Source organism: Oryx dammah, unplaced genomic scaffold, assembly GCF_014754425.2.
Source record: "Oryx dammah isolate SB20612 unplaced genomic scaffold, SCBI_Odam_1.1 HiC_scaffold_11058, whole genome shotgun sequence".
Lineage (NCBI taxonomy): Eukaryota > Metazoa > Chordata > Mammalia > Artiodactyla > Bovidae > Oryx > Oryx dammah.
In genome coordinates, this window is record NW_024080452.1 from 1710802 (window position 1) to 1854980 (window position 144179).

Genomic DNA, 144179 nt, shown 5'->3' on the forward strand with positions numbered 1-144179 from the left:
TTTCACAGCTATTTGTAAGGCCTCCCCAGACAGCCACTTTGCTTTTTTGCATTTCTTTTTCTTGGAGATGGTCTTGATTCCTGTCTCCTGTACAGTGTCAGGAACCTCCATCCATAGTTCATCATGCACTCTATCTATTAGATCTAGTCCCTTAAATCTATTTCTCACTTCCACTGTAGAGTCATAAGAGATTTGATTTAGGTCATACCTGAATGGTCTAGTGGTTTTCTCCACTTTCTTCAATTTTGGTCTGTATTTGGCAATAAGGAGTTCATGATCTGAGCCACAGTCAGCTCCCGGTCTTGTATTTGCTCACTGTATACAGCTTCTCCAGCTTTGGTTGTGAATAAGACTTTATTTTGGGGGGCTCCAAAATCACTGCAGATGGTGATTGCAGTCATGAAATTAAAAGACACTTACTCCTTGGAAGGAAAGTTATGACCAACCTAGATAGCATATTAAAAAGCAGAGACATTACTTTGCCAACAAAGGTCCGTCTAGTCAAGGCTATGGTTTTTCCAGTGGTCATGTGTGTATGTGAGAGTTGGACTGTGAAGAAAGCTGAACGTTGAAGAATTGATGCTTTTGGACTGTGGTGTTGGAGAAGACTCTTGAGAGTCCCATGGACTGCAAGGAGATCTAACCAGTGCATTCTAAAGGAGATCAGTCCTGGGTGTTCCTTGGAAGGGCTGATGCCGAAGCTGAAACTCCAATACTTTGGCCACCTCATGCAAAGTGTTGACTCATTGGAAAAGACCCTGTTCTGGGAGGGTTTGGGGGCAGGAGAAGGGGACGACAGAGGATGAGATGGCTGGATGGCATCACCAACCAATGGACATGAGTTTGGGTAAACTCCCGGAGTTGGTGATGGGCAAGGAGGCCTGGTGCACTGCAATTGATGGGGTCGCACAAAGTCGGACACGACTGAGTGACTGAACTGAACTGAACTGAACTGAATGTAATGAATCTGATTTCAGAGTCGACCATCTGGTGATGTCCATGTGTAGAGTCTTCTCTTGTGTTGTTGGAAGAGGATGTCTGCTATGACCAGTGCATCTCTTGGCAGAACTCTATTAACCTTTGCCCTGCTTCATTCTGTACTCCAAGGCCAAATTTGCTTGTTACTCCAGGTGTTTCTTCACTTACTATTTTTGCATTCCAGTCCCCTATAATGAAAAGTACATCTGTAGGTCTTCATAGAACCGTTCAACTTCAGCTTCTTCAGCGTTAGTGGTCAGGGCATGGACTTGGATTACCGTGATATTGAATGTATTGCCTTGGAAACGAACAGAGATCATTCTGTTGTTTTTGAGATTGCATCCTAGTACTGGCATCCGGTCCCATCACTTCATGGGAAATAGATGGGGGAACAGTGGAAACAGTGTCAGACTTTATTTGGGGGGGCTCCAAAATCACTGCAGATGGTGACTGCAGCCATGAAATTAAAAGATGCTTATTCCTTGGAAGAAAAGCTATGACCAACCTAGATAGCATATTCAAAAGCAGAGACATTACTTTGCCAACTAAGGTCCGTCTAGTCAAGGCTATGGTTTTTCCTGTGGTCATGTATGGATGTGAGAGTTGGACTGCGAAGACAGCTGAGCACCGAAGAATTGATGCTTTTGAACTGTGGTGCTGGAGAAGACTCTTGAGAGTCCCTTGGAGTGCAAGGAGATCCAACCAGTCCATTCTGAAGGAGATCAGCCCTGGAATTTCTTTGGAAGGAATGATGCTAAAGCTGAAACTCCAGTACTTTGGCCACCTCATGCAAAGAGTTGACTCATTGGAAAAGACTTTGATGCTGGGAGGGATTGGGGGCAGGAGGAGGAGGGGATGACAGAGGATGAGATGGCTGGATGGCATCACTGACTCGATGGACATGAGTTTGAGTAAACTCCGGGAGTTGGTGATGGACAGGGAGGCCTGGCGTGCTGCGATTCATGGGGTCACAAAGAGTTGGACACGTGTGAGCGACTGAACTGAAGTGGCTGCATTTCAGACTCTTTTGTTAACTATTATGGCTACTTCATTTCTTCTAAGGGATTCTTGCCCATAGTAGTAAATATAATGGTCATCTGAGTTAAATTCACCCATTCCAGTCCATCTTAGTTAGCTGATTCCTAGAATGTCGACGTTCACTCTTGCCATCTCCTGTTTGACCACTTTCAATTTGCCTTGATTCACGGACCTAACATTCCAGGTTCCTATGCAATACTGTTCTTATAGCATCAGACCTCACTTCTATCACCAGTCATATCCACAACTAGTTGTTGTTTTTGCTTTGGCTCTATCCCTTCATTCTTTCTGGATTTGTTTCTCCACTGAACTCCAGTAGCATAGTGGGCACCTACCGAGCTGGAGAGTTCATCTTTCAGTGTCCTATCTTTTTGCCTTTTCATACTGCTCATGGAGTTCTCAAGGCAAGAATACTGAAGTGGTTTGCCATTCCCTTCTCCAGTGGACCACATTTTGTCAGAACTCTCCACCATTACCCACCATCTTGTGTGGCCCTACACGGCATGGCTTAGTTTCATTGAGTTAGACAAGGCTGTGGTCCATATGATCAGATTGGCTAGTTGTCTGTGATTGTGGTTTCAGTCTGTCTGCCCTCTGATGCCCTCTCTCAGTGCCTACTGTCTTACTTGGGTTTCTCTTACCTTGTACATGGGGTATCTCTTCATGGCTGCTCCAGCAAATTGCAGCCACTGCTCCCTACCTTGGATGTGGGGTAGCCCCTCTTGGCCACCACCCCTGACCTTGGACATGGGGTGGCTCCTCTCAGCAGTGCTTCTGTGCCGTCGCAGCTGCTGTGCTTGTGATGCAATCTTTGTATCAGGTGGCCAAAATATTGAAGCTTCATCTTTAGCATCAGTCCTTCCTATGAATATCAGGGTTGATTTCCTTTAGAACTGACTGGTTTTATTTCCTTGCAGTCCAAGGGACTCTCAAGAGTCTTCTCCAACACCACAGTTCAAAAGCATCAATTCTTTGGCACTCAGCCTTTTTATGGTCCAACTGTACATAACTACTGGAAGAATCATAGCTTTGACTATATGGACCTTTGTCTACAAAGTAATCTCTCTGCTTTTTAATATACTGTCTAGGTTTGCCATAGCTTTTCTTCCAAGGAGCAAGTGTCTTTTAATTTCATGGCTGCAGTCACCATCCACAGTGATTTTGGAGCACAAGAAAATAAAGTCTGTCACTGTTTCCATTGTTTTGCCATCTATTTGCCATGAATTGATGGGACTGTATGCCATGATCTTCGTTTTCTGAATGTTGAGTTTTAAGCCAGCTTTTTCATTCTCCTCTTTCACCCTCATCAAGAGGCTCTTTAGTTCCTCTTCCTTGTCTGCCATAAGGGTGGTGTCATCTGGGTATTTGAAGTTATTTTAATATTTCTCCTGGAAATCTTGATTCTAGCTTGTGCATCATCCAGCCCAGTATTTCTCATGATATACTCTGCATATAAGTTAAATAGTAGGGTGACAATATACACCCTTGACGTACTCCTTCCCCAATTTGGATACAGTCCTTTGTTCCATACTACTGGAGAGTTGGTTGGTATCTCTGAGCCTCAACTTTCCTATCTGTGGAACGGGGAGAATAATTTCTACCTTGACAGCTTTTCGTAGGGTGTGAGGTGATGTGTGTAAGCACTTAGAATCCTATTGCATGTTTCCCAAGAAGTGAACTCAAAGACAGATATTAGTGTGCAGGTAGGTTATTAAGAGCTCTTAAGAGAAAATTCTTGGAAGTAAGACCTGTGGAAGGAGAGAGAAGGAAGTGATCCTGGGCAGAGGAAATGTTGGGTTGCAAAAGGTGGATTTGAAGCTGGGATAGTCCTTCCAAGTTACCTTGAGTTGGGGCAAGACAGCCAGGTCTTTATACTCCCTTACTCACGTCACCAGCCAGTGACGTGAGCTTCCTCAAGATGAGGGGTGGTTTGGAGTCAAGTCCTTCAACCCTAAAGGGGAGGTCTGGGTTGCACAGCACAGCACCCGTGACACCTGGCCTATGGCAAGTATATAACACATTGTAACACTTGCTATTATAATTGTCAACATCATTTTTATCCTTCTTTTCATAGTCACTGCCCTGACTTAGTTTAAGTTTTCATCATCTCTTGTCTGGAATATAAGAGAACTTCCTAACTGCTTTTTCTTATTTACATTGTCTCCCTCAGATCTGTCCTCCATACCCTTCCAGAGTGATGATTGTAATCTAAGCCTCTCACCACCCTGTTTAAAACCTCCAGTGGCTCCCCACCAACTTCAGAATAGAATAGCTCACTTTAAAGTGATTTTGAACATAACACGTACCTGACATTTTCATCTGATCTTTGCCCACTTTCCCCACCTACCTCAGCCATCCCGCTGCCACCTAACCACGTCTTCACACTCCATTTGTTGAAGCTTCCCCCACCCTTCTCTTCACTCAGCTGGCTTCTGCTTATCTTTGAGTTCTCAGCTCAGGTGACAACTCCTCTCAGAAGCCCTCCCAAACCAAGTCGTGGCTAAGTATTCTTCATACCAGTTCCCTTTTCGTCTGGGCATACCTCTGTCAGAACTCTTTCCAACTAGGACCCGAGTTTCTCCCAGAGAGCAGAGCCTTTGGGTCCTAATGTCAGCACAGATACAATATCAGAGTGTGCAGGGCTAAACCAGTAAGAGGAGGTGCCCCTCTGGTCAGTGACAGACCTCCCCACAGTCTTTTGAGAAATGCAGCTGCCAAGCACAAATCAGATTTTGGTGTAATAACCACCACCATCACCACCATGGACACTGATTCCATGCTTAGTTTTCCAAAATATAGCCAAGAAGAGAACAGCACTCAGCAAAGCTTTCCTAAATGTTTGAACTGAACAAAGAACATTTTTAATATGATGGAGATACATTTTAAACGTGAATGCACTGTTTGCTCTAAGAACTCATGGGTTACATGATGTATCATTCATCTAATAACTCTGACGAGAAAAAGAAACAACATAAAATATTTACAAGAATTTCACATTTGCTAATAATAGCACGCATTCATTCCCACAATCCCATTCTTCTTTCTTCTTCATAGTCAAAATGCATCTAAGCCTTCTTCACATTGTGATGTGCTTCTGCTACTTACAAGTAAACTACCGCTTAATCGCTTAGTCTTGTCCGATTCTCTTTGGCCCCATGGACTGTAGTTCGCCAGTCTCTTCTGTGCCTGAAATTTTCCAGGCAAGAATACTGAAGTGGGTTGCTATTTCCTACTCCTGGGTCTCCTCCCAACACAGAGATTGAACCCACATTTCTTGAGTCTCCTGCATTGGCAGGCAGATTCTTTACCACTAGTACCACCTGGGAAGCCCTACATGTAAGCAGAACGTCAGGAATAAATATTGGGATTTGTAACTGCTTGGGACCTTGACCTTTTGGGGTCTTGAGGGCAGATAATATAATTCTGAAGTTTACCCAAGAACACTGAGATTTCAAACGTGGTTCCAATTTGGTAAAACTTATAGATACCCACTCCAGTGTTCTTGCCTGGAGAATCCCAGGGACGGGGGAGCCTGGTGGGCTGCCATCTATAGGACTGCACAGAGTCAGACACGACTGAAGCGACTTAGAAGAAGCAGCAGCAGCAGCAGTATAGTGATTTCTAATTTTAAAAGCCCAGAGTGGATTCACAAAGGAATACCAGTCTGCCATTTCATTCCTGACTGTTTCTGTGATTCCTGAGAACACAAAAGGGCCCTAAAGTTGCAGTCATGTTGATGAAATGTAAAACATTTCCCCGGACTGTAAACACAGCTTCAAGTTCGGACGGCATGAATAATTTCTCTAGTCTTGCCCAAAAATTTCTAAAAGGAAAATAAAACAGATTCAAGCATACATTGTTTTCTTACAGTATATGGAGTGCTTTTTTCTTTTATACATCTATATACACATATGCACATGTATTCATTAGCTTTCACTTTGTAAAACGGAAAGCAGAGCTGAAGGTTGGCTGAGTTCCCTCTAATATGAACAGACAGGACTTCCCCCATTATCACTCCATCCTGATGGCCAGATGAGATTTCTAAGAAAGAAATTTCTTTCACGGGTGATTAAAAGGCATGGCATAATTCAAAAGAAAAATGTTTTCTTCCCTCTTGCATACTGAATGATTTTTCTAAGTGACATAAAATGCTAAAGAGGACTTTCTGCATACATTAACAATCCACAGGTAAATCTTTGGCAACTGGGACCCACTGAGACTGCAATCCTCGCATTACAGAAAACCACCAAAGTCAAACTCAAGTGGACTGGAGTGCAGGATATGAAAAATATGTACACCCACAGGGACTGAATTAGTCTGAGAAAATAATTTCATAATTGAAACTAATTCATTTAGAGTTGAATACAAATCAAATGAATTGGAAGTGATTAAAAATATCATCAAATATAGCCACAGTCCAAAAATTAACATCATGTTCAGTTTAAGTCTCTTTTGTTAGGTAGTTAGAATAGGAAAAAAGGAGTCCAAAATGGCGGTGGATAAAAGACAAAGAATGGAGAAGCACACAAAAAGTGGAACAAAGGAAGGTCTGAGGACCAGAGTGAGAACCTCAGGTGAAAAAAAAACAGCCATGCTAGCTGGCCCAAATTACACAGGGCAGGTTCAGGGAGAGGATAAAAAACATATAAAAAGAGGAGCCAAAACTGAGCCTCTCTCTTCTTTTGGATTGGCCCACCCTCATGCCTCAAGGATGTATTTTCCTTTGCTTGCCAAATAAAACTGAGCTGTAACAGAGCTATAACACTGGTCCACCGTTTCAAATTTTTATTGCGGTAAGACAGAACCAAGAAAATTACACACTCCCCCAACATATCTGGTGCCATTTCTCAGATTTCACCTGACTGAAACAACCTTGGCTTGGCCCCTGTAAGGCGGAGGCCAAGCACAGCAGAAGCCCAAGTCGGTAAAAGCTGATGCAGTGGAAGCTGAATTCAAAGAAAACGCAGTGCAGTGGAAGTGACAAGAAGCCCAGCATGCTGGAAATGGGGACAGCAAACACAAACTCAGCAGAGGGCTCATGCAACTCAGTCTCAGATTTCAGAAGACCTCCGGTTAAGGTAGGCGGTCCTTGCTCCTATGGCTGGAAGAACATATGGCTAACTAAATCTTAATTCCTTTACAATCTCTTGTTTCTCGTTTCCTTGAACACCCTGTGAACAGGTGAGCAGCAGTGAGTGCAACTGAAGGACTCTGGCAGGGGCTACTCCCCAGTTTGTCCTGAAGGCTCCACTATCTGCTATGACCTAGTAGCTGTTGCCCAAGTGGGTGAGGGTTCTTCTGTCCTTAACCTCCTTGTGCCAAGGATCAGGCCAATAAATATTGTGGGCACAGGTCAGGCATTAAGCAGATTTTCCAAGTTATGAAGGGGATTCCTCAACATGTTTTTCCCACTGCTTTTTCCTCTCATCCTTCAGCTCCTCTCTCCATCTAGTCCACTGCTTACAAAGTATTGGGCAGCTTATAATTTTCCCATTTCTGAAAGTTGCATTTGAAATTGTTTACCTAAGATTGGCACTCAAATCTACGTGGCAGGGACTCTGCTATGCTTAGTCACTTAGTCGTATTCAACTGGAACTTGAGCACGGCCTAAACCCACAGTGCCTGGTTTCAGACCTAATGAAGTTCAGGTTTTTGATGTCTCACTGCAAATAATTCAATGAGAGACACAGTAATAGCTAAGAGGTAGATTTGTTCAGATTCAGAGAGAAGCACAGTCCACAGAGTATATGCCATTAGAGAGGGTGTATCCCAAGGCCATGAAATGTGGTGTTTTCCTGAGCTGGGTGATTTCATATGCTAATGAGTGGGAGGATCGTTCCAACAATTGAGGAACCACCCACTCCTTGGTCTTTTGATAGTGCCTTTTTATGGAATGAGATTCATGACATTGTACAGGAGACAAGGATCAAGACCATCCCCATGGAAAAGAAATGCAAAAAAAGCAAAATGGCTGTCTGTGAAGGCCTTAATAATAGCTGTGAAAAGAAGAGAGGTGAAAAGCAAAGGAGAAAAGGAAAGATATAAGCATCTGAATGCAGAGTTCCAAAGAATAGCAAGAAGAGATAAGAAAGCCTTCTTCAGCGATCAATGCAAAGAAATAGAGGAAAACAACAGAATGGGAAAGACTAGAGATCTCTTCAACAAAATTAGAGATGCCAAGGGAACATTTCATGCAAAGATGGGCTCAATAAAGGACAGAAATGGTATGGACCTAACAGAAGCCAAAGATGTTAAGAAGAGGTGCCAAGAATACACAGAAGAACTATACAAAAAAGATCTTCACAACCCAGATAATCACGATGGTGTGATCACTCATCTAGAGCCAGACATCCTGGAATGTGAAGTCAAGTGGGCCTTAGAAAGTATCACTACGAACAAAGCTAGTGGAGGTGATGGAATTCCAGTAGAGCTATTTCAAATCCTGAAAGATGTTGCTGTGAAAGTGCTGTACTCAATATGCCAGCAAATTTGGACAACTCAGCAGTGGCCACAGGACTGGAAAAGGTCAGTTTTCATTCCAATGCCAAAGAAAGGCAATGCCAAAGAATGCTCAAACTACTGCACAATTGCACTCATCTCACACGCTAGCAAAGTAATGCTCAAAATTCTTCAAGGCAGGCTTCAGCAATACATGAACTGTGAACTTCCAGATGTTCAAGCTGGTTTTAGAAAAGGCAGAAGAACCAGAGATCAAATTGCCAACATATGCTGGATCATGGAAAAAGCAAGAGAGTTCCAGAAAAAATCTATTTCTGCTTTATTGACTATGCCAAAGCCTTTGACTGTGGATCACAATAAACTGTGGGAAATTCTGAAAGAGATGGGAATATCAGACCACCTGACTTGCCTCTTGAGAAATCTATATGCGGGTCAGGCAGCAACAGTTAGAACTGGACATGGAACAACAGACTGGTTCCAAATAGGAAAAGGAGTACGTCAAGGCTGTATATTGTCACCCTGCTTATTTAACTTCTATGCAGAGTACATCATGAGAAACGCTGGACTGGAAGAAACACAAGCTGGAATCAAGATTGCTGGGAGAAATATCAATAACCTCAGATATGAAGATGACACCACCCATATGGCATAAAGTGAAGAGGAACTAAAAAGTTTCTTGATGAATGTGAAAGAGGAGAGTGAAAAAGTTGGCTGAAAGCTCAACATTCAGAAAACGAAGATCATGGCATCCAGTCCCATCACTTCGTGGGAGATAGATGGGGAAACAGTGGAAACAGTGTCAGACTTTATTTTGGGGGTCTCCAAAATCACTGCAGATGGTGACTGCAGCCATGAAATTAAAAGACGCTTCTCCTTGGAAGAAAAATTATGAGCAACCTAGATAGTATATTCAAAAGCAGAGACATTACCTTGCCGACTAAGGTCCGTCTAGTCAAGGCTATGGTTCTTCCTGTGGTCATGTATGGATGTGAGAGTTGGACTGTGAAGAAGGCTGAGCACCGAAGAATTGATGCTTTTGAACTGTGGTGTTGGAGAAGGCTCTTGAGAGTCCCTTGGAGTGCAAGGAGATCCAACCAGTCCATTCTGAAGGAGATCATTCCTGGGATTTCTTTGGAAGGAATGATGCAAAGCTAAAACTCCAGTATTTTGGCCACCTCATGCGAAGAGTTGACTCATTGGAAAAGAATCTGATGCTGGGAGGGATTGGGGGCAGGAGGAGAAGGGGACGACCGAGGATGAGATGGCTGGATGGCATCACGGATTAGATGGATGTGGGTCTGAGTGAACTCCAGGAGTTGGTGATGGAGAGGGAGGCCTGGTGTGCTACGATTCATGGGGTCACAAAGAGTCAGACATGACTGAGTGACTAAACTGAAACTGAAACTGGAACTATCATGGTACTTCTGGGTGTGTCATTTTAGCTTGCAGATTGAGAAGCAAAGTTTACTTAAATTTGACTTGTCTGTCATTTTGGACCCATTTGATTGTAATCAGTTTATGTTATACCCTTGGGCTATCTCCTTCTTTCAAATGTTGTGCCCGGTCACCTTTGTTCCTGTTTCATGCTTTTTTCCTGAGCCCCTTCGGGGCTCACAACTTTGCCTTTACAACCTTTTGGAGGGACAACCAGATAATAGCTGGCCCTTGGGAGGGAAATACTGCATAATATCCAATCCCTCTAGATATTCAGGCCTTCATCTTCCATGTTTCCTACAACGTGTGCAACAACAGCATCTCTCAGTTCAGTTCATTTCAGTTCAGTTCAGTTCAGTTCAGTCCCTCAGTCGTGTCCGACTATTTGCGACCCCATGAATCGCAGCACGCCAGGCCTCCCTGTCCATCACCAACTCCTGGAGTTCACTCAGACCCACATCCATCGAATCCGTGATGCCATCCAGCCATCTCATCCTCGGTCGTCCCCTTCTCCTCCTGCCCCCAATCCCTCCCAGCATCAGAGTCTTTTCCAATGAGTCAGCTCTTCGCATGAGGTGGCCAAAGTACTGGAGTTTCACCTTTAGCATCATTCCTTCCAAAGAAATCCCAGGAATGATCTCCTTCAGAATGGACTGGTTGGATCTCCTTGCAGTCCAAGGGACTCTCAAGAGTCTTCTCCAACACCACAGTTCAAACGCGTCAATTCTTCAGCGCTCAGCGTTCTTCACAGTCCAACTCTCACATCCATACATGACCACAGGAAAAACCATAGCCTTGACTATGCAGACCTTAGTCAGCAAAGTAATGTCTCTGCTTTTGAATATGCTATCTAGGTTGGTCATAACTTTTCTTCCAAGGAATAACCGTCTTTTAATTTCATGGCTGCAGTCACCATCTGCAGTGATTTTGGAGCCCAGAAAAATAACGTCTGACACTGTTTCCACTGTTTCCCCATCTATTTCCCATGAAGTGATGGGACCAGATGCCATGATCTTCGTTTTCTGAATGTTGAGCTTTAAGCCAACTGTTTCACTCTCCTCTTTCACTTGTATCAAGAAACTTTTTAGTTCCTCTTCACTTTCTGCCATAAGGGTGGTGTCATCTGCATATCTGAGGTTATTGATATTTCTTTTGGCAATCTTGATTCCAGCTTGTGTTTCTTCCAGTCCAGTGTTTCTCATGATGTACTCTGCATATAAGTTAAATAAGCAGGGTGACAATATACAGCCTTGACATACTCCTTTTCCTATTTGGAACCAGTCTGTTGTTCCATGTCCAGTTCTAACTGTTGCTTCCTGACCTGCATATAGATTTCTCAAATCCTCCATTTAAAAGTGTATACCTCAGTGGTTTTTAGTATATTCACAAAGTTGTGCCACCATCATCACTAAAATTTTCAAGTGTTTCTAGAGTTCTTATATATATATTTTTCTTTTTTTATGGTATGGTGTGGTGCCACATGGCTTGCAGGATCTTAGTTCAGCAATCAGGAATGGAACCTTCACCCTTGGCAGTGAAAGTATGGAGTCTTGATAACTGAACTGCCAGGGAACTTCCCTGGAGCTCTTATTATAAATGTAAGATTTCTGGGAGAACTGAGGAAATATATTACCCTGCCTTGAAAGAATTTGTAATGGCTTGTAAACTTAAGGCTCCTCACTACTTATAATAAAAGAGAACAATATTGTATAAGAATGTAAGAGATAAAATACTTAGAAAGAAGAATTAACAAGCAGGGCTAGTGATGATAAGGGAGTCTTCTGTGGGGAGGCAGGCCTTGGAGATGAGGAAAAATTGGAGAAGTGGTGTGAGCAGGAGGGCATCAGATGCAAGAAACTGTCAGACTAAACAGCCAAAGTGTTAAACTGTTGCCAAGCTAACTATTTGCCCTACTGAGAGACTACCTGGGACTGCAATAGGAAATAGAAAAGAGCGGAGATGAGACCAGAGATATCAGAGATGGCCTGGCCTATTTGAAGGTAATTTATATAATAGTGACCAGCAGCTCCTCTCAGAAACTAGGGTGTGATGCTCATTGGTTTCAGCAAGATGTATGTTTTGCAGAACAAAGAGAGCATCTGGCTCTTAGTGGAAATTCCTGCTTTAAAAAGGCATTTTGTTCCATTTTGAAATAAAGTGGGAGTGAAAGTCATGCCCCATGATGCTTCATGGTTAACAAAACTGCAAAGGCATTTCTGCCTGGGCATAAAAGATTATTTTAAGCATCATCTCCTGGGCTTCTCAGTTACTAAGAGAATCCTGTCTCAGCTCAGCGGTGCACACAGGCAAGTTGCCATGACAATCCTGCTAGGCCTGGATGGAGTCTAAATACCACAGAGGTAGGAAATGCTGTCACTGTCTGACCCCTGAGCAGCTTGGCAGTGTCCTCCTACCCCTGCAGCCAGTCACTTCTCCTGGACCCACCTCTGCAGCACAGTCCTTGCCACTAGGAGGCACAGGCCTGGCTGTGGGCATTCAAGGGTTAGTAGCTCAACCTGTTTGATGGTCAGTCTCCTCTTGTGTCCCAGAATGTGCTGTTCATGTTGAGTCATATTCAAGTCTTCCTGAATGCTCATAGTCCCTCAAGCCTTGCCTTTGTCTCTCCAAATAGAGGCTGCTCCTGCTGCTGCTGCTAAGTTGCTTCAGTCGTGTCCAACTCTGTGCGACCCCATAGATGGCAGCCCAGCAGGCTCCCCCGTCCCTGGGATTCTCCAGGCAAGAACACTGGAGTGGGTTGCCATTTCCTTCTCCAATGCATGACAGTGAAAAGTGAAAGTGAAGTCGCTCAGTTGTGTCCGACTCTTTGCGACCCCATGGACTGCAGCCTACCAGACTCCTCCTTCCATGGGATTTTCCAGGCAAGAGTACTGGAGTGGGATGCCATTGCCTTCTCCCCAAATAGAGGAAACACTAGATACTTACCAAGAAGTTGCACTAGGAAGCAGGAGAAAATCTTGAATGAATCTTATTCTCTCTCCAACCAGATTATGTGTAGCCAGACATAATCTGAAGCTTTTTCACAGAGAACACCTATCATGGAACTGGTCAGCCAACAATTGACCAGCAATTGATCAATCCCTGCAGTTGCCTAGATGCCATTCTATCCTTTCATGTGTATGCACATAGTGTTTGTGAGCAACAGTGCTTTCTAAAGATGGCAGTAACCACGTCCTCCATCTCTTGTGCTCTTCAACAATGCGACTCAATGCTCACATTGAGGCATGGATCTATATTCTTCAAATCTGGACCAGTATGTGTCTGAAGTGAAGTAGTAACATGATTTCTAAGGTTAGGTCATAAAAGGTAACACAGCTTACATCTGGTATTCTTTGGATGCTTGCTCTTGGGATCCAATGCTCAAGTTATGAGGAACCCCAAGCAACCACGTGACAGGACCACCTACAGAGGTTCCAGAGAACAGCCTAGTAGACGTCCTGACTGACAGGTAGCATCAAACACCAGACATGAGGTGAAGAAACCTTCAAAATACTTCAGTACAATAGCTGACATCACCCAGTCTTCCATCATCTCAGCAGAGCTCCCAAACATAGTGAAGCAAAAACAAGTTGTCCTCACTATGCCCTTTCTCAATTCTTGACCAACAGAAAGCATGCAAAAAATAAGAGTAATTGTTCTGTGCCAAAAACTTTGTGATGATTTAGAGAAAGGGAAAGACATAACTGAACTGAATTCAGAGTTCCAGAGAATAGTAAGGAGAGATGAGAAGGCCTTTTTCAATGAACAATGCAAAGAAATAGAGGAAAACAATAGAATGGGAAAGACTAGAGATCTCTTCAACATTTCCTACAAAGATGGGCATGATAAAGGACAGAAATAGTAAAGACCTAAACCAGAAGAAGAGATTAAGAAGAAGTGGCAAGAATACACAGAATACCAAAAAAGTCTTTATAATCTGGATAACCATGATGGTGTGCTCATTTACCTAGAGCCAGACATCCTGGAGTGTGAAGTTAAGTGAACCTTAGGAATCATTATTGTACTCAAAGCCAGTGGAAGTAACAGAATCCTAGCTGAGCTATTTAAAATCCTGAAAGACTATAAAACACTGGTGAAAGAAATCAAAGAGGACACTAATGGAGAAATATACAGTGTTCATGGATTGGAAGAATCAATATAGTGAAAATGAGTATACTACCCAAAGCAATCTATAGATTCAATGTCATCCCTGTCAAGCTACCAACAGTATTTTTCAGAGCTAGAACAAATAATTTCACCATTTGTATGGAAATACAAAAAACCTCGAATAGCCAAAGCAGTCTTGAGAAAGAAGAATGGAACTGGAGGAATCAACCTGCCTGACTTCAGGCTCTACTACAAAGCCACAGTCATCAAGACAATATGGTACTGGCACAAAGACAGAAATATAGATCAATGGAACAAAATAGAAAGCCCACAGATAAATCCATGCACCTATGGACACCTTATCTTTGACAAAGGAGGCAAGAATATACAATGGAACAAAGACAATCTCTTTAACAAGTGGTGCTGGGAAAACTGGTCTGCTTCTGCTAAGTCACTTCAGTCATGTCTGATTCTGTGTGACCCCATAGACAGCAGCCCACCAGGCTCCACCGTCCCTGGGATTCTCCAGGCAAGAACGCTGGAGTGGGTTGCCATTTCCTTCTCCAATGCATGAAAATGAAAAGTGAAAGTGAAGTTGCTCAGTCATGCCCGACTCTTTATGACCCCATGGACTGCAGCCTACCAGGCTCTTCCATCCATAGGATTCTCCAGGCAAGAGTACTGGAGTGGGGTGCCATTGCCTTCTCCAGGGAAAACTGGTCAACCACTTGTAAAAGAATGAAACTAGAACACTTTCTAACACCACACACAAAAATAAACTCAAAATGGATTAAAGATCTAAACATAAGACCAGAAACTATAAAACTCTTAGAGGAGAACATAGGCAAAACACTCTCTGACATAAATCACAGCAGGATCCTTTATGATCCACCTCCCAGAATATTGGAAATAAAAGCAAAAGTAAATAAATGGGACCTAATTAAAATTAAAGCTTCTGCACAACAAAGGAAACTATCAGCAAGGTGAAAAGACAGCCTTCAGAATGGGAGAAAACAATGGCAAATGAAGTAACTGACAAACAACTAATCTCAAAAATATACAAGCAACTCCTGCAGCTCAATTCCAGAAAAATAAACGACCCAATCAAAAAGTGGGCCAAAGACCTAAACAGACATTTCTCCAAAGAAGACATACAGATGGCTAACAAACACATGAAAAGATGCTCAACATCACTCATTACCAGAGAAATGCAAATCAAAACCACAATGAGGTATCATTTCACAACAGTCAGAATGGCTGCTATCCAAAAGTCTACAAACAATAAATGCTGGAGAGGGTGTGGAGAAAAGGGAACCCTCCTGCACTGTTAATGAGGATGCAAACTAGTATAGCCACTATGGAGAACAGTGTGGAGAGTCCTTGAAAAACTGGAAATAGAACTGCCACATGACCCAGCAATCCCACTGCTGGGTGTACACACTGAACAAACTAGAATTGAAAGAGACACGTGTACCCCAATGTTCATCGCAGCACTGTTTATAATAGCCAGGACATGGAAGCAACCTAGATGTCCACCAGCAGATGAATGGATAAGAAAGCTATAGTACATTTGCACAATGGAATATTACTCAGCCATTGAAAAGAACACATTTGAATCAGTTCTAATGAGGTGGATGAAACTGGAGCCTATTATACAGAGTAAAGTAAGCCAGAAAGAAAAACACCAATACAGTACACTAACACATATACATGGAATTTAGAAAGATGGTAATGATAACCCTGTATGTGAGACAGCAAAAGAGACATAGATGTATAGAACAGACTTTTGGACTCTGTGGGAGAGGGTGAGGGTGTGATGGTTTGGGAGAATAGCATTGAAACATGTATAATATCATATATGAAATGAATTGCCAGTCCAGATTCAATGCTCAGGGCTGGTGCACTGGGATGACCCAGAGGGATGGTATGGAGAGGGAGGTGGGAGGGGGTTCAGATGGGGAACACGTGTACACCCATGGTGGATTCATGTTGATGTATGGCAAAACCAATACAATATTGTAAAGTAATTAGACTCCAGTTAAAATAAATAAATTTATATTAAGAAATAAAATAAATTAATTTTAAAACATAAAAATAAATAAATAAATAAAATCCTGAAAAATCATGCTGTGGAAGTGCTTCACTCAATATGCCAGCAAATTTGGAAAACTCAGCAGTGGCCACAGGACTGGAAAAAGTCAGTTTTCATTCCAACCTCAAAGAAGGGTAATGCCAAAGAATGTTCAAACTATCGCACAATTGCACTGAATTCACATGCTAGCAAGTTATGCTCAAAATCCTTCAAGCTAGCCTTCAGCATTACATGAATCAAGAACTTCCAGATGTACAAGCTGAGTTTCGAAGCAGTAGAGGAACCAGGGGTCAAATTGCCAAAATCCGTTTAGATCACAGAGAAAGCAAGGGAATTTCAGAAAAACACCTACTTCACTGACTATGATCACAACAAACTGTGGAAAATTCTTAAAGAGATGGGAGTACCAGATCCCTTACTTGTCTCCTGAGAAAACTGTATGCAGGTCAGGAAACAATGGTTAGAACTGGATGTGGAACAACAGACTGGTTCAAAATTGGGAAAGATATATGACAAGGATGAATATTGTCACCCTGATTATCTCACTTCTATGTGAAATGCTGGGCTGGATGAATCACAAGCTGGAATTAAGATTGCCAGGAAAAACATCAACAACCTCAGATACACAGATGGTACCACTCTAATACAGAAAGGGAAGAGGAACTAAACAGCCTCTTGAGGGTGAAAGAGGAGAGTGAAAAAGCTGGTTTAAAACTCAAATTTTTAAAAACTAAGTTTATGGCACATGGTCCCATCACTTCACGGCAAATAGAAGGGGAAAAAGTGGAAGCAGTGACAGATTTTCTTTTCTTGGGCTCCAAAATAACTGTAGACAGTGACTGTAGCCATGAAATTAAAAGATTCTTATTCCTTGGAAAGAAAGCTTAACAAACCTAAACAGTGTATTAAAAAGCAGAGACATCACTTTGCTGACAAAGGTTGGGATAGTCAAAGCTATGGTTTTTCCAGTAGTCATGTACAGATGTGAGAGTTGGACCATAAAGAAGAATAAGCACTGAAGAACTGATGCTTCTGAATTGTGGTGCTGGAGAAGACTCTTGAGAGTCCCTTGGAATGCAAGGGTATTAAACCAGTTAATCCTAAAGGAAAGCAACCCTGTATATCGACTGAAGGACTGATGCTGAAGCTGAAGCTCCAATACTTTGGCCACCTAATGGTAGAGCTGACTCATTGGAAAAGAGTCTGATGCCTGGGAAGATCGAAGGCAACAGGAGAAGGGGTGGCAGAGGATAAGATTGTTAGATAGCACCACCAACTCAATAGACATGAAGCAAACTCTGGGAGATAGTGGAGGACAGAGGAGGCTGGCATTAGGTCATGAGGAGTCAGACATGGCTTAGTGACTGAACAACAACAACAAAACACTAAAAGAAGATAACAGGGTTATCTTTTTTCCAGTGAGAAACTGAAGTCCCAGAGAGGCAAAATGGTATCAGGGTCCCAAGGCCATGGTACTGTCTGAAGGATGACATCAGAAATGCTGGGAAGCTGGAGATCAGTGCCCTAGAGAAGCCCTGGCTAGGTCCCTCAAGAACTGGATTGGTTCTTGTCAATTAGCAGCACACTGTAGTGATGAAATTAAGACAATACTTCCCAATCCCAGCTGTCAATCAGGAAATACCTGACAGCAGACAGAGCATGTTTTGTTTTGATTTGGTTTAATGATGGTGTCTGCTAAGGACAACCTTCGCTGAAGGTTGCCATCATGGACTAGGAGAGTTCTGGCACTAGGGGCAAAGGTTAAACTGACTGGCTGCCTCCTCAGACCTCACAGACTGCCATGTGTGATATGATCACTTACCAATTTTCCTCTCAGCGATATAGGAATTCCAATGCAAGGGTAATAACATACTTGTCTTAGAGAATCAAAGAAACAGAATGGCTCTGCTGAGATTTAAATCTTGGCCCTAACTAGTCAAAAGAACTTAAGTCATGTAGTCTCTCTGTATTTATTTTCTAAACTGTAAAATGGAGATAATTATAGTATTATCCTATGGGGTTATTATAAAGATCAAATGAGGAAATACACCAAAGAGTGAACATGAATTCTGTTAGGAATCAGATTTCAGTATTTAATTTATAATGGAATGTCAACACAATAATTCTAACAGACCACACCCAAGGCCACACTCCAGTTACAAAACAGTTCTTTCCTCAAAAAATCTTATCCTCAAAACAGATCTTCTCCCTCACCATCATTATCCCTAGTTTCACATTGTCCTTCTTACTTCCAACAAAATTACTGTGATGCCCAAATGCTGAACTTTTGCTGAATAGTATCCATTTCAAAAGAAGTCTGTTTCCTTCATGCCACCCAGTGTAAGTCCAAATATTATGACTCATTTGTAGGTGTATGCTCTCTCTTGCTGCAGGAAGCTAATGAAACTTAAATTTATGAATTCAAGTGTGCTCCTGGTAGTCTCTGACTGAGACTTCCAGGGCTTCCACAATACTCATCCCATATTATATGCTCAAGAAATGCTAGCCATTTGCAGTTGTAGTCAAGTCTTTTTATTCCCAGCTTCTTTCATACAGCATATCTCAAGACATGCTTATTCAGTAAAGGGCTATTCTCAAATAACTGGGAAGCCAGGCTAGCATGAGCAAACAAAGATTTTGAGAACATTCTTTGTTTTCTAATTTTATCTTTATAGAACAGTCCAAGTAGTTATCAGGAATTGACCATGGCCTGGACTTTTTAAATGAGCATAGCCATATCTCAGATAAAAGAAGGTCTTAAAATAGCTTAAGTCTTTTTATTTCTGAATTTCTACACGCACTCATCTGGCAAAGAAGGAAACAAAGTAATAGAATGAATACCCAAAATCACACATGGTGATTAGGCTGACTCTGGAACCCAGGACAAAGGTTTATTTGTACCTAAAGTATATTAGGAATAAATGATTGTACAAAATAATTTAGTAATCATTTACTCTCTCCAGGAGTTTCTCCTGGTCAGGAACTCATGAGTTTCTTAGCTGGGTGGTTTAGGCTCAGTCTTTCATGATTGCAGTCATTTGAAATGTTGCCTGGAACCAGAGGAATCCATTCCTAAGTGGTTAATTCCTAGTTGGAAAGATGGTTCCTCCTCACATGGGCCCCTCCACAGGGACAAGTCCTGCAGGACAAGACTGCTGGCTTTCCTCATACAGAGCCGTCCAAGAGCCCAAGACACACTAGCAATACCTTTTATGATCCACCCCGGAAGTCACACCACATCAACTTGGCCAGAGTCTACATGTCAGTCCTGTTTTAGTACCAATTCTTCCATCTGTTTTGGACCAGCACTGTCTGTATTTCTTCATTTGTAATATAAAAGTAACGACCTTCTTGTTTTGAACATAACCCAATATAAGAATATGAAGAGCTGCTTAGTACAATGAGCTGCCCCACAACGGGCACTACTTAGAAGTGACTTCGCTTCCTTAAGAAGCCTGTCCCTAGTTTGCCTCATTCTCTTAAGTTTAAATTCCAAGAGTCTAGTTCTTTTTTTCCACCCCATAGAGAGCCAGATCCTACCCACCCCACCCTAACTCAGAGCCAAGTTAGGACTATTCCGGAGGCGGAACTCTAGTTCTTGGAGCCGATCCCGGCACCGGCGCGCTTTGCGAGCGGACCGGAAATGGCTCTGGCAGTTCTTTTTCGTCCGGGAAGGCAGTGTGGGAGGCTGCGGGACAGCTTCGGACGGTTCACAGGACTGGGACACGGTCGCTGCGGCGCCCTGAAAGCCGAGCCGAGCGGCAGGGCGCCCGAGGGTGAAGGGGTTGCGCTCTCCCGGCCTCACCATGCCCAGTTGGAGGCTGCTGGCTTGGACCGGCGCCCGGGTGCTGGACCGCGGCACAGGTGGCCTGGGCACTGCCCTGGGCTCGGGAAACAGGTGGGTGCTGCGGAGAGACGAGCGTGGGGGGTGATGCTTGCACTCGCGGCCACGGGCTGTGGCTTGGCCCGGCCCAGGGTAGGAGGGAGCTCCGTCCAGGCCTGAAGAGTTAAGAATCACTACTCAAAGGACGTGCCCTTTGAAGGGTTGAAGGGATAGGTTTTTTATTTTCAATGCTGATGAGCCAGCGACTGGCAGCAAGAAGTACCAACAGCAATAATATTATCTTCCAATTAGTGAGTGTTTATAATAAATGTTCTGTTAGAAACATTAGGCGCCTTGGCTCATGTAGCCTCATGAGAGCTGTTATCATCCGTTTTACAGATACCACCATTATTCCGTCCTATCATTATTCAGTTTTACAGATAAAAGAGTCTTAGAGACAAGCGATTTGCCCAAGGTCACTTAACTAATAACTGCAGAATTGAGACTCTAGCCTGGCTATATCTTCCTGTCTACAAAAGAGATAGACCTCAGAAAGCTTTACTTCTTTCTGACCCTCCTCTCAAGAATTACACACCTGTTTCCTGACCTCTGTCCCCTAAAGTCTTTCTTGTGTGTTCAGCTAGTACAGGTCAGGTCTTTTATGGATTTTTAGAATTTGCACACTCCATTTTTTCACCATTATGAGCCTAGGCCATGTCATTACAGATAAGAGGTGAGTTTATCAGAAAAATATCAGTAAGCCCACATTCTGTCACCTCTACTGCATGTAAACTGTTATGGTACATGTTCAAATGGGCCTGTGACTTCTCTTGTCTACAAAGGACTACACTATTGGAAATCTGTTTATCCCAGAGGAGAAAGGGAGAACTTTTCCTCCAGGATATTTATTAACGGTTAAAATATGAGCCCCGTTTTCATGAGGAATGTCAGTGAAAAAAACTGGAACAGGATGCACACCTTTCCCTAAGGCCCTGACTATACTTTCCAGCTGATGTAACCTCCTGTACAATAAATGGGGAACCTTTTGAGTTGTGCTTTGTTCTCTAATTTTATTTTTGCAGAACAGACATCTGGGTTTTGGTTAGAAGTCTCCATGGCAAGAGTGGTACTTGGTGGGATGAACATCTTTCTGAAGAGAATGTTTCCTTTGTTAAGCAACTGGTCTCTGATGAAAATAAAGCCCAGTTAGCAAGTAAACTCTGTCCTCTGAAAGATGAGCCGTGGCCTATACATCCTTGGGAACCAGGTGGTTATTTTGTATATGTTGTGTTCTCATTGCCTGATTTCTGTCTGACTGGCACATTTAAAGTCATAATGACTTCTGGATAAATTTGTCATCTCTGTTTTTCATGACATAACTGTCTGTTTCATTGTGGTTTGGTTTGCAAGTATATTTCCAGCATCCTAGTCTACTGTTAGTGAATTTCTGATGATCATCAAAACTTACTCAAGAAACTGCATAGTAGGTGAAAAGAGAATCATTCTGCAAATTTTTTTTTAAATTTTCTTCAGATAATAAAATAGAAAAGAAAAGCTGGAAGAGTGCGGTGAACTAAAATGTATCACTCAAAGATTTGCATTTGAGGTGTTCTAGCACTCAGTACCTGCCAAGCATAACCCCAGAATCAGCTCTTAGTACCAGAGTGCTGCATCCATCTATGGCCAGACCAAAAAGCATAAGACCTTTCCTGTTGAGGCTGTTGTCTTTGATTGGGGGTTATTGTGGCTGTCAAATTGTTTAATGACTAGACATCTTAGTGGAGCAACTTCATCAGTTTATACAACAAACTGAGTGTCATGGTAGATGCTAACATTTTTTAGCCACATAACCACTTATGTCATCTCTGTAACCCCAGCTAACTTCTTAGAATTTAAGTAGTAGATATTTCCTGATTAATGAGGTTGGATATGAATTGATACTAAGAAAGCAAGGCATAAAGGTAGATACATCATGCCCTCTATTAATTACCACTATTCTAAATACTAGAATATATCACTTTAACTGTTTTCTTTATTTTATATAGTTCTCTTATATTTTTTATTTTACAGAGATTTATTGAGTAATACTATGTCAGGCATGGTTGAAGGCACTTATATCTGAAAGGAACAGTTGTATTTTACTCTATGGGTATATCAGCATGTTTGTTATCTGCCTACTCCTTATATGAAACCAAAATTTAGGAAATCCTGTAGTATCAAGTTGACAAATGTTGGAAAAAACTGTGTGAATACTGATTTGTCTTTAATTGCCAGGTTCCTCTAGAGTGGGCCTTATTGCACTGAAGCTAGGCATGATGCCTTTATGGACCAAAGATGGTAAGAAGCATGTGGTCACATTACTTCAGGTAAGAAAGAAATAAAAAATAATAGCAAATCTGTTGTGTGTGCTGAGATCTATTTGTGCAAACCTGTTGTGCAATAGACAATATTTGTATCCTGAAATGTGAAGAAGAGGTAGAATGGAGCATAAATTCTGTGAAAGAGGTTTATTTCTGAGGATGTCAGTGAATGTTCTTACTCATGCCTGCATGGTGGCTTTCTTGATACTGGTGTTGGGATAACTGGAGCAATAAATTAAAAAAAAAAAAAATTGTAACCTAACTTCTTACAGATCTACTAGTTTAACTCAGTCAGAAAAAAGTCTCAGTCCCATCTTATTTTCATTTATGCGGTTCTTTCAACTCCAAGTTATAATTTTGATCTCTTTACTAACTCAGAGTGTAACACTTACCTGCAGAAGCAGCATTTTGTTGTCTGAAATAAGGTTAATGGTTAAGAATGTAGGCCCTGGAACCTGGATATCTCATATCTGAGTTATACCATTTCCTAGCTGTGTTCTTTGAAGCACTGCCTCATCTGTAAAAGATAGGCTTTTACTCTTCAGGAGAAATCACTGTGACCTCCCTCAAAGGGTTACTGTGAGGCTTGCACAAGATGATAAATGTCAGGCACTTAAAATTTAAAACAATGTTCAATGTCCAGCATTAGCTGTTGCTGTCTTTATCATTATTATAAAAATCACTGGTACGTTGAGACCATCATTCTCCAGATCACTTTGAACAGCTCACTTCATCTTTGGAGTTAAGCCTTGGACAAGTGATTAGGCAAGCAATGGAGATTAAAGTGAGAACCCATACATGGAAGTGCTTCCAGTACTGTCAGGCACAGGTGGCCTGCAAGCCCTTAGTAAGTTTTTCCTGACTCTGAATGATCAAGGAAAGAATTATATCAATAATTCCTAGAAGTCTACAGAACTTTGGGAACTTTCAGGAATGACGGCTGGGATTGTAAATTGGAACAACTACTTCAGGAAATAGTTTAGCATTAGGGAAAGTTGAGGTAGGTGAACCTGTGGTCTTCCAGTTTCACTCCTGAGTGTTACTAGAAAACTCAAGCAGATCAGTTATAGCAGCATTACTCTTAATACTCCAAAACTAGAAATAACTCATGTTTCCATCATGGTAGAATGCATAAAGAAATCATGGTATATTTACATGATAAAGAGCTGGGTGGCAGTGAAAATGCACAGAATGGAGCTGCAGAAAGCAGTGTGGGTGAACCTTAGCAATAGAATCTTGAGCAAAAGCAGGAAAATCTGGAGGAGTCTGTGGTCTGACTCCACTTACATGAAGTTTCAACAGATAGCACTAACTACAGGATTAAGCAGTGCTTTCAAAGGTAGTAATTATAATGAAAAGTTAAATAAATGATTACCACAGTGTCAAGAGGGATTTATTTGAAGGGCAGTGCTTGCCAAACTTTTCTGTACCTCAGGATCACATAGGGGGTTCAGAAAACATAGGTTCTGTTTTAGTAGGTTCTGGCAGGGGCTGCATTTTCACACAGTTCCCAAGTGATGCTGATACAGCTTGTCTAGGGACCACACTTTGAGAACCACTGCTCAAGGGGTAAAAAGGATAGGGAGGAATGGGTGTGAGGTGGGGATTAGGAAGAGACACAGAGGTTTGGGGGATTTTTGATATGGGTAGTGGTTATATGCATATTTTCTTTGTAAATACTCCATTTTGTTGTATATTTGTGTTTTATGCATATTATGTATTGTGGTTAATGGGTTTTTTAGATTGTGATTGGTTTTAGAGGGATGATGAGATCAGAAACTTAAGAGAATTCCTAACTGTCCTAGGGACTCAGTGTGGTTGGTATGTAAAATTAACAGGTATTCCAGCACATTGATTTTTGTGTGTGTGTTTTTTGTTTTTTAGGTACAAGACTGTCATGTCCTAAAATATACTCCAAAGGAAAATCATAATGGAAAAATGGCAGCCCTGACTGTAGGAGGAAAAACTGTGTCACGTTTCCATGTAAGGATGCATTTTCATTCCTAGAATACTGCATTTCATTAGCTTTAGATCTGATTTATTTGAAATTCTGAATTAAGTTTTGAGGCTATCACATAGTCATAAACTTGTCCTGGAGGTAAACTATGGATTTGAGGGAAGACAGTCTGATAGAGGGGCTTCCCTGAAGGTAAAGAATCTGCCTGTGATGTGGGAGACCTGGATTCAGTCCCTGGGTTGGGAAGATCCCCTGGAGAAGGGAATGGCAACCCACTCCAGTATTCTTGCCTGGAGAATTCCATAGACAGAGAAGCCAAGGAGAGACAAGAAGGCCTTCTTTAATGAACAGTCTATAAAAATAGAGGAAAACAACAGAAGGAGAAAGCCTAAAGATCTCTTCTGGAAAATTGGAAATACCAAGGGAACATTTCACGCAAAGATGGGCACAATGAAGGACAGAAGTGGTAGAGATCTAGTAGATACTGAAGAGATCAAGAAGAGATGGAAAGAACACACAGAAGGAGTGTACAAAAAAGATCTTAATGAACTGAATAACTAATTCATGTTACCCAGAGCTAGGCATTCTGGAGTGTGAAGTCAAGTGGGCCTTAGGAAGCACTGCTGTGAATAAAGCTGGTGGATGCAATGGAATTCCAATAGAACTATTCAAAACCCTAAAAGATGATGCCATCAAAGTGTTGCCCTGAATATGTCAGCAAATCTGGAAGACCTAGCAGTGGCCACAGGACTGGGAAAGGTCAGTCCTTACCCCAGTTCCCAAGAAGAGATGGGACTAAAGCATGTTTCATACTTAACATGTTTAGTACTAAAGAATATTCTAACCATCCGACAATTTCACTCATCTCCCATGCTAGTATGGTCATGCTTAAAATCTTGCTTGCTAGGCTTTAGCATTATGCAAACCAACAACTTCCAGACGTCCAGGCTGGGTTTAGAAAAGACAAGGGAACCAGAAATCAAATTGCCAACGTTTGCTTAATCATAGAGAAAGCAAGGGAATCCCCGAAAAACATCTACTCTGTTTCATTAACTTCGCTAAAGCCTTTGACTGTGTGGATCATAATAAACTGTGGAAAGCTCTTAAAGAGATAGGAATACTAGATCATCTTACCTGTCTCCTGAGAAATCTGTATGCAGATCAGGAGCAACAGTTAGAATCCTGTATGGAATAACTGATTGGCTCAGGATTGAGAAAGGAGTATCACGGTGCTGTCTGCTGTCACCCTGTTTATTTAACTTATACATTGAGCACACCATGAGAAATGCCAAGCTGGATGAGTTACAAGCTGGAATCAAGATAGGCAGGAGAAACATCAACAAACTCAGATATGCAGATGATACCACTCTAATGGCAGAAGGTGAAGAGGAACTAAAGAGCCTCTTGATGAGGGTGAAGGAGGAGAATGAAAGAGCAGGCTTAAACTAAATATTAGGAAAAAAACACTAAGATCTTGGCATCAGCCCCATTACTTCATGGTAAATAGAAGGGGAAAAAGTGGAAGTAGTGGCAGATTTCCTCTTCTTGGGCTCTAAAATCACTGTGGATGGTGACTGCAGCCATGAAATCAGATGTTTGCTTCTTGGCAGGAAAACTATGACAAATCTAAGCAATGTGCTGAAAAGCCAAAACATTACTGTGCTGACAAAGATTAGTATATCAAAGCTTTAATCTTTCCAGTGGTCACATGTGGTTGTGAGAGCTGGACCGTAAAGAAGACAGCACCAGAGAATTGATGCCTTCAAACTGTGGTCTGGAGAAGACTCCTGAAAGTCCCTTGGACAGCAAGAAGATCAAACCAGTCAATCTTAAGGGAAGGGAAGGGAAGTGAAGTGAAGTCGCTCAGTCGTGTCCTACTCTTTGCGACCCCATGGACTGTAGCCTCCCAGGCTCCTCCGTCCGTGGGATTTTCCAGGCAAGAGTACTGGAGTGGATTGCCATTTCCTTCTCCAGGAGATCTTCCCAACCCAGGGATCGAACCCAGGTCTCCCGCATTGCAGGCAGACGCTTTACCATCTGAGCCACCAGGGAAGACTCATCTTAAGGGAAATCAACCCTGAGTACTCATTGGAAGGACCGATGCTAAAGATGAAGTAACAGTATTTGGCCACCTGATGCAAAGAGCTGACTCATTGGAAAAGACTCTGGTGCTGGGAAAGATTGAAGACAGGAGGGGAAAGGGACAACGGGATATGATGGTTGGATGGCATCACCAATTCAGTGGACATGAGTTTGAGCAAGCTTTGCGAGATGGTGAAGACAGGGAAACTTGGTGTGCTGCAATCCGTGGGATCACAAAAGAGTCAGACACGACTGAGTGACTGAGCAACAACAATTCCCTGATCCAGGAAGATCCCACATGCCAAGGAGCAACTAAACCCATGGGCCACAGCTATTGAGCCTGCAATCCAGAGCCCGGGAGCCACAACTACTAAAGACCGAGCGCCCCAGGGCCCATGCTCTGCAACAAGAAAAACCACTGCAATGAGAAGCCTGCGCACTGCAACTAGAGAAAAGCCTGCACAGCTGCGAAGACCGAGCACAGCCAGAAATAAATAGAATGCTGAGTTTATAGTTTAAATGTGGAAACATCTGCACAATTATTATTTTGGAGTTTTTTTGGATAACTAAAAGCAGAGAATACCTTTTAAGAAATGGTGATAATTTTCACTAATGGCTGCTGAAATGTCTTTACGTTTACTAAAACATTGCTTGTCTCTAGATTAATATTTTTATTATAAATTGTTTATGAAGTGAACATGAATGGAAATTAGGAGATAACCTGTGCTATGCAGCTGTCAAAACTAGCAGGTGTTTATCATTTACCTTTTATTTCCTTGTCATAGTTAATTTTTTATTTAAAAGTTTTAATTTTCTTTCTTTTTTTAAAATTACTTCATTTATTTATTTCTGGCTGTGCTCAGTCTTCGCAGCTGTGCAGGCTTTTCTCTAGTTGCAGTGCGCAGGCTTCTCATTGCAGTGGTTTCTCTTGTTGCAGAGCATGGGCCCTGGGGCGCTCGGTCTTTAGTAGTTGTGGCTCCCGGGCTCTGGATTGCAGGCTCAATAGCTGTGGCCCATGGGTTTAGTTGCTCCTTGGCATGTGGGATCTTCCTGGATCAGAGATCAAACCCTTGTCTCCTGCATTGGCAGGAGGATTCTTTACCACTGAGCTACCAGGGAAGCCCCATAATTAACTTTTCAGCAGATGTTACATGCTGAGTATATAGGCATAAGTCTTTTACATTTATTAACCAATGAACTTTTTCAGACTCTAAGAAGGATAAGTAACTCCCTCAGGGACACCCACTGATAAGAGGTAGACAGTCAGACTCCAAAAGCCTTACTTTCTTAATTGTCTCTTGATATCCACCCTTTGGAAACATACAGGGAAGGTGAACTAATAAATCAGCCATCTCAATACGGAACTATAAATGCAGCAAGCACACTGGCCAGTTCTGCTTGTGGAAATCTTAGGAGGTTTCACAGGGAGGAGACTAGAAGAAGGGCGGGTGTTAAAGGTATGCCAGGGGGAGTGGGCTTTACAGAAGCAGACCTGTGGAGGAGGATTGCTGCCTGGGAGAAGGGCAGTGTGTCTGGATCTTAATGTGTGGTGGGGCTGGTGGGAGAGTGTGATAAAGGTGTGAAAGGTAGGGCTGTCAGGATTGAGTTTAGACTTTCTGAATTCTTTAACCAGAAAGTGAAAGAAAGTGTTAGTTGCTCAAGCTTGTTGACTCTGTAATTTCATGGACTATAGCCTGCCAGGCTCCTCTATCCATGTAATTCTTCAGGCAAGAATACTGGCGTGGGTGGCAATTCCCTTTTCCAGGGGATCTTCCCAACTCAGGGACAGAACCTGAGTTTCTTTCATTGCAGGCAGATTCTTTACTGTCTGAGCCATTACTACTCACTACTTTAACCAGGGCAGTAGTCAGATTAGTCAAAGCTATGGTTTTCCCAGTAGTCATGTATGGATGTGAGAGTTGAACTATAAAGAGAGCTGAGTGCTGAAGAATTGATACTTTTGAACTGTGGTATTGGAGAAGACTGTTGAGAGTCCCTTGGACTGCAAGGAGATCCAACCAGTCCATCCTAAAGGAAATCAGTCCTGAATATTCATTGGAAGGACTGATGCTGAAGCTGAAACTCCAATACTTTAGCCACCTGATGTGAAGAACTGACTCATTTGAAAAGACCCTCATGCTGGGAAAGATTGAAGGCGGGAGGAGAAGGGGATGACAGAGGATGAGATGATTGGATGGCATCACCAACTCAATGGACATGAGTTTGAGTAGGAGTTGGTGACGAACAGGGAGGCCTGGTGTGCTGCAGTCCATGGGGTTGCAAAGGGTGGGACATGACTGAGCGACTGAACTGAACTGTAGTCATATTGTTATGATTAACAAAATTAGAAAATCCCCCATGCTGGGAGGACATTTAAGGGGTGAGCCCTCTGGGAGAGTTGATAAAAGTCTTTTGCACTGGAGCAGTTGCTTTGGGCTTGGGAGAGGCAAGCATTATAAAAGACCAGGTGAGGATGAGCTGGTGGGACAGGCCCCAGCAGGTCAGTGCTGATGCTGTGACCTGGGACAGAGACAAGGAACGAATTGCTTTGGAGGAAAGATGTAAAGAGTTTACAGAAAAGGCAGGTGGAACTGTCCTATAGGTAGTGGGGTATGTGTGCTAAGTCACTTCAGTCGTGTTTGACTCTTTGTGACCCCATGGACTACAGCCCCTCAGGATCCTCTGTCCATGGGGATTCTCAAGCAAGAATACTGGGAGTGGGTTGTCATGACTCCTCCAGGAAATCTCCCAGACCCAGGGATAGAATCTCTTATGTCTCTTGCATTGGCAGGCGGATTCTTTACCACTAGCACCACATGGGATATACTGATAAGTAAATTGGTAATGGTTGAAGTCCTATGGTTTAATAGGCCTGTCCCATAAGTATTACAAGACTTATTTTTGCATATTATGGTGGTATGTTTAGCTTATTTTTCATTAAGACTTCATAGTAATATCTGCTACTCTTGACAGTTTATTGACTAATAATTATGGGGTTCAGATAAGGTAGTTAAAAGTACATGTGATATTTTTGGAAACTTTTTTTTTTAAATGTCAAATGTTTGAATTTTTAAGTGTAAACATTTGCCAGACCTCCTGTGAATCATATGAACAATTCTTTGGTTTGCTAGATACCACTGTTTTCTAATTGATTATATTTCTGTGTTTTTGTTAGGACTAGCACTGTCATCTTTATTTCATTACCAATTTTGTAAATTTCTGGCTCTGTAGCCTGCATATTTGTAAATCAGGTGTCATGTTGGGGTAATCCATTCTCCTGTAGCAGATTTGTGAACATTACCTCCTCAAGACTGTGAGAATGAGTGGGCATGGCATCAGAAGAGCTGAGTTCTGTTTCTGTGACTGCCATTAGCTCCTTCACTTCACCTTTCAGAACATCCATTTTCTTACCCACCAAAACAAGCAATTGGACTTGATGGTCTCTGAATTCCCTCCCAGTTCTAGAAGTTTCACACTGATTCTCAAATACTTTAGTTTTTAACAAAAAACAAAAGTTCCCCTCCTAATTGCTAGCTCAATTTATTTATTTTCCTTAATGATGAAGACAGTCTTGTTGATAAAATCTTAATAGCTAAACTAATAGAGAAATGTTAGTACTTTTATTTCTACTTTTGTACTTGAGACTGGTCTTCATACCTTAAATTTTCTCTCACCAGTGAATGTATAGCACAGCAGGATGCTGATTTGGATGCTGATTCTTATACTGTGGTGAATTTTAACCCCATAAATGACATGAATTTTTAAAACTATTCACTACTGTGGTATAGGAAGTGCTTCAGAGGCTCATTTATTCTTCAAGATATTAATTTTCTAGGTCCAGAGGTCATGTATTGCAATATTAAGAAACAAGTTTGTCTTTGAATGACCTTTTGTCAGAATAGGATATGAAAATGAAGTTCTAGAATTCTTTAGAAGTAAAGCATTTTGGTTCAGAAAGAAAGATTTTTGAAATTCAATGTATACAAACTTCAAACTTTCATTTGCACATTGTAACCCTCAGTGAAACTGCAAGTAGGTTGATTTTAGAGAGTCAGAGAGAGAGAGATCTATGAATATTAAATAATGTAGCATTTTACAATGAGTTGATTGAATCAGTTTTATTTATACTAAGGCTGAAATGTTATTTTTCTTAATCTGTAAAGAATTTATGCCTCTGAGAAATTAGACTACTTGGCTTTTGCTGTTTGTGTACCATATTATAAATAAAAACTGATGTGGTACATAATATTTTTGAATAAGGAAGTTTAAGTGGCCTTACAAGTTGATTAAATCAATTCATATTTGGAGCAGAGAAGCATTTTCATTGTGAGAAGGATAATTGAAGAGAACTTTGAAGAGGGGAAAAAAAAATGCAACCTTGTAGATGGGATTATCCAAGTGTGACACTGCTGTCAGTCTTTTAAATTGCCTTTTGAAATCATTTATTTGGAAGTTAGAAAAAAAAACCCTCTGTAACACTACTGTTGACTTCAGCTCAGCTTGAACATTTGGTTTTTCTCAGGACAGATGCCTGATTAGTTTTATGATATTTTTATTTAAAAGAAAAAATTATTCAACTTTAGTGAAATTGGAAGATAATCAGGAAGTATGTATTACCTTTGTCCTCCTTATGTCTCAGTCTAGAGTTATTTAGTCAAGATGTTTATCTTTTCCATTTTATATTACTAAAAAATGTACAAGATTTTTCTCATAAGCCTCCTGGAATACTTAAAAACTGATATAAATAAAATATGTTTTTTAAATTGCCAAGTAGAATATGTGAAGGTCATATATAAAATTGAAATTCTGGTCTAAAATTCAATAAATTTGAATCTGATACATCAGGGAAATAATTTTAAGTATCCACATTTTTAGATGTTTTATTGAAGTTAAATTGATCTAAAACACTGTTAGTTACAGATGTGCAACATAGTGATTCAGTATTTCAATCATTACAAAATGATTCCCATGATCAGTATAGTTACCATCCACTGCCATTCAAACTTATTACAATATTGTTGACTATATTCTCCGTGCTATACATTTCATCCTCAAGACTCATTTATTTTGTAACTGGAAGTTTACCTCTTAACTGCCCTCACTATTTCATTCATCCCCCCAGCCCCTCCCATCTGGCAACCACCTGTTTGTTCTCTGTATCTATGAGTCTGTTTCTGTTTTGTTACCTTCCATTCATTTGTTTTTTAGATTCTGCATATAAGTGAAATCATATGGTGTTTGTCTGTCTCCATCTGACTTTCTTCACTTTGCATAATATCCTCTAGACCCATCCATGTTGTTGCAAGTGGCAAGATTTTTTTTTCATGGCTGAGTAATATTCCATTTTGTATATGTGTGTGTGTGTGTGTGTACATGTGTGCATGTGTACATAAATACACATCTTCCTTATCCATTCATCTGTTGACAGACACTTAGGTTGCTTTCATATCTTAGCTATTGTAAATAATGCTGTGGTGAAAATAGATGTGCATATATCTTTTCCTATGAGTGTTTTTGTTTTCTTTAGAAGAATACCCAGAAATAGAGTAACTTAAATCATATGGTGTTTCTATTTTTAATTTTGGGGGAACCTCCATGTTGTTTTCCATAGCGGCTGCACCAGTTTATGTTCCCGTCAACAGTGCGTGACAGTTCCCTTTTCTCCACATCCTCTACAGAACTTGTTGTTTTTTGTCTTTTTGATACTAGCCATTCTGACAGGGGGAGACAATATCTTCTTGTAGTTTTATTTGCATTTCCCTGAAGAGGAGAGTGGAAAAGTTGGCTTAAAGCTCAACATTCAGAAAACTAAGATCATGGCATCTGGTCCCATCACTTCATGGGAAATAGATGGGGAAACAGTGAAACAGTGGCTGACTTTATTTTGGGGGGCTCCAAAATCACTGCAGATGGTGACTGCAGCCATGAAATTAAAAGACGCTTACTCCGTGGAAGGAAAGTTATGATCAACCTAGACAGTATATTAAAAAGCAGAGACATTACTTGCCAACAAAGGTCCGTCTAGTCAAGGTTATGGTTTTTCCAGTGGTTGTGTATGGATATGAGAGTTGGACCGTGAAGAAAGCTGAGCACCGAAGAATTGATACTTTTGGACTGTGATGTTGGAGAAGATTCTTGAGAGTCCCTTGGATTGCAAGGAGATCCAACCAGTCCGTTCTAAAGGAGATCAGTCCTGGGTGTTCATTGGAAGGACTGATGCTGAAGCTGAAACTCCAATACTTTGGCCACCTCATGCGAAGAGTTGACTCATTGGAAAAGACCCTGATGCTGGGAAAGATTGAAGGTAGGAGGAGAAGGGGACGACAGAGGATGAGATGGCTGGATGGCATCACCAACTCGATGGACATGAATTTGGGTAAACTCTGTGAGTTAGTGACGGACAGGAAGGCCTGGTGTGCTTCGATTCATGGGGTCACGAAGAGTCGGACATGACTGAGCAACTGAACTGAACTGAACTGATGAGTAATGTGTACATCTTTTTTCATGTGTCTTTTGGTCATCTGTATGTCTTTGAAAAAATGACTGTTCGTGTCTACTGTTCATTTGTAAATCAGGTTGTTGGGTTTCTTTTGCTATTGAGTTGTATAAATTCTTTGAAATTTTGAATGTTGACCCCTTATCAGATTTATCTTTTACAAATATCTTCTCCCATTCAGAGGGTGGTCTTTTTGTCTTATTAATATTTTTCTTCACTGTACAAAAACTTTTTAGTTTGATGTAGTCCCATGTATTATTTTTGCTTTTGTTTCCCTTGCCTGAGGAGACAGATCCAAAATAGCTTTGCTAAGATCTATGTTAAAGATCATGCTATCTATGCTTTTTCTGTAGTTTTCTGGTTTCAGCTCTTACGTTTAAGTCTTTAATTCATTTTGAGTTTATTTTTGGATATGATATGAGGAAGTGATCCAGTTTGATTCTTTTGCATGTAGCTGTCCATTTTTCCCAAACCATTTGTTGAAGAGGCTGTCTTTTCCGCTTTATATTTTCTTTCTGCTTTTGTCATAGATTCAGTTCAGTTCAGTCGCTCAGTCGTGTCCGACTCTTTGCGATCCCATGAATCGCAGCACGCCAGGCCTCCCTGTCCATCACTATCTCCCGGAGTTCACTCAGACTCACGTCCATCAAGTCAGTCATGCCATCTAGCCATCTCATCCTGTCATCCCCTTCTCCTCTTGCCCCCAGTCCCTCCCAGCATCAAAGTCTTTTCCAATGAGTCAACTCTTCGCATGAGGTGGCCAAAGTACTGGAGTTTCAGCTTTAGCATCATTCCTTCCAAAGAAATCCCAGGGTCGATCTCCTTCAGAATGGACTGGTTGGATCTCCTTGCAGTCCAAGGGACTCTCAAGAGTCTTTTCCAACACCACAGTTCAAAAGCATCAATTGACCATTTAACTATGGGTTTATTTCTGGGGTCTCTATCCTGTTCTGTTGATCTATGTGTCTGTTTTTGCCAGTACTTCATTGTTTTGTTTACCATAGCTTTGTATAGAGTTTAAAATCAGGGAGCATGATACCTCCAGCTTTGTTGTTCTTTATAAAAATTGTTTTGTCTATTCTGGGTCTTTTGTATTTCCATATAAATTTTAGAATTTCTCTCTTGGGTCTGTGAACAAAGCCATAGGTATTTTGATTGAGATTACATTGAATATTTCCATTGCATCAGGTTCACTTCAGTTCAGTCGCTCGGTTGTGTCAGACTCTTTGTGACCCCATGGACTGCAGCACACCAGGCCTCCTTTCCATCACCAACTCCTGGAGTTTACCCAAACTCATGTCCATTGAGTCAGTGATGCCATCCAACCATCTCATCCTCTGTCATCCCCTTCTCCTCCCACCCTCAATCTTCCCCAGCATCAGGGGATTTTCAGATGAGTCAGTTCTTCACATCAGGTGGCCAAAGTATTGGAGTTTCAGCTTCAACAACAGTCTTTCCAATGAACACCCAGGACTGATCTCCTTTAGAATGGACTGGTTGGATCTCCTTGCAGTCCAAGGGAATCGCAAGAGTCTTCTGCAATACTGCAGTTAGAAGCATCAATTCTTTGGTGCTCAGCTTTCTTCACAGTCCAACTCACATCCATACATGACTACTGGAAAAACCATAACCTTGATGAAACAGACATTTGTTGGCAAAGTAATGTCTGCACTTTCACATGCTCTCTAAGTTGATCATAACTTTCCTTCCAAGGAGTAAGTGTCTTTTAATTTCATGGCTGCAGTCACCATCTGCAGTGATTTTGGAGCCCGAAGTCAACCACTGTTTCGCCATCTATTTGCCATGAAATGATGGGACCAGATGCCATGATCTTCATTTTCTGAATGTTGAGCTTTAAGCCAACTTTTTCGCTCTCCTCTTTCACTTTCATCAAGAAGCTCTTTAGTTCTTCACTTTCTACCATAAGGGTAGCATCATCTGCATATCTGACGTTATTGATATTTCGCCCAGCAATGTTTATTCCAGCTTGTGCTTTATCCAACCAGTGTTTCTCATGATGTACTCTGCATATAAGTTAGATAAGCATGATGGGAATATACAGTCTTGATGTACTCCTTTTTCTATTTGGAACCAGTCTGTTGTTCCATGTCCAGTTCTATTTCTTCCTGACCTCCATGCAGATTTCTCAAGAGGCGAGTCATGTTATCTGGTGTTCCCATCTCTTTCAGATTTTTCCACAGTTTATTGTGATCCAGTCAAAAGCTTTGGCATAGTCAATAAAGCAGAAATAGATGTTTTTCTGGAATTCTCTTGCTTTTTCATGATCCAGCAGATGTTGGCAATTTGATCTCTGGTTCCTCTGCCTTTTCTAAAACCAGCTTGAACATCTGGAAGTTCACGGTTCACCTATTCCTGAAGCCTGGCTTGGAGAATTTTGAGCATTACTTTGCTAGCATGTGAGGTGAGTGCAGTTGTGCAGTAGTTTGAGCATTCTTGGGCATTGCCTTTCTTTGGGATTAGAATGAAAACTGACCTTTTTCAGTCCTGTGGCCAATGCTGAGTTGTCAAATTTGCTGGCATATTGAGTACAGCACTTTCCCAGCATCATCTTTTAGGATTTGAAACAGCTCAACTGGAATTCTGATCTCCAGTAGCATATTGGGCACCTACCAACCTGGGGAGTTCATCTTTCAGTGTCCTATCTTTTTGCCTTTTCATACTGCTCATGGAGTTCTCAAGGCAAGAATACTGAAGTGGTTTGCCATTCCCTTCTCCAGTGGACCACATTTTGTCAGAACTCTCCACCATTACCCATCATCTTGGGTGGCCCTACACAGCATGGCTTAGTTTCATTGAGTTAGACAAGGCTGTGGTCCATGTGATCAGATTGGCTAGTTTTTGTGATTGTGATTTCAGTCTGTCTTTCCTCTGATTCCTTACTGTCTTACTGGGGTTTCTCTTCCCTTGGACGTGGGGTATCTCTTCATGGCTGCCCCAGCAAAGTGCCACCATTGCACCTTACCTTGGATGTGGGGTGTCTCCTCCCAGCTGCCCCTCCTGACCTTGGACGTGGCGATAGCTTCTTGGCTGCTCTCCGCGCAGCACACCACCACTCCTGGGGTAGTATGATTATCTTCACGGTATTCTTTCAGTCCATTAGCACAATGTATCTTTCCATTTCTTTGTGTCATCTTCAGTTTCTTTCATCAGTGTCTTTTAGTTGTCCAATATAGATTTATTCCTAGCTTTTTGGGGTTTTTTGGGTACAATTGCATATGGAATTTTTTTTTCTTAATTTTTTCTCTCTGTTCATTGTTAATATGTAGAAAAATAACAGATTTCTGTATATTAATTTTATTTGCTGCCACTTTTCTGAATTCCTTTTTTCCTAAAAGTAAAAAATTTTTCCATATATACTATCATGTTATCTGCAAACAGTGATAGTTTTATTGTTCCTTTCCTATCTGGATTCCTTTTATTTCCCTTTAAAGAAACTATATTTTTAAATGAAAACTTCTGTGTTTGCTTTCCTAAAAGAATTGAGTATGATTAAAGATGAAAAGTAGCCATGAAATTAAAAGACACTTACTCCTTGGAAGAAAAGTTATGGCCAATCTAGATAGCATATTCAAAAGCAGAGACATTACTTTGCTGACTAAGGTCTGTCTAGTCAAGGCTGTGGTTTTTCCTGCGGTCATGTATGGATGTGAGAGTTGGACTGCGAAGACAGCTGAGCGCCGAAGAATTGATGCTTTTGAACTGTGGTGTTGGAGAAGACTCTTGAGAGTCCCTTGGACTGCAAGGAGATCCAACCAGTCCATTCTGAAGGAGATCGACTCTGGGATTTCTTTGGAAGGAATGATGCTAAAGCTGAAACTCCAGTACTTTGGCCACCTCATGCGAAGAGTTGACTCATTGGAAAAGACTTTGATGCTGGGAGGGACTGGGGGCAAGAGGAGAAGGGGATGACAGGATGAGATGGCTAGATGGCATGACTGACTTGATGGACGTGAGTCTGAGTGAACTCTGGGAGATAGTGATGGACAGGGAGGCCTGGCGTGCTGCGATTCATGGGATCGCAAAGAGTCGGACATGACTGAGCGACTGAACTGAACTGAAGTGAAAGATGAAAAGCAGGGTCCTTGGTGATGTTGAATATCAGTCTTAGATTTCAGCATATGGGAAGTGAAACCATAGAGAGTGACAGGGATGAATGTATATTATCACTCTTGGAAGAAAGGACAGCCTCTGAGGGGCCTTTGAGGTAGAAAACAGTCTTCTGTGGACATCCAGAGCATGACTTCCCAGTATTTGTTACATGGTCTCACTGTGGGACTCCAGGGAGATTCTCAGGTGGGGAAAGTGGGTGGCATGTGGACTGATCCAAAACTAAAGTTCTCTACCCTCAGGCCAGTGCCACCCAATTTCATGTCACCTAAGGGCAGCCTACTCAGTAAATTATAAAGGGGCACAGTTCATATTTCCAACTGAAATTAGCAAGTACCTTAAGTTTGCTGGATATTCAAATATATGTTCTTTAGATAAGAGCAGCTTATCACTGGAGCTGAGACTGGGCATGTATTTAACAGAAAGTGGTATATAGTGGGAGGAGATTATGGACCAAGAGACTGGGATAGGCAGGCACAGGTAAGCATATATAGAGTACTGTGGCTCATCAGGGCCCTGCAAGTGCTTTGTGTAGGATCAGAGAGGAAGCTGAGGGAGAGGGAACAGCAGGAAGAGAAATACGGTTGATTATATTCTCACGAAAGAGGCTCTTCACATCAGGAAATGTAAAGTGGTACAACTTTTTGGGTAAGTCTTACAGCAATCTAGGTCAAGAGTATTAATTTAAAAAGATACTAGGACAGTATGTTAAGGAAATAAGTTGTCCATAAAATCTTCTATTCAAGAATATTCACAATAGCACACACAAAAAAGTGAGAGTGAAGGGAAGAGCAGACAGCAGGACCTACCAGGAGCTGGGGATGGAACAGCCATTAAAGTGCCATTAAAGTGTCTGCTCTCTGGAAGCGAATATTTTGGTGCAGTTGAGTATGAGTCAGAAGCTCTTATACAGAAAATAAACAACTCAAAAAATATTATATTATGACAGATGGAAGGAAGTGCTTTGAAGATTAATAAAGTGAACTCAGGGCATTGCAAGAGACAGAAAATGGTGCTATCTATTTTAGGTAGAATAATTAGGAAAGGTAGGTTGATATTTGGGTGGAGATCTGAATAAAATGGGGGAGCATATCATACCAAAATCTGGCAGAGGCATGAGGAGAGACATAAGTGAGGGAGGTTAAGAGGTACAGACTTCCAGTTGCAAAATAAATGAGTCATGGGTATGAAATGTACAGTTTGGGGAAGACAGTCAGTAATTATGTAATATCTTTGTATGTGACAGATGGTAACTAGGCTTATCATATTGTATCTTATGTAATGTATAGGAATATTGTATCACTTGGTTTTATACCAGGAACTAACAGTGTTATAGGTCAATTATACTTAAACAAATTCATAGAAAAAGTTTTCAGATTTGTGCCTACCAGAGGCAGATGATAGGGGGAAGGGGAATTGGATGAAGTCAGTCAAAAGGTACAAGCTTTCAGTTATAAGGTAAATAAATACTAGGGTTAAAATGTACAATATGATAAATTATAATTAACACTACTATGCATTACATGTGAAAGCTAATCTTCTAAGGGTTTTCATCAAAAAGAAAAAAGTTGTTTTCCTTTAATTTTTTATCAACATGAGATAATGAATGTTCACTAAACTTATAATCATTCTGTGATGTATGTAAGTCAAATCATTATTCTGTACACCTTAAACTTACACAGTATGGTATGTCGGAAATAGAAACAAATGGGCCAAATTTTGATAATTATTGACTCAGAATGTCAGCATTCATGCATATGTTTGAAATTTTCCTAAACAAAAGCATACTCCTAAATTTAAGTAAAGTAGATCTCCCATCTACAGTGGATAGAAGTGGTACAAACTTAAAAAGAACAGACATGTTAAATTTGCATAACATATAGAATTCATATAAAATCCATAACCTGCTGGGGGAGAAGATTGCATAGAAAATGTTTCCTTCTTGCCCTTTTTTAAAATAGTGAGGCCGACATTTTCCACAGCTGTAAATAGGATAGGCAGTTTAAGACTTTGAAGAGGGAAAGGGAAAACAAATCTGGCAGAATGGCCTTCTAGGCAGAGGGCCAGTAGGTGTGGAGGACCTGAGGTTGTTGTTAGGTGAGTTCTTAGACTGGTAAGAAGCACATTGTCCCTGAGGCAGGGAAAGTTGGGAGAGTAGGTGGTGTTAGAACCTTGTAAACCATGGTGAGGACTTAGGACTTGATTCTGCATAAGATGCCCACCTTTGTGGAGTTTGATGTAGCTTGAGTTTAGAAGGATCGTGCCAGCCTGTGAATGGAAAATAGACCAGGGAGTCAGTCAGGATTATGGAAGCTGAAAAACTAATAGGAGGCTACTGAAATAATCCAGACAATAGACAACTGGCTGGGATGGGGGTGAAAAGTGGCTGATGTGGCCTGTGTGTTTAAATAGAGGCTACAGGAGTGGCTGTTGGATGGACATGAGATGTGCAAAAGAGAGTTGTAGGTGACCACAGGATTTTTGGTCTAAACATAAGTACAGAGCTGCTGTTGAGACTCAGAAGAAGAGGCGAGCAGACCTCATAGAGTATGGAGGCATGCTGAGCTCAAATTTAAGACATGTTGAACTTGAGCTGTTCTATGATATCAAAGTGAAGTGTTGACTTGGCAGTAGGGCAGAAGAATCTGTAGTTCAGAGTAGAATTTGGGATGGATATTGGAGAAGTGGGTCATTAACTTGTGCAAAAACCAGAGGGTAGTAGCTAGAAGTCAAGTGGAGGCCTTCCAGGGAGAGAGTAACTACCTGTGCCCATTTTTGCTCATGCACTTGCTGGGAAAATCCCATGGACAGAGGAGCCTGGTAGGCTGTAGTCCATGGGGTCGCTAAGAGTCGGGCACAACTGAGCGACTTCACTTTCACTTTTCACTTTCATGCATTGGAGAAGGAAATGGCAACCCACTCCAGTGTTCTTGCCTGGAGAATCCCAGGGATGGAGCCTGGTGGGCTGCTATCTATGAGGTTGCACAGAGTTGGACACGATTGAAGCGACTTAGCAGCAGCACCAGTGTGTTTGGTGATTTTAACCAGTATGTTTCACAGGGGCTAGAACCCCCTGGTGAAAGTGGGTTTGAGAAAGGGAGGAGTGTTTGTGGCTGAAGAAAAGCTTTTGTTTTAATATGAGTTATTGTGATTCTTTGTATGCTGATAGGAAATTTCCAGTGGAAAGGGGGAAATTATTGATTCAAGAGGTGGTGGGGATGATTTCAAAAGTAAAGCCACTGAACTGGTGAGAGGGCTTAAGAATTAGTACACAGTGGAGGATTTGGCTTTAATGAGAGCATCAACAGTTCATCTGTCATTGTGGTTCCCAGCCCCAGATTCACATCAGAAACATATGGAATGCTGAAAACACACTGCTGCCTGGCTGCCCCCTAGACCAGTGAAGTTACAGGCTCCAAGCTGAGGCCCTGGCACTGGTGTTCTCTGAGAACTCCCTCTGTGCCTCTTGGCACCTGGAGAGGGGTGGGAGGATGACAGTGTATAAGGCTGGTGCAGGCAGTTTGATCAGCTTGGTGAAAAAAGCTTGGGGAAGGTCTCTCAGTTTTATTTTTTCAGTGAAGTGAGAAGCAACATTATCAGCTCAAAGCAGGGAGGAGAAGGGAAGAGTGTGATGGATGAAACTCTCACCTCCCTTAAATAAGGGGAATGGGGTACTCTTTGTTCATTAGGGAAGCAGAGTACACTCTGATTTGTTTTCTGGGCTGTTAGGAACTTAATTTAGATTTCTGTACATTAAGTTCCACCTTTTTATTAAGTTTTCTATTCATTAAATTCCACATATTTAATGTATTGTTTATATGTGCTGCTTTTCCTCTAGAAATCTACATCTATATTGGAATTTTACCAAGAACTTGGACTGCCACCAAAGCAGAAAGTTAAAATGTTTAACGTAACAGATAATGCTGTTATTAAACCAGGTAATCTGAGACTGGGGAGAGGAGGGAGGTAAAAATACCCAAATATGGGATTTGTTTAATGTCAGCCCTTTCAGTAAAGCTGATTTCACAATGCAAAGTCCCAAACATTTATTTTTAAATATAAAACCATGTCTGATTTAATCACTAGGGACAAACAGGTGTTTTTCTTTTTTAAGTGGAAGGAACTGTAGAGAACTCTTTGTTTTCCATGAAAGAAGGAGGAACGCTTTTGTTTTTAATGTTCCAAATGTTTCACATTTGGAAAAGCCTCTCCAAATAAGTAAGTGAACTTTTAAAATGTGAAGTTCGCTGTGTGTAGGCTGGTATTTTATTAAGTGAGGAATAGATTCTCACTGTGATAGAATAAGAAAATATAGCCAGAAAGAGAAAAGTGACTGACCATGGCACCTCAATGTAAAGATTCTTACTTTAAAATTCCAAAGTATTTTACCTACTCCATGGAATATCAAAAAGTCAGATTTGGCAATATGATTATATTGGTTCACATAGTTAATGGCATTTTGATGTCTTTAAACTGTAGAAAAGCTTCCTAATGTCTTGAACTTGAGTTCTAGAAGTGGACTGTAGAAGGATGTTTTAAGATTTGATATTTTAATACCTGAACTGAACTTCTTGAGGTAGAATACAATTTCAGTAGGCCTTGTTAATTGGGGTGATAGAGTCAACTTTGATAAAAGCTAGAATTGAAGGAATTTTTTTAAGAGCAAATTTTTCATCTTTGAGGTAAAGTAAATGGAGTTAACTGGTATAAACATGAAGTCTGTGTTAACTTTTGCTATAGCTCAAACTGTATTTTGAGCTATATTTTGGGGTTTTTTTGTGGATGAAAAATGGCCAAATATCAATTCAGGTGATTCAGCCTTGTAGAAATTTGATCATTTTCAATCTCTCTATTTTTTCTTAATTCAAGGTTTTTCTCTGCCCATATAAATCCACTTTGGGTCCTACTTAAAGGACCCTACTGAAACCCTGCAGCACTTTACTCCTTGTTTTAAAACAAATACAAATTAGCTTTTGATTATATTGTCTACTACCCTGGTTCCAGTTTTTTTTTCTTGAAGTCTTACTGAGTGATATTAATGTTGATTCCTGTTTTTGGATAACTTATTTCCAATAGGGAAAAAAGAAAAGCCTTGATATCCTATGTTTTTTGAGTCATTCTCTTATTTTTATTTTTCTTATTAGAAATGGGAAATATATCTTAATATATTGTTATTCACAAGAAAAAAACAAAGATCTCATGTATTTACAGCAGGAACAATATTGTCACAGGAGTTGCCTGTTTCACCCAGTATTACGGTGGCCTGTGAAGGCACAAGCACATCAGTGGCTGTGGGCCGCTGACCACCCTAGCACCATGTGCCTCATACTTCAGCCTCTGTACTGTCCATTATAATGCATTTATTGAGCTATTTTATTGTTAATGTTTCTAATCATTAAAATTGCAGAAGAGACTATCCTGACATTTTGAAATCTGATAGCTAGAAAGCTTCCTATCTAGTTTGTTTAATGAAGTTGTTTCTGAGCTGACAAATTTCATATTGATTTTTTGTTTTCTTTTCATAAAGGCACTCCTCTTTATGCTGCTCACTTTCGCCCAGGACAATATGTGGATGTCACAGCCAAAACGTAGGTCCACATAACAGATTTTTTCCTTTTGTTTTCCTTGTATATTAAAAAACAGCAGAGTGAGTGAAAGAAGTGCAGTCTTTCAAAGTCAGTGAATAAAAGATAAGTAATCATTATTCTCATTCATTATTCTAATCTTTAATGTAACTGATGGTACCAGTTTTTAAATTGTACTGAATTAGTTGTGCATGAAGAGTTTACATTTTAGAATGAGATATGTGCTTCTTGAGATGGGACTAAGAGAAAGGTTACATTACTCAAGTTCCTTGTGGGCTGGGCCCACATCTATTTGAAGACAAAAGGCTACGTATATTATGTTGGTAAAAGATACAGGAAGCAGTTAAATTACTAATATTATGTTGGTAAAAGATACAGGAAGCAGTTAAATTACAAACATCTTGTACTGTAGAGCATTTTTGGAGCTGTGTTAAAATCCTATCAGAAACTGGAAGAAGAAAACAGAATCACACCTTAGGCCTCTTCAGTAGCATGACATCATCTCTTGGCACTAGAAGGGACAAAATATTTTGTCATATGTAAAGAAGAGTTCAGATTTGGTAGAAATGAACACTTAATTGTCACTAACAGAAATGCTGGCTTTGAATCATACTTTAAGTTCAGCACTGGCTAGATAATTTGCAGGAAACTTTAGAACTTGTAGAAGTAGGTTTTTAAAAATCAGTTGTGACAAACTAGAGGAGTGGAATGGGAAGGGCAGGGGAGGCTCAAGTGGAAGTGGGTATATGTATACTTCGGCTAATTCACATTGTGTGGCAGAAACCAACACAACATTGTAAAGCAGTTATCCTCCAGTTAAACATTTTTAAAAATCAGTTGATGTTATCTCACTATGGAATAAAGCCACCAAGCCCTTTTCAGTATCATTTCTTATAATCCATATGATCTAGGCTAAGCTTAACTCCAGATATCAGCTCCCATCCGTTCTTTTGTTTGGCTTGGCTATCTTAAGTTCCCCTGTAGGGACTGAACCCTCAATCTATGGTAGTGAAAGCGCCTAGTCCTAACCACTGGACTGCCAGGGAATTCCCGAGTTCTCATTCAATCTTATTTCTTGTTCTATTAACATTGAAGACAGTTTCACTGCTTTATGTGTCTCAGTTTTCCTTTTGTCATTTGACACGGTATGCAGCCTATGTTCTAGGAATATTCTGACTGAGAACCGTTTGAAAATAAAAACAGCCTAGAGGTGCTTTGGGATAACCTTAGATCACAGTGACTGAGCCAGAGCTGCTGCTTGTATCCACGGAAACCAGATAAATCTAGTGTCAGTCTCCTAAATGCAGTCAGATACTTCTTCGCTTCCTTATTATTATTGCCTACTTTCTAATATGGGCCATGGCACACAGGTCCTAGGGACCTTAGGTTTTGCTTAGTTATTTAGAAATGGAGGGGGGTTGGCCTGGAGAGGAGAGTAAGGCTTAAAAGAGACTCTGAACCGTCCTCCTCTTCCGCCTCCTTCCTGATTGTTGTGAACTCCTTCCTACTTGCTGGGGCCTCTGAAATTACTGGTCTCATGGTAACGTTTGTCCTGCGTGCCCTTGTGAAGAAGTCAAAATATTGGAGCTATAAAGCTTTGGTTTGGGTAGATAGGGAGATATGTGTTATGAATCAGATGGTTTTACTTTTTAAATTCCTAAATTATTACACATAATAAAATACTTCATGGTAATTTGTTAACTTACAGTTAATAATGTGTGCTTTCCACTACATATTTTGTAGGGTAAATGAGATATTCAGGAAGCCCCACAAAATCAGTTTCCTTTGTTAACAGATGCCTTGTGGCAGTGTTTGTGACTAGCTTGGATTGGTGCCTAGCCTTTTTAGTGTCTTTATTCAGTAGATGCTTTTATTTCATATGCTGTTGTTGGGTTTCTTTGACTTCTTTTTTTTTTAATTTTTTAATTGAAGGAAAATTGCTTTACCATGTTGTGTTGGTTTCTGCCATACAGCAATGCAAATCAGCCAAAATTATACATATATTACTTCCCTCTTGAGCCTCCCTCCCCTCCCCCCACTCCTTAACTTCTTAGAGGCTGTTTTTAAAACTTCAGCCTTTTGTGAGAGTGTGTTGGTTTTGTGTTTTAAGAGCATATATCTAGAAGACAAGAGTGTGTATAGCCATGTGCACTTCAGCCTCAGGACTAAAGGCTGATGAGAACTGAGAGAGGAACTAGCCTTAGGCTTTAGATTAGTTGACACGCACCTGTGGAGAAGGGGGACCTACGTTTGTTGTGTGGCTGCTGTACCACCTTCTGTTTGACTGTATAATATGTGCACAGTACTCTAGTGTATGTACTTTTTGGGGGAATTACCTGAGATCAAAATGAAACCGACTGATCTTTTGCTAAATGTTGCTGATAACTATAGTTTTCATAGCTGGCGTGTTATTAGGGCCTCAGGGTGCTTGTAAGTGCTTTCAAATTTACAGAACTCTGTCCTCCTCATGTGGAGACGTTTTGGATCTCTCCTGAGCAGGCTTGCATCTAAGCTACACACAGTCTTGGTGGTAGCTGTCACTGCCGTTGACGTTCCCCATATGTGTGTGTACCTGTGTACATGCATGGACACATGAGTCTGCTTGCTTTTCTTTCTCCTCTTTAAATTCTTCTATCTCCTTTCCATGATGCTTCTCACTTTTTGAACAGGACTCCCAGCTTGGAGTTTTAGTCCTTTACAGCCAGTGAGAATGTTTTTTCTTGGTTGATAATGGAACCATTATCTTTTAGACATAGGCTCCAAGTTGTGGCAGTCAACTTTGTCCTCCTTTTTTGTACTTTGTCCTCCTTTTGCAGCCCCTGTTTTAAAATTTTGAAACTTCTGGATTCCATCATCTTCATTATTAATGATATAGATGTACACACTGGAGAAAAAGTGTTGCACTGACATAGTTAGGTCAGATGAGGGACAAGGGTTCATAGCCTGGAGCATCAGTTCCCACACTTGAGTGGACTTCAGCATCTCCAAGAAGGCTTGTTAAACAATCTTCTATCTACTACCAATCTTCAGATTCATTAGGTCTGGGGAAGTACCTGAGAATTTGCATTTCCAATGAGTTCTCAGGTTGTGTGGATGCTGCTAGTCCAGGGACCACACTGAGAACCACTGGACTGAAAAACAGTCAGGAGCTCATCAGTGAACTTGCTTTTCTGTGCTCCTTTACCCAGCACAGAGTCCCAGTGCCTGCCTTTCTCAGCTCTACTCAATTAGTCCTGCGAAATCTGTATGCAGGTCAAGAAGCAACAGTTAGAACCAGACATGGAACAATAGACTGGTTCCAAATTGGGATAGGAATATGTCAAGGCTGAATATTGTCACCTTGCTTATTTAACTTATATGCAGAGTAAATCATGTGAAATGCTGAGCTGGATGAAGCACAAGCTGGAATCAAGATTGCCAGGAGAAATATCAATAACCTCAGATATGCAGATGACACCACCCTCATGGCAGAAAGTGAAGAACTAAAGAGCCTCTTGATAAAAGTGAAAGAGGAGAGTGAAAAAGTTGGCTTAAAACTCAGCGTTCAAAAAACAAAGAACATGGCATCCGGTCCCATCACTCCATGGTGATTAGACGAGGAAACAATGGAAACAGTGGCTGACTTTATTTTTTTGTGCTCCAAAATCACTGCAGATGGTGACTGCAGCTGTGAAATTAAAAGATGCTTGCTCATTGGAAGAAAAGCTATGACCAACCTAGACAACATATTAAAAAGCAGAGACATTACTTTGCCAACAAAGGTCCATCTAGTCAAAGCTGTGGTTTTTCCAGTAGTCATATATGGATGTGAGAGTTGGATCATAAAGAAAGCTGAGCACCAAAAATTGATGCTTTTGAAATGTGGTGTTGGAGAAGATTCTTGAGAGTCCCTTGGACTGCAAGGAGATCCAACCAGTCCGTCCTAAAGGAAATCAGTCCTGAATATTCATTGGAAAGACTGATGCTAAAGCTGAAGTTCCAATACTTTGGCCACCTGATGTGAAGAGCTGACCCATTGGGAAAGATTGAAGGCAGGAGATGGGGATGACAGAGGATGAGATGGTTGCATGGTATCACCAACTCTGTGGACATGTATTTGAGCAAGCTCCAGGGGTTGGTGATGGACAGGGAAGCCTGGTGTGCTGCAGTCCATGGGGTCGGACACAACTGAGCAACTGAAATGAACTGAACTCAAATGATAACATATGGACATCTGTTTTAAAGTATGCAAATCTAGTCAATCTGATTTCAAATAGCATTGCAGTAAAAGTAAGCCTGTGTATTACCCACATTTTCGTTAGCATGAAACTGAAAACTGGTTTCCTTAGTAACTAGCTTCATCATCTTTCCATTAGAGATCAATTTGAGACTTGTTTCTAATTGAAATTTATTTTTCTCATGTTGTAATAATTCTATTTAATTGTTAAGTCTACACTTATATTTTGAGTATTTCAAATTTTTTACCATATACTTTCAGTTTTAATTACTGGATTAAATATATGTTAGAAATAACTTAGGAAAAATTTAAAATGGAAAAATACTAATTTAAGAAAATATAGTGTTAATAGAATCTATCTACTTGAAGAATGAAATTGTCTACAGACATTTTCTTTTAAGTGACCAGTAACCAACACTAGCAACCCTCTTTCTTTTTACATTTGTAAAACATTTTATTTATTTTTAATTGGAGGATAATTGCTTTACAGTATTGCTTTGGTTTCTGCCATGCCTCAGCGTGAATCAGCCATAGATAACACATACGTCCCTTCCCTCTTGAACCTCTGTCCCATCCCTGTAGGTTGTCACAAAGCCCCAGCTCAAGTTCCCTGGGTCATGCAGCAAATTCCCACTGGCTCTCTGTTTTACGTATGGTAAATGTATGTGTTTTCACACTGTTGTCTCCATTTGTCCCACCCTCTCCTTCGCCCACTGCGTCTCCAAGTCTGTTCCCTATGTTTGCATCTCCATTGCTGTTCTGTAAATAGATTCATCAGTACCATCTTTCTACATTCCATATATATGCATTAATATATGATATTTTTCTCTTTCTGACTTACTTCATTCTGCATAATAGGCTCTAGGTTCATCTGCCTCATTAGAACTGACTCAAATGTGTTCCTTTTTATGGCTGGGAGCCTCTTCTTAAAGACTTCCTTAAATTGTCTTTTCACTATGTAATTATCTTTAATGTCCAGAGTTTATAATTCAGGGGCCAGAGCCTTCTCCCAGACTGAAGTTTATAAATTCTCAATTGGCTTGTGAGGCTAGTAGGAGTGCTTTTTCTTGTCTAATATGGTTTCTGGGAAAACTTCATTCAAGTCCTCAGTGGTCATCTGATCAAGTGTTATTATGTTCCTCATCTTCTCCAGCTCTTTCTCATATTCCTCAATTCTGGTCTTTGAGAGAGACAGAAACTCAGCATAGCTTTTCACATCTTCTTTTTCTTCAGTGTCTACCTGGGCAGTGTGTTTATCCTCTGGCTTAGGAACCTTCAGGGCATTAACTCCTTCTCAAAGTCATCTTTCAAGCCAGCCTTTGCCACATTGGCCTTGTAAGCCCAGTCAATGGCAGGTGGTTTCTCAGGCAGGTTAGCCAACCTGGAGGTGAGGGTCTCATTCCAGAATTTCAAGGAATTAGCAGTGGCCTTTGGGAGATAATCTCCATGAAAGCTACCCCATCAGTGACTTTTAGAGCAAGTTTCCATCCAGCCATCTTGAGGACCTTTATTGACCCGGGGCCCACAGTCCACAGCAGGCTTCCCTACATTTATAAAATATTCCTCTTTTAATGATTACATTGGAAAATCTGCTTACATTGAAAACAAAATATTTACCTGTGCTGTATTTTTAAACCAGAAATAGTTTTTTATCTAAAGAGTCTGAGAATACAAATTCTATTTATATTATGTGGGAAAGATCCTTAACATCTAATATATAAAACTTCTCTATCAGAATAATTTTTCAGTTTTCATTATTCTATAAATAGACAATAAGTCTCAGTCTTTGAAATGTATCAGTTTTAAGTAATTTATTCTAATTAAAGTCTAGCATATGTAATGATGCATTCCCCACACCACCACGACTGCCTCTAGGCAGTGGTATTGCCTAGTGTACTAAGACCCTTTTAAAGACTGTATTCTTGTTCTACAATGGCAGTTATATTCCACTGTAATTTCTAACAGATGATGGGTGTGGAGGTTCAACGTTTTTCCCTTTCTTTCTCTCTCAATTTTGAGGAGGAAACATCTCTAGATAATGTAGAAAGAGTCACTAAGATAAAGTATGACTGTTGATTCTACCCTTAACATAAGATGTTTAGTCCATTGTTTTCTGTTGAATTCTAGCAGTGCTTATTTTAACTTTTGAGTTTTTCTTTTCTTTTTTTTTTAAAGGAGAAAACTCAGGAAAGAATGAAGAAAGTAAGATAAACAAAAAGAAAACTGTAAATACACATTCTTCATTGTTTAGGAGAAAAATGTTAGGTCTCTCTTAAAGAACTTGGAAGACACTGGTGATGGTGCTGAGCCCGTAGTGGTGGGCGTAGGACACTTTCCTGCCAGGCGTCTTACCGAACTTTGAATTCATGACGGTGGCATGCCTGAAGTACTTTCTCAAATCTCAGACTGGAATCAGAAAACAGGTCATTCAGTTACTTAAAAGATGTTTTTCTTTCTGTATGTAAGATCATCTAAAAAATCTGTCTGTGAGTCTGGGCTAATGAAAACAACCCATATATTTTCAGGCATAATCTTATTACTTAAATAGCAATTTCTGTCATAATCTTACTCTTTTTGAAGTTATCAGTGTCCTTTAAATTCTCATTACCCTTTGGCTCACAATAGGAAAAATATGTATGTATGCTCAGTCATGCTCGACTCTTTGTGACCCAGTGGACTGTAGCCCACCAAGTTCATCTGTCCATGGGATTTCCCAGGGAAGAATACTGGAATGGGTTGCCATTTCCTTCTCCAGGGGATCTTCCTGACCCAAGGATCGAACCCACATCTCTTGTGTCTCCTGCATTCTTTACCACTGAGCCACCTGGGAAGCCCAAAGAGAAGCAGCTGCCAGGAGAGACAGACAGGGTACTTACTTTGATAATGTTGTTACTGGTAGTAAAAATGAAAGGAGTAGGGAAGAGTTAATTTGGGTTCTTTCATTAAAACATCAAAATATGTACAGAAATATTGTCCATCAGAGCTGTCAGGTGATTTAAAAGCTAGGTAGGTTCTTAACAAAGCAGAGACTCTTTTGAGCTGTGTGCTCAGTCCTGCATACTGTTCAGAGAAGGGTGCTTCCACACGGTCAGAAGCTCGAGGGAAAACAAGATACATGCTGCCTTCAGCCCTGCACATTTTAATAAGTTACTTTACTTACTGGTTATTCAAAGTAGTAAAATTTTAGGCATATTAGTGAAAAATTTTCTAAATGAGTAAACTATAGAGGGAAATAGTCTCTGTGAAAAAACAATGTTTGCAGCAGTCAAAGTGAGGTGGTCTAGGGAGCGTGGTCAAAGCATAGCTCTGCTTCTCAGCAGCACTGTGACCTATACAGCTTTCTTAGCCTCTCTGTCACCTCATCTTTGTTGTTCAGTTGCTTAGTTATGTCCAGCTCTTTGCCACCCCATGGACTGCTGCACACCAGGCTTCCCTGTCCTTCATTGTCTCCTGGAGTTTGCTCAAACTCATGTTCATTGAATCAGTGATGCCATCCATCCATCTCATCCTGTCTCCCCCTTCTCCTGCCTTCAATCTTTCCCAGCATCACGGTCCTTCCAATGAGTTGGCTCTTCGCATCAGGTGGCCAAAGTATTGGAGCTTCAGCATCAGTCCTTCCAATGAATATTCGGGGTTGATTTCCTTTAGGATAGACTGGTTTGATCTCCTTGCTGCCCACAGGACTCTTAAGAGTCTTCTCTAACATCACAGTTCAGTTCAGTTCAGTTCAGTTCAGTCACTCAGTCGTGTCTGACTCTTTGCGACCCCATGAATCGCAGCACATCAGGCCTCCCTGTCCATCACCATCTCCCGGAGTTCACTCAGACTCACGTCCATCGAGTCCATGATGCCATCCAGCCATCTCATCCTCTGTCGTCCCCTTCTCCTCCTGCCCCCAATCCCTCCCAGCATCAGAGTCTTTTCCAATGAGTCAACTCTTCGCATGAGGTGGCCAAGGTACTGGAGTTTCAGCTTTAGCATCATTCCTTCCAAAGAAATCCCAGGGATGATCTCCTTCAGAATGGACTGGTTGGATCTCCTTGCAGTTCAAGGGACTCTCAAGAGTCTTCTCCAACACCACAGATCAAAAGCATCTATTCTTCGGTGCTCAGCCTTCTTCACAGTCCAACTCTCACATCCACACATGACCACAGGAAAAACCATAGCCTTGATTAGACGGACCTTAGTCGGCAAAGTAATGTCTCTGCCTTTGAATATACTATCTAAGTTGGTCATAACTTTTCTTCCAAGGAGTAAGTGTGTTTTAATTTCATGGCTGCAGTCACCATCTGCAATGATTTTGGAGCCCCCCCAAAATAAATTCTGACAGTGTTTCTACTGTTTCCCCCTCTATTTCCCATGAAGTGATGGGACCGGATGCCATGATCTTCGTTTTCTGAATGTTGAGCTTTAAGCCAACTTTTTTGCTCTCCTCTTTCACTTTCATCAGGAGGCTTTTTAGCTCCTCTTCACTTTCTGCCATAAGGGTGGTGTCATCTGCATATCTGAGGTTATTGATATTTCTCCCGACAATCTTGATTCCAATTTGTGTTTCTTCCAGCCCAGCGTTTCTCATGATGTACTCTGCATAGAAGTTAAATAAGCAGGGTGACAATATACAGCCTTGACGTACTCCTTTTCCTATTTGGAACCAGTCTGTTGTTCCATGTCCAGTTCTAACCGTTGCTTCCTGACCTGCATACAGATTTCTCAAGAGGCAGGTTAGGTGGTCTGATATTCCCATCTCTTTCAGAATTTTCCACAGTTTATTGTGATCCACAGTCAAAGGCTTTGGCATAGTCAATAAAGCATAAATAGATGATTTTCTGGAACTCTCTTGCTATTTCCATGATCTAGCAGATGTTGGCAATTTGATCTCTGGTTCCTCTGCCTTTCTAAAACCAGCTTGAACATCAGGGAGTTCACAGTTCATGTATTGCTGAAGCCTGGCATCACAGTTAGAAAGCATCAATTCTTCAGTGCTCAGCCTTCTTTATGGTCCAACTCTCACATCCATACATGACTACTGGAAAAACCATAGCTTTGACTATATGGACCTTTATTGGCAAAGTGATAACTCTCCTGTTTTCATAAGTTGTCTAGATTACTCATAGCTTTCCTTCCAAGCAGCAAGCATCTTTTAATTTCACGACTGCAGTCACCGCTCGCAGTGATTTTGGAGCCCAAGAAAATAAAGTGTCTGTTTCCATTTTTTCCCCATTGTGTTTGCCGTGAAGTGATGGGACTGAATGCCATGATCTTTGTTTTTTGAATGTTGAGTTTTAAGCCAGCTTTTTCACTCAACCTCTTTCACTTTGTTCAAGAGCCTCATCTTTAACATGATGCTAATCATACCACCTGCCTTGTAGCCTCCTAATGTTAAGATTGAAGGAAATAATGCACGTGAGGCTCTTAGCCCAAGATCTGGGATGTAGTAAATGCTTGAAAGTATTGGCTGCTGTCACTATTACTGTTTTTTCATTTGTTTCAAATTTTTTGGTTTGTTTTGGTTTCAAAATTTTAAAGGAAAAATCTATGTTTTCCTCAATAGGAAATATGTTTTTAAATGAATTAACTACATTAAGCTATTTAGAATTCAATTGTGGTATTTTCTAATACATCAAGTTATTGCCTCTTAAACTGTTTTTTATAGCCAAGTAGTAACCTTACAGAGCACTCTAGGTAATTTTAAGAATACATAATACCTGCCACATCCAGAATTTACAGTGTAATGAGGATGCCCTTGAAATAGCTCCATGCTTCTCTGATATGCTACTTCATTTCTGCTTTACTCTGTTTATCAGGAGGCAGTGTGACCTGGGTTGAAAGCATAACTAGATGCTTTCATTTACTAGGGATTTAACCTTGGGCAAGTGGCTTAACTTCTCTGGATACATTTCATTATCTTTAACATAAAGGTTTAGGATTAAATGGTTTCTAAGTTTCTTCTTTTTTTTTAAATGTGGGTTTTGGGTTTTTTTAAATTTTTTATTTAGTTTTTTTTTTTTTAAGTACAGTTGATTGACAATATTATGTTAGTTTCAGGTATACAGCAGAGTGATTGTTTTATATATATACATCCTTTTTCATATTCTTTTTCCTTATGGTTTGTCACAGGATACTAAATATAGTTCCCTGTACTATATGGTGGGACTTTGTTGATTATCTGTTGTATATATAGTAGTTTGTATGTGCTAATCCCAAACTCCTAATTTATCCCTCTCCTACCCTTTTCCCCTTTGGTAACTGTAAGTTTATGTTCTGTATCTGTGAGTCTATTTCTGTTTTTTAAATAAGTTCATTTGTATCATTTTTTTTTAGATTGTACATATTTCTAAGTTCCTTTCAGTTATATAAATCTGTTTCCAAAAAATAATCCCTCAGTTTCCCAAATGGCATAATTCACTGTTTTCTATATTAATGAAGAAGTAATACTCAGAAAACTGTTTTGTCTCTTCATGATGTTACAGAATTATTTCAGTTTTTTGTTTTGAGAAGAGCAGACTGAACTTAGGACAGCAAACATGGTGTCTGGGTTTAGTTAGGACAGCTAGAAAACGCCCCCTTCTATAAAAGGGCCCAAAAGAATCACTGCACATTTGGCTCTTTGTCCTACTGAATGAGGGGCTTCCCTGGTGGCTCAGGTGGTAAAGGATCCGCCTGCAATGCAGGAGACGCAGGTTCAGTCCCTGTGTCAGGAAGACCCCCTGGAGAAGGAGCGGCAGCCCACTCCAGTATTCTTGCCTGGAGAATCCCACGGACAGGGGAGCCTGGCAGGATACAGTCCATAGGGTCCCAAAAGAGTCAGACACAGCTTAGGAACTTAAACAACTATTGAATGATCTAGATTTAATGTCAGAAAGCTGTAAGCAGTGCACACTTAGCAGTCAGTTGTTGATAAAAATATTCCCAGACATTGATAGTTTATAGTTTCTATTGATAGTTTATAGCTTTATAGTTTTTTGACAGAGACAGAATACCTCCTGTTCAGGTCACGCTGTCACGAGTTCATCATGGAGAGTAACAGCCAAACAGATCTTCCATGCTAGCTTTTACCTTGTGTGTGATGAAATGCAGAGTACCTGAAACGTTCCACGATGACTTGCCTGTCTGCTCAGGAGCTGTTGTACATCTCTGATTGAGTAGGGTTAGACAGAACACTGCATTGGGTAGAAACTGACTTCAGACATTTACAGGGGTCTTCAGTGGCCAGGGCAAGACTTGGTGAAATTCCTTCAAAATTCCTCAGAGGACTCAGAATGGATGGATTTGAAAGTACTCCTCACCTATAGACCTTACTTTATCCTCATATACAAGTGTATCCAGAACCATGCAATCAAAGGCAGTTACCCACTAAATAGGGAAATATTTGATGGGTGTGTATTAAATCTTTATATCTGCTGGTGGACATTTAGGTGTTTGTCAGAGTGTGACAGGGAAATGAAATTCATAGTAATAATCTCTGGAGATTTATGGAATACAGTTAGAAACACTAAACTATGCATTATCTTCTGCAAGGTTCTTAACAGTCAGACCTTCATGCCCTTCCTCCCCTTTTCTGAATACAATCTTCTTAAACTTTTATTAAAAAGCCCATTATATATATCATTTGGAAACTATAGGACCAAATCAAGGAAATAATTATTTTTTCACAGTTAAAGTAACAGGGTTACTCTGAGTTCTCAAGATAGGGTGCTACTTTTAGATGCTGCACAATCCCCATGCTTCATGAACTTAAAGTACAGTGAGGAAAAACACTGAGAAACAAGGACAATAAAGTCTAAATTTAAATTGTATCTCTGAGATTTTTTGTAATTTTGTTTTAGCAAGTATGAATGCTGTAAATAAAGTACACTTTTTATGTTTTCCTAATTTTCACATATGTTTCACTAGATTTGGACCTTAACATTGTGTTCTAGCTGATTTGAATTTTCCTTTATTTCATTTATTCTGCTGTCATTAACTAAAAATGGCAGCAAAAAAGGGGTGGGTGAGATTAAAACATATTATGTATTTCATATCCCTTTTAGTGAGATGAAGGTTTTATTTTATGCAACCTGTGAAAATCCTATGTTGGAACTGTGCGTGGGTATACTAAGTGTATATTCCTTCATTTCCTGCTTTTGTCTTTTTTTTTTTGTTCTCCAGTTGGGTGACAACTGAGAGAAACAAAGGAGTAGACACCTGTTCTGCACCCCCACCCCCCACCCCGGAGCAACAGGTGCCTTTTGTTCTCTATGGTCTCAATTCAGCCAGTGATTTGTCACATCATGTGTATCTTATCCTTTTGTTTAAAGGTTACTTATTGAAGAGGCTCCCATTGTACACAGTATAACAACATGATGTGTTCTAGAACTAGATTGAAAAACAGTCTGTAATTAGCTGACAGTAATTACCACTTTCAGGATACCACTTTGATTTTGTAATCATCTGCTGGTAAAATGAGCTAAATTATCTTCTGAAATTTACCCAGAATGTTTTTTTTACCAGTGCACACTCGCATGCTCTCTCTGTAAGCGGGAGCTGAATCAGTTTGAGAACTCAGAAGGTACCAACAAACTTTCTACCAAGAAGGACCACTGTTAGTATTTTGAAACCATGCTCACTTTAGATTTGGCATTGCCACTCCCTTCCCTTTTTTTCTTTAAAGTGTTATTTGCTGAACAGTATCATAAGTTCAAATGACTTTTTAGGTACTTTTCTATTTTTAAATTGCAAAGCATTTATTTTTCAAACACATTCTAAAATTCAGTGTTAAAGCAAATTCAGTTCTGAAGCAAAACTGCAGTGAAATATTTTATTACTTACTTCCTAGATGCTAATCTTGCAAAGTTTATGGTGACTTTTCAGTGAATATTGAAATTCGTTAAATTTCTACTTTACCTCTTTGATCAAGGATAAGCGTTATTTTGAATTCTTGAGGCCAAAAAGAATTATGTACAGGCACGCCCTAGATATGTTACAGTTCAGTTCCAGACCACTGTGGTAAAGCAAGTCAAACACATTTTTCATTTCCTAGTGCATGTAGAACTTATGTTTACACTGTAGTATAGTCTGTTAAGTGTGCAATAGCATTATGTCTAAAAAAACAATTTATGTCCCTTAATTTAAACATACTTCTGGCTTAAAAAGAAACCGTCATCTGATCACACAAGGTTGCCACAAACCTTTCAAACTGTAAAATCCACAGCATTTGTGGAGCACAATAAAGCAAGGTATGCTGGTCAGCCTATACCATGAGTGATGTGTTAGTTGGTTAATGTGAAAAAAAGCTACATTTAAATTATTCATATACAAATAGCTTTGACCTGCGATTTGATAATATTCAGCTGTTATATCCTATACATATTCATATTGTTTTTATGTTGATAACATCTTGATTTGTCTAAAACAAGTCATCTTAGTCAGGTGGGCTTATTTACTTCAATCCATTACTCTCGGATGATTATTTATTTAGTGATAGATTTGTTAAATTAAGGGAACATAACATTAAAAACTGTTGACATATTAATATCTAATGAAAGGTAGAGAAATTGTTTTTATCTTAAGGATCTACAAAATATGCATGATAGAGTCTTAAAACTCATTCTAGGCATTTATTCGTACCAATCGTCCTCATATATTTGACAATCAGAGACAAAGTTTAATACTGTTTGAACCTTAGTATCAGTTTCTGTCTACATTGCATGATGTTTCTCTAGTTAGCAGAATTTGAAAATAGAATAGTTTTGTTTAAAAACTGAAATATTAGACTTTTAAGAAATTGTTAATGTCAGATTTTATTTCTCCATTGGCTTCTGATTCAGACTTTGAAACTAAGATCCAACTTCTCATCTTGCTGTGCATTTAGGGCATTATTAATATTTTATTTCATGTTCTATTGTATATTCCTGCCTAGAATTTTAAAACACAATAGCCTGAAACAATAAGTATTTATTACCTCACAGTTTCTGTGATCATGACTCCTAGTATAGCTTAGCTGTGCCTCTGGCTCAGGGTCTCTCACAAAGCTGCAGCTGATGCATCACTCAAGACTGCAGTCATCTCCAAGTTCAACTTGGGGATAATTGCCTACCAAGCTCATTAATGTGGCTACTGGTGAGCGTCAGGCCCACAGTTTTTGGCTACAGAGGTCTTTGCTGCATGATTCTCAATAGGATAGCTTATGTTATGGCACCTGGCTTCTTTCAGAGCTGAGAGCACAGAGATGAAGCCAGTCTCTTTGTAATGTAGAGTCAGAGGTGATGTTTATCACTTCTGCCATAGTTTATTGCTTAGAGTTGAGTTGCTGGTCTACACAGACTCAAAGGGAGGTGATTGATCATACAGGGGCATGCATACTGGGAGGTAGGGGATGTTTTTTGTTTGTTTTGCTTTTTGAATTTTTATTGGAGTACAGTTGCTTTATAGGAGGTGAAGATCTTAATGGTTGCCTGCTGTATCTCTTGCAAGTACCTTGAACTTCTAAAATGTCCCACTTTTACTGTGTTGTTACATAGGATTAGGATGATAGAACTTCTGCTGAACTTGCTGTTGTCTTACGATCTTTATATAGAATGAGACTCCAGGAAATGGTGCAATCAGGAGAAAGATAAAGGCATGTTCATTTGTAATTTTGCTTATATGGCCTTTTCTAGTTATTTAGATGAGGAACTTTGCTGAAACTCTAAAATACTATCAAAGTATGCAGTTGGGGATATTTTACCTCTCTTCATTATGTAAATTATAACCAATTTATCTTGCTCAGTATTGGTAAAGGTTTTCAAGGTGTCATGAAACGATGGGGATTTAAAGGCCAGCCGGCTACTCATGGTCAAACAAAAACCCACAGGAGGCCTGGAGCTATTTCAACTGGTGTAAGTATAAGTTAGTGATCCTCTTTTTAGTGGTGAAGATTCAGATTTTGTGCATGTGGTGCTTTGGTCAGTCTTTGGGATCAAGTCACATAATTTGAATCTTATTTCAGATGGCTCTTAGTAAAGTCAACACTTCTAAGGGTTCTGGCCTTTTTTACTTTTCAAAGCCAGACATGAATTATCTGGTTATATCCTATGTACTTACAGCCAATGTTCTCAGTATTGTCTGCCTACTTTCTTTCCCATCTCTGCCTCCCATCAGGGATCAGAGTGCCCTTCTATCTGGCCTCACTGGTTCCTTAACAGATTTGTTTCTGCCTTAAAAGAGACCATTGGTAAAAGTTGTCAAGGACAGTATAACGATAAAGGGGAAAGTAGTAGAGAAAGAAATGAGAAATAGACAATAGGGGCATAGGAAGGAGAGAAGGAGTTTTCTACTGCTAATTCAGGCCTAGTGAACACCTCTCCCTAAGGTATAGCCTGAAGAACCTGGGGGAATGTTACTCTTTGGAGCATCAGAGGATGCAAGGTCAATTCTAAAGCTTGATAATGTATTCTACTTCTTATAAGAGAGATACAGTTTAAAAACACTCGAGTTAATTTCTCACCTAGCAGATTGTGCTGCCGAGCTGTTTAATTTTTTCCACTCTTTTGGCAAGGATGTTCTCTCATCCACTGCTGATGGAAATATAAAAGAGTATATTCTTTATGGGCAGAAATGTGATATCTAACAAACTACCCATGTATTTTGCTTTTGACACAGCAATCCTGCTTCTCAGAATTTACTTGAAAGATATTCTCCCCAAAATATAAAGATGCATTTGTACAAAATTAGTCATTGTAACATTATTTGTAATTTATAAGCATAAATGTCCATACCTGGGAGTTGGGATGAACTCATCCAAACTCCTAGGTATAGTGGAATACTATGCAGCTGAAAAACAAACAGCAAGGTCATTGTGAAACAATGACATGATTTCCAGGATATAACAAATGCACACATTACCTGCTTATTTTTGCAAAAAGAAGGATGAAAAAGATAAACCAGAAACTAATAAGACTGATTGCCTACTAAGGATGAGTTAGATCAGACTTGAAGAGCTCAGTAGTGGCAGGAGTGACACTGAAGATATTCTTTTTTATTACACTTTTTACTTTGGAACCATGTTAATGTTTTATATATTCAAAGTAAAATAAAAACATGGGTGGAGGGATCCAAAATGGAACATAATTAGAAAATGAACCTATTTCAGATGAGTAACAGACCTTCACTAAAGTGGAGGACTGGAGTGGACTAACTCAAGTAACTTAAGTAGTGTTAATTAGCCATTCTGAGATAATTTTCTGTGAACTGTAGGATTGACCAGATGAATAAATATATTGATAATGGAAGCCAAGTTTCTCACGGTTTGGAGATAACTGAGTCTGTCCTTCAGTCACTTTGCAGAAAGATAGTAACATCAAAAGCAGGGGTGGGAGAATAGGACCATTCCTGGTGCAGTGGATAGATGGAATGCAAGTCAGTTATTACAGAAGATTCATGAAAACAGGCCAGGCAGTCCACATTTTTTCTTTAAATGATAGTGAGATGTGTTTGTATGTCCTTCTTAACACCTCGTTTGCTGCTCTGTCTTGTTACTGAAGTTTTCTCCTGAAGATATACCCAGTCTGTGTTTTTTATTGTTCTAATCTAATTTAGAAAGGGAATTTTCTAGGGGTAAATGTGACTAAATCCATGTTTAGTTTTTTACTGGGGCCTAGCAAAATGGGAGGGTGTGGAATATTTTTATGACTTGTTTCTTTTTTGCATTTTGGTTTGATTGGTACTATTGGAAATTGAGAGGCACTACTTGAAAAGTGCTAATTTGGGTTCTCTTCTTTAGGATGTTGCCAGAGTCTGGCCTGGAACTAAAATGCCTGGACAGTTGGGGAATGTGGATAGGACAGCATTTGGACTAAAAGTAAGTTTCTGGAGTGACTCTTTTTAGAAATAAATTAATGCCTAAATGCAAATGCAACAGTATATGTATTGAACATGTGTCAGTGTGTGGTTTTACAGTTATTGAGGGTTGGGGCTATATGAGCTGTGTGTGTGTGTGCGTGTGTGTGTGCATGCATTGGAGTTGCTATCATATGTATTCATTAATATCCAAGCCTTGGAAAATGTACTCATTAAAAAGAAAAAGTTAATTATTATTTGACCTGGAAGATTTCCACAAGGTGTTATGTGAAAAAATAAATATTCAGAACATTATGTGTAATACTCTTATAATAAACATAAGCTCCCTACATACATGTTGCCACGCCATGTGAACACAGAGTAGATGGTTATATACCAGATTATTTTTTATTAAATGTCAAATGTGTGGGTTGATGTGGGTGAGGAAAAGAAGAGAGGGAGACAATAGAGACAATGAAAATAGGGAAAAAAAGTACTCAAAAAGCATTGTGCTATACATCCATTGTTGTAAAATAATTATATATTTAAAAGGGGGGAGTTAAATTCACTCTCTTTGAACTTGAAGAATATATGTAATATCTAAGTGAAAATGAATTGTAGATAATAGGTGCCATATAATTGTATTTTTATTAAAACAACTAATCTGTGTATATGTATGAAACACATAGAAAGTACAAAGAAGAAAATAAGCCATTCAAAAGAACCACCTCCAAAGATAATCATTAGTAACATTTTGGTGCATATTCTTTCATTCTTATTCTAGATATATGTTATTTATAAATTTTAAACAGCAGAAGTTTTTTAAATTTTATATAATTAAATCTAAGATTATTTTTCCTCTTCTATTACTTTTATATGTGCCAGTTCAGTTCAGTCACTCAGTCATGTCCAACTCTTTGTGACCCCATGAACTGCAGCATGCCAGGCTTCCCTGTCCATCACCAAATCCCAGAGCTTACTCAAACTTATGTCTATCAAGTTGGTGATGCCATCCAACCATCTCATCCTCTGTCATCCCCTTCTCTTCCCCTTCAATCTTTCCCAGCTGCAAGGTCTTTTCCAATGAGTCAGTTCTTCACATCAGGTGGCCAAAATATTGGAGTTTCAGCTTCAGCATCAGTCCTTCAAATGAATATTCAGGACTGATTTCCTGTAAGATTGTCTGATTTGATCTCCTTGCAGTCCAGGGGACTCTCAGGGGTTTTCTTCAACACCACAGTTCAAAAGCATCATTTCTTCGGCACTCAGCTTTCTTTATAGTCCAGCTCTCACACCCACATGACTACTAGAAAAACCATAGCTTTGACTAGATGGACCTTTGTTGACAAATCTGCTTTTTAATATGCTGTCTAGGTTGGTCATAGCTTTTCTTCCAAGGAGCAAGCATCTTTTAATTTCATGGCTGCAGTCACCATCTACAGTGATTTTGGAGCCCAGGGAAATACTCTCACTATTTCTATTGTTTCCACATCTGTTTGCCATGAAGTGATGGGACCGGATGCCATGATCTTCGTTTTCTGAATGTTGAGTTTTAAGTCAACTTTTTCACTCTCCTCTTTACACAGACATCTATTTGTATCTACTGTGTGTATTTTCTTTTCATGTATGCATATGTGTGACAGGAGAGATTTCAGTTTCCCTAGTATTTAACATTTACCCATGAGGTATGGATCAAACTTGATTTTCCCCCAAACCCTTTCTCAGTACTTTCTTGACTATTCTCACTTGTGTAAATGTTTTCCTCACGTAAATATCTGTTTGAAGGCCATCTGCTTAGCACACTTTTTAAAAAGATTAGACCCAGAGAGATGATGGCTTCCCAGTTTCTAGTTGCAAGCTCATATTAACTAAAAATAAACTTGGATTTCCACTTGTTACTCTTAATGGTGCCAGCAGAATATTGAGATATCCTAGTAGTCTTGATTGTTCAGTCACATTTATACTTAAAATGAGAGTTTTCTACCACTTAACATGAGACATGTGTTGTAGTATTACAACACAAGTCATCCATAGGATTTGAATTTTTTATTCTCATTCAATATTTTGAGTTGCTAACATGATTATGACTCCAGGCTACTTATAGCCTCAGCTTTTGTTTGTATTAATGTAAGTGTATTCTCATACTTTCAACTCTTAAAGTTTGATTTTATTTCTACTTTAGGTGTGGCGAATAAACACAAAGCACAATATAATCTATGTCAATGGTTCTGTACCTGGACACAGAAATTGCTTAGTAAAGGTATGTGTAATGGTCTTTATTTTCTCTTGTTCAGAGATGTGGATGTTTGCCATGAGTTCTCTTTTCACCCATATGTGACTTGAAAATAAGTAGCTGTTTCCCCACGTGTTCTTTGCTAATTTTTCTACTTATGTAGTAGCACCTGAGTGAGAAAATTGCATAAAATAACCTATAGGTTATGCCTCTAAAACCATAAGCCTACACAAAGGGTAGGTCTAGTAAGAGGCTCTTTAGAAATACAAAAAGGTTATTAGCAAAACTACTTATTAAAAATACCAATATATCTCCGTCCTTCCAAAAACTTTTTCATTTTTAAAGAGTACTTTGACATGGGAACTGGAATTATGTGAGGTGAAAGTTAAATGAGAGTCAACAAGAAAGGTGGTTTGAAGTAGACATTTTGAGAGATTTATTATTATTACTAGCATTGCTCTGTCTTTTCCTTGAAAATGTATTTTTGTGTTCAGACATGAAGAGAAGAAAACATGTTGTACAAGATAGACTTGAAAAAAATTCTTAAGCTCTTAGAGACTTTTTTTCCCATCAAATAAAAACAAAATAAATATTCAACCTGGGATTTAAGTCAACATAATACAAAATGAGAGATCACTTTTGAATTTTGAATTGTCCATTCTGAAAAATGAACTTGTATTAGAAGTGTATCAGCAGTTCCCAGAAATAGGTTCTTCATTAATTTTCTAACAAGAACATCAAAATAGGCTGAAACTTAAATCCTAGATTTTTCCAGTCAGGTCAAGTAGGTTGCATTACTAGCATAAGGTACCGAATTTGTTTCAGTCTCACAGTAATTAAAATTCACTTTCTGGCTTCCCTGGTGGCTCAGATTAAGAATCCACCTGCAATGCAGGCGCCCTGGGTTCGATCCCTGGGTTGGAAAGATCCCTGGAGGAGGGCATGGCAACCCACTCCAGTATTCTTGCCTAGAAAATCCCATGGACAGAGGAGCCTGGCAGGCTGCAGTCCATACGGTCACAAAGAGTTGGGCACGACTAAGTGACTAACACTTTCACTTTTCCGGAACTCTTCACTTCTTTAATTGAATTCTCTTTTTTTTTTTTTTTTAAGAAAAAAAATGCATTTGATAAATTATTGCAAGATTTGGGCAGGTTTTTGTTTATGTTTTGTTTTGGTTTTGGTTTTCAGGTTTTTAGGTTTAGGTGTTTCCAAGCTCCAGGTCACCCAAGTCATACTGGTACTGGAAGCCAGCAGATTGTCACTCTGCTTCTCCTAACATTTTGGCCTCAGAATTCAATGCATTCCTATCTCCAGATTTTGTTATGTCATTTTAAATCACAACCTAATAAAAGAGAAAAAAGGAAAATGACCATTTTTCATAATAAATTATACTGGATAGCAGATGAAATTTTAAACATTGCCAAATCCTCCTTTTCTCTCCATTCGCTGTATACAGTTCTAGGCTAGCTTCCAGCTAAGAACTGCTCAGGTTTACCTCACTATTGTCCTTGACACCAGCAGGGATGAATAGGTCAACTACCTTGAAATACCACATGTACAGGGTTCAGATCTGGTTGTTATAAATAATTTACAATCAACAACACTTACTATTTAGATTTTCCATCCACTTCAACAAAGATTGCCTCCAAAAACTCAGTCTACTTAATGACTGATGGCTTGCTATCACTGAAGATGTTCAGAAAGTACACTGAAGGCAATTCCAAAAGAGGAATCCAAATATATTTTGAGAAACTGTACCATCAGAGAAATGTCTGGCCACTTTGAAGTGTTAACACACTAGTGAATATATTTCCAACAAACAGATTTTGATAAAAGAACTCATCTTGAAAAAAGTCTTTGAAATATAGTATCCTTTAACTGTCTTTTATAACCTTAAATGTCCATCCCAAATATAAAGTGTGGGTTTAGGGGAGTGTTTTGTGAGCTTGTGCTTTAAATGTCAAAAGTTTGGTAAATCTTCTGAAAATATTCACCCCACTTTGTCCATTCTTCCCAATGATTCCATAGCAGGTGAATAAGCCTCTTGTCCTCGGGGGTCTAGGCTCTTCTTGCTGGATGGGCAGCCTCATTAATTCACTCACTCCACAGGAGCTTTTGGCTCCATCAGAATACAGAGTACTAGGCTGCCAATAACTTCTTTGTTTTGCATTCTAAAGTTAGTAAGTGTCTTAGGGATAATAAAATCTGTTTAATCAATGTAAGCTTTTTGTTATTGAAATTCACTAAATGTATTAAGAGAGCCTAAAGAACTGTTTTCTACAACGTCATATACTTACTATGCATGTGTGCTTGTCCCTATATCCTGATTTATAATGAGTTTATTTTCAGTTTTGTCTGTTTCGTGTGTATGTTCTACCTCCAGCTTTCCTAAAAAGGAATTGAACTGGTTTGCCAATATACGTAAATATAAAAGAATGAAAGAGAGAGTCCTGAAGGCAGGGAAATAATAAAGCCAGTGGTAAGATTCACTACACAAAAATATGTACCAGCAACTTTGGCAAAAGATAGTGGAGTAGAGGGACCTTGAGTTCACCTCTTATGAGCATACCAAAATCACAATTAACTGCTGACCAACCATCAGTTTAAAAAAAAAGACTGGAACCTCCCCAGAAAAGATACTCTACATCCAATGATATAAAGAAGAAACCACAATGAGATGGTAGAGAGTGCACTTGTGATATAATCAAATCCTTTAGCACCTGGCTACCCACAAACTGGAGAATGAGCATATCACAGAAGTTCTCCCACAGGAGTGAGTTCTGAACTTCCTCAGGCCTAACATCAGAAAGAGGAGCTCCCAGAGCATTTGGCTTTGAAGGCCAGCAGAGCTTGATAGCAGGAGCTCCACAGGACTGGGGGAAGCAGAGACCTTACTCTTGAAGGGAACATGCAAAATCTCATGTGTACCTGGAACCATGGCAAAAGCAGTAATTTCATAGGAGCCTGGGTCAGACCTACCTGGTGGTCTTGGAGGATTTCCTAGAAGTTGTCAAGCAGCTGTAGTTCAACCTGGGGATGTAAAAACCAGTGGCAGATATATTAGGGAGTATTCATCATGAACTCTCATTGGAGGCTGACGTCTTGCTTAGGTCATTAGTACAAAGACCTGGCCCTACCCAACAGCCTGTAGGCTCCAGTGCTAGGACACCTGGAGGCCAAGCAACCAAGTGGGCAAAGACACAGCTGCATCCATCAACAGACAGGCTGCCTAAAGACTTCCTGAGCCCATAGCCACCTTTGACACACCTCTTGACACAGGCCTACGCACCAGAGGGCCAAGAACCAGTTCTACCCATCAGTGAGCAGTCACCAACCCCTTTCCTTCCAAGAAGCCTGCACAAGCTTATGGAGCAGCCCCATCCAGCAGGGGACAGATACCAGAAACAAGAAAACTAAATCACACAGCCTATGGAACTGAGCCTGCAAACTGATCAGACCGTCCACTGGGACCAACTGATCCCTGAGCCTTTGATGATGAGCTAGGGGTATACTGCTGGGATACACAGGACATCTCATATAGAGGGCCACTTCTCCAAGACTGAGAAACCTAACTAACCTACCACACACAAAGAAATACAAGTAGAAATTTAAACAGAATGAGGCAACAGAAGAGTATGTTTCAGATGGAGGAAAAAGATAAAACCCCAGAAGAACAACTAAATGAAGTGAAGTTTAGGCATTGTATTCAAGGAGTTCAAAGTAATGATTAAAAGATTATCCAAGAACTTAGAAAAAGAATGGATATGCAGAGCAAGTAGTTAGAAGTTTTTAACAGTCAGAAAACAAGCAAACAGAGATGAATAATGAGGACAGTTGAAGAGACCTTTGGGCCAACGTCAAGCACACTAACATTCTTATTATAGGGATCGTAGAAGAGAGGGCATGAGAAAATATTTGAAGAGGTAGCCTCAGATACCTGAAAGTTTCCATAACCTGGGAAAGGAAACAATTACCCAAGTCCAGGAAGTGAAGAAAGTCTCATATAGGACTAACCCAAAGAGGGACACACCAGTACACATAAGAATCAAATTGACAATAAATAGAGAAAATATTAACAGCTACAAGGGAAAAACTATAACATACAAGTGAACTCCCATAAGACTGTCTGCTGATTTTTGAACAGAAATTCTGCAGGCCAGAAAAGAATGGCATGATACATTTAAAGTGATGAAAAAATCTACAAACAAGGATACCCAGCAAGACTCTCATTCAAATTTGATGGAGAACTCAGAAGCTTTACAGACAAGCAAAAGATAAAGATTTCAGCATCACCAAACCAGCTTTATAGCAGATACTAAAGACTTTGAGAGTCCCTTGGACTGCAAGGAGACCCAACCAGTTCATTCTAAAGGAGATCAGCCCTGGGTGTTCTTTGGAAGGAATGATGCTAAAGCTGAAACTCCAGTACTTTAGCCACCTCATGCAAAGAGTTGACTCATTGGAAAAGATTCTGATACTGGGAGGGATTGGGGGCAGGAGGAGAAGGGGACGACAGAGGATGAGATGGCTGGATGGCATCACTGACTCGATGGACGTGAGTCTGAGTGAACTCCGGGAGATGGTGATGGACAGGGAGGCCTGGCCTGCTGCAATTCATGGGGTCACAGAGAGTCAGACACGACTGAGCAACTGAACTGAACTGAAAGGAAGTTCTCTAAGCAGAAAAGGAAAGGCCACAACTAGAAACAACAAAATTATGAAATGGAAAAGCTAACTGATAAACAGTGAGCAGACATACAATAAAGGTAGGAAATCATCCACGCAAATTAGTAGGGAGGTTAAAAGACAAAAGTAGTAAAATCATCTGTATCCACAATATACAGTTAAGGGATACATAAAACAATTAGATGTAAAATATGATATCAAAAAAACAGTAGTCATGACGGGAGAAGAGTACTAATGTGGGGTATATAAAATGCAATTGAAATTACAAAATCAGCAACTTAATCATATGTATATAGCTGATGCACCAAAACCTCATAGCAATCACAAACCAAAAATATATAATCTATATATATATACACAAATAGCTTTACCATCTGAGCTGTAGGACTTCTCCATAGCTCAGATGGTAAGAATCTGCCTGCAATGCAGGAGACCTGGGTTCAATCTCTGGGTCAGGAAAATCCCCTGGAGAAGGAAATGGCAACCCACTCCAGTATTCTTGCCTGGACAATTCCATGGACAGAGGAGCCTGGCAGGCTACAGTACGTGGAGTTGCAAAAGAGTTGGACACAACTAAGTGACTAACACATACACAAAAGTAAAAGGAACCCAAACAACACTAAAGGTAATCATCAAATCACAAGAACAGAGAACAAAAGAAAATGGTGGGGGTGGAGGGAGATCTACAGAAGTCCACAACAGTTAACAAAATGACAATAAGAACATATATTGATAATTACCTTAAATGCAAGAGTACATCATGAGAAATGCTGGACTGGATGAAGCACAAGCTGGTATCAGGATTGCTGGGAGAAATACCAATAACCTCAGATGACACCACACTTACAGCAAAAAGTGAAGAACTAAAGAGCCTCTTGATGAAAGTGAAAGAGGAGAGTGAAAAAGTTGGCTTAAAACTCAACATTCAGAAAACTAAGATCATGGCATCTGGTCCCATCACTTCATGGCAAATAGAAGGGAACCAAGGGAAACAGTGACAGACTTTATTTTGGGGGGCTTCAAAATCACTACATGTGGTGACTGCAGCCATGAAATTAAAAGACACTTGCTCCTTGGAAGAAAAGCTATGACCAACCTAGAGAGCATATTAAAAAGCAGAGACATTACTTTGCCAACAAAGGTCTGTCTAGTCAAAGCAATGGTTTTTCCAGTGGTCATGTATGGATGTGAGAGCTGGACCATAAAGAAAATTGAGTGCTGAAGAACTGATGCTTTTGAACTGTGGTGTTGGAGAAGACTCTTGAGAGTTTCTTGGACTGCAAGGAGATCTAACCAGTCCATCCTAAAGAAAATCAGTCCTGAATATTCATTGGAAAGACTGATGTTGAAGCTGAAACTCCAATACTTGGGCCACCTGATGCGAAGAGACCCTTATGCTGGGAAAGATTGAAGGTGGGAGGAGAAGAGGATGACAGAGGATGAAATGGTTGGATGACATCACCGACTCAATGGACATGAGTTTGAGTAAGCCCCGGGAGTTGGTGATGGACAGGGATGCCTGGCGTGCTGTAGTCCATGGGGTCACAAAGAGTTGGACACAACTGAGTGACTGAATTGAACTGAAGAGGATTAATTGCTCTAATCAGAAGGCATAGACTGGCTAAATGGATACAGAAACTAGACCTGTATATGTGTTGTCTAGAGGAGACCCACTTCAGTTCTAGAGACATACAAACTGAAAGCAGTAGGATGGAAAAAGACATTCCATGCAAATGGAAATTAAAAGAAAGCTGGAGTAGCAATATTCATATCAGACCACTTTTAAAAATAAAGAAATGTTGAAAGAGACAAAGAAGGAAATTACATAATGATCAAGGAAAGAAGATGTAACAATTGTGAGTATATACACACCCAACATAGGAGCACTGCAACAAGTAAGACAGATATTAATAGACATAAAATTGGAAATTGACAGTAATACTAGTGGGGAATTTTAATGCCCCACTTACATCAATGGACAGATCATCCAGACAGAAAAATCACTAAGGAAACATAGGCCTTAAATGACACATTAGACCAGATGGAAATATACGTTTCAAGGGCACATGTACCATTCTTCAGGTTTGGTCATGTTTTGGGTCACAAAGCAAGCCTTGGTAAATTTAAGAAAACTGAAATTGCATCAGGCATCTTTTCTGACCACAATGCTATGAGATTAGAAAGCAACCAGGGAATTCCCTAGTGATCCAGTGATTAGGACTCAGCACTTTCTCTGCTGAGGATGTGGATTCATTCTTCAGCCGTGAAACTGATATACCACAAGCTGTTTGGTGCAGACAATGAAAAAGAAAACAACCACAAGAAAAAAAATCAAAAACATAAACATGTGAAAGCTAAATAATATGCTACTAAACAACCAATGGATCACTGAAGAACTAAAAAAATACCTAGAGAAAAATGAAAATGAAATCATGATGATTGAAAACCTATTGAACAAAAGCAGTTCTAAGAAGGAAGTCTATAGCAGTACAAACTTGCCTTAGGAAATAAGAAAAATATCAACATAGCCTTATACCTAAAGCAACTAGAGAAAGAAAAACAACTGAAATCCAAAGTTAGTAGAAAATAAGAAATCATGAAGATCAGAGCAGAAATAAATAGACACTAAAACAAAAAAAAAAATGTAGAAAAGATCAGTAAAACTAAAAGCTGATTCTTTAAAAAGATAAACAAAGTTGATAAACTTTTATCTAGATTCATTATGGGGAAAAAAAGGAGAGGACCCAAATCAGAAATGATAAAGCAGAAGTTAAAGCCTATACCACAGAAACACAAAAGATCATAAGAGGCTGCTACAAGCATTACAGAAGGAAATGGCAACCCGCTCAAGTATTCTGGCCTGGAGAATCCCATGGACGGGGAGCCTGGTGTGCGTCCATGGGGTCGCAAGAGTTGGACACTACTTAGCGACTAAACCACCACCACAAGCAAGTATATAACCATAAAACGGACAGCCTGGAAGAAATGGACAAATTCTTAAGAAGAAGCAGTCTCCCAAGACTAAGCAAGGAAGAAACAGAAAATATGAACAGACCAATTATCAGTACTGAAACTGAAGCAGTAATTTTAAAACTGAACAGACAAAAGTCCAGGACCAGATAACTACACAGAAAAATTGTATCAAACATTTAAAGAAGAGTTAACACCTATCCTTCTGAAGCAGTTTCAGAAAATTACAGAGGAACAAGCACTTCTGAACTCATTCTATGAAGCTACCATCACCCTGGGCTTCCCAGGTGGTGCTAGCAGTAAAGAACCTACCTGCCAATGCAGGAGATAGGAGACGCAGGTTCAGTCCCTGGGTTGGGAAGATCCACTGGAGAAGGGCATGGCAACCCACTCCAGTATTCTTGACTGGAGAATTCCATAGACAAAGGAGCCTGGCAGCGTACAAGTTCATAGGGTCACAGAGAGTCAGACACGAGTGAAGCAACTTAGCACACATTCACCATTGCCCTGATACCAAAATCAAAGATAATTACAAAAAAAGAAAATTACAGGCCAGTATCACTGATGATCATAGATGCAAAACTCCCCAATTAAAAAAAAAAAAAAATCTAGCCAGCTGAATCCAAAAATACATTAAAAGGATCATACATCACAATCAATTGGGATTTATCCCAAGGATGTAATGATTTTTCAGTATCTGCAAATCAATTAATATCATACAGCACATTAACAAGTTGAAGAATAAAAACAATATGGTCATCTCAATACATGCAGAAAAAGCTTTTGATAAAATTCAACATCCATTTATGGTAAAACTCTCCAGAAAGCAGCCATTGAGGGAACCTGCCTCAACATAATAAAGGCCATATATGACAAACCCACAGCTAGCATCATAATCAACAGCAAAAAGCTGAAAGCGTTTCCTCCAAGATCAGGCAGAAGACAAGTACCCACTCTTGCCACTTCTATTCAACATAGTTTTGGAATTTCTGGCCACAGCAATTAGAGGAAAAAGAATCCAGATTGCAAAAGAAGTAATAAAATTATCACTGTTTGCAGATGAAATGAGACTGTACATAGAAAATCCTGAAGATGCTATCAGAAAACTACTAGATCTCATCAATGAATTTAGTAAAATTGCAGGATGCAAAATTAATACACAAGTCTATTGTACTTCTTTACACTAACAATAAAAATCAGATGATAAAATCATGAAAATAATCCCATTTACCATCACATCAAAAAGAATAAACTACTTAGGAACAAACCCACTAAAGGAGGCAAAATACCTATGCTCAGAAAACTGAGATGCTGATGAAGAAAACTGAAGAAGACACAAACAGATGAAAAGATATACCATGTTCTTGGATTGGAGGTATCAACATTATTAAAATGATCATACTATCCAAGGCAATCTATAGACTCAATGTATTCCCTACAAAATTTACAATGACATTTTTCATAGAACTAGGAAAGAAATTTTAAATTTTGTATGGAAATGCAAAATCCAGAATAGGCAAATTAAATCTTGAGAAAGAAGTACAGAGCTGAAGGAATCAGGTTCCCTGACTTTATACTGCAAAGTTACAGTAATCCAAACAGTTTGGTCCTGGCACAAAGACAGACATATAGATCAATGAAATAGAATAGAAAACCCCAAAATAAAGCCACAACCTATGATCAGCTAACCTACATAAAAAAGTCAATAATATACAATGGAGAAAGATAGTCTTTTCAATAAGTAGTGCAGTAAAATTGGACAACTGCATGTACAAGACTAGAACATTCTCTAACACCATTTACAGAAATGAATTGGATTAAAAATCTAAAAATAATATGGGATGCTGTAAACTTCCACAGGAAAACAGGCAGGACACTCTGACATAAATCACAGCAATATCTTTTTTGATCCATCTCATAGAGTAATGTAAATACAAAAATTAACAAATTAAACCTAATGAAATTTAAAAGTTTTTCACAACAAAGGAAACCATAAACAAAGTGAAAAAACAACCTGGAGAATGGGAGAAAATATTTGCAAATGATGCTACCAACAGAGAATAATTTCCAAAATATATAAACAGCTCATACAGCTCAACTTCAAAAAAAACAAACAACCCAATCAAATAACAGGCAAAAGATCTAAGCAGGCATTTCTCCAAAGAAGACATACAGATAGCTAAAAGGCATATGAAAAAAAAAAAAAAAAAACAAAAAAACCACCCTGCTAATTAGTAGGGAAATCCAAATCAAAACTACAGTGAGGAAGTCACTTCATACCAGTCAGAATGACCATCATTAAAATGTCTATCAGTAATAAACGCTGGAGTTGATATGGAGATAAGGGAACCCTCCTACACTGTTGGTGGGAATGTAAATTGGTGCAGCTACTATAGGAAACAGTATGGAAATTCCTTAAACTAAAAATCTGAGTTACCATATAGCCCAGCAGTCTGACTCCTGGATGTATAACCAGAGAAAATGATAATTCAAAGGGTTACATGCTTGCCATTGTTCATCACAACACTATTTACAGTAGCCAAGACATGGAAACAACCTAAATGTACATCAAAAGAGATATAAAGAATCCATGGTACATTTATACAGTGGAAAATTGTGTGTGTGTGCATGCACTCAACTCAGTCATGTCCAACTCTTTGCAACCCCATGGACTATAATCCACCAGGCTCCTCTGTCCATGGAGTTTTCCTGGCAAGAATACTGGAGTGGGTTGCCATTTCCTACTCCAGGGGATCTTCCCAATCCTGGGATGAAGTCTGTGTCTCCTGCATTGACAGGATTCTTTACCACTGCATCACCTGGGAAGCCCACAGTGGAATATTACTCAGCTATAAAAAAAAGAAAATGCCATTTGCAGCAACGTGGATGAACCTAGAGGTTACCATACTAAGTCAAACAAAGAGAAATATCATATGTCATTTATATGTGGCATCTAAAAAAAATGATATAAATGAACTTATTTACAAAAACAGAAATAGACTCACAAACAAAGAACACAAACTTGTGGTTACCAAAGGGGAAAAGAATAGGTGAGGGATAAATTAGTAGTTTGGAATTAGCAGATGCAGAATACTAAATATCAAAATAGATAACCAACAAGGACCTACTGTATGGCAAAGGGAAGTATACTCAGTATCTTGTAGTAAATTACCACAGAAAGTTTTGTTGTTCTCTTTATTGTGTATTTGCTTGGGTTTTCTTTTCTAAATTCTGAGACAGTTTAATTGGTAAGAATATCTTTTTTTTCCAAGTAGAAGTTGAACCCAGGATTAGAGAATTGGAAAAAAAGTTAAAACAAGTGTTTCCTTTTAGGCAGCTGACTGATAATTTCTAACAGTTTTAATGAGAGATATGAATATAGATGTTTTTCTGTACTTTGCTATTCCTAGCAGCTGTGTACTAACATCAACCAAATTACTCATTTCTTATTGCCAAAATGTCTTATTTTAATCTGTGTGTATAATTAACATGTAATTTTTTTTAATTTATCTCTGAATGGGGGTTATGGAATGAGTCAGAAGCTTTAAAGAATCCAATAATATTTTCCAAAAATATAACATTTTAGATCATATCAATATGTATGTTATTCCTCAGTTTATGAATTCACAAATGTAATTAAAATATTTTTAGAATATAAAGATTAGTTAATAGAGCTAATTCAGAGACTCTAGCATTATTATTGTTTTTTGTTAAATACTACTCTATCCTTAGCTACTCAAAGAGAACACTACTTGTTAAATATATGCTAATTTCCTTAATAAAACTTGTTATTTGGGGTTATATGTTAGAATTTGAGGTTATTTGTTAGAATTAAGCCTAACAAAAGTACTAGATAAATTTTATTTTCTTTAATCTGAGCTCAAAAAATTCTATGGCAAAATATAGAATAATAATAACATTGGGTTGGCAAAAAAATTGGTTCAGTTCAGTTTTTTTCCGTAAGATGGTTCTAATAGCATTTGTGTGGGTTTGTGCTCAGTCACTTCAGTTGTGTCCGACTGTGCAATCCTATGGACTGTAGCCCACCAGGCTCCTCTATCCAAAGATTAACTTGAGGAAGTCTATGTTTCTGTCATTGGATTAGTTAAGTTTATTGGAATAAATATATATATACATATATATAAAGTAAGAGGAACTCAGTGTATAACAGCTATATTATTCACATTAGAAAATGTAGAAACTAAAAACAGAAAAAATAAACAAAATGTGAAAACAGATATTCTAGGATTATGAATAAGTAAACCAGACTATCTTTAAATAACTTATTAATAAGATCTTTGCTTCCCCCACCCCCCAGATCAAAGATTCTATACTGCCTGCATATAAGGATTTCTGTAAAAATCTACCATTTCCAACATATTTCCCTGATGAGGACGAAAAGGAGCTACCAGAAGATTTGTATGATGAAGAAGTGTGTCAGCCTGGAGCACCTTCTATTACATTTGCTTGATTTCATTGGACATGAGAGAATCCCACATATGCTGTGAATTCTGATGAGCCAGAAGAGTAATATAACCAGGAATTATGCGGTTTTTTCCTTAGTTAAAACATACCACATAACCACATGGTTCTCTTTTACTGTGTATTTCTCAAATTATCTTAAATGTTTATAAATTTAACTTCTACTAAAGATTTGTCTGTCTTTGTGAAAGGGTGGTTGTGGAATGGTGTCAAGTCATGGAGACTAGATAACTTATCTAGATTAAAGAAAAAAGAAAACCATTTCTTGAGCCTCAAAAACAGAGGAATTCAGATCTTTATCTAAATTATAGAAATGTTTATGTTATAGTTAAAGGCCTGACACATAATAAAATCACAAATTATGGGTCTTATATATTATACTTGTGTTGGGAGGTATAGTTATTTTTTAGCTTGATGATTCAACTATAACTTTTTTTTTTTTTTGGCTGTGTCTCACAGCATACAGTGGTTAAGGCTCTGCACTGAATCACCAGGGAAGTCTTGTAATCATTTTTCCTTGATGCCTTCCAAAAGAGATTTGAAACAACCTGGGTGTGCATTCAACAAACTTATTAACCACCTATTACTCAAAATGTTAATAATAGCTCCTGGGTTTCTCTTCATTGTATGAAATGAAAATATTTACTAATGGCTACTTGTGACAGATAATTAAGCCTAACAGTGTTAGTATCATGCTCATGTTCAGTTGTTCAGTCATGTCAGACTCTTTGCAATTTCATGGACTGTAGCCTGCCAGGCTCCTCTGTCTATGGAATTTTCCAGGCAAGGATACTGGAATGGGTTACCATTTCCTGTTCCAGAGGATATTCCCAACCCAGAGATCAAACCCGAGTCTCTTGAATCTCCGGCAAGCAGATTCTTTACCTCTGAGCCATGCTCTAGGCCAGTGTAAGTATAAGCAGGCCTTACTTAACTACTGGATTTCCTCTGGATTAGATTCCTAAGGATACACAGAATTTTAACTTTTTAAACTTCAGGTGTCTTCTATGACTTGATTCACATAGCCACCCAAGAGACTTACTAGCCACAGTGTTACACCTTTTAATAACAAATTCATTAGTTACCAGGAAATCACACAAAGACCTACCAGTATTTTTGGGTCCACATTGCATTTCTCATTCTTAATTTTAAATCCAGCTAAAGCCACATCTCTCTTAAAGTTTTCATTTATACTTCATCTCTTTTTATTAAAGATTTATGGTAGTTGACAGATCCATGTCTTAAAATAGTAAAGAAAGGAAAAAACATGTAGGATGATATCAATTAGTATAAGTGGGGGTTGGGAAGAAATGGTGCCAATATAGTACAATTGAGCAGGCTGTGGCCTGAGTTGAGCAGGGGTGTTATATTTGGTGTGGCTCTGAGCTTCCTGGATAGCAAAGTAAAACAAATAACATTGATTTGTTTCATGTTTCTCTTTAATTACAAGGTCCTTAAGAGGAGTAATTTTAAACTGCAGTAAATCTTGTTTAGCACATTATTTTTTATTAAAAAGAATTTATCAAACTAGAAATTTCTGAACTTGTTAAAAATAAACATATTCAAGGGTAAAATATTAGACACATTGTTGTCAGAGACCAAGTCAAGGCTATCCTTTACTACTTCTAGACAACAGTGGTTTGGGAGATCTTAGCCAGTGCAGTAAAACAAGAAAGAGTAGTGATACAGATGCAGGGATATAAGAATAAATCTCATTTGTAAGAAATATGATCTACCTAGAAGATTTAAGACAGTCAACTGATAAGCTGTCAGAACAAATGAAGACAGTTCTGATGACTAAATACAACATCAGTATACAAACATGGACAGAGGAGCCTAGTGGGGTACAGTCCATGGGTTGCAAAGAGTCAGACATGACTGAGTGACTAACACACTTTATACAAACATATAATAGCAATATTAGGAAATTCTGCGATATGGAAGTGAATACCATCCACAGCAGCAATTTTTTAAAAAGTTACTGAGGAAAGAAGCCTAACATATTCTGAGGTCTTACTGGAGAACTAAAAATGTAATTGAAGAACATGAAAGAAAACCATGATGGTCCTTTCTATTATTTAAGTTATGAATGGGAAGATGTAATATTGTAAAGAATTTAGCCTAATTCTATTTTTAAAATCTCAAAATGACTTACCATAGAACTGTTCAAGCTGATTGTAAAAATGGAATGAATGCATAAATTTAAGAATAACCAAAACTTAAAATGGTACCCATTCATTGGGTTTGCCCCATTGTTTGTTTAGGGATTATTTATACCTATTTAATTTTGAAATTCAAAATATTGTGTACATCAATTCACTCCTTTAATTACCTGCATTTGACCAAAAGATTTTAGTAAATTATAGATGTGTCAAGGTTGCTAATGAAATGATGGGAAGTAGTTGTTAATGTACAAGACAGATGAACAGTTATTGCTGGAGAACATAAAATCTTGTTTCTGAATAAGGTATTTGCTGAGATTTGTATCAGGAGTCCCCCAACCTCTTCTGAATGAAAAACTGTTTAATTTCCCAGAAGCCACTGATGGGGGAAATCATTACTCAGGAAGGATGCTTTATGCAGTGCAGGAGACGAATCATATCATCTGAAAGTAGCCAGATGACAGAAGAAGGGCAGGATATGTGGCCTTTTGAAGAAGGCAGGAAATCCTCTACACCAGAGAACCTGCCCCAGACCCATCATCATCTGTCACCAGAGTCTGTGTTACCCAGTCCAATCCAGCAAACCAGGAGATGAGTTGTTGGGGCAAGGAAAGCCAGCAGACCAAGAAGATGGTGGACTCATGTCCCCAAAAAGCAATGTTGCCTAAATTAGAATTCAAGTTTCTTTTATACTAAAAGGGTAGGGAGTAAAGTCAAACACCCCCCTAGTTCTGATCAGACTCTTGAGAGGATGTTTTAATTTCTTCCTTCCTGCAGTCATTCACAGGTGGGCCTGGTCAGGGTGTTTCCTCTGAGCTAAACAGAGGTATTTTAGCTTAATGCTCATTACCTGTGAGGCAGGGTTCCCAGAGATGGGCCATTATGTATAATTTAACCTTATAGGCAGCATCCCTTTAGTGATTAACTTATAACAGAAAACAAAGTTTCTTACCCATTAAAATTCCCTACAGTCAGTGTCCATTCCCGTGAGAAAAGGGACAAAGACAGTTATGGCTCTCTCCTGCTAAAAAGGGGCAATCTATATTCTTGAGAAATTTTTAGTAGTAAAATCATCTTTCCTTTATTATCTACAACTATTAGACCTGATGGAAACTCTTAGCTCTTTGTTTCTAATTTGTAATTGAACATAGGATTGGGCATAGGGATGGACTTGGGTTCTAGTTCTCAATACATATATACTAAATGCCTATGCTATAAAATAAAATACATTGACTCCTCTCCAGCCATAATGAAATTACCATTTCAGTTGTGTAGGCAGACCTGTTGGAGGCAAATTCATGAGGAATGTTTAGTATAATGTGCAAAGTTTTAATATAATTGTCAGCTTCTAGGTCTTTCAGAACATTTATAGACTTATCCCATCTAGGTAGACGCCTAGAAAAAACAACCATACAATATTTCAAAGGGACTTAATTTAATCCTATTTCTGAGAGCAACTGATCCAGAGCAAGCCTTGTTGTTGTCATTGTTCAGTCGCTAAGTCATGTCTGACTCTTTGCGACCCCGTGGACTGCAGCATGCCAGGTTTATCTGTCCTCCACTCTCTCCCAGAGTCTGCTCAAATTCATATCCATTGAGTCAGTGATGCTGTCTAAACATCTTATCTTCTGTTGCCCCAATCCTCTCCTGCTCTTAATCTTTCACAGCACCAGGGTCTTTTCTAATGAGTTAGCTATTCACATCAGGTGGCCAGAGTTTTGGAACTTCACCTTTAGCAACAGCCTTTCCAGTGAATATTCAGGGTTGATATCCATTAGGATTGGCTGGTTTGATCTCCTTGCAGTCCAAGGAACTCTCAAGAGTTTTCTCCAGCACCACAATTGAAAGCATAAATTCTTCAGCAATCAGCCTTCCTTATGGACCAATTCTTATATGTGTACATGATTACTAGGAAAACCATAGCATTGACTATACGGAACTTTGTCAGCAAAGTGATGTCTCTGCTTTTTAGTATTTAATCTAGGTTTCTATAGCGATCCTTACAAGGAACAAATGTCTGAACATTGTGGCTACAATCAATGTCCACAATGATTTTGGAGCCCAAAAAAGTAAAATCTATCACTACTTCCACTGTTTCCCTTCTATTTGCCAGGAAGTGATGGGAACAGATGTTATGATCTTAGTTTTTTTGTTTGTTTATTTTAATTGGAGGCTAATTGCTTTACAGTATTGTGGGGTTTTGCCATTCATTGACATGAATCAGCCATGAGTGTACATGTGTCCTCCCATTCCTGAGCCCCCCTCCCCCCTCCCTCCCCCCCCCCACACCTTCCCTCTGGGTTTTCCCACAGCACCAGCTTTGAGTGCCCTATTCATGCAACAATTTACACTGGTAATCTATTTTATATACAGTAATATACATGTCTCAATGCTATTCTCAAATCATCCCACCCTCATCTTTTCCCTTGGAATCCAAAAGTCTGTTCTTTACATCTGTGTCTCTTTTGCTGTCTTACATATAGGGTCACCATCTTTCTAAATTCCATATATATATGTTAATATATTGTATTGATGTTTCTGTTTCTGATTTACTTCACTCTGTATAATAAGCTCCAGTTTCATTCACCTCATTAGAACTGACTCAAATGTGTTCTTTTTTATAGCTGAGTAATATTCCATTGTGTATATGTACCACTACTTCCTTATCCATTCATGTGCTGATGGGCATCTAGGTTGCTTCCATGTCCTAGCTATTGTAAACAGTGCTGCAGTGAACATTGGAGTACATGTGTCCTTTCAGTTCTGGTTTCCTCAGTGTGTATGCCCAGCAGTGGGATTGCTGGGTCCTATGGCAGTTCTATTTCCAGTTTTTCAAGGAATCTCCACACTGTTCTCCATGGTGGCTATACCAGTTTTCATTCCCACCAACAGTGTAAGAGGGTTTCCTTTTCTCCACACCCTCTCCAGCATTTATTGTTTGTTGACTTTTTGATGGCAGCCATTCTGACTGGCATGAGATGGTACCTCATTGTGGTTTTGATTTGCATTTCTCTGATAATGAGTGATGTTGAGCATCTTCTCATGTGTTTGTTAGCCATCTGTATATCTCTTTGGAGAAATGTCTGTTTAGTTCTTTGGCCCACTTTTTGATTGAATAGTTTATTTTTCTGATATTCAGCTGCATGAGCTGTTTGTATATTTTGGAGATTAATTCTTTGTCAGTTGTTTCATTTGCCACTATTTTCTCCCATTCTGAAGGCTGCCTTTCACCTTGCTTACAGTTTACTTTGTTGTACAAAAAAGTTTAATTAGGTCCCACTTGTTTATTTTTGTTTTTATTTCCATTACTCTGGAAAGTGGGTCATAGAGGATATTGCTGTGATTTATGTCAAGGGGTGTTCTGCCTATGTTTTCTTCTAAGAGTTTTATAGTTTCTGGTCTTACATTTAGATCTTTAATCCATTTTGAGTTTATTGTTATGTATGATGTTAGAAAGTGTTCTAGTTTCATTGTTTTACAGGTGGTTGACCAGTTTTCCCAGCACCACTTGTTAAAGAGATTGCATTTTCTCCATTGTATATTTTTGCCTCCTTTGTTAAAGATAAGGCGTCCATAGGTGCTTTCTGTTTTGTTCCATTGATCTATATTTCTGTCTTTGTGCCTGTACCATATCATCTTGATGACTGTAGCTTTGTGGTATAGTCTGAAGTCAGGAAGGTTGATTCCTCCAATTCCATTCTTCTTTCTCAAGATTGATTTTGCTGTTCAAAGTTTTTTGTTTCCATACAAATTGTAAAATTACTTGTTCAAGTTCTGTGAAAAATGCCGTTGGTAGCTTGGTAGGGATTGCATTGAATCTATAGATTGCTTTGAGTAGTAAACTCATTTTCACTATATTGATTCTTACAATCCACGAACATGATGTATTTCTCCATCTATTTTTGTCATCTTTGATTTCTTTCATCAGTATTTTATAGTTTTCTACATGTAGGTCTTTCATTTCTTTAGGTAAATTTATTCCTAAGTATTTTATTCTTTTTGTTGCAATGGTGAATGGCATTGTTTCCTTAATTTCTTTCTGTTTTTTTTCATTGTTAGTGTATAGAAATGCAAGGGATTTCTGTGTATTAATTTTATATCCTGCAACTTTACTATATTCATTGATTAGCTCTAGTAATTTTCTGGTGCTGTCTTTAGGGTTTTCTATGTAGAGGATCAGGTCATTGGCAGACAGTGAGAGTTTTACTTTTTTTCCAATCTGGATTCCTTTTATTTCTTTCTCTTTGATTGCTGTGGCTAGGGCTTCCAAAACTATGTTGGATAGTATGATGAGAGTGGGCACCCTTGTCTTATTCCTGATTTTAGAGGAAATGCTTTCAATTTTTCACCATTAAAGATAATGTTTGCTGTGGGTTTGTCATTTATGGCTTCTATTGTGTTGTGGTATATTCCTTCTTTGCCTGCTTTCTGGAGAGTTTTAATCATAAATGGATGTTGAATTTTGTCAAAGGCTTTCTCTGCATCTATTGAGATAATCGTATGGTTTTTATCTTTCAATTTGTTAATATGGTGTATCACATTGATTGATTTGCAAATATTGAAGAATCCTTGCATTCCTGGGATAAAGTTCACTTGGTCGTGATGTATGTATGATCTTTTTAATGTGTTGTTGGATTCTGTTTGCTAGAATTTTGTTAAGGATTTTTGCATGTATGTTCGTCAGTGATATTGGCCGGTAGTTTTCTTGTTTTGTGGCATCTTTGTCTGGCTTTGGTATCAGGGTGATGGCGGCCTCATAGAATCAGTTTGGAAGTTTACCTTCCTCTGCAATTTCCTGGAATAGTTTGAGTAAGATATGTGTTAGCTTGTCTCTAAATATTTGGTAGAATTCACCTGTGAATCCATCTAGTCCTGGGCTTTTGTTTGTTGGAAGATTTTTTACTCAGTTTTGATTTCCATCCTTGAGATGAGTCTGTTAAGATTTTCTACTTTTCCTGGTTCAGTTCTGGAAGTGAACTTTGCCCGTTTCTTCCAAATTGTCCTTTTTTTTTTTTTTTTTTTGGCATATAATTGCTCATAGTGGTCTCTTATGATCTTTTGTATTTCTGTGTTGTCTGTTGTGATTTCTCCATTTTCATTTCTAATTTTATTGATTTGATTCTTCTCCCCCATCTCCTTTTTTTTTTTTTTTTTGATGAGTCTGTCTAATGGTTTGTCTATTTTATTTATCTTCTTAAAGAACCAGCTTTTAGTTTTTGCTATAGTCTCTTTCATTTCTTTTCATTTATTTCTATTCTCATTTTTATGATTTCATTCCTTCTACTAACTTTGGGGTTTTTCTTCTTTTACTAGTTGCATTAGGTGTAAAGTTAGGTTGTTTATTTGATGTTCCTCTTGTTTCTTGAGATAGGCTTCTATTGCTATGAACTTTGTATTGCTCTTAGTATTGCTTTTACTGAATTCCATAGGTTTCAGATTGTTGTATTTCCATTTTCATTTGTTTCTATGCATATTTCCATTTCCTTTTGATTTCTTCCATGATCTGTTGATTATTCAGAGGCATGTTGTTTAGTCTCCATATGTTTGTGTTTTTAATTTTTTTTTTTTCCTGTGCTGCTGCTGCTGCTGCTAAGTCACTTCAGTTGTGTCTGACTCTGTGCAGCCCCATAGATGGCAGCCCACCAGGCTCCCCCATCCCTGGGATTCTTCAGGCAAGAACACTAGAGTGGGTTGCCATTTCCTTTTCCAATGCATGAAAGTGAAGAGTGAAAGTGAAGTTGCTCAGTTGTGTCTGACTCTTCACGACCCCATGTACTGCAGCCTACCAGGCTCCTCCGCCCATGGGATTTTCCAGGCAAGAGTACTGGAGTGGGTTACCATTGCCTTCTCCTGTAGTTGACATCTAATCTTACTGCATTGTGATCAGAAAAGATTCTTGAACTGATTTCAGTTTTTTAAAACTCACTAAGGCTAGATTTATAGCCCAGAATGTGATCATCATTCTTACCTGCTTCTTCACAGATTAGCCACCATAAAACCATAAATATCTATTAATCACCTCTGACCTTTAACAGGATGCCTTCTTGCCTTGGCCTCCACCAACAGGACTGATTTTGGGTTGAGGCTTTTGGTGATTATAGGAACGAAGTGGAATCTTCTTTCTTCCATTTGACATCAATAAAACTTTTAAACATCACAAAATTGATTCAGCTGTAAATGGAGAAGCATTAGCAAACAAAATGAAACAAAGAACCCAGAGGACAGACAACCCTCAAGTTTGGTCTTGGGGTTTTACATATACAAAGACATTGGAGACCATAAATGATATAATTAACACAGCAAGGTTAGCAGAGCATGGTGCACAGGATTCCAAGATAACCCTACCTAAACCCATTGTGGAGATCCTAACAGGTACTCTGGCCACATATTTTTACAATAAAATATCATCTTCTCACTCATGGGTTAATTTATGTAATCAGATATTAAGATCACTTATCCAAAATCCACCTGAGAGGACTTTCTCTAAGGAATAGTTGAAACATTACTCTTTTAAGACAGAAATTCAAGACAAAACACAAATGGCACATATAAATACTAGCCTTCAAAGAAGCAAATGAACCAGTTCACAAATCGAGTAGAAGTCTTAATGACTCTTTCCTCCCAAAATGTACTCCAAACAAAGGTATTTCACCTTAATGCTCATTTCCTGGGAGGCAGGGTTCCCAAAGATGAGCCATTATGTAAAATATAAACTTGTAGGCAACATGCCTTTGGTGATTAACTCATAGTTAAATACAAAAGTTCTTCCCCATTACAACTGCAGATGGACGGTGTGTCTGCATTTGAGTTTGAAGGAGAAATTTTCTGATAACCTCTTAGGATCACAAATGTGAGTCCTGCCACTTATAGCCAAACAGGGAGCAGAACGTCGACTCCACCTGACTCCCCACCACCAGCACCTTGTACAGGTACCTATCTTTGAAGAGATCAGGCCCCATTCCTGCAGAATATTTCAGTTGCCTAGAAGTGACATGAGTTCTCCTGAGCCAGGTGGTAGAGGAGGATGGCTTCTCTGCCCTTATGGGATACAAAAGCCCAAGTCTGCCTGATCCAACAGACACTAAGCAAAACACATGTAATCTGCTAAGAAACTTGGGTCTCAATTTCCAGCTCCAGCTTTTTTCATCCAATATTCAACTTGAGGAAAACAGAACTTTGCCGGCTACAGATAAGCAGTACATGGTCTGGACATGGGCCATTCACTTGCCTTTCTATTTGGAGCCCATGCAGTAACAGTGGCCAACTCCTGAGCTGTGTTGGCTGCTGGGTAGGTGGGAAGACATGAAGTTCAAGTGGGCTTGAACTTGATCTACTGTTTTAGATTTTGTCTTGAAATGAGGGAACTTTCTGTAACCAACCTTCTTTCAGATTAGACATTTCTTCCTTAGTTGGTACTAGCTCTTAGTTATAAAATTGGTAAATACTGGACCTTCTATAAATTCTGAAAGGCTCAGGAAGGCCAGTTGGTCAAAACATACCTGCTTTAGCATTATTCACAATAGCCAAGATAAGAAAACCTAAATGTCCATTGACAGAGGAATGGATAAAGAAGATAGAGAGAGAGAATACTGTCGAGCCATAAAAAAGAATGAAATAATGCCATTTGCAGCAACACGGATGCAACTGAAGCCATGAAATTAAAAGACACTTGCTCCTTGGAAGAAAAGCTATGACAAACCTAGATAGCATATTAAAAAGCAGAGACATTACTTTACCAACAAAGGTCTGTGTAGTCAAAGCTATGGCTTTTGCAGTAGTTATGTATGGATGTGAGAGTTGGAACATAAAGAAAGCTGAGCACCAAAGAATTGATGCTTCTGAACTGTGGTGCTGGAAAAGACTGTTGAGAGTCCCTTGGACTGCAAGGAGATCAAACCAGCCAGTCCTAAAGGAAAGCAATCCTGAATATTCATTGAAAGGACTGATGCTGAAACTGAAGCTCCCCACCTGATGCAAAGAACTGACTCATTGCAAAAGACCCTGATGCTGGGAAAGATTGAAGGCAGGATGAGAAGGGGATGACAGAGAGTGAGATGGTTGGATGGTATCACCAACTCAATAGACATGAGTTTGAGCAACCTCTGGGAGATAGTGAAGTACAGGGTAGCTTGGTGTGCTGCAGTCCATGAGGTCTCAAAGAGTCGGACATGACTGAGTGACTGAACTGCACTGGATGCAACTAGAGAGTATAATACTAAGCAAAATAAGTCAGAAAGACAAATACCATAAAATATCACTTATGTGTGGAATCTAAAATATGACACAAACTTATGTACAAAACAGGAAGAGACAGAAAACAGACTGTGGTTGCCAAGAGGGAGGGGAGGCAGGGGAGGGATGGGTTGGGAGTTGGGATTAGCAAATGCAAACTATTGTATATAGAATGCATAGACAATAGGTCCTATGTAGCACAAGGAACAATATCCTGTGATAAACCATAGTGGAGAAGAGTGTGAAGTGAAGTGAAGTCAGTCAGTCATGTCCGACTCTGTGACCCCATGGACTGGAGCCTACCAGGCTCCTCCATCCATGGGCTTTTCCAGGCAAGAGTACTGGAGTGGGTTGCCATTTCCTTCTCCAGGGGATCTTCCCTATCCAGGGATCGAACCCAGGTCTCCCACATTGTAGGCAGATGCTTTACCGTCTGAGCCACCAGGGAAGTCCACCAGAAGAAGAGTATATATACCTGAATTATGTTTCTGTACTGAAGAAATTAACAGAACATTGTAAATCAACTGTATTTCAATAAAAATGTTTTGTAATGCCCATAAGTGTAAGTTTTGGCTGAAAGTCACTACTTTGAAAGTCCCCTCCCCACACTCTTGCAGGAAGTATGGCAGGAGAATGGGCTTGTGGTGATCTGGTTTCTATAATTTATTTCATAGTGAAGCACTTTTGTGATGAGGTGGGGAACATTACTGATACTGGTGTTGCTGAACTGCTATCCCTAAAGCAGGTAAACACAAGGTAAAGCAGGTAAAGACAGAAGTAGGTCTTGTGCTGTGAAGCCCCCTTAGACAGACATCTTTAGTTGGGAGCTTTGCAATCACATGTCACTTGGCTACCTATCTTCTCTACAGGAACTAGTTCTTCACAGAAGAGTTTACTTGACTAATGATGAATGAAGTTCCCCCTGCTTTCAGAGATTTTCTATCAAGTTGACTCCTCTGTAATGTGAGACCGTTCCCCTTCAGCTTCCAGTGTTACTGCTGTATCTGCTATACAGCCAGATCTGCCAGTTTCCGATCATAACTCCTGAGGACTAATGGAAACTAGTCCCCCAAAACAACAATGATCCCTCAAAGCATATGGTACAAGACCATACACATCCTGCCTCTAGCAACTGCCCAGGCTCCCCTGAAGTGAGAGGACCCAACAGACATGTCATCATCTCTTTTGGAAAACAGCCAAAGTCCTAGTTGTGCATGATTGCCAGCCTCCACCCCGTCATTTGCTTTCCTGCCTTTAAATTTTTCTTTCAAAGAACTTACAGCAGTCCCTGTCTTGCATTGTTTTCCATTCTTTTTAGATTGATGAGGTAGCCTGTTCAAGTTAGATGAGCCAAATTAATCTCAATGAATGCAACTCATAACACCATAAAAATAAATAAATGACTTTAACTCCACTTGCCTGGCGTGGGAGTTGCCTAATTGTTCTTTCTTGACATTTGACAGAAGGAGTGAAAGTGACAGTTGTGATCTTGCTTCTCCTAAAACAGATTTTTTTATGAACATCAAATATGTGTCAAGACATTTAGAAAGTTTGTTGTTATTTTTAAAGAAAAAGGATAAGATGTCCATAAAGTTCTGCCACTGCATTGAGTTTGCTTTATCTGAGAAGGAACTAAACACTGCATCACAAAAGTCCCGATAAAAATGCATGGATGACTGTATTAATCCACTCATCAGAATGAGTAACAATAAATGATTTTCTTGGGTATCCAACAAAGATGTACTTATCTAAAATAGTGTGTTGAGATGATGAAGCAAAGATGGCATCAGAACTGTTGGTTGACTGTCCATTTTTATCTGTTAACTGCAAAAACATTGAACGTGATGTTTCACCTCATAAAGGAGTACTGGGAATTGTAAGGAGGGGGCCCCTCCCCTCCTCCAACAGAGAGTTTTACCAGCTGCCAATAACTGCCAGCCTGACGCTAAAATGTCATCTTAAGGAAGAGAACTGAGTTATAGTATGCACAGAGGATGTGGATATTTAGGAAAACATGAGTCAAAGCAGAGGAAGTTGGCAAAGGACAAAGAACTGATGAAAAGGAAGTAAATAAGGAAAAGATCTATTCTATAAAAACTGTAGACTACCTGTAAAACTAGAACAAGCAACATCTCCTCCCTGTGTACATGATTCCTTTTCTCTAGTCAGTAACCATGAGGATACCCTTACCATGGGAATAATACTGTGATTTAATGAACCAAAGTTCTTTGTTAAATGCCACTTCCTAGGACTTTCCTGGTTGTTCAGTGGTTAAGAATCCACCTTCCAACGCCAAGGACACAGGTTCGATCCCTGATCAGGGAACTAAGATCCCACATGTTATGAGGCAGCTAAGCCCCTGCACCACACTAGAGAGCCCACGTGATGCAATGAAACCCTATGCAGCCAAATAAATAAAAACATAGTTTTTAAATGCCATTTCTCATAAAAAGATAGGTTCAAGGATCTGGTGCCCAGGAGCCATCAAGATGTGTTTTTATGATGAGGTTCATCCAAACTATGTCACACACAAGAAACACCTTCACCTGACACAGTGCTTGTCAATGTTGGCTGCACCTTATAACCACGCAGGGAGCTTCTAAAACCCTAGCCCAGTGTCTTCAGAATCTCTGCGGCTGGTCACCAGATGCCAGTGTTTCTTAAGTCTCAGGTAATACAATGCACAGTGGAGATTCAGAACCCCTAGCACAATACACAGACAGTCAAGTCATGTAGGACACCTCTGCCAATTATTGGGGAACCTCCTTAGAGCAAGTCACATTGGAGAAATTTTTATTAAAATGTAATAATAGGGAATTTCCTGGTGGTCCAGTGTCTAAGATTCCATTCTCCCAATGCAGGGGAACTGGGTTTGATCCCTGGTCAGAGAACTAGAGCCCACATACTGCAATTAAAGATCCAGTGTGCCACAAAGAAGACCCAGTGCAGGCAAATAAATAAATTGTTTTTAATTTTTTAAAAATGTAGTAATAGTAACGTGTATATGTACACAGTGCTACTTTATATTATAAAGTGTTTTTACATCCTTGTGAGAGTGCCCCCCAGGAAAATGCTTAAAAGTATACACATGTTAGATGTAGTCAGTCTGGGACTTCCCCAGGGGTCCAGTGGTTAAGACTCTGTGCTTCCACTGCAGGGAACAAGGGGTCAGTCGCTGGTCAGGGAACTAAGCTCTCACATGTCTCGCAGCCAAAAACTAAATAAATAAATAAATAAGATGGAATCAGCCTGTTTGTTCACTGAGGAATGATGGGCCTGGGACGAGGCCAGGTCTCAGCAAACAAGTGGTGGCAGACCTTCTACCAGACTCGGGCCCCTGACTTTCCTGTGACAATCTGGGAGTCGGGATTGTCTCCTGACTCCTGACTCTTTTAGTCAGAAGATCTCTCTAAAAGACTGACACATTTGGTTTCCTCTATTATGAGCTGTGACTTAGCCTCATATGCAAACATGTATTAAAAATTGCTCTAAGTTGCCTTAGAAATATGTTGCTTCAGTATCTCCATGGTAAGGTCATGAGTGAAACAAGCTCAATTTTCGCTCATCTGAAGTTTTCAAAGTTTTGTTACTGTTTTTGTAATATTTGCAATTGTATTTTCATGTGTCCTGCACTTGCAGCAAGTATCAGAGGTTTAGGAAAAACTACTGAGAGGAAAAATGGAAACAGAGAGAACTTTATGAACTTAGTTTCTTTGGATGCAATTGGAACAGATGTGGAAGTGGAAGGTTTGGGGTGGGGATGAAGCTGACTGACTGATCAGTGAGTCTCTCTCTCAGGCCTCATCAGGGCTTCTCTCCCTCAGGACTCAAAGGTAATAACCACATGGCAATTACTGAACTCACCAATGTCAGATGTTTTTCACACAGCCTCTCCTTTAATCCTCAAGCACCCTGCAAGTCCGTTGTTACCACCTCTACTTATAGATGAGGATTTGTGACTCAGACACTACGTGCCATCTCCAAATCAAATATCCAGTGAATGGCCAAGCTGGGCTGAGAGCTGAAGGCCGCTCCACTGGGGACTCGTGGCCCTGCATTCTGGGCAGAGCCCCAGCTTTGTAATCATTCTGGTGGAAAAGCCTTCTCTTCAGCTGTGGAGAGAGGGAGCCCCTTTCGCCTGGCCACAGCTTTTGACATAGTTTAGACAACTTTTCTGGAAGGCAGTTTCTCCCAAGTCTGTAGAAGAAAAGGTGGGTGTCATGTCTCTTAAACTTGCCACTTCTTGCCTCTTCTCCCACCACTTGAGATGGGAAGAGAGTGGAAAGAAAACTGGTTCACAAGAGCCAGGCCTGATGAGAACTGTGTGGGAGTGAGTGTTGGAAGAAGGCCTTGAGTGTGGGATCACCTACCACTAGAATAGAGTTCTGATTGACACCACTCATATTTACAGCTGAGCTTTCATGGCAGGGCTACCTAAGCTTCCCATCTTCAAAGAGCAAGAAATCTGAATATGCATCTGAGGGGTCAGATGCAGATGGTGGTGAATACGTGGTGATGTAACACTCCATGTCACAAGTCAAAATAGTTACAATACCCTCTCGATCAACTCCAATATTACTATTTTCACCTTAGCAAAAGTCTTAAACCTGACTAACAGATATTGATTAGACCTGCAAAATAGCTTCAGGTAGTAAAACTGTATAAAGCCCTGATGTTCCAGAATACCATTGGTGATACCAGCTAAAACTGCTGAACCAACTTCTTTTAAAATGAGCATTGATTCAATATCTCATTGAATAGAGAACACTTGCAGCTTTTTAAGGGTGTCGCCCCAATTTTCTCTGCATCTAATTGGGGGGGGGGGTAGGACACTGGACAGGACAGATAGGCACTCTTGGCCTCTGTGTCTTTTCATGGCTGGGAGGCCTATGAAGAATGTATGGATTCAGGTCAGTTCAGTCACTCAGTCGTGTTCAACTCTTTGTGACCCCATGAATCACAGCACACCAGGTCTTCCTGTCCATCACCAACTCCCAGAGTTCACTCAAACTCATGTCCATCGAGTCGGTAATGCCATCCAGCCATCTCATCCTCTGTCATCCCCTTCTCCTCCTGCCCCCAATCCCTCCCAGCATTAGAGTCTTTTCCAATGAGTCAACTCTTCGCATGAGGTGGCCAAAGTATTGGAGTTTCAGCTTTAGCATCAGTCCTTCGAATGAACACCCAGGACTGATCTCTTTCAGAATGGACTGGTTGGATCTCCTTGCAGTCCAAGGGAATCTGAAAGAGTCTTCTCCAACACCACAGTTCAAAAGCATCAATTTTTCAGTGCTCAGCCTTCTTTATGGTCCAGCTCCTAAATCAATACATGACTACTGAAAAAACCTTTTTGACTACACAGACCTTTGTCAGCAAAATAATGCTGCTGCCTTTTAATACATTGTCTAGGTCTGTCAATTGTGCAGTAGTTTGAGCATTCTTTGGCATTGCCTTTCTTTGGGACTGGGATGAAATCTGACCTTTTCCAGTACTGTGGCCATTGCTGAGTTTTCCAAATTTGCTGGCATATTGAGTGCAGCACTTTCACAGCATCATCTTTATAGGATTTGAAATAGCTCTACTAGAATTCCATCACCTCCACCAGCTTTGTTCATAGTGATGCTTTCTAAGGCCCACTTGACTTCACATTCCAGGATGTCTGGCTCTAGATGAGTGATCACACCATCATGATTATCTGAGTCGTGAAGATCTTTCTTGTACAATTCTTCTGTGTATTCTTGCAACCTCTTCTTAACATCCTCTGCTTCTGTTAGGTCCAGACCATTTCTGTCCTTTATCGAGCCCATCTTTGCATGAAATGTTCCCTTGGTATCTCTAATTTTCTTGAAGAGATCTCTAGTCTTTCCCATTCTGTTTTCCTCTATTTCTTTGCATTGATTGCTTAAGAAGGCTTTCTTATCTCTCCTTGCTATTCTTTGGAACTCTGCATTCAGATGCTTATATCTTTCCTTTTCTCCTTTCTTTTCACTTCTTTTCACAGCTATTTGTAAGGCCTTCACAGACAGCCATTTTGCTTTTTTGTATTTTGCTTTTTTGCATTTCTTTTCCATGGGGATGGTCTTGATCCCTGTCTCCTGTACAATGTCACGAACCTCAGTCCATAGTTCATCAGGCACTCTATCTATCATATCTAGACCCTTAAATCTATTTCTCACTTCAACTGTATAATAATAAGGGGTTTGATTTAGGTCATACCTGAATGGTCTAGCGGTTTTCCCTACTTTCTTCAATTTAAGTCTGAATTTGGTAATAAGGAGTTCATGATCTGAGCCTCAGTCATCTCCTGGTCTTGTTTTTGTTGACTGTATAGAGCTTCTCCATCTTTGGCTGCACAGAATATAATCAATCTGATTTCGGTGTTGACCATCTGGTGACGTCTCTGTGTAGAGTCTTCTCTTGTGTTGTTGGAAGAGGGTGTTTGCCATGACCAGTGCATTCTCTTGGCCAAACTCTATTAGTCTTTGCCCTGCTTCATTCCACATTCCAAGGCCAAATTTGCCTGTTACTCCAGGTGTTTCTTGACTTCCTACTTTTGCATTCCAGTCCCCTATAACAAAAAGGACATCTTTTTTGGGTGTTAGTTCTAAAAGGTCTTGTAGGTCTTCATAGAACCATTTAACTTCAGCTTCTTCAGTGTTACTGGTTGGGGCATAGACTTGGATAACTGTGATATTGAATGGTTTGCCTTGGAGATGAACAGAGATCATTCTGTCGTTTTAGAGATTGTATCCAAGTACTGCATTTTGGACTCTTTTGTTGACCATAATGGCTACTCCATTTATTCTGAGGGATTCCTGCCCGCAGTAGTAGACATAATGGTCATCTGAGTTAAATCCACCCATTCCAGTCCATTTTAGTTCACTGATTCCTAAAATGTCAATGTTCCCTCTTGCCATCTCTTGTTTGACTACTTCCAATTTGCCTTGATTCATGGACCTGACATTCTATGCAATACTGCTCTTTATAGCATCGGACCTTGCTTCTATCACCAGTCACATCCACAGCTGGCTATTGTTTTTGCTTTGGCTCCATCCCTTCATTCTTTCTGGAGTTATTTCTCCACTGATCTCCAGTAGCATATTGGGCACCTACTGACCTGGGGAGTTTCTCTTTCAGTATCCTATCATTTTGCCTTTTCATACTGTTCATGGGGTTCTCAAGGCAAGAACACTGAAGTGGTTTGCCATTCCCTTCTCCAGTGGACCACATTTTGTCAGACCTCCCCACCATGACCCGCCCATCTTGGGTTGCCCCATGGGCATGGCTTAGTTTCATTGAGTTAGACAAGGCTGTAGTTCTAGTGTGATTAGATTGACTAGCTTTCTGGATGGTTTCAGTGTGTCTGCCCTCTAATGCCCTCTTGCAACACCTATGATCTTACTTGGGTTTCTCTTATCTTGGGCCACAGGACTGGAAAGGGTCAGTTTTCATTCCAATCCCAAAGAAAGGCAATGCCAAAGAATGCTCAAACTACCACACAATTGCACTCATCTCACATGCTAGTAAAGTAATGCTCAAAATTCTTCAAGCCAGGCTTCAGCAATATGTGAGCCAGAAACTTCCTGATGTTCAAGCTGGTTTTAGAAAAGGCAGAGGAACCAGAGATCAAATTGCCAACATCTGCTGGATCATGGGAAAAGCAAGATAGTTCCAGAAAAACATCTATTTCTGCTTCATTGACTATGCCAAAGCCTTTGACTGTGTGGATCACAATAAACTGTGGAAAATTCTGAAAGAGATGGGAATACCAGACCACCTGACCTGCTTCTTGAGAGATCTGTATGCAGGTCAGGAAGCAACAGTTAGAACTGGACATGGAAAAACAGACTGGTTCCAAATAGGAAAAGGAGTATGTCAAGGCTGTATATTGTCACCCTACTTTTTTAACTTCTATGCAGCGTACATCATGAGAAATGCTGGACTGGAAGAAACACAAGCTGGAATCAAGATTGCCGGGAAAAATATCAATAACCTCAGATATGCAGATGACACCACCCTTATGGCAGAAAGTGAAGAGGAACTAAAAAGCCTCTTGATGAAAGTGAAAGAGGAGAGTGAAAAAGTTGGCTTAAAGCTCAACATTCAGAAAACGAAGATCATGGCATCCGGTCCCACCATTTCATGGGAAATAGATGGGAAAACAGTGAAACAGGGTCAGAATTTATTTGGGGGGAGCTCCAAAATCATTGCAGATGGTGACTGCAGCCATGAAATCAAAAGACGCTACTCTTTGGAAGAATAGTTATAACCAACCTAGATAGCATATTCAAAAGCAGAGATATTACTTTGCTGACTAACTTCCATCTAGTCAAGGCTATGGTTTTTCAGTAGTCATGTATGGATGTGAGAGTTGGACTGTGAAGAAGGCTGAGCACTGAAGAATTGATGCTTTTGAACTGTGGTGTTGGAGAAGACTCTTGAGAGTTCCTTGGACTGCAAGGAGATCCAACCAGTCCATTCTGAAGGAGATCATCCCTGGGATTTCTTTGGAAGGAATGATGCTAAAGCTGAAACTCCAGTACTTTGGCCACCTCATGCAAAGAGTTGACTCATTGGAAAAGACTCTGATGCTGGGAGGGATTGGGGGCAGGAGGAGAAGGGGATGACAGAGGATGAGATGGCTGGATGGCATCACCGACTCAATGGACGTGAGTCTGTGTGAACTCTGGGTGTTGGTGATGGACAGGGAGGCCTGGTGTGCTGCGATCCATGGGGTCGCAAAGAGTTGGACACAACTGAGCGACTGAACTGACTGAACTGACTAGGTCTGTCATAGCTTTCCTTCCAAAGAACAAGTGTCTTTTAATTTCATGGTTGCTGTCACAGTCCACAAGGATTTTGGAGACCAAGAAAATAAAATATGTCACTGTTTCCACTTTTGCTCCTATTTGCCATGAAGTAATGGGACTGGATGCCATGATCTTAGTTTTTTTTTTTTTTTTTGAGTTTCAAGCCAGCTCTCTCACTTTCCTCTTTCATCTTCATCAAGAAGCTCTTTAGTTCCTCTTTGCTTTCTGCCATTAGATAGGTATCATCTCCATATCTGAGGTTATTGATATTTTTCCTGGCAATCTTGATTCCAGCTTGTGATTCATTCAGCCCAGCATTTCACTTGATGTACTCTGCATAGAAGTGAAATAAGCAGGGTGACAATATCCAGTCTTGTCATACTCCTTTCCCAACTTCAAACCAGTCAATTGTTTCATGTCCAGTTCTAACTGTTGCTTCTTGATTTGCATATAGGTCTTAGGAGACTGGTAAGGTGATCTAGTATTTACATCTCTTTAAGAAAAAATTTTTCACACTGTGATCCACACAGTCAAAGTGTTTAGATAGTCCATGAAGCAGAAATATATGTTTTTCTGGAATTCTCTTGCTTCCTCTATGATCCAGAGAATGTTGTCAATTTAATCTCTGGTTCCTCTGCCTTTTCTAAATCCCGCTTGTACATAAGAAATTCTTGGTTCACATACTACTGAAGCCTAGCTTGAAGGATTCTGAACATAACCTTGCTAGCATGTGAAAAGAACACAACTGTACAGTAGTTGGAACATTTGTCGGCATTGCCCTTCTTTGGGATTGGAATGAAAACTAACCTTTTCCAATTCTATGGCCACTGTTGAGTTTTCCAAATTTGCTGATATATTGACTACAGCACTTTAACAGCATCACCTTTTAGGATTTTAAATACTCAGCTACGATTCTATCACTTCCTTTAGCTTTGTTCATAGTAATGCTTAGTAAGGTCCGTTTGACTTCACATTCCAGGATGTCTGGCTCTAGGTGAGTGATCACACCATCATGGTTATCTGGGTCATGAAGATCTTTTTATATAGTTCTTCTGTGTATTCTTGCCACCTCTTCTTAATTTCTTCTGCTTCTGTTATGTCCTTACCATTTCTGTCCTTTATTGTGCCCATTCTTGCATGAAATACTCCTTTGATATCTCCAATTTTCTTGAAGAGATCACTAGTCTTTCCCATTATGTTCTTTTCCTCTATTTCTTTGCATTGTTCACTTTAGAAGACTTGCTTATCTCTCCTTACTATTCTCTGGACCTCCGCATTCAGATGGACATATCTTTCCTTTTCTCCCTTGCCTTTTGCTTCTCTTCTTTCCTCAGCTATCTGGAAAGCCTCCTCAGACAATCAGTTTGCCATTTTGCATTTCTTTTTCTTTGAGATGATTTTGGTCACTGACTCGTGTACAATGTTATAAACCTCTGTCCATAGTTTTTCAGGCACTCTGTCTACCAAATCCAATACCTTGAATTTGTGCATCACCTCCACTGTATAATCATAAGCGATCTGATTTAGTCATAACTGAATAGCCTAGTGGTTTTCCCTACTATCTTCAATTTAAGCCTGAATTTTGAAACAAGGTGCTCATGACCAGTTTCAAACTGTTTTAACAGACAATATAGAACTTTTCCATCTTTGGATGCAAAGAACATAATTAATCTGATTTTGGTATTGACCATCTAGTGATGTCCCTGTGTAGAGTCTCTTGGGTTGTTGGAAAAGGATGTTTGTTATGACCAGCGTGTTCATTTGACAAAACTCTGTTAGACTTTGCCCTGCTTCATTTTTTACTCCAAGGCCAAACTTGCCTGTTATCTCTTGACTTCATACTTTTGCATTCCAGTCCACTATGATGAAAAAAACATCTTTTTTTGGTGTTAGTTCTAGAAGGTGTTGGAAGTTTTCATACATTCAGTCAACTTCAGTTTCTTCAGCATCAGTTGTTGGGGCATAGACTTGGATTACTGTGATATTGAATGATTTGCCCTGGAAAGAAACTGAGATCATTCTGTCATTTTGAGGTTGCATCCAACTACTGCATTTTGGCCTCTTTTGTTGACTATGAGGGCTACTCCATTTCTTCAAGGGATTCTTGCCCACAGTAGTAGATATAATGGTCATCTGAATTAAATTCACCTTTTCCCATCCATTTTAGTTCACTGATTCCTGAAGATGTCAATGTTCACTCTTGCCATCTCCTGTTTGACCACATAAGAGGACACAAAAGAAAAGGAGTAACTATATATTAAAAATAGACTGTAGTATAAAATATTTTATTACAAAAAAAAAAGTTTAAAGAAAAAAACATTTCATGATCCCACCTTGTAGCGTTACTAAGACTGTTAACATCTTCTAGAGCTTCTGTGCCTATATATGTGTACATTTGTGTAATATATAAGATTATACTGTGAATGCTGTTTCATAGTATTTTATCAGTATATAATTCATCTTTCAGTGTCTTAAAGTTTGAAGGCTTTTGTTTTTTCAGTTGGAAACAGGCCTATGATGGGCATCCTTATAGCTAAACCTTTGTGGACATCATTCATTGTTCTTAAGTAAATTACTGAAAGGGAAATGACTGAATCAAAGATGTGCAATATCAAATTTCCCCTCAGGAAGACTGTACCAAGTTACATTTGCTCAAAATCTCCTCTTTTGAAGACAAGAGAAACTGGTCCCCTAGGCATCAACATGAATGGGCCTGGAGATTATCATATTAAGTGAAATAAGCTTCCCTGATAGCTCAGTTGGTAAAGAATCTGCCTGCAGTGTAGGAGATCTTGGTTTGATTCCTTGGTCAGGAAGATCCACTGAAGAAGGGATAGGCTACCCACCCCAGTATTCTTGGGCTTCCCTTGTGGCTCAGCTGGTAAAGAATCCTCATGCAATGTGGGTTCGATCCCTGGGTTGGGAAGATCCCCTGGAGAAGGGAAAGGCTACCCACTCCAGTATTCTGGCCTGGAGAGTTCCATGGATTGTATAAACAGTCAATGGGGTCACAAAGAGTCAGACACAACTGAGCGACTTTTGCTTTTCAAGTCAAATAGAGGAAGGCAAATAACATAGGATATCACTTATATGTGGAATCTAAAATCTGACACAAATGAACTTATCTTCAAAATAAAAACAGACTCACAGACATACAGAACAGACTTGTAGTTGTTAGGGTGGTGGGGAGATGAATTGGGAGTTAGGAGTTAACAGATGCAAATTGTTATGTATAGAATGGATAAATAACAAGGTCCTACTGTATATCCAACTTTGTTTTTTGTTTTTTACATTTAATTGAGAAAAACAAAGAGTCCCCCCCACCATGGATTGCTTATGAGTTAAAAGGGGAAAATGCTACCTATACAGTAATTCCCAAGTGAACAAAATTAATAGTACCACTGAGGGCCAAATGAATATTATGAAACCAGATATAATACATTGAGACAAAATGTCACTTCTGCCATATCCCAGTGGAATGTTTAATTTGAATTTAATCATTTAGGAATGTCAGGCAATTCCCCCCAAAGGAAAAAGGACTAAATGCTTTCAAAACATGTCAAGTGCATTAAAGCAAAAAAGACTGGGTATAGATACCAGGTTAAAAGAAATTAGAGGCATGACAACCAAATGTAATACCTGATCCTAAACTAGATCCTGTATAGGAGCGGGAAGAGGTGGGAAGGGTTCAAGGAAGAACATTACTGGGGCAATTGGTAAAACTGGAACAGGGGCTTTATTTTTTGTTATATTTTATTATAGTCAGCTGCGATGGACCGCCCAGGAAGCACGGTGGCTTCGAAGGACCATGAAGGAAGTGTGGCCAAGAGGAGCTACCCCATGTCCGAGGTCAGGGGCAGCAGCTGAGAGGAACTACCCCACTTCCAAGAAATGGTGACTGTGCAGGCACAGGAGGGCCAATAGACCTACTCCACATTCAAGATCAGGAGGGGTGACTCGTCCAAGGTAAGGAGCAGCAGCTGCGCTTTGAAGGAGCAGACATGAAGAGATACCCCACGATCAAGGAAGATGGTAGGTGTTGGGAGAGGGCATCAGAGGGCAGACACACTGAAACCATAATCACGGAAAACTAGCCAATCTAATCACACAGACCACAGCCTTGTCTAACTCAATGAAACTAAGCCAGGCCATGTGGGGCTACCCAAGACAGGCGGGTCATGGTGGAGAGGTCTGACACAATGTGGTCCACTGGAGAAGGGAATGGCAAACCACTTCAGTATTCTTGCCTTGAGAACCTCATGAACAGTATGAAAAGGAAAAACGATAGGATATTGAAAGAGGAACTCCCCAGGTCGGTAAGTGCCCAATATGCCACTGGAGATCAGTGGAGAAATAACTCCAGAAAGAATGAAGGGATGGAGCCAAACAAAAACAATACCCAGCTGTGGATGTGACTGGTGATAGAAGCAAGATTCAATGCTGTAAAGAGCAGTATTGCATAGGAACCTGGAATGTTAGGTCCATGAACCAAGGCAAATTGGAAGTGGTCAAACAGGAGATGGCACGAGTGAATGTCAACATTTTAGGAATCAGCAAACTAAAATGGACTGGAATGGGTGAATTAAACTCAGATGACCATTATATCTACTACGGTGGGCAGGAATCCCTTAGAAGAAATGTTGCCATCATGGTCAACAAAAGAGTCCGAAATGCAGTACTTGAATGCAATCTCAAAAATGACAGAATGATCTCTGTTCATTTCCAAAGCAAACCATTCAATATCATGGTAATCCAAGCCTATATCCCAACCAGTAATGCTGAAGAAGCTGAAGCTGAATGGTTTATGAAGACCTTTTAGAACTAACACAAAAAAGATGTCCTTTTCATTACAGGGGACTGAAATGCAAAAGTAGGAAGTCAAGAAACACCTGGAGTAACAGGCAAATTTGGTCTTGGAGTACGGAATGAAACAGGGCAAAGGCTTATAGAGTTTTGCCAAGAGAACACGCTGGTCATAGCAAACACCCTCTTCCAACAACACAAGAGAAGACTCTACACATGGACATCACCAGATGGTCAACACCAAAATCAGATTGATTATATTCTTTACAGCCAAAGATGGAGAAGCTCTATACAGTGAGCAAAAACAAGACCAGGAGCTGACTGTGGCTCAGATCATGAACTCCTTATTGCCAAAAACAGACTTAAATTGAAGAAAGTAGGCAAAACCACTAGACTATTCAGGTATGACCTAAATCAAATCCCTTATGATTATACAGTGGAAGTGAGAAATAGATTTAAGGGCCTAGATCTGATAGATAGAGTGCCTGATGAACTACGGATGGAGGTTCATGACATTGTACAGGAGACAGGGATCAAGACCATTCCCATGGAAAAGAAATGCAAAAAAGCAAAATGGCTGTCTGAGAAGGCCTTACAAATAGCTGTGAAAAGAAGAGAAGTGAAAAGCAAAGAAGAAAAGGAAAGACATAAGCACCAGAATGCAGAGTTCCAAAAAATAGCAAGGAGAGATAAGAAAGCCTTCCTCAGCAATCAATGCAAAGAAATAGAGGAAAACAACAGAATGGGAAAGACTAGAGATCTCTTCAAGAAAATTAGAGATACCAAGGGAACATGCAAAGATGGGCTTGATAAAGGACAGAAATGGTATGGACCTAACAGAAGCAGAAGTTATTAAGAGGTTGCAAGAATACACAGAAGAATTGTACAAAAAAGATCTTCACAACCCAGATAATCATGATGGTGTGATCACTCACCTAGAGGCACACATCCCGGAATGTGAAGTCAAGTGGGCCTTAGAGAGCATCACTATGAACAAAGCTAGTGGATGTGATGGAATTCCAGTTGAGCTATTTCAAATCCTGAAAGATGATGCTGGGAAAGTGCTGTACTCAATATGCCAGCAAATTTGGAAAACTCAGCAGTGGCCACAGGACTGGAAAAGGTCAGTTTTCATTCCAATCCCAAAGAAAGGCAATGCCAAAGAATGCTCAAACTACTGCACAATTGCACTCATCTCACACGCTAGTAAAGTAATGCTCAAAATTCTCCAAGCCAGGCTTCAATAATACATGAACCGTGAACTTCCAGATGTTCAAGCTGGTTTTAGAAAAGGCAGAAGAATCAGAGATCAAATTGCCAACATCTGCTGGATCATTGAAAAGGCAAGAGAGTTCCAGAAAAACATCTATTTCTGCTTTATTGACTATACCAAAGCCTTTGACTGTGGATCACAATAAACTGTGGAAAATTCTGAAAGAGATGGGAATAGTAGGCCACCTGACTTGCCTCTTGAGAAACTTATATGCAAGTCAGGAAGCAACAGTTAGAACTGGACATGGAACAACAGACTGGTTCCAAATAGGAAAAGGAGTACATCAAGGCTGTATATTGTCACCCTGCCTATTTAACTTATATGCAGAGTACATCATGAGAAACTCTAGGCTGGAAGAAGCACAAGCTGGAATCAAGATTGCCGGGAGAAACATCAATAACCTCAGATATGCAGACCCTTATGGCAGAAAGTGAAGAGGAACTAAAAAGCTTCTTGATGAAAGTGAAAGAGGAGAGTGAAAAAGTTGGCTTAAAGCTCAGCATTCAGAAAACGAAGATCATGGCATCTGGTCCCATCACTTCATGGCAAATAGATGGGGAAACAGTGTCAGATTTCATTTTGGGGGGCTCTAAAATCACTGCAGATGGTGACTGCAGCCATGAAATTAAAAGACGCTTACTCCTTGGAAGAAAAGTTATCAGCAACCTAGATAGCATATTCAAAAGCAGAGACATTACTTTGCTGACTAAGGTCCGTCTAGTCAAGGCTATGGCTTTTCCAGTGGTCATGTATGGATGTGAGAGTTGGACTGTGAAGAAAGCTGAGCGCTGAAGAATTGATGCTTTTGAACTGTGGTGTTGGAGAAGACTCTTGAGAGTCCCTTGGACTGCAAGGAGATCCAACCAGTCCATCCTAAAGTAGATCAGTCCTGGGTGTTCATTGGGAGGAATGATGCTAAAGCTAAAACTCCAGTACTTTGGCCACCTCATGTGAAAAGTTGTTGACTCATTGGAAAAGACCCTGATTCTGGGAGGGATAGTGGGCAGGAGGAGAAGGGGACAACAGAGGATGAGATGGCTAGATGGCATCACCGACTCAATGGACATGAGTTTGGTAAACTCTGAGAGTTTGTGATGGACAGGGAGGCCTGGCTGCTGTGATTCATGGAGTCACAAAGAGTCAGACATGACTGAGCGGTTGAACTGAACTGAACTGATTTACAATGTTAGTTTCAGATGTATAGCAAATTATATGATTATACATACCTATCATATGTATTTATGTATATGTATATTCTTTTCTATATTCTTTCCCCCATGCTGTTGCTTCTGTTTAGCTGCTAAGTCATTTGCCACTTTTTTGTGACCCCATGGATGTAGCCCACCAGGTCTTCTGTCCATGGAATTCTTCAGGCAAGAATCCTGGAGTGAGTAGCCATTCTCTTCTCCAGGGGATCTTCCTGACCCTAGAATTCAACCTGAGTCTCTTGGATCTCTTGCATTGATAGGCGGATTCTTTACCATTGGGAAGCCTTTAAGCTCTCTCCCAAATCACCTAGGATTATACATTGGAAGTGATAAATAGATTCAAGGGATTAGATCTGGTAGAGAATGCCTGATGAGCTACGGACGTTTGGGGGTTAACACTGTGCAGAAGGCAGTGATCAAAACCATCTTCAAGAAAAAGAAATGCAAAATGGCAAAATAGTTGCCTGAGGAGACCTTACAAATAGCTGAGAAAAGAAGTGAAAGGCAAAGAAGAAAAAGAAAGATATATCCATTTGAATGCAGAGTTCCAAAGAATAGCAAGGAGAGATTAAAAAAAAAAAAAAAAGCCTTCCTAGGTGATCAATGCAAAGAAATAGAGGAAAATAACAGAATGAGAAAGACTAGAGATCTCTTCAAGAAAATTAGAGATACCAAGGGAACATTTCATGCAAAGATGGGCACAACAAATGACAGAAATGGTTAGGTATGGACCTAACAGAAGCAGAAGATATTAAGAAGAGGTGGCAAGAATACACAGAAACTGTACAAAAAAGATGTTCATGACCCAGATAATCACAATGATGTGATCACTCACCTAGAGCTAGACATCCTGGAGTGTGAAGTCAAGTGGGCCTTAGGAAGCATCACTACAAACAAAGCTAGTGGAGGTGATGGAATTCCAGTTGAGCCATTTCAAATCCTAAAAGATGATGTTGTGAAAGTGCTGTACTCAATATGCCAGCAAATTTGGAAAACTCTGCAGTGACCACAGGACTAGAAAAGGTCAGTTTTCATTCCAATCCCAAAGAAAAGCAATGCCAAAGAACACTCAAAGTACCGCACAACTGGACTTGTCACACACACACTAGTAAAGTATTGCTCAAAATTCTCTAAGCCAGGCTTCAACAGTACATGAACCATGAACTTCCAGATGTTCAAGCTGGTTTTAGAAAAGGCAGAGAGGAACCACAGATCAAATTGCCAGCACCCGTTGGATCATACAAAAAGCAAGAGAATTCCAGAAAAAAAATCTGCTTCATTGACTACACTAAAGCCTTTGGCTCTGTGGATCATAACAAACTGGAAAATTCTTCAAGGGATGGGAATACAAGAGCACCTGAGAAATCTGTATGCAGTCCAAGAAGCAATAATTAGAACTGGACATGGAACAGTGGACTGAATGCAAATAGGGAAAGAAGCACATCAAGGCTGTGTATTGTCATCCTATTTATTTAATTTATATGCAGAGTACATCATGTGAAATGGGAGACTGGATGAAGCACAAGTTGGAATCAAGATTTCCAGGAGAAATATCAATAACCTCAGATATGCAGATGACACCACACTTATGGCAGAAAATGAAGAACTAAAGAGCCTCTTGATGAAAGTGAAATTGATGAAAGTGAAAGAGGAGAGTAAAAAAGCTGTCGTAATACTCAACATTCAGAAAACGAAGATCATGGCATACAGTCCCATCACTTCATGGCAAATAGATGTGGAAATAAACAGTGACAGACCTTATTTTCTTGGGCCCCAAAATCACTGCAGATGGTGATTGCAGCCATGAAATTAAAAGACGTTGCTCCTTGGAAGAAAAGCTATGACCAACCTAGATAGCTTATTCAAAAGCAGAGACATTACTTTGCCAACAAAGGTCCATCTAGTCAAAGCTATGGTTTTTCCAATAGTGATGTATGGATGTGAGAGTTGGACTATAAAGAAAGCTGAGCGCTGAAGAATTTATGCTTTTGAACTGTGGTGTTGGAAAAGACTCTTGAGAGTCCCTTGGGCTGCAAGGAGATCCAACCAGTCCATCCTAAGGAACTCAGTCCTGAATATTCATTGGAAGGACTGATGCTGAAGCTGAAACTCCAATACTTTGGCCACCTGATGTGAAGAACTGACTCATTTGAGAAGACCTTGATTCTGGAGAAGATTGAAGGCAGGAGAAAGGAATGACAGAGGATAAGATGGTTGGATGGCATCACCAACTCAATGGACATGAGTTTGAGTAAACTCCAGAAGTTGGTGATGGACAGGGAGGCCTGGAGTGCTGCAGTCCATGAGGTCGCAAAGGGTCAGGCATGACTGAGCAACTGAACTGAATACCTCCAAAGCACTGACTTTCCAGAAACGTGTTTTGTATCTCATTTATTCAGAAAAGTATGTTTGTTTACTTATTGAGCACCTATGATTCATCAACATCATGCTTGGCTCTGTGGAATCCAGCAGGAAACCAGATAGAGGATGTTTCTGCACCGATCCCCCCACCCCAACCTCCCCCAGAGCTGACTTTCTCAGGACTGGACGGCAGGGTCTTGTTATCTGCCTTACCCAGGGTCAGCCACTGCTCTTCTGCTCTAGCTTGCACCCTTGTGATGGTCAGGCCCTGGTAGCTTCCTTGCAGCATCAATATTTTATTATTTGATTTTCTCCTGAATTGTATGAATTTGGGAAGCATATATCCAGAGGCTTTCTTTTCTTTTACTAAGACAACTATAACATGGGGAAAAGAAAATACAATATATTCAAGGTCATGAAAATAGAAACTGTTGTCATTTTTAAAACATCACAGAAAATGTAATGGAATTTCAAAATAAATTATTTAGCATCCATGAAAGAATCCCCCCAAAGATTATCCCACTTTTAAAGTAGGTCAGACTCGGCTATGTGTCTCTAGACTGTACCTAACTGAAATTCAGCTCTGTTTAGTGCTCTTGCATTTAAATGATTTTGACATGAAATTTTAATTAGTCTTCAAAAAGCATTGTATGTCTGCTGCTGGGAGATGGGGAATTTGGTAACCCTGCCTTCTTTGTTTCTGGATGTTACACCAACAGAGCCAATGTAATGAAAGATGGGGTTTTCTTGCCCTTCATGCCTGGTCAGTTGTGTAAGGTGAAAAAGAGAAAAGTTGCGCTTGACATCTGGGAGCTGGCTTGGTGCTCTCTGCTGGGCTGTGGTCCTCTGACCATCAACATCAGACGAGGCCATTCTGTGATGCTGATGGGTAGAGACAAAAACAAGACCACCCTACGGTAATGTCTGAACACAGACAAATTGTGATCATCATCCAAATCATAGTGACCAATGTTCCCTATCCTGGTTTTCCAAACATCAGCCTTGGTCTTTTCCTCCCCACTTCTAGGTGAGATTATTTGGGTATACAATCACAGAATTCCCCTAGCACATAGATCTTCCAGCCACTCAGGATCTAATTGTGGAATGGATCTCCTAATATCTGATTCTATATATCCTCTTCTTGGACCACCATTTCCCATTCTTCTGGCCTGACCTCAGATGCATGGATATTACAGATGCAAAGCCAGGTTTTTCACCTTCCCCAGGCCTGGCCTCTGCCACTGGGAGGCTGGAGAAGCTCACAGCATCAATTGAGTTGCCTCACCTTAAGCTCATTGGCAGGATGACTACTGACACTCCCACGTGCTTTCAGGCTGTGGGACATACCAGGCAGGCGATTTCCCCAGGGTGATTTGAGTTGTTCAACCTTTAGGGATGGGAAGAGGGGTTTGAAATAGAAGAGAAAGATTCCAGGGGAACATACAGGGAGGAAAAGGGATCAGGAGTGAGGGGTCATTTTCAGAAACACTGGCTTCCAGTGGAAGAAGGTGTCACTTTCTTAGAAAGAAAAAATTCCTTTTGGAAGTGTGACCTTTTATGCCTCACCCTCCAAAATCCTAACCATCCCATTCATCCCATCCCTTTTACATAAATCCTTTATATTTTAGAAAGAAATTCATTTCATTAAAAAAAAAAAAAAAGCACTACCAACTAGCTTAGTGCTGCCATTGTTCACAGGGGTAGAGAGTCTCATAACACCTGGTCTCTGGAGAGCCCAATATTGTTGCTACTCCCATAGCACTAGCCAGCCTGGGATTGCCCCCTTCAATCCGAAAGCCCTTTGCCTCATCCCATGTGCCATCCTCTACTCTCAGCTCATCTGGGACTTAGAATATCTCTTCTCTTAATTTGGCCCACTCTAGAGGCTTCTTCTTTCAAACTCCCCAATCACCTGTCTCTTTCCCAAAGACACCCCAGTGTTAATAAAAAAAAAATTTCTGCTCAAGCCACAGTCACAAAGCATCTAGTGGTAATGCCCATATATGGCAGTAGGAAGGCGTTCTTTCTTACAGAGTGTGGTAGACTGAAAACGGGCCCCCAAAGATATACCTGTTCTAATCCTTGGAAGCTGTGAACGTTACCTTATCTGGCAAAGCAGAACTTTGAGAAATGATGAAGTTGAGGATTTCGAGATGGGGAGATAGTTCTGGATAACGGGAGTGAACCCTTAATGCAATCACATGTGTCCTCCCAGGAAGGAGGCAGAGGGAAGGCAGAAGAGAAGCAGAGTGAGGATGGAGGGAGGGGTTACAGGAGTGCAGCCACACAACAAGGAAGACCTACAGCCCCCAGAGGTTGGAAGAGGCAGGAATGGATTCACACCTGGAGACCCCAGAGGAAGCCCAACAGGCTGACACCTTAATATAAACCTCTGCCCCCTAAACTGGAGATAATATATTTCTCTCTGAGCCACCGAGATTGTGATAGTTTGTCACAGCCACCCTAGGAAACCAGTATAGGGAGGTCCCACCTCCCCATCTCCTGCCTCATCTGTGGCTTCCTCTAGAGGCAGCCCCAACTCTGTCAGCAAGCTGGGGAGCAGGCTGCCTGGAACAGAGAATGGGCATCAGACACAAAAAGACAAAGAAATGTGTGCAGAGCTGCAAAGGGATTCCAGCTGAAGTGTTTGTTTCTGTTCTTGACCTCTCCCTAGGCAATGAGGGTTTCTACCCAACAAGAGGCAGAAAGTCCATTACTTCAGATGAACCAGAAGCCCTCAGCTACAAATCAGCTTCTTTGGCGGGGGTGGGGGGGGGCGCATTTTTGGAATAGAAAAAGTTTAAGGGAATGCCTTCAGGGGGGTGACCTTTCTTGAAATGTCATGGCCTGTGCAAACTCCCAGTGTCCAGTTTGGAAAATGAAGAGCTCCATGGCAGGAGAGGAAGGCACAGGATAAGCTGATGCTAATGAGGGTTGTTGGTTTAAAAGAGGCTGGAAGGACCAGTGGCTGAAACTGTTTGCAGAAAACTGCTTTCTTTCCTTAGTTTACCTAAACTCAGTGTTGTCCAGCAGGAGCTGAGGAATCAAAAACTTTCAATGAATAAAAATGTTTCTAGCTTTTCAGACCTACCCCTTCTCAGGCTAGTGTAAATGGCAAAAAATAATCCCTTTGGGGGATTGTGAGCTATGCTGTGCCCAAAAGGAATCTGGGATCTCTTAAACCAATGCTTCTTTCTCTTAATAGTTACTTTTCAAAATTAAAAGGTATAAGCATCTAACATAAAACTTGTAAAATAGGGAATAGGAGGGGAAAAATCACACACCCATCTCTCTAATGCACCTATCCACTGATGGAATTTCAGAATATTTCCCTCTTCCACAGCATTGTTCTTTGATTTTAGAAAACTATAATCAGAGGGGGCTAGATTCTCAAATTCTGAGAGCTTGCACCTGACCACCCACTCTGAGACAGTTACCCGTCACCTCTCCCTGTTTTCAGTGTTCCTTGTAGCCCACATCATCTTTTGCAACACTCACCTACAGTCCAGTCACAGACATTATAGGGAAAAGGGACAACGAGAAGGGGATTGAAAGTTGCTATAGACTGCCAAAGCAAAACTAAGCTCCATTTGGATAAATGGTGTTTGTTAGTAATGTTAAATCCAAGTGGCAGAAGTGGAAACACTGACTTTATATTGTTGATTCTCATTGTTCATGGATTTGTGAATTCGCCTACATACCAAACTTCCTCTGTAACCTGATAATCAATACTCATAGCCCTATGGTCATTTACAGACACACAGGAAGGAGTGAAAACCTTAAGAATGCCACATGTTCCCAGCTGAAGTCACACAAAGTGACACTACCTCCTTATTTCAGTTCTACCTGTAAACAAGGGTCTTTTTGACATCTATTTAGTGCTATATTTGTACATGTTTGCACTATGTGTTGGTGATTTTGCTATTTTCTGAGCCTAGTGCTAAAGTGCTGTCCAGGATCCCAAATGCAGAAGGCTGTAATGAAGCTTACAGGGAAAATGCATGTGTTAGGTGAGCTCCATTCCAGCATAATTTCTAGTGCTGTTAGGCATGAGTTCAACCGTTATGAATCAACCAAATATATTAAACGGTGTCTTTAAACAGAAATGCACAGTAAACAAAGTATGTATCAATTGATTGACAAAAACACTATGACTAGAAGACCAGGACTCTAATCCTGTACTTCCACCAGCAGTGGGTGGAGGGTGGGGGGTGGTTCCAGGTTCATGAATCCAGTGTCCATGCAGCTTTATAGAACATCAGGACCACGAATAGCAAGATTCAATTTTTAATTGAACCTTTTTAAAAATGCTTTCCTTAAAATTAAAAAAAAAAAAAACTAAAAATAGAGTTGCCATATGATCCTGCAGTCCCACTCCTGGGCCTATATCTGGCAAAAATTCTAATTTGAAAATATACATGTACCCCTGTGTTCATAACAGCACTATTTACAATAGCCAGGACACAGAAACTGCCTAAATGTCCATTAACAGATGAATGGACAAAGAAGATATGGTACATATGTACAATGGAATATTATTCAGCCATAAAAAATGAAATGCTATTTGCAGCAGCATGGATGGACCTAGGGATTATGATACTAAGTGAAGTAGGTCAGACAAATTACCATATGCTATCACTCATATGTAGAATCTAAAATATGACACAAATGAACTAATTTATGAAATGGAATCACAGACAGGGAAAATAGACCAGGGGTGGGGGCTGGAAAGCTTGAAAGTTTGGAGGTAGCAGATGCGAACTACTATATATAGGAGGGATAAGCAGCAAGTTCCTGTTGTACATGTGAATGAATGTGTTAGTCACTCAATCATGTCTGACTCTTTGTGACCCCATGGGCTGTAGCCTGCCAGACTCCTTTGTCCATGGGATTTCCCAAGCAAGAATACTGGAGTGGGTTGCCATTTCCTTTTCCAGGTAATCTTCCTGACCCAGAGATCGAACTCAGGTCTCCTGCATTGCAGACGAACTCTTTACCATCTGAGCCACCAGGAAAGTTGTACATACAGGGAACTATATGCAATGTTGTTGTTCAGTCTCTAAGTCATGTATAGCACAGCAGACCTTCCTATCCTTCACCATCTCCTGAAGTTTGCTCAAACCCATGTCCATTGAGTTGGTGATGCCATCCTCATTCTCCCTTCTCCTCCTGCCTTCAGTCTTTTTCAGCATCATGGTCTTTCCAGTGAGATGGCTTTTCACACCAGGTGGCTGAAGTGCTGGAGCTTCAGCTTCAGCATCAGTCTTTCCAATGAATATTCAGGGTTGATTTCCCTTAGCATTGACTGGTTTGATCTCCTTGCAGTCCAAAGGACTCTCAAGTCTTCTCCAGCACTGCAGTTCAAAAGCATCAATTCTGTGGGCTCAGCCTTCTTTATGGTCCAGCTCTCACATCCATACATGACAACTGAAAAAACCATAGCTTTCACTATATGGACCTTCGTTAGCAAGGTGATGTCCCTGTTTTTGAATATGCTGTCTAGATTTGCAACAGTTTTCCTTGCAAAGAGCAAGCATCTTTTAATTTCATGGCAGCAATGATTTTGGAGACCAAGGAAATAAATTCTGTTACTGTTTCCACATTTTCCCCTTCTATTTGCCATGAAATGATGGGACTGAATGCCAAGATCTTAGTTTCTTGAATACTGGATTTTAAGCCAGCTTTTTCACTCTCTTTCACCTTCATCAAGAGGCTCTTTAGTTCCTCTTCACTTTCTGCCATTAGGGTGGTATCATCTGCATATCTGAGGTTGTTGATATTTCTCCTGGCAATCTTGAATCCAGCTTGTTCATCCAGCCAAGCATTTCACATGATGTACTCTCAGTTCAGTTCAGTCACTCAGTCGTGTCTGACTCTTTGCAGCCTCATGGACTGCAGCATGCCAAGCTTCCCTGTCCTCCACCAATTCCCAGAGCTTGCACAAACTTATGTCCATCGAGTTGGTGATGTCATCCAACAATCTCGTCCTCTGTCATGCCCTTCTCCTCCTGCCTTCAATCTTTCCCATCATCAGAGTCTTTCCCAATGAGTCAGTTCTTTGCATCAGGTGGCCAAAGTATTGGAGTTTCAGCTTCAGCACCAATCCTTCCAATGAATATTCAGGACTGATTTCCAGTAAGATTGACTGGATTGATCTCCTTGCAGTCCAAAGGACTCTCAAGAGTCTTCTCCAACACCACAATTCAAAAGCATCTATGCTTTGGCCCTCAGCCTTGTTTATGGTCCAACTCTCACATCCATTCATGACTACTGGAAAAACCATAGCTTTGTCTAGATGGACCTTCGTCAGTAATGTCTCTGCTTTTTAATATGCTGTCTAGATTTGTCATAGCTTTTCTTCCAAAGAGCAAACATCTTTTAATTTTATGGCTGGAGTCCCCATCTGCAGTGATTTTGGAGCCTCCAAAAAATAAAGTCTGTCACTGTTCCCATTGTTTCCCCATCTATTTGCCATGAAGTGATAGGATGTACTCTGAATATGTTCAATTATGAAGGTGGCAATATATAGCCTTGATGTACTCCTTTCCCGATTTTGAAACAATCTCTTGTTTCATGTCCAGTTCTAACTGTTGCTTCTTGTCTTGCATACGGGTTTCTAAAGAGGCAGGTAAGGTGATCTGGTATTTCCATCTCTTTAAGAATTTTTCACAGTTTTTTTTTTTTTTTTTTTTTGTGTGTGTGTGTGTGTGTGTGTGTGATCCACACACTCAAAGGCTTCAGTGTAGTCAATGAAGCAGAAGTAGACGTTTTTCTGGAATTCCCTTGCTTTCTCTATGAACCGATGAGTGTTGGCCTTTTGACCTCTGGTTTCTCTGCCTCTTCAAAATCCAGCTTATACATTTGGAATTTCTCAGTTCACATACTGCTGAGGCCTAGCTTGAAGGATTCTGAGCAAAACATTTTTAGTGTATGAAACGAGCACAATTGTGTGGTAGTTGGAACATTCGTTGTCATTGCCTTTCTTTGGGATTGGAATGAAAACTGACATTTTCCAATCCTGTGATCACTGCTGAGTTTTCCAAATTTGCTGACATATTGTGTGCAGCACTTTCTCAGCATCATGTTTTAGGATTTGAAATAGTTCAGCTGAAATTTTATCACCTCCACTAGCTTTGTTCATTGTAATTCTTCCTAAGGTCCACTTGACTTCACATTGCAGGATGTCTGGCTCTAGGTGAGTGATTACACCATCGTGATTATCTGGGTCGTGAAGATCTTTTTTGTACAGTTCTGTGTATTCTTGTCACCTCTTCTTAATCTTTTCTGCTTCTGTTAGGTCCTTAGTATTTCTTTTATCATGCCCATCCTTGCATGAAATATTCCCTTGATATCTCCAATTTTCTTGAAAGATCTCTAGTCTTTCCCATTCTGTTGATTTCCTCTATTTCTTTGCATTGTTAATTTATGAAGGTCTCCTTATCTCTCCTTGCTACTCTTGAGATCTGCATTTGGTTGGATATATCTTTCCCTTTCTCTCTTGCCTTTCACTTCTCTCGTTTCCTCAGTTATTTGTAAAGCCTTCTCCGAAACCACTTTGCTTTCTTGCATTTCCTTTCCTTTGGGATGGTTTTGGTCATTGCCTCTTGTACAATGTTACAAACTTCTGTCCATAGTTCTTCAGGCCCTCTGTCTACCAGATCTAATCCCTTGAATCTATTCATCACCTCTACTGTAACATCATAAGGGATTTGATTTAGGTTGCACCAGAATGGCCTAGTGGTTTTCCCTACTTTCGTCAATTTAAGCTCCAATTTTGTAATAAGGAGCTCATGATCTGAGCCACAGTCATCTCCAGGTCTAATTTTTGTTGATGGTATAAAGTTTCTCCATCTTGACTGCAAAGCTAGGGGTGCTCATCTTCTGGTGTCATATCTTTTTGCCTTTTCATACTGTTCATGGAGTTCTTACAACAAGAATACTGGAAGGGATTGCCATTTCCATTTCCAAGGGACCACAATTTGTCAGAACTCTTCACTATGACCTGTCCATCTTAGGTGACCCTGCACAGCTTCATTGAGTTACACAAGCCCCTTCTCCATGACAAGGCTGAGATCCATGAAGGAACGTTACACATAGCATGTGTATATACCACATTTTTTTCATTGATTCATCTGTCGATATATACTTGGATTGTTTCTACCTTTTAGTTATTGTGAACAATTCTATTATGAATGATGACGTGAAGTGAAGTCACTCAGTCGTGTCCGACTCTTTGTGACCCTGTGGACTGTAGCCCACCAAGCTTCTCTGTCCATGGGATTCTCCAGGCAAGAATACTGGAGTGGGTTGCCATTTCCTTCTCCAGGGGATCTTCCCGACCCAGGGATCGAACCCAGATCTCCCGCATTGTAGGCAGATGCTTTAACCTCTGAGCCACCAGGGAAGCCTCTGTTCAGATCCCTCTTTCCATTATTCTGGGTCTATACCTAGAAGTGGAATTACTTGATCATTTGGCAATGCTATGTTTACTTTTTTTTGACAAAGTTGCTAGTAATGCTTTTAAGATAGCCCTTCAAAGTCACCTGTATCGGGGAGTGATTTTTTACCTCTCCCTGCTTCCTTTACTTTCTCTCTGAATGTGGATGTAATGACTGGAGCTTCAGAAACTGTCTTAGAATTGAAGGCACTTTGAGAATGGAGACTAGGCACTAAAAAACAAAGAGGAAAGTTTCCCTGGTCACATTATGAAGTGTGCTATAGAGATGGTGATGGCCAGGTATCCTTCATGTGAGAGAAAAATCCAGTCCCTCATTTGTCTTGTGAGGTTAGAGTGATCTCTGATACTTAGCCAATACTGGTCCTGACACACCTCCCTTAGTACTGACCTCCATCCTGGGGTAACATTGGTTGGATGAGAAACACTGGTTTGCATCTGCTAACCCTGAACTCCTAATCCTTCCCTCCTCCCACCACCCCTCCCCCTTGGCGTCCACAAATCAGTGAACATTTGTGATTCTTTTATGTTCCACAAATAAACGATATCATGATATTTGTCTTTGTCTTTCTGACTTACTGTACTTAGCAGGATAATCTCTAGGTCCATCCATGTTGCTACAAATGGCATTATTTCATTCTTTATATATATATATACACACATATATATATCACGTCTTCTTTATCCATTCATCTGTTGATGGGCATTTAGCTTGTTTCCACATCTTGGTTGTTATGAATAGTGCTGCTATGAACATAACGATGCATGTATCTTTTGAATTATGGTTTTGTCTGGGTATATGCCCAGGAGTGAGATTTAGATACATTCTTATTACTTTAAACTTTATGCTGTGTTGCCTGTGCTTAGTCACACTGCTCTGCACCTTTTGTAAAAGAATGTTGTCTGTAGCCTGAAATATAGAGGAGAGCCTATTCTCAGGGCTCTGACCTTTAAGAGTCAGACGTAAAAGTTGCAAAAAAAAAAACAAAAAACATTTGTTGGAGGTTTACAGGAACACCATAAGCTGACAAACTTGATATAAGAACAAAGGATTCCAACACCAAAAAGTTAGTAACAACTAATCAGGTCCCTCCCTTTCCTTGCCTTAAGAAATACTTTGCTGAAACCCTACAGAGAGTTCTGGGTTTGGGAGGCATGAGCTACCTTCTCCTTGCATGGCCCTGCAACACACCACTTGCATTTTGTGGTTTTTAGACAGTTATTGTGTGGATTAACTAAGCAAATGCATGTAGAGGGCCTGGCAAAAGGAAGGGCATAGGCTAATAACATTATTATAACTCTTCCTTTGGCAAAAGCCTCCTGTCCATTCAACTTCACACAGTGATTCACATAAAAGACCTCCTTAACAAGGGCACATGAAGCAACAAACACTAGGATTTATGTGTATTTTCCCATTTAATCTTCCTGGGAAACTTACAAGGTGGTTGCCATTAATATCTCCATTTTACAGATGTGAAACTTGAGGTTCAGAGAGAGTGAGTAACTTGCTCAAAGCCCATAAGTCATGCAGCCAAGATTCAAATCTGGGTCTCTCTGTGTCCAGAGCGTGAAATAATAAGAAATACATGTACTTGTCTCTGCTTCAAGATTCTAACACAGAGTTCCTAAAATCCTTGTAGATAGGGTGGCTGGGAAAATCTTTAGTAGTAATATTTAGTCTTTTTGACCCTTGTTCCTGATACTGAGTTTCTAAATCCCCTGGAATTTCCTGGGAGGTAAGAACATCTTTTGTTTAAATAAGGCGACTCTATGTGGGCTCTTGGATGAGGGCTGATCACAGGGAAGACCAAGCCATGATTAGAAGCTTGGAACTTTCAGCCCCTCTCTTCATTCTCCAAAGAAGGGAGAGGGACTGGAATCAGAGTTCCTAATTGATCATGGCTATGTGATGTTCAGTTCAGTTCAGTCACTCAGTCATGTCCAACTCTTCACAAACCCCATGGACTGCAGCACACCAGGCATTCCTATCCATCACCAACTCCCGGAGCTTATGCAAACTCACGTCCATTGAGTCCATCCAACCATCTCATCCTCTGTCATCCCTTTCTCCTCCCACCTTCGATTTTTCCCAGAATCAGGGTCTTTTCAAATGAGTCAGTTCTTCATATCAGGTGGCCAAAGTATTGGAGTTTCAGCTTCACCATCAGTCCTTCCAATGAATATTCAGGACTGATCTCCTTTAGAATGGACTGGTTGGATCTTCTTGCAGTCAAAGGGACTCTCAAGAGTCTTCTCCAACACCACAGTTCAAAAGCATCAATTCCTTGGTGCTCTGCTTTCTTCACAGTCCAACTCTCACATCCATACATGACTACTGGAAAAACCATAGCCTTGACTAGATGGACCATTGTTGGCAAAGTAATGTCTCTGCGTTTTAATATACTGTATAGATTGGTTATAATTTATAAGCATCTTTTAATTTCATGGCTGCAGTCACCATCTACAGTGATTTTGGAGCCCCCAAAAATAAAGTCAGCCACTGTTTCCATGGTTTTCCCATCTATTTGCCATAAAGTAATGGGACCAGATGCCATGGTCTTAGTTTTCTGAATGTTGTGCTTTAAGCCAACTTTTTCACTCTCCTCTTTCACTTGCATCAAGAGGCTCTTTAGTTCTTCTTCACTTTCTGCCATAAGGGTGGTGTCATCTGAATATCTGGGGTTATTGATATTTCTCCCAGAAATCTTGATTCCAGCTTGTGCTTCATCCAGCCCAGCGTTTCTCATGATGTACTCTGCATATAAGTTAAATAAGCAGGGTGACAATATACAGCATCGACATACTCCTTTTCCTATTTGGAACCAGTCTGTTGTTCCATGTCCAGTTCTAACTGTTTTTTCCTGACCTGCATACAGAGCAAGCCATAGTAAAGTGAAAGAATTATTCATGGATATGCACACTTCATAAAGTGTGGGTCATCTTAGAAGGTAAGAGGCACTAAGGTATGGGGTTGTCAGTTTTTATAGGGGTGGATAATTTTATAGATTAAAGAGTGGGAGGATTATTCCAGCTATTTTGAGGAGGGGGTGGGGATTTCCAGGAATTGGGCCACCACCCACAGTTTTACCTTTATAGTCATGGCATCTATAGGTGTGTCATTTAGAGTGCTGATGTGTTACAAGTATGTGCTGAGGCTCGGGGTCAAAAGGAAGTTGATTCATCCACCATCTTGGACTTATTTGATTATAATCAGTTTATGTCCCTCTTAAACCAGAGGTTTAAACCCTCTTGCAACAACATAAGAGAAGACTCTACACATGGACATGACCAGATAGTAAACACCAAAATCAGATTGTTTATATTCTTTGCAGCCAAAGATGGAGAAGCTATATACAGTTAGCAAAAACAAGACTGGGAGCTGACTGTGGCTCAGATCATAAACCCTTATTGCCAAATTCAGACTTAAATTGAAGACAGTAGGCAAAACCACTAGACCATTCAGGTATGACCTAAATCAAATCCCTTATGATTATACCATGGAGGTGACAAATAGATTCAAGGGGTTAGATCTGATAGACAGAGTGCCTGATGAACTATGGATGGAGGTTCATGCCATTGTACAAGAGGCAGTGATCAAGACCATCCCCAAGAAAAAGAAATGCAAAAAGGCAAAATGGTAGTCTGAGGAGGCCTTACATATAGCTGAGAAAAGAAGAGAAGCTAAAGGCAAAGGAGAAAAGGAAAGATACACCCATTTGAATGCAGAGTTCCAAAGAACAGCAAGGAGAGATAAGAAAGCCTTCCTCACTGATCAATGCAAAGAAATAGAAGAAAATAATAGAATGGGAAAGACTAGAGATCTCTTCAAGAAAATTAGAGATACCAAGGGAATATTTCATGCAAAGATGGGCACAATAAATGACAGCAATGGTTAGGTATGGACCTAACAGAAGCAGAAGATATTAACAAGAGGTAGTGAGAATACACAGAAGAACTATACAGAAAAGATCTTCGTGACCCAGATAACCACAATGCTGTGATCACTCACCTAGAGCTAGGCATCCTGGAATGCAAAGTCAAGTGGGCCTTAGGAAGCATCATGACATGCTAGTGGAACTTAGCATCCACAAATCTAGTGGAGGTGATGGAATTCCAGTTGAGCTGTTTCAAATCCTAAAAGATGATGCTGTGAAAGTGCTGCACTCAATATGCCAGCAAATTTTCAAAACTCAGCAGTGGCCTCAGGACTGGAAAAGGTCAGTTTTCATTCCAGTCCCAAAGAAAGGCAATGCCAAAGAATGCTCAAACTACTGCACAATTGCACTCATCTCACATGCTAGCAAAGTAATACTCAAAATTCTCCAAGCCAGGCTTCAACAGTATGTGAACCGTGAACTTCCAGATGTTTAAGCAGGTTTTAGAAAAGGCAGAGGAACCAGACATCAAATTGCCAACATCTGTTGGATCATCAAAAAAGCAAGAGAGTTTTAGAAAAACATATACTTCTGCTTTATTGACTACGCCGAAGACTTTGACTGTGTGGATCACAACAAACTGTGGAAAATTCTGAAAGAGATGGGAATACCGGAGTACCTGACCTGCCTCCTGAGAAATCTGTATGCAGGTCAAAAAGCAACAGTTAGAACTGGATATGGAACAACAGAGAGTTCCAAATCAGGAAAGGAGTATGTCAAGGCTATATGTTGTCACCCTGCTTATTTAACTTATATGCAGAGTACATCATATGAAATGCTAGGCTGGATGAAACACAAGCTGGAATCAAGATTGCCAGGAGAAATATCAATAACCTCAGATATGCAGATGACACCACTCTTATGGCAGAAAGTGAAGAAGAACTAAAGAGCCTCTTGATGAAAGTGAAAGAGGAGTGTGAAAAAGTTGGCTTAAAGCTCAACATTCAGAAAACGAAGATCATGGCATCTGGTCCCATCACTTCATGGCAAATAGATGAGGAAACAATGGAAACAGTGAGAGACTTTATTTTGGGGGGGGGGTTCCAAAATCACTGCAGATGGTGACTGCAGCTATGAAATTAAAGGATGCTTACTCCTTGGAAGGAAAGTTATGACCAACTTAGACATCATATTAAAAAGCAGAGACATTACCTTGCCAATAAAGGTCCATCTAGTCAAAGCTATGGTTTTTCCAGTAATCATATATGGATGTGAGAGTTGGACTATAAAGGAAGCTGAGTGTCGAAGAATGGATGCTTTTGAACTGTGGTGTTGGAGAAGACTCTTGTGAGTCTCTTGTTCTGCAAGGAGATTTAACTAGTCAATCCTAGGGGAAATCAGTCCTGAATATTCATTGGAAAGACTGATGTTGAAGCTGAAACTCCAATACTTTGACCACTTGATGTGAAGAACTGACTCATTGGAAAAGATCCTGATTCTGGGAAAGATTGAAGATGGGAGGAGAAGGGGACAATGGAGGAGGAAAAGGTTGGATGGCATCATCATTTCAATGGACATGAGTTTGAGTAAGCTCCAGGAGTTAGTGATGGACGGGGAAGCCTGGCATGCTGCAGTCCATGGGGTTGCAAAGAGTTGGACATGCCTGAGTGACTGAACTGAACTGAGTTCATGTCCTGTCCTTGGGCCATGTTATTCTTTTAGAGGTTGTGCCCTGTCCCCTTCATGTCCCACTCCCAACCCCAACCTGTGGCCCTTGATTTTCCCAGAGAGAAAAGCTGAAAACGACAAAGGGTTTGCTCAGGATGATGTATGAAGCCTAGAGCAGAGCCCATCTCTGCTCCCAGTCTCTTGACCTTCTGGAGGGAAATCAAGAGAGAATGAAATGGGGTGCAAACCTCTGGTCTCATTGTCTTACAATAACCAGGACTGGGAGCAGGCAAAAGTCTCCAGTCTCTTCCTTGAACCAGAGTTTCCTATAAAACAAAAGCCTTACCCTGCTGGCTGAGGGGCAACAGAGCTTGCTGCCTCCAAGGCACAAAGATCCATATATATGGAGGAAGGATGGAAGAAAAATTCTACTGCAGCTTAAAGGGCAGAAGCCTGTCTTGGGGGAAGGGAGCTGCTGCACTGTGAAAACACTCAACCAGCCCTCTAGAGAGGCTCTTATGAATAAAAGCTGAGCCCTCTCCCAACTCTACCCACTCTGTCAACTGCAAACTGGCACTTGCCAAGGGCATTTGCCATCTGCCTCTGCAGGGACTGAATCTTGTGCTGCTGCAACTGTTGACTTACAACACACCCTGAAGGGAGTTCATGTGGAGAACAAGAATGAGGCACTTTGTGCTCCAGGAAAACTGGTGGAACTGTTGCAGGAAAGGGGACCCCTTCTAGGGCCCAACAGTGGACTCGGAAATGAATTGTCTGAGGAGATACATGAGCTGACAAAGCAAGAGATTTTATTGGAAAGAGCACCCAGGCACAGAGCAGTAGGTTAAGGGAAACTAGGAGGACTGCTCTGCCATGTGACTTGCAGTCTCGGGTTTTATGGTAATGGGATTAGTTTCCAGGTTGTCTTTGGCCAATCATGCTGACACAAAGTCCTTTCTTGTGTTGCATTCATTGCTCAGCCTAGATGGATGCCATCAAAAAGGTTTCTGGGAGGTAGTCGTACACGTGGTGTCTCTTTTTTACTTTTTCTGAACTCTTTCAATTAGTGGTAGCTTATTAGTTCCTTGTTCCTTACTAAGACCTCTTGTCATCCTAGTAACTCATATGCATCCAAAACTCATACAAATGGTTACTATGGTGCCTAGCAAGGGTGGGTGATTTCAGTCAGTGTGTTTCCCCTAACAGAAAAAGTCTTAGATAGTTAGATATTTTATGAGTCCAGGCCTTATATCTCCTCATATCTAGAAAAGCACTAAATCTCTTTATGAGTACATCAGCTCCTTATGTGGCTCAGCTGGTAAAGAATCTGCCTGCAATGCAGGAGACCTGGTTTGATCACTGGGTCAGGAAGATCCCCTGGAGAAGGGAAAGGCTACCCACTCCAGTATTCTGGCCTGGAGAATTCCATGGACTCTATAACCATGGGGTCATAAAGAGTCAGACATGACTGAGCAACTTTCACTTATTTACTTTTGTTAGATAAGTGCTTGATCACAAGAACTTCCCCTTTACCACAATCACATGTATTGACCTTCCCTCTCTACCATTTTGGTGCAATTTAGAAACCATTTACTACAGATTGGGAATTGAACCCATGTGCTGGTACTCAAACCCAGCCAAAACCCTGCTTGAGACTTGAACCCACATGGCTGGGACTCTGACCCAGCCAAAACCCTGCTTGGGACTTGAACCCATGTGGCTGAGTCTCAGACTCAGCCAAAACCCATGGTACCTTGTTTCAGGATCTAAGGAAGCTCAAGTTCTTGCTGTCTCATCACAGAAAGAATTCAGTGAGAGACAAAGTGATAGGTAAGAAGTGGATTTATTCAGATTCAGAGAGAAGCACACTCCACAGAGTGTGGGCCATTGCAGAGGGCGAGTGCAAATGCAAAATGTGGCCTGGTTAGTTTTTATACGCTGGGTAATTTCATATGCTAGTGAGTGGGAGGATCATTCCAACTATTTTGGGGAAGAGGTGGAGATTTCCAGAATTTGGGCCACTGCCCAATCCTTGGTCTTTTGATGGTGCCTTGGAACTAAGATCATGGCATCTATTTCCTGGGAAATAGATGGGGAAACAGTGGAAACAGTGTCAGGCTTTATTTTGGGAGGCTCCAAAATCACTGCATATGGTGATTGCAGCCATGAAATTAAAAGACGCTTACTCCTTGGAAGAAAAGTTATGACCAACCTAGATAGCATATTCAAAAGCAGAGACATTACTTTGCCAACAAAGGTCCGTCTCTAGTCAAGGCTATGGTTTTTCCAGTAGCCATGTATGGATGTGAGAGTTGGACTGTGAAGAAAGCGGAGTGCCGAAGAATTGATGCTTTTGAACTGGTGTTGGAGAAGACTCTTGAGAGTCCCTTGGGCTGCAAGGAGATCCAACCAGTCCATTCTAAAGATCAGTCTTGGGTGTTCTTTGGAAGGAATGATGCTAAAGCTGAAACTCCAGTACTTTGGCCACCTCATGCAAAGAGTTGACTCATTGGAAAAGACTCTGATGCTGGGAGGGATTGAGGGCAGGAGGAGAAAGGGATGACAGAGGATGAGATGGCTGGATGGCATCACTGATTCAATGGACCTGAATTTGAGTGAACTCTGGTAGTTGGTGAGGAACAGGGAGGCCTGGCGTGCTGTAATTCATGGGGTCTCAAAGAGTCAGACACGACTGAGAGACTGAATTGACTGGCTGACTGACTGGAACTGTCATGGCAACTCTGGGTGTGTCATTTCACTTGCTGATTGAGGATCAAGGCCTAGTCTTGTCTGCCATCTTGGTCCCATTTGATTCTAATCAGTTTATGTTGTCTCCTTCGGCTATGTCATTCTTTCAAAAGTTGTGCCCTGCCCCTTTCCCTCCTGTTACAATTTCTCAGAGCTCTCTTAGGTGCTATCTCCTGTGCTACAATCCTCATTTTGCCCCAAATAAAACTTAACTCACAACTCTCATATTGTGCGTTTTTTTCAGTTGACACCACCACCAATGGGTTTCCCTGATAGCTGGTAAAGAATCTGCCTGCAATGCGGGAGACCTGGTTTTGATCCCTGGGTTGGGAAGATCCCTTGTAGAAGGGAAAGGCTACCCACTCCAGTATTCTGGCCAGGAGAATTCCATGGACTGATTAGTCAATGGAGTCACAAAGAGTCAGACATGACTGAGCAATTTTCACTTTCACTTTCACCACCACCAACACCCCCCACCCCACCCCAACCTCTGTGGCCTCAAGAGCTAGCATGTCCTTGCCAGCTATATGAGTAATACACCTTAGAAATGCTGCCCCAGTTAAGACTTTGGTTAACAACTGATTTTGACCTCATAAGAAACAACGCGCTAAACCATTCAGCCAATTTGGTCCCAAATTCTTCACCCATGGGAGTTAAAACCAACCAGGACCCTATGTAGCCCTCTCTGGTACAAATCCTTTCTGTTTACCCAGTTTCATTGCCAAAATCTTGGCTCTCTATGCATCAGTGACAAACAGAAATATCAAGACAGAGTTCTGGAGGAGAAAGAAAGACTGTTTTTATTGCTTTGCCAGGCAAAGGGGGAACATACTACCTTGAGAACTGTGCCCCTCCATCCCTGGCGAGTAGGGGAAAGTTATATAGTTAGGCAGGAGTACGTGATAAGAATCAAGGCAGGAATAGTCCTCTATTCTTTTTTCTGCAGTTGCAAAAGGGCAGGGTTGCTGACAAGTTAGGGTGTGCACAGGATCCTAGGTTTCAACCCTGAATATTCATTGGAAGGACTGATGCTGAATCTCCAACACTTTAGTCACCTTATGTGAACAGTCAACTCATTGGGAAAGACCCTGGTGCTGGGAAAGATTGAAGACAAGAGGAGAAAGGGACAACAGAGGATGAAATGGTTGGATGGCATCACTGACTCAATGGGCATGAGTTTGAGGAAACTCTGGGAAATACTGGAGGACAGAGACGCCTTGCATGCTTCAGTCCATGGAGTCACAAAGAGTCAGACACGACCAAGCAACTGAACAACAGCAAGGATCCTAGGGGGTCTATACCCTAATATTGATGAACCTCTGGCTCAGTTGGTTTTGTTGCTGCCTCTTCCTTGATTAATAACTGTTCTGCCCTTTGGAACACAGAGAAGGTCATGGAGGCTGGAGTTCTGCATGCTTATGAGGAATGGGGGACAAAAAGGCTTCTGAGCCCTGGAGTCCCACAGGGCCCTGCTCAGCATCAATTTCTTATTTGCAGAAAATAGGTTTCATTCAGCTTCCTTGACCTTCCCTGAATTCCAAAAGACAGGCTAAACAGAAAAGTTATGACCAATCTAGAGAGCATATTAAAAAGCAGAGACATTACTTTGCCTACAATGGTCCATCTAGTCAAGGCTATGGTTTTTCCAGTAGTCATGTATGGATGTGAGAGCTTTACCATATAAAAAGCTGAGTGCCAAAGAATTGATGCTTTTGAACTGTGGTGTTGGAGAAGACTCTTGAGAGTCCCTTGGACTGCAAGGAGATCTAACCAGTCCATCCTAAAGGAAATCAGTCCTGAATATTCTTTTGAAGGACTGATGTTGAAACTCCAATACTTTGGCCACCTGATGCGAAGAACTGACTCATTTGAAAAGACCCTTATGCTGGGAAAGATTGAAGGTAGGAGGAGATGGGGATGACAGAGGATGAGACGGTTGGATGGACTCAATGGATATGAGTTTGCATAAGCTCTGGGAGTTGGTCATAAACAGGGAGGACTGGCATGCTGCAGTCCATGGGGTTGCAAAGAGTCTGAGTGACTGAACTGACTGAACTGAAAACAGTTGCTGATCAGGGAAAGGAGGAGATACAGAAACTAGGGTGGAGCAGTCAAGAAATAACAGTGCAGCTTTGAGAGAAAATCTTGGTTCCTCCTTGAGGGATATACATAATAGTATCTTTGAGTTCTTCTAAAGAATTAAGGCCCCCACTCAGGTGGAGGATGGTAACTTTAGACTCAGCACAAGATTCCTGAAAAACCACCCTGTTACCTTACCACCAACCAATCAAACATTCTGCAACTCTCACCACAGATTTGCCTATGAAATCTTTTTCCCAAAAATTATCTAGGAGTTTGTGGTTTTTGAGCATGCATCACCTGTCTCCTTGCATAGCTCTGCAATAATCCTTTCTTGGTTCCAAACTCAAACGTTTCCATGTTCTGGTTTGGTTCTATAACACTGTGAGGCATCATAAATTGTTAATTGCTTTAGGTCACTAAGTATAGGGGAGATATGTTTAGCAGTAATATAAAACCAATAAATGATTTATACATCCAAAGTCCAAGTAAAATTTCACTTGAAGAACTCTGTTGCATAAAAGAAAACAATACCAAACAAAAGAACTTTACAAAGTATTCATGTAACCCAACTTTCTTTTCTTAAATTAATTTCTTTTTAAATTGAAGGATAATTGCTTTAAGAATTATGTTATTTTAGGTCAAACCTCAACATGAATAAGCCTTCAGTTCACTTCAGTCGCTCAGTCGTGTCCAACTCTTTGCAACCCTATGAATCGCAGCACACCAGGCCTCCCTGTCCATCACCAACTCTCGGAGTTCACTCAAACTCAGGTCCATTGAGTCAGTGATGCCATCCACCCATCTCATCCTCTATTGTCCCCTTCTCCTCCTGCCCCCATTCCCTCCCAGCATCAGAGTCTTTTCCAATGAGTCAACTCTTTGCATGAGGTGGCCAAAGTACTGGAATTTCAGCTGCAGCATCATTCCCTGCAAAGAAATCCCAGGGCTGATCTCCTTCAGAATGGACTGGTTGGATCCCCTTGCAGTCTAAGGGACTCTCAAGAGTCTTCTCCAACACCACAGTTCAAAGGCATCAATTCTTTGGCGCTCAGCTGTCTTCACAGTCCAACTCTCACACCCATACATGACCACTGGAAAAACCATAGCCTTGACTAGACGGACCTTTGTTGGCAAAGTAATATCTCTGCTTTTCAATATGCTATCTAGCTTGGTCATAACTTTTCTTCCAAGGAGTAAGCGTCTTTTAATTTTGTGGCTGCAGTCACCATCTGCAGTGATTTTGGAGCCCCCCAAAATTAAGTCTGACACTGTTTGCACTGTTTCCCCATCCATTTCCCATGAAGTGATGGGACCGGATGCCATGATCTTCATTTTCTGAATGTCGAGCTTTAAGCCAACTTCTTCACTTTCCTCTTTCACTTTCATCAAGAGGCTTTTTAGTTCCTCTTCACTTTCTGCCATAAGGGTGGTGTCATCTGCATATCTGAGGTTATTGATATTTCTCCTGGCAATCCTGATTCCAGCTTGTGTTTCTTCCAGTCCAGCGTTTCTCATGATGTACTCTGCATATAAGTTAAATAAGCAGAGTGACAATATACAGCATTGATGGACTCCTTTTTCTATTTAGAACCAGTCTGCTGTTCCATGTCCAGTTCTAACTATTGATTCCTGACCTGCATATAGGTTTCTCAAGAGACAGGTCAGTGGTCTGGTATTCCCATCTTTCAGAATTTTCCACAGTTTATTGTGATTCACACAGTCAAAGGCTTTGGCATAGTCAATAAAGCAGAAATAGATGTTTTTCTAGAACTCTCTTCCTTTTTCCATGATCCAGTGGATGTTGGCAATTTGATCTCTGGTTCCTCTGTCTTTTCTAAAACCAGCTTGAACATCTGGAAGTTCACGGTTTCTGTATTGCTGAAGCCTGGCTTGGATTATTTTGAGCCTTACTTCACTAACATGTGAGATGAGTGCAATTGTGCAGAAGTTTGAGCATTCTTTGGCATTGCCTTTCTTTGGGATTGGAATGAAAACTGACCTTTTCCAGTCCTGTGGCCACTGCTGGGTTTTCCAAATTTGCTAGCATATTGAGTGCAGCACTTTCACAGCATCATCTTTATAGGATTTGAAACAGCTCAACTGGAATTCCATCACCTCCACTAGCTTTGTTCGTAGTGATATTTTCTAAGGCCCACTTGACTTCACATTCTGGGATGTCTGCCTCTAGGTGAGTGATCACACCATCTTGATTATCTGGGTCTTGAAGATCTTTTTTGTACAGTTCTTCTGTGTATTCTTGCCACCTCTTCTTAATATCTTCTGCTTCTGTTAGGTTCATACTATTTCTGTCCTTTATTGAGCCCATCTTGCATGAAATGTTCCCTTGGTATCTCTAATTTTCTTAAAGAGATCTCTAGTTTTTCCCATTCTGTTGTTTTCCTCTATTTCTTTGCACTGATGGCTGAGGAAGGCTTTCTTATCTCTTCTTGCTATTCTTTGGAACTCTGCATTCAGATCTTATATCTTTCCTTTTCTCCTTTGCTTTTTGCTTCTCTTCTTTTCACAGCTATTTGTAAGGCCCCCTCAGACAGCCATTTTGAAACTTAGCATCCTTCTATGTATGAAAAGCTTCAACATTCTTTGGCATTGCCTCTCTTTTGGACTGGAATGAAAACTGACTTTTTCCAGTCCTGTGACCACCACTGAGTTTTCCAAATTTGCTGGCATATTGAGTGCAGCACTTTAACAGCATCATCTTTTAGGATTTGAAATAGCTCAGTTGGATTCCATCACCTCCACTAGCTTTGTTTGTAGAGATGCTTCCTAAGGTCCACTTGACTTTGCACTCGAGGATGTCTGGCTCTAGGTGAATGATCACACTGAGAACTTCCAGATGTTCAAGCTGGATTTAGAAAAGGCAGAGGAACCAGAGATCAAATAGCCAACATCCATTGGATTATTGAAAAAGTAAGAGAATTCCAGAAAAGCATCTACCTTTGCTTCGTTGACTACACTAAAGCCTTTGACTGTATTGAGATCACAACAAACTGTGGAAATTTCTTAAAAAGACAGGAATACCATACCACCTTACCTGCCTCCTGCAAAACCTGTATGCAGGCCAAGTGGCAACAGTTATATATGGACATGGAACAACCAAACATGGAACGATGGACTGGTTCAAAATTGGGAAAGGAGTACATCAAGGCTGTATATTGTTCTTGCTTATTTAACTTCTATGCAGAGTATATCATGTGAAATGCCAGGCTGGATGAAGCACAAGCTGGAATCAAGGTTGCCAGGAGAAATATCAATAACCTCAGATATGCAGATGATGCCACCCTTATGGCAGAAAGCAAAGAATAACTAAAGAGCCTCTTGATGAAAGTGAAAGAGGAGAGTGAAAAAGCTGGCTTAAAACTCAACATTCAAAAAATGAAGACCTGGTCCCATCACTTCATAGAAAACAGAAGGGAAAACAGTGGAAACAGTTATGGACTTTATTTGGGGGGCTCCAAAATCACTGCAGATGGTGACTCCAGCCATGAAATTGAAAGACACTTGCTCCTTGTAAGAAAAGCTATGACAAACCTAGAGTTCAGTTCAGTTCCGTCGCTCAGTCGTGTCCGACTCTATGCGACCCCATGAATTGCAGCACATCAGGCCTCCCTGTCCATCACCAACTCCCGGAGTTCACACAGACTCACGTCCATCGAGTCTGTGATGCCATCCAGCCATCTCATCCTGGGTCGTCCCCTTCTCCTCCTGCCCCCAACCCCTCCCAGCATCAGAGTCTTTTCCAATGAGTCAACTCTTCGCATGAGGTGGCCAAAGTACTGGAGCTTCAGCTTTAGCATCATTCCTTCCAGAGAAATCCCAGGCCTGATCTCCTTCAGAATGGACTGGTTGGATCTCCTTGCAGTCCAAGGGACTCTCAAGAGTCTTCTCCAACACCACAGTTCAAAAGCATCAATTCTTCGGCGCTCAGCCTTCATAGTCCAACTCTCACATTCATACATGACCACAGGAAAAACCATAGCCTTGACTAGACGGACCTTAGTCGGCAAAGTAACGTCTCTGCCTTTGAATATACTATCTAGGTTGGTCATAACTTTTCTTCTAAGGAGTAAGCGTCTTTTAATTTCATGGCTGCAGTCACCATCTGCAGTGATTTTGGAGCCCCCCAAAATAAAGTCTGACACTGTTTCTACTGTTTCCCCATCTATTTCCCATGAAGTGATGGGACCAGATGCCATGATCTTAGTTTTCTGAATGTTGAGCTTTAAGCCAACTTTTTCACTCTCCTCTTTCACTTTCATCAAGAGGCTTTCTAGCTCCTCTTCACTTTCTGCCATAAGGGTGGTGTCATCTGCATATCTGAGGTTATTGATATTTCTCCCAGCAATCTTCATTCCAGCTTGTGTTTCTTCCAGCCCAGCGTTTCTCATGATGTACTCTGCATAGAAGTTAAATAAGCAGGGTGACAATATACAGCCTTGACGTACTCCTTTTCCTATTTGGAACCAGTCTGTTGTTCCATGTCCAGTTCTAACTGTTGCTTCCTGACCTGCATACAGATTTCTCAAGAGGCAGGTCAGGTGGTCTGGTATTCCCATCTCTTTCAGAATTTTCCACAGTTTATTCTGATCCACACAGTCAAAGGCTTTGGCATAGTCAATAAAGCAGAAATAGATGTTTTTCTGGAACTCTCTTGCTTTTTTCACAATCCAGCGGATGTTGGCAATTTGATCTCTGGTTCCTCTGTCTTTTCTAAAACCAGCTTGAACATCAGGGAGTTCACGGTTCACATATTGCTGAAGTCTGGCTTGGAGAATTTTGAGCATTACTTTACTAGCATGTGAGATGAGTGCAATTGTGTGGTAGTTTGAGCATTTTTTGGCATTGCCTTTCTTTGGAATTGGAATGAAAACTGACCGTTTCCAGTCCTGTGGCCACTGCTGAGTTTTCCAAATTTGCTGGCATATTGAGTGCAGCACTTTCACAGCATCATCTTTCAGGATTTGAAACAGCTCAACTGGAATTCCATCACCTCCACTAGCTTTGTTCATAGTGATACTTTCTAAGGCCCACTTGACTTCACATTCCAAGATGTCTCAATCTAGATTAGTGATCACATCATCATGATTATCTGGGTCGTGAAGATCTTTTTTGTACAGTTCTTCCATGTATTCTTGCCACCTCTTCTTAATATCTTCTGCTTCTGTTAGGTCCAGACCATTTCTGTCCTTTATCGAGCCCATCTTTGCATGAAATCTTCCCTTGGCATCTCTAATTTTCTTGAAGAGATCTCTAGTCTTTCCCATTCTGTTCTTTCCCTCTATTTCTTTGCATTGATCGTTCAGGAAGGCTTTCTTATCTCTTCTTGCTATTCTCTGGAACTCTGCATTCAGATGCTTATATCTTTCCTTTTCTCTTTCCCTTTTTGCTTCTCTTCTTTTCACAGCTATTTGTAAGGCCTCCCCAGAGAGCCATTTTGCTTTTTTGCATTTCTTTTCCATGGGAATGGTCTTGATCACTGTCTCCTGTACAATGTCAGGAACCTCAGTCCACAGTTCATCAGGCACTCTATCAGATCTAGGCCCTTAAATCTATTTCTCACTTCCACTGTATAATCATAAGGGATTTGATTTAGGTCATACCTGAATGGTCTAGCGGTTTTCCCTACTTTCTTCAATTTAAGTCTGAATTTGGCAATAAGGAGTTCATGATCTGAGCCACAGTCAGCTCCTGGTCTTGTTTTTGTTGACTGTGTTGAGCTTCTCCATCTTTGGCTGCACAGAATATAATCAATCTGATTTCGGTGTTGACCATCTGGTGATGTCCATGTGTAGAGTCTTCTCTTGTGTTGTTGGAAGAGGGTGTTTGCTATGACCAGTGCATTTTCTTGGCAAAACTCTATTAGTCTTTGCCCTGCTTCATTCCATATTCCAAGGCCAAATTTGCCTGTTACTCCAAGTGTTTCTTGACTTCCTAATTTTGCATTCCAGTCTCCTATAATGAAAAGGACATCTTTTTTGGGTGTTAGTTCTAAAAGATCTTGTCTTTTAGACAAGTCTCATAAAACCGTTGAACTTCAGTTTCTTCAGCGTTACTGGTTGGGGCATAGACTTGGATAACTGTGATATTGAATGGTTTGCCTTGGAGACGAACAGAGATCATTCTGTCGTTTTAGAGATTGTATCCAAGTACTGCATTTTGAACTCTTTTGTTGACCATGATGGCTACTCCATTTCTTCTGATGGATTCCTGCCCGCAGTAGTAGATGTAATGGTCATCCGAGTTAAATTCACCCATTCCAGTCCATTTTAGTTCACTGATTCCTAAAATGTCGACGTTTACCCTTGCCATCTCTTGTTTGACCACTTCCAATTTGCCTTGATTCATGGACCTGACATTCCAGGTTCCTATGCAATATTGCTCTTTACAGCATCGGATTTTGCTTCTATCACCAGTCACATCCACAGCTGGGTATTGTTTTTGCTTTGGCTCCATCCCTTCATTCTTTCTGGAGTTATTTCTCCACTGATCTCCAGTAGCATATTGGGCACCTACTGACCTGGGGAGTTCCTCTTTTGGTATCCTATCATTTTGCCTTTTCATACTGTTCATGGGGTTCTCAAGGCAAGAATACTGAAGTGGCTGGCCATTCCCTTCTCCAGTGGACCACATTCTGTCAGGCCTCTCCACCATGACCCACCCGTCTTGGGTTGCCCTGTAGGCATGGCTTGGTTTCATTGAGTTAGACAAGGCTGTGGTCCTAGTGTGATAAGATTGACTAGTTTTCTGTGAGTATGGTTTCAGTGTGTCTGCCCTCTGATGCCCTCTTGTAACACTTACCATCTTACTTGGGGTTCTCTTACCTTAGCGTGGGGTATCTTTTCACGGCTGCTCCTGCAAAGCACAGCCGCTGCTCCTTACCTTGGACGAGGGGTACCTCCTTACCGCCACCATTTCTGACCTTCAACGTGGGATAGCTCCTCTAGACCCTCCTGTGCTGTGCAGCCACCACTCCTCGGGTGGCTCCTCCCGGCCACCGGCCGTGGCCTCAGGCGTGGGTGGCTCCTCCCAGCTGCTGCCCCTGGCCTCCTGCTCAGGTTGGCTCCTCAAGGTCACCACCCCTGGCCTCGAGTGCCAGGTGGCTTCTCCTGGCCGCCCCTGATCTCGGACACGGGGTGTCTCCTCCCGGCCGCCACCCTGACCTCGGACACAGGGCATCTCCTTCCGGCCACCACCCCTGACCTCGGACACGGGGTAGCTCTTCCCGGCCGCCGCCACTGACCTTGGACGCAGGGTAGCTCCTCTCGGCCGCCGCCCCTGACCTGGGATGCAGGGTAGCTCCTCTCGGCAGATCCTGCGCCGTCGCAGCCTGGCACTCTAGGCCGCTGCCCCTGCCCTGGATGTAGGGTAGCTCCTCTCGGCTGCGCTTAGTGAGCCGGCCTGCAGCCGCCTGCGCTTAGTGAGCTGGCTCACAAACCTAGACAGCATATTAAAAATCAGAGACATTACTTTACTGACAAAGGTCCTTCTAGTCAAAGCTATGGTTTTTCCAGTAGTCATGCATGGATGTGAGAGTTAGACCATAAAGAAGGCTGAGCACCAGAGGACTGATGCGTTTGAACTGTGGTGTTGGAGCAGACTCTTGAGAGTCCGTTGAATTGCAAGGAGATCAAACCAGTCACTCATAAAAGAAATCAATTCTGAATTTTCATTGGAAGGACTAATGCTGAAGTGAAAGCTTTGATACTTTGGCCACCTGATGCAAAGAGCTGACTCATTAGAAAAGTCCTTGATGCTGGGAAAGATTGAAGGCAGGAGGAGAAAGGGACAACAGGACGAGATGGTTGGATGGCATCACTGACTGAATAGACATAAGTTTAAGCAAGCTCCGGGAGATGGTAAAGGACAGGGAAGCCTGGCTTGCTACAGTCCATGGGATCACAAAGACTAGGACAAGACTGAGTCACTGAATGACAAAGATGTATGGGAAGATGCAAGCCTCTGGACTTACTAAATTCATTCCTTTCATATGTATCTCAGTTGTCTGGGGCCAAATCCTGTTTCTTGATTGTTTATGGGCTTCCCTGGTGGCTCAGATGGTAAAGAACCTGATTGCAATGCAAGAGAGCTGGGTTTCATCCCTGGGTTGGGAAGATGCCCTGGAGAAAGGAATGGCTATTCTTGCCTGGACAATTCCATGAGCATCGGAGCCTGGCATACTAAAGTCCGTGGAGTTGCAAAGAGTGGGACATGACTGAACAACTAAAAAGTCATTGTTTACTGTAAAAGGTGCAGCTGTGGCAGATGGCTGCTTCTTGCATCCCCCTGTGTCCCTCAGCAATCACTGTGGGAGTGGCAGCAGCTGCTGGATCACAAGTATTGTGTTCCCTTCTGGGAGCCCCCATTCACATTTGGAGTCCAGAAATCACTGATGACTGTGACATTTCTTGCCCACTGATATGGCAGGAAATACTTAGTTTCACATAACCAAGTCAAGGCACAGACAAACCAGCATAGGATTTCCATGACTACTTTATTCCATCCGATTCAACAAGATCAGATATTGGGGAACAAGGTACTCAGAGTTTGGTTGAGGGAGAAGACTGATTTACCCAACCTGGTTGAGAAGACAGGTATCAAGATGTATCTTCATGAAAGAAGATTAGATAAGTCTGGTCTTCAATTTAAAACTGGAGGGAAGAGGGCAGAGCACAAACTTTAAAAGAATGACAAACCTCAAGGACACACATAAACTAATTAGAACCAAATGGGTCCAAGACAGACAAGTCAATTTCCACTAGACCTTGAACCTCAATATACGCTCATCATAACACATCAGCAAACTAAGTGACACACCATCAGATGCCACAACAGTTCTGAGGCCAAGCACAAAGATCTGAAATGGGTGGTTATCCAATTCCTGGAAATCTCCACCCCAAAATAATTGAAATAATCCTCCCATGTTTTGTTGTTGTTGTCCAGCCGCTCAGTCATGTCTCACTTTTTGGGACCCCACGGACTATAGCATGCCAGGTTTTCCTGTCCTTCACCATCTCCCAGAGTTTGCTCCAACTCATGTCCATTGAGTTAGTGATGGCATCCAACCATCTCATCCCACTTTTTACTGAGTCCAAGCTCTGCTCACTGCACAACAGGCCAATGAATCCCAGAGATGAGATGCTGAGGCAAGGGAAATGCCTTTATTCGGAAAGTCAGATGGCACGCTAGCACTTCAAAATAACCATCTTATTGAGGTTTGGATGCCAGGTTCTTTTATAGATCATAAAAAAGCAATGAGGAACTAAAGTCAAAAGGCAGAATAGAGAGGGAGAAGCAGTGGGGAAGTAAAGTGAAAGGGTTTTTAGTCTTGCAAAACATCTGCAAGGGGACGGCAAGCCTTTGGAAGGGGTGTCTTGGGTGTGTGTGCTTAGTCACTCGGCCATGTCCAACTCTTTGAACCCGATGGACTGTAGCCTGCCAGGCTCCTCTGTCCATGGGATTCTCCAGGGAAGAATACCGGAGTGGAATGCCATTTCCTTCTCCGAAGGGGTGTGTTAATATCTTCTATTCACAGGGGGCAAGGACAAACTAAAAGCACTTTAGTTGACAGTCAAGCAGAGGGGCAGTGTCTTCCAGGCAAGCCATTAAGTACGATTACAATCTGTTTGTGGAGTGTCTCTCTCTTTAGTCACTAAAGAAAGTGAAGTAGCTCAGTTGTGTCCGACTCTTTGCGATCCCATGGACTGTAGCCTACCAGGCTCCTCCATCCATGGGATTTTCCAGGCAATACTGGAGTGGGTTGCCATTTCCTTCTCCAGGATATCTTCCTGACCCAGGGATTGAACCCAGATCTCCTGCATTGTAGGCAGATGCTTTACCATCTGAGCCACCAGGGAAGATAGTCACTAAGTCATGTCCAATTCTTGTGACCACATGGACTGTAGCCTACCAGGCTCCTCTGTCCATGGGATTCTCCAGGGAAGCCACTGGAGTGAGTTGCCACTTCCTTCTCCAGGGGATCTTTCCAATCCAGAAATCAAACCCAAGCCTCCTGCACTGCAGGCAGATTCTTTACCAAATGGGCTATGAGGGAAGCATAAATCCACTTTTTACCTAACACCTTATATCTCACTGAATTTTTTCTGAGAAGAGACACAAAGCACCTCAGTTCAGTTCAGTTCAGTTCAGTTCAGTTGCTCTGTTTTGTCCGACTCTTTGTGACCCCATGGGCTGCAGCACGCCAGGCCTCCCTGTCCATCACCAACTCCCAGAGGTAACTCAAACTCATGTCCATCTACATGGTGATGCCATCCAACCAGCTCATCCTCTGTTGTCACCTTCTCCTCCCACCTTCAATCTTTCCCTGCATCAGGGGCTTTGCAAATGAGGCAGCTCTTTGCATCAAGTGGAGTTTCAGCTTCAACATCAGTCTTTCCAATGAATACTCAGGACTGATTGCCTTTATGATGGACAGGTTGGATCTCCTTGCAGGCCAAGGGACTCTCAAGAGTCTTCTCCAACACCACAGTTCAAAAGTATCCATTCTTCGGCACTCAGTTTTCTTTATGGTAAAGCTCTCACATCCATACATGACTACTGGAAAAACTATAACCTGACTAGATGGACCTTTGTTGGCAAAGTAATGTCTCTGCTTTTTAATATGCGGTCTAGGTTGGTCATAACTTTCCCTCTAAGGAGTAAGCATCTTTTAATTTCATGGCTACAGTCACCATCTACAGTGATTTTGGAGCTTAAAAAATAAAGTGTGCCACTGTTTCCACTGTATCCCCTTAATTTGCCATGAAGTGATGGGACCAGATGCCATGATCTTCGTTTTCTGAATGTTCAGCTTTAAGCCAACTTTTTCATGCTCCTCAAAAAGATCTTCATGACCCAGATAATCATGGTGATGTGATCACTAATCTAGAGCCAGATATCTTGGAAAGTGAAGTCAAGTGGGCCTTAGGAAGCATCACTATGAACAAAGCTAGTGGAGGTGATGGAATTCCAGTTGAGCTGTTTCAAATCCTGAAAGATGATGCTGTGAAAGTGCTGCACTCAATATGCCAGCCAGTTTGGAAAACTCAGCAGTGGCCACAGGACTGGAAAAGGTCAGTTTTCATTCCAATTCCAAAGAAAGGCAATGCCAAAGAATGCTGAAACTACCACACAGTTACACTCATCTCACATACTAGTAAAGTAATGCTCAAATTTCTCCAAGCCAGACTTCAGCAATATGTGAACCGTGAACTCCCTGATGTTCAAGCTGGTTTTAGAAAAGGCAGAGGAACCAGAGACCAAATTGCCAACATCCGCTGGATCATGGAAATAGCAAGAGAGTTCCAGAAAAACATCGATTTCTGCTTTATTGACTATGCCAAAGCCTTTGACTGTGTAAATCACAATAAACTGTGGAACATTATGAAAGAGATGGGAATACCAGACCACCTGACCTGCCTCTTGAGAGATCTGTATGCAGGTCAGGAAGCAACAGTTAGAACTGGACATGGAAAAACAGACTGGTTCCAAATAGGAAAAGGAGTCCATCAAGGCTGTATATTGTCACCCCGCATATTTAACTTCTATGCAGAGTACATCATGAGAAACGCTGGACTGGAAGAAACACAAGCTGGAATGAAGATTGCTGGGAGAAATATCAATAACCTCAGATATGCAGATGACACGACCCTTATGGCAGAAAGTGAAGAGGAAATAAAAAGCCTCTTGATGAAAGTGAAAGAGGAGAGTGAAAAAGTTGGGTAAAACTCAACATTCAGAAAACGAAGATCATGGCATCTGGTCCCATCACTTCATGGGAAATAGATGGGGAAACAGTGAAAACAGTGTCAGACTTTATTTTGGGGGGCTCCAAAATCACTGCAGATAGTGACTGCAGCCATGAAATTAAAAGACGCTTACTCCTTGGAAGAAAAGTTATGTCCAACCTAGATAGTATATTCAAAAGCAGAGACATTACTTTGCTGACTAAGGTCCGTCTAGTCAAGGCTATGGTTTTTCCAGTGGTCATGTATGGATGTGAGAGTTGGACTGTGAAAAACGCTGAGCACCAGAGAATTGATGCGTTTGAATTGTGGTGTTGGAGAAGACTCTTGAGATTTCCTTGGACTGCAAGGAGATCCAACCAGTCCATTCTGAAGGAGATCAACCCTGGGATTTCTTTGGAAGGAATGATACTAAAGCTGAAACTCCAGTACTTGGGGCCTCATGCAAAGAGTTGACTCATTGGAAAAGACTCTGATGCTGGAAGGAATTGGGGGCAGGAGAAGAGGACGACCGAGGATGAGATGGCTGGATAGCATCACGGACTCGATGGACGTGAGTCTGAGTGAACTCCGGGAGATGGTGATGAACAGGGATGCCTGGTGAGCTGTGATTCATGGGGTCGCAAAGAGTCGGACATGACTTAGCGACTGAACTGAACTGAACTTTCACTTTCATCAAGAAGTTATTTAGTTCTTCTTCACTTTCTGCCACAAGGGTGGTGTCATCTGCATATCTGAGGTTACTGCTATTTCTCCTGGCAATCTTGATTCCAGCTTGTGCTTCATCCAGTCCAGTGTTTCTCATGATGTACTCTGCATATAAGTTAAATAAACAGGGTGACAAAATACAGCCTTGATGTACTCCTTTTCCTATTTGGAACCAGTCTGTTGTTCCATGTCCAGTTCTAACTGTTGCTTCCTGACCTGCATACAGATTTCTCAAGAGGCAGGTCAGGTGGTCTGGTATTCCCATCTCTTTCATAATGTTCCACAGTTTATTGTGATCTACACAGTCAAAGGCTTTGGCATAGCCAATAAAGCAGAAATAGATGTTTATCTGTAACTCTCTTGCTATTTCCATGATCCAGCAGATGTTGGCAATTTGGTCTCTGGTTCCTCTGCCTTTTCTAAAACCAGCTTGAACATCTGAAAGTTCATGGTTCACGTATTGTTGAAGCCTGACTTGGAAAATTTTGAGCCTTACTTTGCTAGCATGTGAGATGAATGCAATTATGTGGTAGTTTGAGCATTCTTTGGCATTGCCTTTCTTTGGAATTGGAATGAAAACTGACATTTTCCAGTCCTGTGGCCACTGCTGAGTTTTCCAAATTTGCTGGCATACTGAGTGCAGCACTTTCAAAGCATCATCTTTTAGGATTTGAAATAGCTCAACTGGAATTCCGTCACCTCCACTAGCTTTCTTTGTAGTGATGCTTCCTAAGGCCCACTTGACTTCACATTCCAGGATGTCTGGCTCTAGGTGAGTGATCACACCATTGTGATTATCTGGGTCATAAAGATCTTTTTTGCATAGCTCTTCTGTGTATTCTTGCCACCTCTTCTCAATATCTTCTGTTTCTTTGGGGTCCATACCTTCTGTCCTTTATTAAGGCCATCTTTGCATGAAATGTTCCCTTGTTATCTCTAATTTTCTTGAAGAGATCTCTAGTCTTTCCCATTCTATTGTTTTCCTCTATTTCTTTTCACAAAGCACCTGCTGCTGCTAAGTCACTTCTGTCATGTCCAACTCTGTGCGACCCCAGAGATGGCAGCCCACCAAGCTCCCCTGGCCTTGGGATTTCCAGGCAAGAACACTCGAGTGGGTTGCCATTTCCTTCTCCAGTGCATGAAAGTGAAAACTGAAAATGAAGTCGCTCAGTCGTGTCCAACTCCTAGCGACCCCATGGACTGCAGCCTACCAGGCTCCTCCGTCCATGGGATTTGCCAGGCAAGAGTATTGGAGCGGATTGCCATTTCCTTCTCCGTCACAAAGCCCCTGAGCCTCAGTAAATCCAGACACCCAGCAAGTGATTCAAATTAAAAGAGCCTGAGTTCAAGTTTCAAGCTGGGCTTTGGCTAGGTTCAAGTCCCACCTGAGTTACACAGTTCCAATACCAAGAGTTGAAGTAAATGGCAAGAGGTTAGTGCTTATTACTATCCTGAATGTAAGGCATGATGAGTGGAACTTTAAGAGTCTGTATTTTTAAAAAAAAAAATTATAAACAAATGTAAAACTCATCAATCCATTAACTAAAAGCTTTGCTGCCCCAAACATGGCAATTTCTCAGACACCAAATCAGTGATTTGCAACATAAATAAAGCAATCAGAATGATGAAAATAGAAAGCTTCCAGCAAAATCCACTTCTGAGAGCTGCTGCCAAAGGGAGAAGAAAAAGCATTTTCAAGCTAAAATTTGGGCTGAAAATGAGCTGCAAATAAGCTGCAAATGATCATCTCTCTCTGAAACCCAGTGGTTAATTATACTGTTTCACAGCAAGGTGTGTACAGATACATCCAAGATAAAAGAAATAAATATACATTCAGAGAGAATTTAAACCACAATTCCTTTGATGGTGTATCACTCATTTATTTTTCTCAAGCACAGACCAGGTTGCAAATATACACTGACTTCCTTCAGCAGAGGTTGCGAAATGGCTCGAAAATGGCTGAGGATCTTTGACTTGTCTCTTCAAAGGACCAGTTCCCAAGTCTCTCCTTTCAGCACTCCCTGCTCACTGCTATTTAACTACCACCTGGAAGCATATTCAGCATGTGGGACCAGCCCTAAAACTTGCTGGAGTTCTTGTTTCTTCCTTGGTCTGTGTGAGTAGCAAAGACATGTAAGATCCTACACATGCAGGTTCTGGGGGCTGCTGCACAGCTCTACATAGAAGCTCTATTCTCTGTACTCAAAATATGACTTATGATTTAATTTTCATATAAACACATCTACTCACAATCCTAGGCAGAGAGGATAGAACTTTTTAAACAATTAAAATGAGCATAGTAGCTCATGTTGAAATGAAGCAGGATCCTGTGGTTCTCCTGGATACAAATCCTTTCTGTGTCCCCTGTTTCTTGTTTGTAGGAAATAGGTTTAATTCAGTCTCCTTGACTTTCCCTGAGTTTCAGACAGGGAAGAGAGCAGATGCAGAAGTAAAGGAGGAGTAGTAAGACAAGTTTAAAAATAGTGTGACCTTGGGGCAGGGGCAGAACTAAAACCCCACCAAAATGGAAGATGCTAACCACTTGGTGACATATTCTTTATTTCAGAAACAAGGTCACCATTTAATAACCTTGAGAACCATTGAACCTGTCCCAAGACCACCTGATGGCAAATGATTGAAGGAGTGAAGACCCTGCATGCACCCTGATCCTTATCAGCACCTCTGCCTCTTCACTACAAAACTCCTCACAGTCCACTTATTCCACCCCCAGTTGGGACATACAGTTTTGAGGGCATTAGCCTGCTGCAGCCCCCTTTGCCTGGCAAAGCAATAAAACTATTCATTTCTATTTCAAAACTATTCCAAAACTGTGTCTTTGAGATTCAATTTGGTGCTGGTTGCACAGAGGCCAGATTTCTGCATCACACATGGACTAAAAATATTCCAGCAGTTTTTTTAATGTGACTCCTTTGCCCAATCTTAAGCTCCAATCCACACCATGGAGCCAGATTAAGCTTTCCATTGTCCAGCTCAGGCTATATGACCCCCATGTTTAAAACTCTTCAATAGTCACCTCCTCTTGATGCAAGAAGGTTCAAATGCATTAGATTGGTATCCCAGGCCTCTTACAATCATACCCCAACCTCTCTAGATCTATCCTTGACTTCAGATAGACAGTAGGTACCTAATTAATGTTTGGTAACAAATGGATGATTAAACTCATTAATATCACTTACCTGAATATAATGGCTTACTTTCTGCTGTTAAAAGTAAAAGCTGTTGTCCCTTTCCCTTATTGGGTATCCCACTTAAAGTATTTCTCATTTGGCTTTCCCCAGGAGTAGAGCCCAAGACAGGGATTCAGGGATCGTATTTTGAGAAATGATCTGAGAAAAGTCCAGCAAAGCAGTAAGAGAGCAGTGTGACAGAGGGTATGTGATGAAGTCAGTCCCCATGGTAATAACTGTGGATCCAAACAGAGCCCCACACCCCATCCCCCAAAGTACAAAGGCCTCTCCATGTTTATAGGAAAGCTGAAGTCTCCATGCCTCTTTAAGTCACAAAAGAGCAAGTTCAACCAGCTAATAATTAGGATGATAGAGTCACAGACTCAGGGTCTGATGAATATTCCTGTGTTGTCTTACAGATCCTGTAACTTCCACCAGCGGGGAAAAGCTAGCTGCATGATGACCAGACTGTAGCTATGACTTAAGCTGCTCCATCTTGAGAAGTACAGAATCCATGGCTAGTACAATTCCAAGAACTAGCCTTAGGAGAGTGGGGTTAACGCTATTACTCATAATAATCTATATCTTTGTGGGCACCAAAATAATGTAGCCTCTTCTGCCTGTATATGTAAGTGGGCAGCTGTCAGCAAAGAGATGCTGCAAGCGGTAGCTCAGCTGGTAAAGAATCCAGCTGCAGTGCAAGAAACCCCGGTTCAATTCCTGGGTTAGGAAGATCCACTGGAGAAGGGATAGGAAACACACTCCAGTATTCTTGGGCTTCCCTGGTGGCTCAGCTGGTAAAGAATCTGCTTGCAATGCAGGAGACCTGGGTTCGATCCTCGGGTTGAGAAGATGCCCTGAAGAAGGGAAAGGCTACTCACTCCAGTATTCTTGTCTGGAGAATTTAATGGACTTTACAGTCCATGGGGTCGCAAAGAATCAACTTTCACTTTCACATTGACATTTTCCAGTCTAAGAATATGGCAATCTGTGTCAGCATGAAGTTACAGAAAACAGACTTTCACCCATTTTTCCATAGAAATGAAATGATGTTCTGAGAAGTGAGGATTTGTAAGCACCTTTTGGCAGGAAAAAAAAAAAAAAAAACTGTAGGAAAGAGTTCTCTGCATGAGCCCCCTTTTCTCTTCACTAATCTTAAATCAGACACCCAGATCTACTCATCTCTGGCTTTAGCATACTTTTCAAATATTTCGATCACACAATACTGTGCCTAACTTATTGGCTCTTTCTGTAGATCAAAAAAGTAGAAAGAATAAGGAATAAACAGATGACCAGATCTCTTCCTCAGCTTCCCTGTCAATATTCTCACGAAGAAACTGAGTGAAATAACATCTGAAGAAAGATCAGGAGAAATCAATAAGCCTGCACACAGTAGGGGATGGTGATGTCTCTCCCTCCACCCCAATGAGTAACTGAGATTACTTCCTAGTTTCCTTTTAGAAGCTTTCATGGCTGAGCAGAATCTTCAGAGATGGTTTTGGGGGACCCTGTGTCCACCATCTCCCCAGATAGCCAGGTTTCTGATTAAAGGTAACTTTCCTCTCTACCATCATCTGTGAGTATTGATTTTGTCAAAGAGCAAGGAGCAAGAGAATCTGTGGGATCAGATTCCATAACAACTGGAGATTGCTTCTACTGGGTGTCCTGAGGAATAGAAGAAGACTGCCTTCAGAGCTGTCCCAACCAAGAGGTGAGAACATGGTGGGTATTTATTGACTAATTCCCCATCTGTTACTTGAGTTGAGAGTTGCTTCTGTGTACATTGTCTCCTGACACTTGTAGCCGCTCTGCACATGGCTCTCTCCTCCAGACAGAAATGCTCAAGCAAAGTCACAAGCCTTCCCAGTAAGCAGCCTTTAGGGCACCAAAAGCCCAGGCTGCAATCCTGCAGAAATTCTGAACCAAGTGATTCAATGTATTTCCTACACATTAAGACAGGCTCCTCTCTCTTAACATTGCTCTTTCAGAAGCCATATTTTTTTTTCTGATTATATTCTAGCACTATTGAGTTCTATTGCAGTCCTAGATTTAGGCGATATGGCTTTGGAATATATTGAAGGGTCTCAGGAGTCTGGACTCATCAGTGTTTGGCAATACAAGCAGTTAGATATCTGCAGGGTTGTTTTTGTGTTTTGGTTTTTTTTTTTTTTAATATTGTATAATGTGTCAATTAAAAGCAAAATGAGATTGGTTGGGACTCCTGCTTGCCTTCATGTCATTACTTCTCTGTGCATTTAATGTGCTCCCTTTGGGTGTTATTTAGCATTGCAAGTTACAGTATGGGGAAGCAGAGCAGAGGGAGGGAGGAGGCCAAATGCTAGAAACCTGAATCATCTTCATTAAAAGATACTCTGCATGTAAATGAGGAAAGAAAGTGGGGAGGCTCATGTCTCTCTGCAGGAGATACTTGAAAACCAATCACAAACAGGTCACTGTTCATCTCTGGGATGGAAGAAGACCAGATCAAACGTGGTTTTGGGAACACATTGAGTCACGAGAAATTTCAGGTGGTGATAAAATTTAACTACAGTTGTCTCCAATACAGGTGGAACAAGGCTTGTAACCAAGCAGGACCCTTCAGGGCCTTCCCTGAACACACCCCTTTGCCACATCCTGTGCCATAGCTCTTTTCCAAAGTACCCAGATAACACTATCTCATGCATATATCCTGAGTTTTTCAGATCCTAAAAACCACCACCAAAAGGGAGATCTCCTTCCCGGGCCCAAAAGTAGGCTCTTATTTAACACGAAATGAATTGTCCAAGGAGACATACATGCTGACAAAGTACCCCTTTATTGGGAAGGGGCTCCCGGACAGAAAGCAGTAGGGTAAGGGAACCCAGGAGAGCTGCTCTGCTGCGTGGCTTGAAGTCTTGGGTTTTATAGTAATGGGATTAGTTTCTGGATTGTCTTTGGCCAATCATTATGACTCAAGGTCCTTCCTGGTGGTGCACACATTGCTCAGCCAAGATCGATGTCAATGAGAGGAATTCTAGGAGATGGAAGGGCACATGGCATCTCCTGTTGACCTTTCCCAAACTCTTCCAATTGGTGGTGGCTTGTTAGTTCCATGTTCCTTACCAGGACCTCCTGTCATAAAATAATTCACATAAATGATTACTATGGTACCTGGTCAGGGTGGGAGGCTTCAGTCAGTGTGCTTCCCCTAACAAAAGGAAAAAATTAGTGGGGACTTCCCTGATGGTCCAGTGGCCAAGATTCTGTGCTCCCAATGCAGGGGATCTGGCTTTGATCCCTGGTCAGAGAACCAGATTTCACATGCCGCAAATAAAAGATCTCACATGTCACAACTTAGACCTAGTACAGCCAAATAAATAAAATAAATATAAATAAATAGTAATGGAGGCCCCAGACCTACTGGCACCTACAGATTGATAATGTTAACTGCTCTGTTATCTCAAAATCAACCAATCAAAGAATCATGCAGGAGCTGATCACATACCATAGAACCCCCCTCTCTCACTTGGCCTTGAAAAGGCCTTGCTGAATCCCTTCAGGGAGTTTGGGGTTTGGGGGGACATGAGTCGCACATCCTTGTGTGGCCCTGCAATAAACCTTGTTCTGTTCAAATCTCTGATGTTTTGGTTTGTTTGGCCTCACTGAGCATTAGGCACATGGACTTGTGTTTGGAAGAGGCTAACTCCCCATTCAGTTGGGGGGGGGTTATACTTGGAGAAATGCTGTAATCCATGGATTTATTACCCCCAAACTGAGCTCACCTCTTGGTAAGTGTTGAGCCAAAAGACACAGCCAAGCCAAAGAGCAGAAGAAAGAAGGACTTCTTACTTGCAGCAAGTAAAGAGATCACCAGAAATCTTTCCCAAAGTAGTATCACCCTGAACAGCAAACTTGGGGAAGTTTTAGGGTAAAGGTATTTGCATACTCATGAAGGGCTTTGAAGGGTGGGGCGGCGGCCAAGAGGAGCTACCCCACTTCCAAGGTAAGGACTGCCTGTTACACTTTGCTGGAGCAGCTGTGAAGAGATACCCCACGTCCAAGGTAGGAGAAACCCAAGTAAGATGGTAGGTGCTGAGAGAGGGCATCAGAGGACGGACAGATTGAAACTACAATCACAGACAACAAGCCAACCTGATCACATGACCCACAGCCTTCTCTAACTCAATGAAACTGAGCCATGCCGTGTTGAGTCACCCAAGACAGATGGCGCATGGTGGAGAGGTCTGACAGATGTGGTCCACCAGAGAAGGGAATAGCAAACCACTTCAGTATTCTTGCCTCAAGAACCCCATGAACAGTATAAAAAGGCAAAATATAGGACATTAAAAGATGAACTCCCCAGGTCGGTAGGTGCCCAATATGCTACTGGAGATCAGTGAAGATATAACTCCAGAAAGAATGAAGGGATGAAGCCAAAGCAAAAACAACACCCAGTTATGGATGGGACAGGTGATAGAAGCAAGAGTCGATGCTGTGAAGAGCAATATTGCATAGGAACCTGGAATGTTAAGTTCATGAATCAAGGCAAATTGAAAGTGGTCAAACAGGAGACGGCAAGAGTGAACATCAACATTTGAGGAATCAGCGAACTAAGATGGACTGAAATAGGTGAATTTAACTCAGATGACCATTATACCTACTACTGTGGGCAGGAATCCCTTAGAAAAAATGGAGTAATCATCATAGTCAACAAAAGAGTCTGAAATGCAGTACTTGGATACAGTCTCAAAAACGACAGAATGATCTCTGTTCATTTCCAAGGCAAACCATTCAATATCACAGTAATCCAAGTCTATGCCCCAACCAGTAACACTGAAGAAACTGAAGCTGAATGGTTCTACGAAGATCTACAAGACCTTTTAGAACTAACACCCAAAAAAAGATGTCCTTTTCATTATAGGGGACTGGAATGCAAAAATAGGGAGTCAAGAAATATCTGGAGTAACAGGTAAATTTGGCCTTGTAGTACAGAATGAAGCAGGGCAAACACTAACAGAGTTCTGCCAAGAGAATGCACTGGTCATAGCAAACATTCTCTTCCAACAACACAAGAGAAGACTCTACACATGGACATCACCAGATGGTCAACACTGAAATCAGATTGATTATATTCTTTGTAGCCAAAGATGGAGAAGCTCTACACAGTCAACAAAAAACAAGACCAGGAGCTGACTGTGGCTCAGATCATGAATTCCTTATTGCCAAATTCAGACTTAAATTGAAGAAAGTGGGGGAAACCACTAGACCATTCAGGTATGACCTAAATCAAATCCCTTATGACTATACAGTGGATGACTATACAGTGGAAGTGAGAAATAGATTTAAGGGACTAGATCTGATAGACAGAGTGCCTGATGAACTATGGATGGAGGTTCGCAACATTGTACAGGAGACAGGAATCAAGACCATCCCCAAGAAAAAGAAATGCAAAAAAGCAAAATGGCTGTCTGGGGAGGCCTTACAAATAATTGTGAAAAGAAGAGAAGCAAAAAGCAAAGGAGAAAAGGAAAGATATATCCATTTGAATGCAGACTTCCAAAGAATAGCAAGGAGAGATAAGAAAGCCTTCCTCAACAATCAATGCCAAGAAATAGAGGAAAACAATAGAATGGGAAAGACTAGAGATCTCCTCAAGAAAATTAGAGATACCAAGGGAACATTTCATGCAAAGATGGGCTCGATAAAGGACAGAATGGTATGGACCTGATAGAAGAAGAAGTTATTAAGAAGAGGTGGCAAAAAAGAACTATACAAAAAATATCTTCAGGATCCAGTTAATCACGATGGAGTTATCACTCATCTACAGCCAGACATCCTGGAATGTGAAGTCAAGTGGGCCTTAGAAAGCATCACTACAAAGAAAGCTAGTGGAGGTGATGGAATTCCAGCTGAGCTATTTCAAACCCTAAAAGATGATGCTGTGAAAGTGCTGCACTCACTATATCAGCAAATTTGGAAAACTCAGCAGCGGCCACAGGACTGGAAAAGGTCAGTTTTCATTCCAATCCCAAAGAAAGGCAATGACAAAGAATGCTCAAACTACCACACAATTGCACTCATCTCACACACTAGTAAAGTAAGGCTCAAAATTCTCCAAGCCAGGCTTCAGCAATACGTGAACCGTGAAATTCCAGATGTTCAAGCTGGTTTTAGAAAAGGCAGAGGAACCAGAGATCAAATTGCCAACATCCGCTGGATCATGGAAAAAAGCAAGAGAGTTCCAGAAAAACATCTATTTCTGCTTTATTGACTATGCCAAAGCCTTTGGCTATGTGGATCACAATAAACTGTGGAAAATTCTGAAAGAGATGGGAATACCAGACCACCTGACCTGCCTCTTGAGAAACCTGTATACAGGTCAGGAAGCAACAGTTAGAACTGGACATGGAACAACAGACTTGTTCCAAATAGGGAAAGGAGTCCATCAAGGCTGTATATTGTCACCCTGCTTATTTAACTTATATGCAGAGTACATCATGAGAAATGCTGGGCTGGAGGAAGCACACGCTGGAATCAAGATTTCTTGGAGAAATATCAGTAACCTCAGATATGCAGATGACACCACCCTTACGGCAGAAAGTGAAAAACTAAAGAGCCTCTTGATGAAAGTGAGAGTGAAAAAGTTGGCTTAAAGCTCAACATTCAGAAAACGAAGATCATGGCATCCAGTCCCATCACTTCATGGCAAATAGATGGGAAACAGGGGAAACAGTGGCTCACTTTAATTTTCTGGGCTCCAAAATCACTGCAAATAGTGATTGCAGTAAAGAAATTTAAAGACTCTTGCTCCTTGGAAGAAAAGCTATGACCAACCTAGACAGCATATTATAAAGCAGAGACATTACTTTGCCAACAAATGTCCATCTCGTCAAATTTTTCCAGTAGTCATGTATGGATGTGAGAGTTGGACTGTGAAGAAAGCTGAG

The 144179-nt window shown here is 40.8% G+C and overlaps 1 protein-coding gene and 1 pseudogene across 1 annotated transcript; one reads left to right on the forward strand and one right to left on the reverse strand.

Moving 5' to 3' along the window:
* Positions 1-19721: 19721 nt before the first annotated feature.
* Positions 19722-74285, forward strand: LOC120860382 (39S ribosomal protein L3, mitochondrial). Its single transcript, XM_040236183.1, has 10 exons — positions 19722-20003; positions 21011-21195; positions 22203-22294; positions 24173-24271; positions 40790-40889; positions 42479-42539; positions 57500-57608; positions 59492-59569; positions 61730-61807; positions 73758-74285. Exons 1-10 carry the CDS (start codon positions 19912-19914, stop codon positions 73908-73910), a joined length of 1047 nt encoding a protein of 348 aa, XP_040092117.1. The 5' UTR covers positions 19722-19911; the 3' UTR covers positions 73911-74285.
* LOC120860384 lies at positions 47774-48248 on the reverse strand (annotated as a pseudogene).
* Positions 74286-144179: the final 69894 nt, after the last annotated feature.

Coding starts and splice junctions, on each gene's coding strand:
- LOC120860382 (XM_040236183.1), top strand. CDS start 19,912: ATGCCCAGTTGGAGGCTGCTGGCTTGGACCGGCGCCCGGGTGCTGGAC. Junction 22,295..24,172: donor ATGTGGTCACATTACTTCAG/GTAAGAAAGAAA, acceptor TTTGTTTTTTAG/GTACAAGACTGTCATGTCCT. Junction 59,570..61,729: donor GGACAGCATTTGGACTAAAA/GTAAGTTTCTGG, acceptor TTTCTACTTTAG/GTGTGGCGAATAAACACAAA.